The following is a 131,812-nucleotide window of genomic DNA, read 5'->3' on the forward strand; positions in this document are numbered from 1 at the left end:
TCCAAAATAAGCCGTCTGAAAAGGAATAATCTCAAATTCTCATAACTTGTGTTCACACCAAGGATATAACTCTTAACGAGTCTTAACGAGAGACTTTGTTTGATTTTAAAGGCTCACAAGCCTCCTCTTAAGTTCAAAGTTACCCTGGTTATAACATAAGCGCTTTATAAGTGAAGATTCACACATTGTCCCTCCATTTACACTAAGTTAAAATGTGTTGCACCACACAGACTAGATCTCATGTAGATAGTTGTCTAGATATTTACACAAACTGCCAAGTGTAACTGTTGCGTAGCTTACCAACCGAGTGACAAAACTACCATTAGTTTGCATATGACCCGTTTACATTGAAGAGTAAAAGAGTATCTGATCAAAATGCTTAATAACAGTGTAAAATGGGAAGATTTTAAATTACATTTTACAAAAATAGCACAAAATACCTCAAATTACATAGTGTTCCACTAGCGTCAGCTAGGTTAGCACTGTCCAATATTTCTACTAAATCTGAAACACTATTTCTCCATGGATGCATGAATAAATAAACAACAGTAATACCAAAATTTACAGAGAATTGGAAGTTACTGTTACAGCTGGTGATGCTACAGTCACCTCCTGTTTGATAGATTTAAACATTGTGAAAAGTTTGTGAATCACTGCATTACACAAAGTAAAGGGAGGTAATGAGGTAGACATTGCAGTATTATTGGCTGTAAAGTGTAAACAAAAGATTAAAAATGAATTATGGGTGCCATGAAATGATAATGGATGCATATAATGATCATTACCACTGCTATTCTGCCACTTTGACTAATGTTGTCACCAAGAATGTCACTAAAACTCATAGAAGAATAAGAATAATGTAACAATGCTGAAAGCAGTGAGAACACACATTGGTACAGTATGTAAGCTAAGAAAATCAGTATTGGTGCAAAGTAACATCAATTGATTTCTACTCTGCTGACACCGGGTTTAAACACTCTTGGGGCAAATCTGTAATCTCTATTCAATGTTTGTGTGAACAGTGATCTCAGTCTTTGTGTTGAGGAATTCCTTGCAGGAGTCGGAGATGACAGTCCTACACCGGCAGCAACAGATAATGGTACTTTTGCGTTCCTCACCATTACTCCCAGCTGCACAGCTTTGGGCATGAGTTCTGTTGAGGGAAGTGTTTTTCAATATTCTGTCACTTTGCTGCCAACAAAATGCATTCAATACTGAACTTATGTCAGGCTGTGTGTCTTATATTTCCCATAATTCCCCACAGGAGTTGGAGTCTCTAATGTCTGACTTCCAAAAAGTTTGTTACAGAGCAAGTTACAGATCGAATTTCTGTCTCTTGAAGACACAGATGGGTGACAAATTAAAGGAAAAAACATTATAAAGTGCAGGGCAGGTGGCCAGGATATTAGAAATACTAAAGTCCAAGTCCCCCTAATGCAACCAATACTCCTACTCATATTTACCACAGTAAAAACAAAATCTGTCAACTTTTCAAATTATATTTAATTTAAATTTCTATTACCCTATATAAAAGTCTCCACACTGCCAGGTATAAAATTATGATGCGAAAATGCTGAGTCCTGTATTTTTTATTGGTCTAAAGATGGCCAAATGAAACCCTAATGTTCTAATCGGGGACCTGGAGACCCCTGGGCCGTCTCTAAAAGCTCAAAAAAGATACCTCACATTATTTTATCACCTTAACATTTATGACTTTTCCTAAGACTGACTTCCATGAGATGAGATGTCCGCTGTCCGCTACAGAAAATTCTTACTTCTCTTTGGTAAAATACAGTGGATTTTCATATGCTTTGTATTGCTGAATGGTGTTGACAGCACTTTTTACACAGCACTACCCTTCCCAAATCCCAAATAAGTCTGTTTGGATTCTGTTATTTGATATTTATAATATAGCTCTAATGGATAGTTGTTAGACCTCTCTAAGTAACATCACTGCAGTATGTAGAATAATAAACTGTACATATCTTTGTCTGTGAATGACATTTTGGCAAACAAAAGGAATATTTGTACATGCATAGCCCAGATCATACAAAAACTGAAATATTTCCAATGTCGACAAAACTCGAAAATGCTGGAATCAGTCTGTGAAATGCCCACCATGTTTAAGTTTAAACTGCAGAATCCAAATCTTCTTTCTGAGCTCCCTAAAATCCCCAAACTGTCAGAAAAAATACAGAGTAGTGATTGGTTTCTGGGGTAAAATATTCTGTGATTTATAGTCTGCAGTGTGTAAAGGCAGAAAGATATTGAACATTGCACAGAGGGGGGATCAGAGGGTTGTCATTTTGGGCCCACACCTCATTTATTACCTGGGGTCCCTGAGCAGGTTAATGCGGCCCTGCATCAAACAAATTCAGTGACAGAAACATCTGTGATTTTTATGTTTCTCCACTCATTTATTCAGGATTAATTAATTTGTCACCAGTATGTAAGGAACAAAAGACAAATGTTAATTCCTCTCTCTGAATCATATATAATAGTAACCTTTCTAGTATGTTCAGTACATGAATGGCATTGTTTAAGTTGTTGTGACTTTAAAGAAAAAAATACCAATTACCTGTAAAGGTCACAGTTAGTGTGTGAGCATAAATGTCACTGTTGCAGAAATGACCAGGTTTTCCATTCTGTATGTGCTTCAAACTTCCCCTTTAGGCTTCTTTTTTCCTTTAAATTAAACAACAACCTTCATTATTACAGCTGAGGTGAAGTTGCCTACCACGATTCTTCTGCTGGGTCAAATGAAGCCTTAATCCACGGCTGATTGGATGTTGTGGAGCATTAAACCACAAGGATAAAAGGTGTCACTGAACAATCGAATTCCTGTCAGAAACTCTGTGGTCAGTTTCACAAGTGGGAAGTAAAAACAAATCAATAAAATATATTTAAGCTTTTCCTTTCTGTTTGAGATTTATTTTGTGATCATCAGCCAGCACTTTGATGCTGATTTGAAGTGAGTTGTTTGTGTGCAGAACAGAGACAGTGATGTTTCTCAGCTTGCAGTCTTGTCAGGAGGGGATACTTCTGCAGGGTCTGGTGGACATTAATGTTAAACAAAAGTCACTGCAGAGGTTGATGGAGAGAGCCAAAACATGGCAGGCATTCACACTGATCAATGTGTGCAGATTCAGTCATGTTTTTCAAAGAGAAAACATAAATCTTACCTTTAAAAATCTGACATTTTCTTCCACGTAAGTGTATAAACTTGTATATAACATAAAGCCTCAGGGTCTGTAGAGGCATTTGTCTCTCTACCTCACACAAATGGAAAAGGTCACTGCAGTGATAAATATGCAAAGGGTAAAGGGGAGTGAAATTCTCCTGGAGCGTTTTGTACCAGCTAGTTTAAAGTTAGCCTGGTTATAATGTAAGCATTTAATAAGTGAAGCTTTACACATGACTAAATTAAAATGGGTTGCACCACATAGACTAGTTCTAATGAAGAGGTTAGTTGTCTAAATATTTACACATAGGCTACAGTGTGAACTGCCAGCTGTAACTGTTAGCTAATAGACTGACAACTAATGTTAGCTTGCTAATACATGACCTGTTTAGATTTAAGAGTAAAAGAGGAGAAATGGTCAACATACTTCATATGTTGATCAAAATGCTGCTTAATAACAATGTAAAGTGGGAAGATTTTAAATTACATTTCACTAAAATAGCACAATATATCGCAAATTACAAAATGTTATGCTAATGATGTTAGACTATTAGCCACTATTAGCTAGACTATTAACTCTTAAACACATATTTCTTCACGGATTAATAAATGAATAAATAAATAAATAAAGTTATTCCTAAATTTACAGGATTGGCAGTTACATAACACTAATGTAACATTATTTTTAGCGTTTTGCAACTATTGAAGCTACAATGACCTCCTGTTTAAAGTTGATTGCTTTTGATAGGGTGATGACACAATTGCTTTACACATTACTTTCTACTTGCTAAGACATTTAAATTATAATGATGCAACTTGATTTAGTAAATCATCATTTTGAAACTATTAGTTAGTAAAAACATTAAACAAATGTAATAGATTCAAGAAAACTTGGTGCAACCCAATGCTAGACCTTAAATACACCAGGTTTAACTGATAGACTTCAACTTCATCCACAAATGGCCAAGTACACCAGTTGTAAAATGTAATATAGCAGTCTGTGTTTCAATATTTTGGCAACATAATGGCCCAACTCTAAAAAGAAAACACTTTGTTTCTACTGTTGTAAGATGTTAATGAGCCAGAACATGATTCTGTGACCTGTCTAAAAAAGAGGGCAAGTTGAAGTGTTTTTGTTTTCCCTTAAGTGAAGAAAAGAGTAGAGACCCCAGGGAGAGACAGTTTCAATAGCATTAGCTATTCATAATGTTGTGATCTTATGTTGTGTATGTTGTGCAATTCTTACTTGTGGCTTACTGCTGTAATGCGTAAATTTCCCTTCATGGGATCAATAAAGTTTCATCATATCTTATCTTATCTTATGGATTTAAGCTAATTTGTAATGTTTTGATCAAAGTCATTACATGGGTTAGGGTTAGGGTTAGTTCACCGCAGAGTACTTCCAGATCATTTTAACATGGCCATTACCGGCAGCGGACAGATACAACAAAGAAACCACTTTGTTTACATTTGGTTCCTGCTTTCTTCCCTCATGCAGGTTTACTACACTGAGGCTGGATGGACATTGTTATTGTGCATGTCCATAATAATTTTTTGCACTGAAAGTGGTTGAGTTTTTTGGCTGAGCAACACATAAATCTGCTTTAATTCAATCAGGGATACAAGCCTCTTTCTGTGCAAACTACTGTATGTATTGTAGTTGCCCTTTCTTCAGATTCTCAACCTTGGATCCTCTTTTCAGATTCAGAAAAGCTTTATTTTCCATTACAAACTAATGGAAAGTTTTAAACATACAGTATTTGTTTATCTAATGCCCATTTATAGGGAAAAGCACATAGCATGGACCAATGCCACATATCACTGTATTTATAGTCTTAGCTACTTTGGGCATTTATGGTAGTGCAAATATACATAATTCAACAGGAAAACACATACAACAACACAGAGTACAAACAGTAATACAGAGAGACTCCAAATGCTGATCGTCCAAATGAGGTTTTACGAAATGCAACATCTTACATTTACTGAGACAGAAACTCTGAGAGGTTTCATGTCACTGAGTAGCAATGACACATATGGATTAGTTTAACATTAGCACATTTAATCAGTTTATTTTGGGCTGCAACTATTGATTATTTTCATTTAAATTATGATGATGACTGGTGATTACTTTGACAACTAACTGAGTAATCGTTTTGTTTACAACATGTCAGAAAATAGTGCAAAATGCCCACTAGAAGCTGAAAGTCTTCAATTTGCTTGTTCTATTTGACCAACCATACCAAACTCAAATATAAATCTTTACATTTGAGAGGCTGGAATCAGTGAATGTTTGCAATTTTCTTCCATAGATGACTTATAAATTAATTGAATATCAAAATTCTTATCTAACCTGTTACTAATCAATTCATCAACTGATTGTATCAACACTGAAATGATCAAAACGTATTAAGTTGAGCATGGCAGTGTTGGGATCTTATTGGCTTCCTATACAAACTTAATTTACATAATTATATATCATCTCAATTATTGTAGATGATTGTAGAACCTGCTCAAAAATGTAAAAAGATCATGGGACACATAAAATGATTTGTAGCACAGAATGGTAAATATTATCTGAAGTGTCTAAATGTTTGCTTTTGCAATCATTTTTTAAATGTTTCTCAAATTTTTACATATTAATAAGACTGTGATATTTTATCTAAAACATGTTCAGTACATTTTAACCTTTTAATTTATAAAATTGGCTTCTAACAAAGCCCGACACTGAATGATGAAAAGCATATTGACCCAGATGTCTTACTGTTAGGTGTTATGCACAAACATAAAGATGAAACTTAATTGAAAATTAGGAATTTAAAAAAATAAGGATTCTGGATTATCCCAGTGTGAGTTTCTTAACCAGTTTTAACTATTCCATGAAAGAAAAATCCTATAAATCATCTACGGCCAAACTCACCTTCACCTCACTTTGAACAGTGCAGTGTGACTGATCCCATTTAGAACAAGGGAAGACTGAAGCATTTCAATTAGCCTGTTTGCCGATGCCTATTGTCCACCATTACAGTCTTGCCCTAGGAAACCCCCGGCAATTATGAAGGCAGAGATAAGCAGATAATCCAGTGTCCCGTGGTATCCCTCTCAGTAGGGGGGGTTACGCAGTCTGACCTCAGTGCTTTGCTCTCAACATGATTCCAGTTCAACACTCAGCAGCCTCTGCTCCACAGGGACCTGCGATATTTGCCTTTTGCAGACAGATTCAATTCCTGTTTGTTTGGACAGGTTACGTGAGATTACAGCCTAAACACTGCAAGGTTGATGCAGAGCTTAAAACATACCAACACACAAGATGTAACGCTCAAATTTACAAAACAACTGTGTTGGGTATTTAGTAGTGATATTTAAGTCCTAAACAACATATTATGGACATTTCCAGGTCTATAATTATATATATATTCCTTATTTATCATATACTGGCCCTTTACGCGGCCCCTCAGCCTCTGTCTGTAACAGGCAGTTTTAGCTCCTGTCTCTTTAAGGCCCACTCCTGATGAGCGCACTCTGTTCTGATTGGTTAGTTTCTGGAAGCTGCCCCTCGCCAGATTTCCACCAGCTGCAAACGCTACGTGAACAAACAGTAGTAGTAGGTTTTCACTTCTTTTTCTTGTTCTTTACTCGAAATGGACACTTCTCAAATACATCCGTATGTGTTTGAGCCTGAATCTGATCTGAAATATGCGAGTGGACAACACGAACAACCTATGGAACAACCTTAGCAATTAAAGCCACAGATATTTGTGGGCATGGGTGAACAATCTGACATCATCACAAGGAGAAAGTAGAGGTCACTTTGTAAATGAAGCGTTCAGAGTTGGTTGAAGTCCTGGCTTTTGACTTGCAGGGAGCATTTTTACATACCTGAAGTTTTGGACCTTTGACCAAAACTTGACAAAACCATAGACATCTGACATCATAATAGTATAAAAATAACAAAATCAAAAAAAGCATATTTCATATCTTTGGAAATGTCTGGATCTCCACTAAAATTTGAAGTAAAGTTATGGCAGCACAATGAGTTTTTAATGACTGATCCACTGGCAGGCTGCTGCTTGACTTTTGAATGTTTAAGGTCTGGCTGATGGGGACAACAGTTGGGGAAAAACAATATTTTTGCTTCAGATGCAACTATTATTTGGGAGTTTTTACATTACTGGGCTGATATAATATTATCTCAAAGCCATTTCCAGAAGGAGATTTCGTTTTAGTGGATCCATGTGTATCGATATTGCTCGCCAGAACATTGTCATGTCTTTTTCTGGCCCAACCCTCTCCCAACCAGTTTCTCTCTCTCTCTTTCTCCTCTTTTCTTCTGATTCATTAGCAGGACTCTGAGCTCTCCTGCCCTCTTTTACTGCCTCCATTAAATCCTTGCTCTCTCCATTGCAACTCTCCATGGATAGCGAGTGCCTCAGTTCATCATCCGAGCTAAGAGCCACAGCCATGTACTCGACATTTTTCATCCAATCCACTTTATCCTCATGCAGGCCCTGCCCAGCACAGTTCAGCTCTCTGACACTCTGAAACACATTAATGACATGTAAATTCAATTCATAAAATGCTTGAGAGTCAGTGATTAACAGCAGAAGAGATACAGGTTGTCTGAAACTCTTTTAACAAGTACATCGTACCTGCTTTCCTTGTAAATGCTGTGGAGGATAAAACAAAAACATAAATAAACAAAAACAAGATATTAAAAAATACACTGTTTGATCAATGTAAACAACAAAGCTGACAATAATGTCCCATAAATATTCATTTAGAGTGACTAAATGTCTGTTATTAACCATTTAATTTGAACTGATGGGTGTGGCTAGGAGTCGGAAATCCAAAGAGATGAGTCAAAGTTTTGTAGTAAAATGCAAAATTGAAGCATGCAAGCACTCCATGCAGAGGACGTTGATCTTTAATAAGTGAATGGCTCAAAATGTAACATGTACTGAAAATGTAAAAATGTATTTATTTTACTTGACTGTGTAATCTTATTATCTTATCAGTACATATTGCAGTATGAGTTGCTATATATAGTATTGTGTATGTTAAGTCTCATACAGGTCTTATACACCTAAATACAAGAGAGACAAGACAATGAGGAAGAATTGGGAGGGAAGGTGTGGAGCACAAGGTTTTAGTTAAAGCTGCACTAGTCAATTACTGATGAAAAAAAAACGATGGAAGACTGCCTACAGTTAAAACTAGTGATGATCCCACTGAGAATTACCGCTGAACTCTGCAGTTCCCCTCAGCTCTACAGAGCATTTTAGAGTCTTTCAGCTCATTGTTTTGATTTTACCTGCAACTTTCAAGTCTCACTGCCCTAATCAGCCTAATTTCTCACTGTTTTTTGTTTTTTTTCAGTGAAAAACTCACTATATGCTATGTGCTCAGCATAAAACAACAGACAGACTAAGTTAGGTTGCTGGTGAACATAGTGGAGCATTTGGCTGTCAGGTGTCGCTGGAGAACAAAAGCTAAAAGAAGAATAAATTTTAAACCTGCATCTGTCAAATGGCCATAGACATGTCCAAATGACTGCTAATGTTGCTCCTGGATGTGTAAATAGGCAACTGTTTGCACGGGAGTAGTCATCAGATTTGCCAGCAACACATACTTACAGGTTGGGGAAACTAAAATTGGAACTGAAAGGGAGAAGATTCACCATCGTGGAGGAAATCCAGGAAGAATCAAGGCTCTAGACACGGTGACCAAAGATGACTACAGGAAATGTTTCCAGGAATGGGAGAAGTGCTGGGACAAGTGTATTGCATCTCAAGGAGAGTACTTTGAAGAGCATTAGAAAAGTACCGCTGAAAGATTTATAATCACAGTTTTTTTAACAATTCTGGGAATACTCGGGTCCCCTCTAGTATGTCAATGTTGTGTTTAGGTTGTTGTGCTGCCACCAAGTGGCCAAATAAAATAAATTAATGAATCCCTCTGAATCTAAATTCATATTACATGTTTTGTTTCCGGAAACTACACAGATATACAATATATAAACAGAACTCTTACAGTTAAAACGCTGAAAACTTGCAGTCACTGCAGTGCCTATTTCACCTAAATGAAATGCCCTGGACTCTGCCTACATACAGTTGACAGACAGTTGTATAATTTTATTATTTTTATCCTATAATGATAAAAATGCAGCACTTACCAAGGTCCACGCATCCGTAAAATCCATCAGTGCTGAACCTGAAAGCTACTGTAGCATGTTTTGTTGTGTTTTTTTGTTTTACAGTCATCTGATTTTAACTAACTGTGCCATGTAATGCATGTGCTATGAAATTGTGTCCACTCAGCCTTCCAGAGCATCAATAAATACCTGTAATTAAAAATCTATGAGAATCTACAGCTTTATTGAATTCTACTTTAGTTCTAGCTTGGTTAGTTTTTATGCAACATGGTTTAATCGCTCTCCAATCAGTTCTTTGATTTACTGAGACATTATACATTTGTCTTTGCTGCAGCATATCTGGTGAACAACTGCAGAGAGTTTTTGGCAATCCTAACAAGGAAATGCTTGGGATTAAACAGATGGATAGTAACACCCATCTCATAAAGTTAATGGATGATGGTGATATTATGACCACTGCCCTCAGTTCTCAGAGAAGGGCTTTAAAAATGAAAAAGGAGAGGCACGTAACAGGTAACAAATCGACTTTTAAATGTGGGCTTTCTCAACCTCTATCTATCTATCTATCTATCTATCTATCTATCTATCTATCTATCTATCTATGAAAACACAATGACTACAACATTATGTGAATTCTGAGGAAAAATCCAGTGCTTCTGTCGTTGAGTGATAAATGTGTCACTATAAAGATAATCTACAAATCACACAGTAACAATGTGAAAGTGAATGAACCAGACAACTTTGATGGTGACTTTGATGGTACATCTGTTGCACCTCCCCACTAACCAAAGCAATGATGGTGAATGGAGAAATGCCTTCTCCATTTCCTCCAAAAAAAAGTTTCTTTCATGTCAAAGTTTGGGGCAGGTTGGCCTCTGCCTCACAGCAATGCTGCCTTCAGGGTCATTTCTCTCTCTCTCTCTGACTCTAATTTGCTGTTGTCTTCTTATTGGCTGACCGTTACGACACAGAAGCTCTCAAGGTCGCTTTGCTCATATCAGATTTCAGAGTGTCAGTATCAGTTACAAGCAGCGTTGCTTTATGTTGTCGATGTGACATTAAAATGGAAATCGACTTTGCTGTGCCATGAGACCAAAAGCACTTAAAGCGCTGAAGACATTATTCAGTGAGTAATTGACCACTGAATTGCGAAGCATTATTGTGCCCCAGTGATTGCTTTGATTAGCCCGAGGTGACCTTGTGGATAATTGATTTGTGAATTTTATTTCTTCCAGGATGATTAAGGCAACTGCAAATCTTATTTGAAGAGGTGAAAGTAGATCCTGTTACTGTGTGTAATATGTTATTATTAATTCTGCTCATTTCATGTACTTTTTCCTACTTTCATTTGAGCCGGTTTTTATCTTTAAACATTAGATAACTGAAAACAGCAATGTCATTTAAAATAAAGCACAACCATCATAGACTCCCGTTGTGCTCTGATGAGCCATAAAATTATTTTTAGGGGATCTTGCCAAAGTGATTAATCACCTAATTTGGAGGATCCTGCGTTTCCTCAAGATATAGCCTGAATTTGAAAGTAGCAAACTTCTCCACTGTCGTCAGCAGACTATTGATTTACATTTTATTGATTAATCTAATCAGTGTATCTTAGTTTATGATGTTATATTATATTTAGCCTTCAGTAAAGTCTATGAAATTCAGAAGCACACACCAGGATGATCATGTTTCCCCTTTAATCTCATATATTAGTTGGGGGAAAAAGTAACGTCATACATTTCTTGCAGGGAAATATTTTAATATTCTTTACTTGTGCGTTCCAGCCAACATACTGCCAATTTTATCATGTATTTATTCAGAAAGGTAGCACAATAGAAGATGGTGTTGTGCAGAAAAATTGCCACTTCATCCTCATGACATTAATAGTGTATTACATAACGTGTTTCCAAAATCTATACACTGTTATAAACACAAAATCGACATTGCTGCAGAGAATGAGAACGACTGTTTATGTTGGAGTGCAGATATGGGTATTATTGGAGTTGTCACGCTTTAAATAAGCCCAAAGAGCTGAACAAGAGTCTCTGCGTAATGGATAGCGACAGTGTATTTACCTGAATATGTAAACAGAGAAAGCACTTCTCAGGGAAGAAAAATAGTGTTGTCTAATAACACACAGGGTGCAAAATGTAGCCACTGAGCAGAGACTGAAGTAACAGCTTTCTGTATGGTCATTTGGAGACAATAAGTCTGATTTAGATCGTTCCCCGGCACCAGAGAAAATGTTCCTATTGATCGCGTGTACAATAAAGTGTAACTAAAAGGTGATTTATGTGGTGCCGTCTTCATTTCTGCATACACAAGTGTCAAAACAAAGGAATGAGAGCTGGTTATGAGGAGAATGTAAATCACTAATGTCAAAATAATGCCTGCTATTAAAGGTGAAAAGTGCAATCTATGAATTTCTATGTTTTATTGATTTTAGCCCATTATAGATGTTTGTGAATAAGCCGCACAAAGCAAGATACTAGAGTTCTTAGACCAAAAGTTGTGTTAGAAAGTGTTTACTTTCCCAAAGTTAGGTGAGAAAACTCCAGTCTTCAGGTCTGAGGCAGGATTCTGTTGTTCATTGAAAGAAGCACACCATGTTTTATGTACTGAAGCACCTCCTGTCACAACAAAGATGGAGTCTGAAACATGAAACCTTCAGAGACAAGAATATTTCTTGCTGTAAGAAAGAAAAATCAAGCACTGAGGCTGCAGAGAATCAGCCAACAGAGAGCAGCCAATCAGCTGGCTGTTCTGAAGAAAGACATTCGCTTGAAATTAGTCAATTATATGCCTTCAGTTTTTTAGTCAGACTTGCATTATTGTTGCCTAGCAATGCTGTTGCAAGCAGGGACTGTCATTAAAAATCTTCCTCTGTGGAGGAGTTGAAAATAGAATAGATTAATCATTGTAGAGTATCAATAAGCTAATGTGCAGGAGTCAAGACAATGAAGATGATTAAGAAATTAATCAAAACAGAACTAAACAAGCTGTTTGTAATAAAAAGAAAAAAATAAGAAAGGACTGTGTTATGCAAGCTGTTAAAGGAATAGTTTGACATCTTAGGAGATACATTTATTTGCTTTCTTGCAGTTGAGTTAGATGAGAGGGTTGATATCACTTTATCTGATAAATATCAAGCTACAGCCAGCAGCCATTAGCTTTGCTTAGCAAAAAGACTGGAAAAGCAGGAAACAGCCAGCCTGGCTCTGTCCAGCTAACAAAATACACATGGAGCATGTTCAGCTTGGGAGATCTTGTACTGTCCCACCTTAAATCCATCATGGACCCACCCCTAGACCTACAGAGCCAACAGTTCTGTGGACGATGCTGTAAACATGGCCCTCCACTTCATCCTCAAGCATCTGAACACTGCAGGAACCTACACCAGGATCCTGTTTGTGGACTTCAGCTCTGTCTTTAACACAATCATCCCGGCCCTTCTACCGGACAAGCTCTAACAGCTACACGTGCCTGACTCCACCTGCAGATGGATCACCGACTTCCTGTCTGACAGGAAGCAGTACGTGAAGCTGGGAAAGCACATCTCTGACTCTCTGACCATCAGCACCAGTTCCCCTCAAGGCTGCGTCCTTTCTCCACGTCTCTTCTTCCTGTACACCAATAGCTGCACCTCTAGTCACCAGTCTGTTAAGCTCCTGAAGTTCACGGATGGCACCGCCCTCATTGGGCTCATCTCTGGTGGGGATGAAACTGCCTACAGGTGGGAGTTTGACCACCTGGTGACTTGGTTTGGACAAAACAACTTGGAGCTCAACACTCTAAAGACAGTGGAGGTGGTTGTGGACTTCAGAGGGAACGCAGCCCCACCTGCCTCCATCACCATGTGGTACACTGCTGTTACTGTCAAGGACAAAAGCAGACTGCAGTCTATTATCCGCTGTGCCAAAAAGGTGATTGGATGCAATCTGCTATCCCTCCAGGACCTGCACGCCTTCAGCACGCTGAGGAGAGCAGGAAAGATCAGGGCCGACCCCTCCCACCCCGAACATAAACTTTTCAAAACAATCCCCTCCGGCAAGAGGCTGAGGTCTGTCAAGACCAAAACCTCATCAATAAGGCCTGGGACCACACATCAGTGATCTTGAGCCTACATGGCACGTTACAGTGACAAAACTGTATTGCTTATTATAAATTATGCACACTGCGTACACTGTTTATTCCTAGTCAATACCCTGCACATTCATCCCATTCTCCTCTATTAAATATTTATGTGCCAGAGTATATTTTGTATTTTTTTATATATTTTATACCTTACATTTTAGTTCTATTGTAAATTCTTTAAAAAAAAATATTTAAGACCTCTTATTTTTATGTATATTTTATGTCTGTATATTTTTGACTGCTACACACCATAACAACACCAAGTCAAATTCCTTGTATGTAATCTGCTTACCTACTTGGCAGTAAAGCTGTTTTGATTCTGATCTGTAATGAACAAAATTAAATTATAATCAGGGATTACAATATGCAGAGAGGTTGCAAGGTCTGAAAATTATTGCATGCCCATTCATCAAATCAAACCTTTGGAGGATCTGGGTAACAATGATCTATACAAAAAGAAAAAAAAATATTAGTAATATAATACTATCATCGTGAGTATTTTTTTCATCTTTTTTATTTGGAAATGCACCATGCAGAGGTCAGCTCACTAAAACAAATGCATCTTGACTTGCTTTAAAAGCATAAAGCCTGTGTAAGAATACAAATCATAACTTTGAGACTTAAGATAAGAGTCTTTTTAAAGGACTAATAATAAAACCTTTTTCTTGCCTTTTTCTGTATGAAAGTGTACTTTTCCTGATGGAAATGATTGATAATTCCATCTTAAATGAATGAAGGTAACTTAACTATCAACAATTATTTTAAACAAGCATGTAGCTCATTTTCCAAGCTTTGTGTTATTGTGGAATATTATTACATATAAACTGCCAAAGCTTGATTTGTGTTGATATATTATGGACTCTTCTTCTGACCTTACAAGATCCAAAGCCAGCCTTGATTTCTGTCTTACTCTTAGAAGACTGAATGCAACAACAGGCCTCACAGCAGCTATGAAGATCATCAACCAATATGTAAAGTGAGTGGAGCCTTCCCACAGGCAGAAGAACTCATAACACACTTCATTTTTGGTTGGTTTTTAATATTAATAATTCCAGATTTTCATTGTTTTTATTTTTCCTTTTTAAATTAGACTGTGTTTTGTAAAATTCCTACTGTAACATACTGGGTGCTGCGTCACCCCTCTTTATCTTGTAAGCCATTGTTTTACTGCTTAATTTTTCATTGACCATAAAGTAGAGATAAGTAGCCAACTAGTGCAAAATAACATGACACCATGTTTTGGTTATCCTCCTGTCCTCCCCAATTTTTTGAGTCACCAGCCGCAAAATCAGCATGTCATTGTGCGCATTGTTAGCATGCTAATATTAGCATTAGTTATCATGTTATTTAATGTCTTTAATGCATTATGTAAAGCACTTTAAATTTTTGTATAAAATATGCCATTAAAATAAATTTATCCAGATGATCATTATGGATTTATCAACCATTTAACTTTACAAAATCGATTTGTCTTGTTTAAGCTTAATAGTGTCTATCTTTCATATTTCAAAGATTGTATTCATCCTTAAAATGTAGTTAATAAAACAGTCTGCTCTGTCCGGCAGTCTGTGGGTTTAGCAGAGTTCAGGTGGGTATACGGCTCCACTACATCACTATATAGTACTTGTAAACCAGGTCTGTGATGGATTATGAATAAACATTTGGTCAAACAACTCCTGTGGTGTTTACAGTTACATTCGTCTTACCTATTTTTAAAGATATTTGTAACATGATAAATCACCCAAAACAAACAAACGCTCCACTGAGCTCACAGTTGATATACATAGACCGCATCAGCATGTTTCTCTTTGCATGAGGCCATCTCCAAACCCCTGAGCCGACAGTTTTGAGCTTGGTTAATGTCCTGTTCCATCTCTCTGTTATCCATCACCAGATCTGATGGACTCTGAACCCCTCATCCATCATAAAGTCATCAACATGCAGCCTTCTCCCCTCAGATGGGAGGGTGATGTAGTGGCTGAGAGGCTCTGATTTATCTCTGTGATTCACTGTTTCCTCTGTTCACCTTGCGTTCGCCTGCCCTGCACCTGTCCCACCACACCACCACCACCACCACCATGATTAAACAGCCCTCGTGCATCCAGACGTGATGGAGTGTCAGCCTACATCAACCGAGACCAAACTGGAGGACGGGTCCTGATTTGTTGAAATCAGGAATTCTTCAGCATTACGGCCTTGTGATCGATCCAGGCATGCAGCCAGAGCTCCATTAGTGAACAAGCTGTACTGAGAGCTGCATGATGGGGAACCACTGCTGTTTCTTAGTGGGGCTTTCCTTAATTGGACTCTGACATCATCAACATCATTCATGAAAGTATAAGCAAGTCTTTAGCCTTTATATTTGTTTATTAAATTATGAGCTTTTTTTAACCTTAACCTGCTTTATAAAAGAGACACATTGTTCATTTAAGAGCATGTTCCTCTTATCTCTGTCACATGGGATAGTTCACACACTTTTACATTTGAGTCAGGTTTTAGTGTAATATATTGTAATAGTGATTGGAAAAGCATTGGGAAAAAAAAGAAACAAAGCTATGAATACTCACCTTTTCTTGGGATCTTGTAAGGTCACAAAGAGTGGCTGTTGTCACCAGTACCATGAGAGAAGAGCAGAGTGGCTGTTGTCATAAGTCCTGACTAATCCATTTCTATCATCTCAATTTCTCGCATTTTATTTAGGATTTATTTCAGTCTGGTATATTTGCAGCATTTTCTAACTGCCCTCCAAACTGAGAAAAAGTTTCCAATGAGTGATTATATCTTGGTATGCAAACATTTGTAGGCTATACCTGGATTAAATATGTTTGTTTTGGTGGATTGTAACATTGTCTTTGTTGCAAATATGAAGGATTAAATTTACAATTACAATTCATAAATTCCTTGTATGTTATTGAGATAATATACTCAATGAATTGTAATATAATTGCAGTGGCATATTCCCTGTTTTGCCCAATCGACCCTGGTAACGTTAGTCAACTTGAAAACACTTGACTTAGAAGCAGTGTGTAGTTTTACCTTTATCTAGTAAAGTGATCCCAAAATCATTAACTTAAAATCAAAATAAATCAAACTAGAGAATAATATTTCATGCTGTATACCCTTATAAATCTCAGCTGTGACCTTTGACTCACCTGAACATCCTCCATGCCGTGCAGCCCTTGCAGCAGTTCGTCGTCCATCCAGGGATCCAGTCCTTGGTGAGAGGAGAGCAGCAGTCAATCCTCTGTGACCATGAATGTTTGTACAAAATTTCATAGCAAATTCATCCAGTAGTTGTTGAGATATTTCAGTCTGGACCAAAATGATGGATGACAGAAAGTTTATCATGTGTCATCATGTGTATATTTCGTGCCTCAAGTAGCTGAAAGCGAACACCAAGAATTACCTTTAAAAATGTATCACTATCACTGTCACTACTCAATGCAAATGTGTTTTTGTGGTGCTCTTTTCTCCATTTCTACTGAACTAAGCCTCTTTTAGTGCAGTGTAAGCAATAAATAATGCCCTTGTATATAGAGAGTGTCATTGTCAAAGCAGCTGCTCAGTGAGGGTGGGCCAAAAGCTCTTGTTCTCTCCCAGGAAGATTGGCAGCAATCGAGGAAACGAGGACTGAATTTAGAGCACTTACAGTGAGTGAGTCTATTTGGCAGGGCTGCACCTCCTCTTTCACTCGCTGATAATTTTGAATTTTAGCAAGGTGGCCTCCCAAGCTGCTAATTTTGCAGAGTCATAACAAAGGAGGAGTCTTTTGTAATAAACAAAAAATGACTTTATTGGAGAGGAGTGCAAGCAGAGGGGCACAGCTTACCTCATAATGCTGCTGCAGTTATTTAAATCTTACAGTTTAAATGCGTCTCACTATTCAGGCTTGATTAAGTTCTTGTTCCCTCATCCTTCACACCTGCTGGTTGCCTTATATGTTTTAAATGTCAAGTAGCCCCCTCTTTACATCACATTAGAGCAAAGATACCTCCACAATGTCATATTCAAGCTGCTGGGACTTCTTTCCGGAGGGAGAACTCAAGACTGCACTGGACAATGTAAAAAAAACCTCAAAACTCAAAAGCACAGACGACACTTCACATTGTGAGGAAAAAGCAGATCTCACAAAACATTGCAGTATCAATCACCAGCACCTCTATTTCTGAGGCATCACAACACCGCTGCACCGGAGATGGATAGACTGTAGTAGAAGGCTATTTGCATAAACGTGGGAGAGAAACACTGCTGACTGCAGCTGAAATACTGACAAATGGGTTTAATTCCATTAAGTGAGTAAGGATAGAGTAGCAGCTGATCTACAGCAGAGCGCAGGGCTCCTCTGTGTTCACAGTACTGGATTGACTGCAAAATGCCATAGAGCTGTGGATAAAGATGACAGACAGATAACCAATCAAAGCGAGAGGTGTCACAGGTCAAGAGGTCAGCGTTGCAGATTACATCCCTCAAGGCCATTGACCACATCAGTTATATGGCCGCTATAGTCGTTACATGGAGTGATTTTTGTTCGGCATCAAGGACGGCTGGATGTAAGCAAGGCTGGAGAGATCATGTGCACGACTCACAGCAGAACGCCTTCAGAGGAGGTTAAAGAGAAGCAGCTCCTTTATTTCATGATGTGGCGAACAAGCTAAGTGACGTCTTCCAGTTCAAATGCTTTAAATGTATCTGATCAGAAGGATTTTACTAAACTCATTGAAACTAGTGCTGTGTCCCAATTCCACAATACATACCAACTGTGTACGGTATATGCTATATGTACTTGTGTTTTTTTTTTCCCATTTTTACAGATAGTGTACGAGAAATCAATGTACTTTAATGAAATTGAAACAAAAATGATCTGCTGCCAAGTCAACTTCAAAGCAAAACGTTTTTCCAAAGATGTAATACTTTTTTTTGTTCCACTTTTTGATAAAGCATCCTTTGTAAAAGATTTATAAGTTGTAACTGATAGCTTTACTAATGGTCAATAAATAATTTAGTAATAATGCTTGACTTTAGAGTTGCTAGGTTGTAAAAAATCTCCTTGACTGATTCAATTCAACACAACTTTATTTATCACTGTAAGGGCAACCTAAAACGTGTTCTCATTAATCTATAAAGCGTGAGTAAATGATTTATTAAACGCTAATGTAAACCCATTGCTAACAATTTATCAGAATGCCTTATTAGAAAGTGGTTCCCCCTTTTCTTTTCTAAGGTATTCCTGGAGCTGGGTCACCACCATCCAGAACTTGTTTAAATTTTTCCAGCTGGTAGTCATTTAGTTATTTCACCTGGATAATCCACTCAGCATAAATACTGCTTGGAGGACACAGATCAGGTGATGCGTTCACTGGATTATGTCCATGTTTAACTGTCTTTCAGTGAACAATATCACTTTGTTGGACAAAGCTGGCGATGTGTCTGTCTCATGTCAGACATGCATCTATTTTGATGGAACCAACAGAAATGTTTAGAGAGGCTGGACGTTTTTGGAACTGACAGAAATGTTTCAAAGTTGTAATCCAACAGCCTCAGGGGAGGATTTTCTTACATGAAAGGAACTCAAAAGTTCACTGACAATGACAGCAACACTGTCTTTCCAATTTCTGTCCATTCAGTGATGGATTAATGTGGCAGCATCATAAAACATCTTGATCATATCTAAATAAAGAGAGGAAAGTGTGATCCATACAGACTTTTTTTACTGAGTAAAAAGTCTTACACATACAGTCTTTTGATGACCAACAATTGTACATTTAATGGTAATTGATAGATTTATTTAAATTCAGTTCATAACCCCGCAAATCCAGAAAGAAGCTGAGTGGTTGATGTGCGCTATATGAACATGCTGTATGCTGTGGCATCTGTTTCCTCCAGTGTACTTACTGCAAGAATGATATTGACCTGCAGCCTCACATGTCACGCCAAGAAAATTATCAAAGTTTTATAGCTCAGTGGCCGAGCATAAATAATCGTAATGTACATTTCTGCTTTGCATCAGATTTAACCTTATCCCCACTGCAGGAGATCCATCGATCTTCTCATTTGTCTTCTAGACATTTAGTGACATTGATCCAGTGATTTGCCCATGTCTCCATCGCTCCACACCAGTCTTCCTCATAGTCTTAATCTTGTCTTGTATTCCTAACCTGTTTTAGTGTGTGCATGTAGCTGGGTTCCTAATGGGGCCCTATTAGCAGGCCCCCTGCTCAGGGAAGATATCTGATCTTTAATATAAACCCCTAGAGCCTGGTCACAAACCCTGGTGTAAAAAGGACCCTCCGAGGACTCTGAAGAGACCTCACTGTCAGCTGCATATCACTGCAAACACTAAATCCATAATGTCAACAACATGTCAAGAATGAGCAGCTGTACATGTAGACTGACAATTAAAACAGCTTTTTAAGTCCAAGAATCGTTAGAACTCCACAGATTTAAATTCACTTGGTGTGTATTAAGATCCATTTGAAGTTTCAGGTTTACACAAATCTAGAGAAAGATAGCAATCAGACCTGAACATAACAATTGATGAACACTTCTGGTCAGATTTATGTCAAAGCAGTTTGTCAGCTACCATTAATGTCCGGTACAGACTGGTGCACTATAATTTCATCCATCAACTGTACCTCACCCCACAGAAAATCTATAAATCCAAACCAGAATTGTCAGAAATGTGTTTCAGATGTGGTATAGAGGTTGGCTCTTTCCTGCACTGTACCTGGCTTTGTACAAAAGTGAGGCCCTTTTGGTACGACCTCTGGGACACCTTGACCAAAGTCACAGGAGTTACCCTCCCACTAGATGTCAATAAATCTTTGACTATTTCCCAAATTAAATTTATAAAAATCGCTTTATTTGTGGCCAGGAAATACAAAACAGTGACATGGAAATCTGACTCCCCTCTCCTCATTGATAGATGGTCTTTGGAAATGAACAGCTGTATTCCTCTTGAAAAGATCACATATAGTCTTAGAAAAGGATACAATACTTTTCTGAAAATTTGGCAGCCCTACCCAGAGTTTAAAGGCACATCACTGGTGCCACCACAGGGATTTGTTCACTTCTGGTTAGCCGGAGGGCCTCTTTAAAAGATACAACACTGTGTTGGTGCAGTGTCTCTGTGTGTTTCATTCTATGCACTGACTTTTTTTTAATTTTCCTAACTGGGTTTATACAGGAAGGGTAGGGATTGGGGTTTCTTTGATGTTTTGCGTTCTGTATAATTGTTGACAGCTAGTCTGAAAATAAAAATAAAATGTTCCCCCCAAAAAATCCATTTAAAGTCTGTGGGATCTAAAAGTATAAAACAACAAGTTGCCTCCCAAAAAACATTTAAGGGACTGTATGAAAATTATTAGATATTTGTGTTTTCTCATATGCTGAGGACAACGATCTTGTCCTGGACCAACATGTCAGTTTCGGTGGTGATTATTTACTTGGTGGAGCTTCTGCTTACACACTAACAAAATGTTGTTGTCTTGTACGGTGCATTAAGCTTTGACTCCAACTGTAGAAGATCATTGCATTTACTTACTACAATTGAATCAGAAAAGCAAACACACTCCATCTAACAGCTTAGCTTGCACACTTATTTAATCTAACCTCTCTCTTTTTACACCAAGCAGAAGGATCCTCTAGAAAACAAAAGAAACTTTGGACTGAAAAGTTTAATTGAATTTAACATTAATGCTGAATGTACATTGTTTCCCCATTTTTCATAAACCTAATAAAAATATTGTCTTGACATGATTGTCATGTACTTTTCTATTCTTTTTTTCCACTTAATACTTAAAGGCCTACTGTGTCTGTGTTGATTTTTCTTCTTCCAGCTGCTCCCGTTAGGGGTCGCCACTGTTATATCTTTTCTCAAGATCCACAGACACAATGCAGCTCCTTCTGACCTCCTCTATATTCCTCCATCAACATTCTCAAAGCAAACATCACATCTGTAGTGCTCTTTCCTGGCATGAAACCATACTGCTGCTGTCTAATCATCACCTCTCCTCTTAACCTAGCCTCCACTACTGTTTCCCATAACTTCATGCTGTGGCTGATAACTTTATACCTCTGTAGTTACTACAGCTCTGCACATCACCTGTATTCTTGAAAATTGGTACCAGTCCACTTCTTCTTCACTCCTCAGGCATCCTCTCACTTTCCAAGATTGTGTTAAACAATCTAGTTAAGAACTCCACTGCCATCTCTTCTAAACATCTCCACAGGTATGTCATCTGAACCAACCGCCTTTCCACTCTTCATCCTCTTCATAGCTGTACTCACTTCCTCCTTGCTAATCCACCGCACTTCCTGATTCACTATTCCCACATCATCTAACCTTCTCTTTCTCTCATTTTCTCCATTCATCAGCCCCTCAAGGTTCTCCTTCCACCTTCTCAACACACTCTCCCTGCTAGCCAGCACATTTCCATCTCTATCCTTCACCAGCCTAACCTGCTGCACATCCTTCCCAGCTCAGTCCCTCTGTCTGACCAATCAGAACAAGTCCTTTTCTCCTTCCTTAGTGTCCAACCGCTCATACAACTCTCCTACCCATCTTCCTCTCCCACTGCCTCCTGACATGCTCTCCCTCTCTCCTTCTCCTTCTCCAGCACCCTGCTGGTCAACAGTACCTGTGGTGGCCGTTGGTAACCCGGGCCTTGACCGATCCAGTATGGAAATCTGATTTATGATCCGCATATTTGATTTGGCATTGGTTTTATGCCAGATGCCCTTCCTGACACAGTCCTCCCCATTCATCCAGGCTTGGGACCAGCACTAAGAATGCACTGGCTTGTACATCCTCAGTGGCTGGGCCTGTGTTGATTACAGTAATGGAAATATGTAATAGAGCATAGAAGAAGTGGCAACAGACTACAGTTCAGCCTACCATGCCATTTTGCTATTGTATTATTATATATATATTATATATATTCATCTACAAAGGCTGGATACTTGTGATTTAACATTATGTAACAGTAATTATTAATAGTGAATCAAGTTTTACAAATAGAGTGCAGTGTTTTTCTAAGTCAAAGATAGGATTCAAAGAAGATGAAAATGCTTTTGTAAAAAGTGAAATATAAAAATTATCCCACCTTCCCACACTGATCATTTTTATACAGTCCCTAAATATGGCCCTGTTTTCAGCCAGAGTGATGTTGGGAGTATCATCAGTGATGAAAAATTATACAGTGAGACACAATTATATAGCGAGACCCACAGCGCAATCTCTGCTTACAAATAACATCAGGGAAATATGACGAATGAATGAAATTTAAGAAAGATGATCCAACTGAATACTTAGAAGTTGAAATTTAATTATGAGCACCAACTCTGTGTACAGCATGTTAGAATTTGAACTGAGAGAGTGATAATGATTAAAATTCGATTTTATAAATATTCCTTTAAGCTCTCTTATACTATCATTAAATCCAGGGACGACATGAAGCAGTGGTCAGCAGATTTCCGTCTTGCTCTTATCTTGACTAAAAGGAGCTGTAGTGTTATGTGTGTAGCTTTTCCGGCTAATTTATTCAGCAACGGGAAAGCAAAGGAGAGCTGTCAGGGTCCAGCGTGTCGCTGCTTAGCGGGAGACAGAAAGAGGTCTAGTTTATCCTCCCTGATCTCAGGGCAATATGCCTTGCATCTCATCTCCTGAGGGTGACAGGCTCCACTGCCCTTTATGGCCGAGTTATGTCACCACTGATCAATGCCAAATTTCACCACACCCCTGTGGCTGAGGATGAGTTGGCTTTCCAGCACTTAATATGAGAATAATAGCCCTGTAGACCCTGTCTGGCATACTGAATCAGACCTACAAACACAGTATTTGACACGTGTTATTGTGGTCAGTCTAGTAGAGAAATGTTTGTGTTTGGACAGCATTTAAAGCAAAAAGATTTAAAGATTTGAGAATATAGCCTGGTAAAGTGACATATCAGTCAATTTTACCTTTATCCATACAGACAACAGAATCTCCATCTATACACAACCCTGCCTGCGAGGGAAATATCCTGCAGCAAACTGAACCACTGCCACCACCTGCTGGTTCAACGATGTCTTGCAATCATACACTTTCCATGTGACTGGAAAAATAAAGAAACATTTCATCACAACAGCAGAGATTTTAATAAACTTTTCAATTCACAAGTCATATTGCAGCTGACATGATTAGTTTTTTTTATATTACGAAAATCATTGCAAAATGCAGTATCATAAATATATGGAAATTTCATATATACTTTTTTGTACATTTTTCATTTTAAAGGTCCCTTAGTTGTAAAAATAAGTGTACAACCAGCCTAAAAATCATATGGAAATCTGCAACATCCATCATAGTACTTTCCTAAGAAAAAGATTTACAATACAAGCTCTTATTCTATCATTATTTAAAAGGGCCGCTACCATAAAGTGAAAGATTGCTTTGATCTTGATGTATTATTGCTGAACAGTCGTCCTGATTATCTTGTGAAATATCAAATAACAATTGCAAGTCCACACAATGAAAATGTGTAATATTTTGACATATACTCAATTAAATAAAGGATATAAAAAAAGAATGCAATATTGGCAAAAGCAGAAGCATACAGATAAGTGCATTTCAAAAAAATAAACTTCCTCTGAATATTTAAGAGATACAAATGTGTGAAAACGTGAAGTGACACTTCCTGGCTGATGGGTGTAAAGTTGTATAACGGTCACACAGAGCCGACATCAGCCAGGGAAGGAGTGTGAAGGGTTAACAGGAAGACTTGTGCTTATTCTGCTCTCCGTGGGGCAGTATATCTTTTTTTTCATCCCTCCCTTTCTAATTAAATCTCCATCTCTACCTTCTATTTACCCATCAATGCATCTTCTCATTGATTTTTCTCTTGCGTTTTGTTTCTCAGTGCCAGTCCTCGTCATCGTCATCTTCTCCCTCAGATGAATCTTCCTGGCTGCTGACCTCTGCCTGATCCGTCACTCCGTTTCCGTTTCCGCCTTGATGAGCCGCCGCCGCCGCCGCCGCCGCTGCTGCTGCCGCTGCTGCCTTTCTTGCCCGGGCTGCGGCTGCTGCCTGCTCCTCCTGCTCTTTCTGACGCAGTGCTGCAGCCTTCTTCTCCTGCTCGGCGTGACTCTTCATGTGGGCACTTCGACTCTTCACTTTATAAAACACCCTAGGATACGAGAGGATGATGATGCAACATTATACACAGTAACAGCTGTTTGGGATCATGCAACACTACATGTAAACAACAGATGATGCCTGTAAAAGCTACTAAACTCTACTGCACTGAATTTTAAAGCATACTTGCGAGAATCCATGCAAATAATGACTCATTCCCTGTATTAGTGAAACCTATTTAGGTTCATGAGAGGCTGAGGTTGATCCTAGCATGGATCGGCTGATAATTACAGACCATGTAGAGACTAAATAAAAACAAATTAGTGATACTAACTTTGTCTATGTGGCCTGGAAAGAATTCACTTTTGTGTACTGGCACTAAAACAGCTCAAAATTCCATCGGGATGGAAAATGAGTTAAGAAAGCAGTCAGTCAGAGCATCAGGCTTCAAAAAGAGTTTATAGTTTATAAGAAATGAAATAGAAAATGGCTGAAAAGTAGTGAAAAAAAAAGGTTGTTTACATGTGATATGGTGCAGAAACTAAAAACGGAAGAAAAATGAAGGCGGAAACACTCCTTTCCCTTTTGATAGTATTTACAAGCCACATCAATACTTTTATTTGAAGATTAAGATCTAAGATGTAGTGGCATCTAGTGGTGAGGTTAAGGATTGCAACCAACTGAATACACCTCCCTTCACCTCCCCTTCTATGCATGTAGGAGAACCTACATGCTTGAAAGGCCCTCTCTAGAGCCGGTGTCTGGTTTGTCCATGCTGGGCTACTGTAGAAACATGGCAGTGCAACATGGTGACCTCTGTGGAGGAGGACCTGTTCCCTCTGTAGATATTTAAGGTAATCAAAACATGATTCTTATTTTCTTGGGGTTATACACTAATTAAAATATAGTCCTGAATATTACATTTCATTTCTGCCAAGTCCATTCCACTAGATGCCACTAAATTCTACACACTGCACCTTTAATGACTTATTAAAAAAAGATTTTATAAAAACAAACACTGTTGCAAGAATTTGCAATGGTAATTACAAGAGAATGTCATGAAAATCGAGCACAGTCCTCTAGTATCTAGTTAGATGGACAGTATCAGCTGAAGTTGCTGCAGTCTGAGTCAACTATTTATAAAACCATCACTAACTATTTGAAGCTTGTGATTTACTAAAAGGGCTTTCTTTATTAAAACATAGGAAATGTCTTGGCTTATAAAGCCTTGAGTAATGAGGAAATTGGTTGAATGGAAGCATTTGTAGCGCCACGCATTCAAATTCAATCAACTATGTAAACAGGAAGTCATTGTCATCATTGAGTTGTAACAGAAATGTCAAATGAACACTTTTAAGAGGCTCATTTATGTATTAAATGTAACTGCTAAGATTTTGTAAATGCAGGTATGACTTTATAGATGAGTACATGCAGAAATTGTGAAATACGTGTGTTTCAGAATTAGTAATCAAGGAGACATTCTTTAGTCATCTAGTGTAATGCTACTGGGAAACGGTTTCGTAATTTGAGTTGTGTTCTTTTTTTTTTTTTAAAATGTAATTTAAAATCATCTCCGTCTTCATTATTAAAGGTCATTTTAATCAAGTGTGTAAACCATATTCCATGTTACCTCTTTTACTCTCTTGACAGTTGATTACATTTGTTAACATTTCCGAACAACTAATCTCTATGTTAGAACTAGATTGTGGGATGCAACCTGTTAATAACCTATAACTTGTAATTCAGTGATGCATAAATCTTCACTTAGTAAAAACTCAAAACTACACTAAGTATAAATGTACAAAGAGCTTCTGTAACTGCAGCTGCAAATTTAACAAAGAGCGATGTTCAGGACATCACAACACCCCCTCAGTTATAAACATAAATAATCAAATCTCTGTGGTGATTTGACTATACCTGCCACATTTCTTGCATGGAAAAATTGCATCAGGATCCTGCGAGGGCTTCGTTGGAGCTGCTCTGCTCTTCTTTGCTGCCGGCTCAGCCCGAGACCTGTGATGTGCTGGCGGGTGGTGAGCCTCCTTATTCACACTGCCCGGCTCTTTGAGCATCACCACTGTTCCTGCCTGTAGTACCAAACATAAGTAGCTGTTTGTTTTCCACCTAGCCTTGATACAGATCATCATTATTTATTTTCACCAAACTTTTATGAAATCTTTGTTAATAGGAAATGTAGTTGTGCAAGAATGTGCAAGTTATTAGTCTATGAACTGTCTTGTAGGCTCATAGTGAAACACTTACATAGTCATGAGCCTGTAGTGACTGAGCAACCCTCGCCTGGTGGCTGCTCTCTTGGATCTGGTCATAAGTAACTTCCTTCTTTACATCCCCATCCGTCTCTCCTTGAGTCGGTTTTGACTGCTGTGAACCCTGTGATGAATCAAACACCAGAAAAAAAAAACACAAGATTGCAACACCTTTCGAATTCAGATTATAACACCCTTGAGGATTAGAAAAGATTCCTCATGAGTAAAGTCCATTTCAAAGATAAAACCCTGCAGCTTTCCAGTAACATGGCTCAGAAAATGAAAATATGGTTTAATACACACATTCTATGACATTAACTGAATACTTTTAAAACTCCACTCTACCTTAACGTCCACCACGGCCTCAGTGTGTTTATCCACTGGTGAATATGGAGGGCCGAAGGTTAAAATCCCGTTGCGACCGATCTTCACCTGCTTCTTGTATGTGTAGTAGAACTCTACACACTGAGCCACAGTCTTGGTCCGCACCTTCGACATAAGACAATGCACCATCACGCCTTTGTAGCTTTCATTTTTTAGCATCCATATACAACTGAGAAATTGATGAGACATTTATGTATTCTTATAATACATATATAAAAAAAACCAAGCTTGATATGAGTAACAGCCTGTTTGTGTTTTTATCAAGTAAAGACCACATTTCCCATGAATCCAGTTACTTCCTGCCACAAAGAGGATGTGGCTTGTTGGGTCTAATTTTTTTTCTCTTTGGCACTTTTTGAAACATTTAAACTTTGTTTGTGTTGAAAGAAAAGCGTCCTCTTCCTGTTTGCAAAAGCAAAAGATTTTGCAGTACATCTGAATCTGGCGTCATACGCTGTTAAAATGCAGACGCAGGCCGGTAACAGCAGAAAATCTTTATTCTGATCATCTTCTTTGTTTACACTATTACATTAAATCCTCAGAATTAATGTGGTAATGATTTATTGGTGTTTAAATGCCACGCAAACCACATTTAATTACATTTAAATGTATTTTTTTTACATTTATTCTCATTGATTGTGTTGGATGAGAGCAATTGTTAACACAGCAGGGTAAAATTTAACTAGCATACCAGTTTCTGCACCAGAAAGAAATCCTTCCTGTAGGCAGAGATCCCTTTATTGAAGTAGCGCTTCTCTTCTGCAGTCCAGCTGTCGGAGCCTGCGAGTAAATCAGATGAAGAAGTAATGACGATTCAGTTTGCGCTTACGTAAGAGAATGAGGAAATGTTTATAAAATCAGAGAGTGTAGAAAATAAGAGAGAGGAAGAAAATATATGAGAGTTGATGGAAATGATTAAAGTTGAACAGCTTGAATTTTTGCTGTAACGTCAACACTCACCTGAGTAGTGATAACCTGTCAGGTGATGGCCTTTGGGGAAGATTGGAAGATCCTGAAGCATCAGACGTTCCAGCGTCTCCTTAAAAATCAACATGATTAACCGCGGTGAGCAAATCATTCTTAACGAGGCCATCGTTTCTCATTTGACTGCATCAAATATGAACAGCCATATGCAAAAAAAGCACAAATATTTGAATGATGCATGTCAATAAATACATTTCAAGGTCTTGATCATATTCTGCTACTGTCATTTGAAGGTGTTTGATTTAATTAAAAGGAAGGGTTCACAATTTTCATGTCTCAAAACAACAGTCAGGCGCCCAAATAAACATTACAACAGGTTTTGTTCGCTGTGATCATTCTTCCTGTTCATAGTCATCGTTAGAAAATCTCCTCCTAATGTGCTTTCAATGTAAATGACGGCGGACAAAATCCACAGTTCTCGTTTTGAGCAAAAATGTATTTAAAAGTTTATGTGAAGATAATATGCGGCTTTAGCCTTCTGACTTTGTCAAATAAAGTGGATATCTTCCACAATTACAGGTTTTTAGTAAAATATTTGTAGTCTTTTTGTCTCGAGGAGAGTGTTTTGCTGTTCAGCTGCAGTGGAAGGATCATAACAAAAAAGAGGGAATTTGGCAGTAAAAAGACTAACTTTGAAAGGTATTGACTTGATTTAACTTATTTGGACGGCTGAATTCTCATATTATCTTCAAATACGTTTTTGCACAGAAGGAAGGCTGTGGATTTTGTTCCCTATCACTTACACTGGAAGTACATTATGAAGGGTTCTGATAATGGTCAGTATGAACAGGGGGGAATGGCAGATGGCAGAAGGCAGATGGCCGCCCACCTAGAGCCCCGTTCTGCTCGAGGTTTCTTCCCGTTGAAGGGGAGTTTTTCCTTGCTGCTGTAGCCAAGTGCTTGCTCATGGGGGGAATGTTGGGTCTCTGTAAATTAAACAGTACGGTCTTGACCTGCTCTATGTGAAAAGTGCCCTGAGATAACCTCTGTTGTGATTTGGCACTTAATAAATAAAACTGATTTGATTTATTTGAATGATTACAGCAAGAAAACCAGCCTGACTATTGTTTTAGGACAGACTTGATAAACTGTGAACCTATCCTTAAAGTTTGATTTGCCAAAACCTTTCAAAAGGAATTTCATTCCTATTCTAAAGTGACTACGAGTCATTATACTCACAAGGAAATCACCTCCAGTCTCATGTAAACAGTGTAAAACCAGCTCCTGATTGGTTCCTCCGCCTCTGAGCACGCTGGAACAAGCCATGTTCATCAAATCCCCCACTAGAAAGACAAAAGTGAGGGGGAGGTGGTGACATAAGAGTTCACACAAAAAAAAAAAAGGAAAATAACAGTCAGTCAATGACATGTAATATGAGATACTGACTGCTTTCTTGATCACCGTGTTTAAGTTGGGATTCATCCAGAGGGAGCCAAACTAAGTCAGCCTTGTGCACGTCAAGCTGGGAGGAAGGTTGATCTTGCATGTCTGGTATTTCTGCCTGGTACTGCTGTCCGATGTTGATACGCCTGGACAATGAAAAAGAAAAAAAACAGGACACAGATGCAGAGAGTTGTGCTGAAGAAAGTATATATTATTATGTATTGTATCGAAAACCTTAGAGGCTTGTTTTCTCGACTTACGGTTCAAAGCTAACAGGTGTGGCATCAGTGATCAGGGGCAGGACCGGCGGTGTGATTTCTGAACTTGCTGAAAAACAGAAATGAAAAAGTTCTTACACGTTATCTCATTGGTAGAATTACCTGTAGAAGGCCAGAGGCAAAAAACAAACACTTACTGGAGCGCAAGAGACTTCGTGATGCAGTCTTGGGTGTAGCCGGCGGCGGCAGGATTTGGTTGCTCACAGCGATGTTGGTCAGGAAGGTGGAGAAGTAGAGACCCGAGCCCTCCCGCACAGGAGACAGAATGGGCGGAGGCGTGTAAGGGGGCAGGGTGAGGGGGTTGTCCGGCAGGCGGACTGGGGAGCGCAGGTTGCTCTGGTAGGAAGTTATGCTGGAGTAAACGGATGGAGGGATGAAGGTGGATGGTTTGGGAGGAGGGATGATGAGGGGCTCCGGGCGAGGCCGGCGCTTAAATTTGGATTTTCCATCCTCATCCAGACCTGGATCGTTCTCCCCATCCTAGATAGAAGGAGGATTGATGTGAATTTTGAGGTTTTGCACACAGAAACACAGTCACATTTCTCTTAAAGTCATTCCTGAAAAACCTTGACGCTGTTGCTAAATCAGGTTTCATTCTAAACCCACGCACCTGACTCAAAACAGTAGGTCATGTAGTTCGGGATTTTGGAGAGTTGGTGAGTCACGTTATCATAAAAGCACACAACCACACCCCCTTAAGAGTGCTGACTAGTCCGGGTTCCAGCAGCAGGACTCTGCCACTCCTCAGTGGACGTTTTACGGGCTAAAATCTCAAAGGTTGCCTTTCTGCATGGCTACTTGTAGTCATGAGAACTAGACCTTTGAGGATGCTCGTGTATATGTGCAGGATTAAGTTGTCATTAATAACAATTTTAAGGGGGTCTTGAGGTAGTTGCATAATGTGGTCTGAGTCTGAATAAACATCTGCAAACATGGAGCGCCCCAGTAGCTGAATGGTTACTGCTTGTAAATGTATCATAGTGACGTGTGCAAACTAAATATGTAAGAGTTTCAAGGGGAGATAATATGGAAATCTTTAGATGCTGATCATTTGATTGCGGGTCACACCATGAACATACCGTTTCAACATTCTTCACTATTCAACCAGACTGAAAGGATATCACGACAACCCAACAATCAAACACCAACATTATCTCCTAACAGAACTGACCTGGCCGTAACTCTCGGTCATGGAGTTTCTGAGTGATCGCCGGCGAGCCACGATGACAGAAGGTTTGCGATCAGACTGCCCTGCAGGCCGCTCAGCCTGGCCGAGTCGTCCGTGAGGCCAGGCGCCCTGAGGATCCGTTTGACTCCTGTGCACTGGCACAGACACAGGAATGACTAGAGGCACCATGGTGGCCTGCCTGCCTGAAGGACCGTCTTCCTGTTGAGGCAAAAAAGGAGTGAGGCGGGAGGGTGACGAGAGGGAGAGGGAAAGAAAGCAAGTTTGGGGAAGTAGCAGGGAAAATGGAAAAGGGATAGGGGCATAAAGAGGAAGAAGATGGTGTGAGTGCACATAAAAAGGTAGGATTTATTCATTTTCAAATCCACCACAATATTTATTCATTTTTCTTCTTAAATAGAATTTCATATGCTATATTTTATATTAAATATAAATGCAACTACAGATGATTTTTATTGTGGATTGTTTTTTTTTTGGATCAATCCATTATTTATTTAGTCTATGAAAAGTCAAAAAAAAAGTGAAAAATGACACCCACAATTTCTGAGAGCACAAGGTGACGTATTCAAATCTTATTACCCAAAGTTTAAAATGATATAAAGCAGAAAAAGCAGCAGATCCTCACATTTGACGCTTGAACAAGAGGATATTTGGCATTCTCGGTTGATTTAACGACTGAAATGATAAACTGATCATCAAAATTGTCACTCTTTAATTTTCAGTTAACGGATTAAACGATTATTCAATTAACTGTTCTAAACTACATGAGAACCAATAGCTAATCATTAGCTACTTTGCTTTAAATTTTGAGAAGGCGCCTGATTAATTTCCACTTCTGCAGGTAAAAAAACCTGAAAGTCTGCAGTGCCGTCTGTCAGATGTATATATAATAATAAAGATTATACTTTAAAAAAAAAAAAAAAAATTCATACAAGTGCTGTTTTATTGCATCATATTTTCATAGTCTTCCAGGAGGATGAGCAGGCCTCCCTGGTATTTCTGCTCAAGCTGATAAAATTTCAGTGATCTTAAGCTTTAATAGCGGGAGTGAAAAGTATGTAAAGTATAAATCACATTTTTATCATCAACCTTGACATCTTGAATATCTTCTCCCAACCCAGAAAAGGTTCCGTCTGTTAACCACAATACAACAGCTCTGCCTTGTAAGCAGCGATATTAAACCTGTTTGGTGTGTGTTAAGGAGCACCGGAGTGTAACTGTGCAGGTTGACAGCTCGGCCCCTCCCTAGATCTGCTGAATGACTGGGAAAGAGCCTGAGGAATGTGGAGGTGTGCAGACATGCAGCTGCTCCAACTGTACATCCAGCATGCACGCTCTGCACAAAAACCCACGACAAGCCTTGTAAACCCCCCTGAGGCCAGAGTACTAAATATTCTTGTGCTGACACACACACACACACACACACACACACACACACACAAAAAAAACAAAAGCGAAATGTGACGAGTGTTTGTTTAAAAAAAGCTGCTACAGAGAAAATAAAGAAGCCGTTTCCAGTGGGTGTGCCACCTCGAATGTAATCATCATAAATCCTTAACAACAAGGTTAAGAGTATCAGCAGCCATAGAATGAAATCAATCTTTCAAATCCAAAAAAAAAAAAAAAAAAAAAAAAAGGAGGAATCGTTCAATAATAGCCGTTTTTCGGGTTGTACCAGTATCTGCTGCGTGACGACGTGTATAGTATGACTGCGCATGCTGGAAACAGCCTGATATAGTTGAGACTCGACAGCTGTAGGAGTCAAGTAAACAAGCCCAAGAAAAAGATTTTGTAAACCATAGGGAAGTTCTGCACAGAAACAGGGTTCTTCCTCTTTGTACAGCTGCTTGCCAACTTTGCCAGATGAGAAATTTTGCTCTCACATGCACAGATTCGCTGTCTTTGCAATTTTTCCTCAAGTAAATTGAGCCTGAAAAGTATTTAAAAATCTCTCTTTAATTGTAAAACTTGTCATAAATAAATAAGGAACTGAGTACAGCACCAGTGTAATAAGTGATTTTTTTTTTTTTTTTTAACCTTGATTATTTTAGCAGGCAGGGACTCCATTTCTGATGCCTTCTGAGCGAGAGTTTCCAAGTTGATCTCCTTGGACGCCCTCCTTCTCCTACGGGTGCTCTGGATGACTCCCCCTGTTGTAGTTTGGCTTTCCCCTCCTTTCACAGCCTGTACGCCAGCAACTCCATTCTGGGACAGTGGAGGCTCTTTGGAGGCTTGAGACCAGATGTTTGTTGAAGGGGGACCCAATGGGGACTGTCCCTCTCTGGAAAGGCGGCGCGAGCGTCGAGGGGCGGCTGGCGCTGCATCTGACGGCTCTGCAGGATTTGTGGCCTCCTTTTCGGGGCACGGATCAGGTACGGCTGATGCATCAGGGGTTTGGACTTCTGCTTCCTGCTGCGGCTCCACTGTTTGGACATCACTCTTTTTAGACTCGGCCTCAGGTGGACAAGGCTCAGGAGGCTGATAGGTCGCAAAGTTTTGGGTTTGTTGCTGTTTTGGTTGCACCTGAAGTTGTGCCGTTTCTTGCTGTGGCACATTTTGTTGTTGCAGTTGTTGCTGCTGCTGCTGCTGCTGCATTTGCTGCATTTGTTGCTGTCGCTCCTGTAGCTGTTGCTGATGATACTGTTGCTGTATTTGCTGCATTTGTTGCTGCTGTTGGATTTGGTGCTGCTGCTGAATTTGGTGCTGCTGTTGCTGCAAATGCTGCTGCTGCTGCTGCTGCTGTTGCAACTGAAGTTGATGCTGTTGATGCAACTGCTGCTGCTGTTGTTGCTGTTGTTGTTGTTGTTGTTGTCGCTGCTGCTGTTGCTGATGATGGTGCATTTGTTGCTGTTGCTGCATCTGGTGCAGCAGCTGCTGTTGCTGCGTTTTAGGCTGCTCGCTGTAAGCCAGGCTCGGCATTCCCTTGTTGCCCGGAAAAACCGAGTAATAGCCAGACGGAAACTGTTGCTTGCTGGGCCTAAAAGTTGCCTGGAAGGGTTGCAGCATGGACCCCTGCAAAGTGTGAGGCGGCACGTGGGACTGACCCTGGAGCTCTACGCCTTTGTGGCCGTGCTGATAGGCTTGCAGCTGAGCCTGGTGCATCGCAGCCGCGGCATGCTGCTCCCAGTCATGCCCCCTCCCCTGAGCTTGAGCCTGAGTGGCATCTCTGTAAACCTCAACAGGCGCTTGCAGTTGATTTTCTCCCATCGGCAGAGCCACACCTTCATGGACTCCTTTGTGGAACGCCATCTGACCCCGGACGTTCACTCCACCCATGTAGGAGCCAAAGTTCTGCCCCCAGGCTGGCACAGGAGCTTCCTGAGACCAGCCGGGGGCCTGTATGGACTCCTGGTGCATCCACTTTACTGGAGCGGCCTGTTGATAATGCGGTAGACCCTGGGGCCCTTTCTCGGGGTTATAAACACCAGAACCGCTGGCGGAGTCACTGTGGCTTGACTCTAAAGCTGGAGGTCCCATACCATAATAAACCTCCCCTGAATGCTGCACAGGCTCTTTCATGGCTGCAGTCCGATGCTTGCTGCTCTTGTCAGGATTAACTTGTGGAGGAAGACTCATAGTAATGTTATGAAAATGCTTGAGTCAGAGCTCTCAATCTTGATCTCTGAGTGTGCAAAAACAGAGTTATCGCCTTCGTAGTGTGCGTTCACCGGCTGTGGCTGAAAATGTCTTTGTTTAATTGTGAATAGGGAGGTATTTGGGAGGAAATATAAATCCCAAAGGAAAGTGCTGGGTGGGGAGCATGTAAACCTCCTTCTGCAATCAAATCTGAGGTTTGCTGTCCATTCTTCTCATCCTCTTTAGGGTGCCGGACCTTATGAGAGAAAGGAGGGGTTAGACACTTTATTTTTCTCTGAATACAAGCATACAAAGTTTTGAGTCGCCTTTCACTCGTCTACAGCAAAGAGGAAATTGAGGCCTACACAAGCAAAATAGCCCAGTCAGTGAAGTGAAAATCAGTCAAGAGAGCATGCCTGTTGAAGTGAGCGCTGGCAGAGCAAAAGCTATACTTCGATATTTACGTCCAGGTGCGTGCAGAAAAGGACGTTAGAAAGGTGAAAGTTTTAAGGCGGCTGCAAGGAGGCGCTGACTGTAGCTGCCATTTGGCATAACAAGAAATACAGGAAACGAAGGGGCTCGTGAAATCACCCGAGCGATAGCCAGTGATGTTATGTTTAAAATCAGTAATAAGGAAGCGTCTGAAGAGCTGAGTGATGTTAGGCAAGACAGCAGATTAGCGAGCATTAGTTTAACAGAGTGTATATACCTTATCAATGGTGCGCAGAGCTCTCCATGGCCAGCTCCATGGAGTCACTTTGGTTTCGATCAAAGTCGACTGCATGCAGCTCCATGAAGGGATTGTGCGCAACAAATGTCATAACTCTGACAACTTTCCCTCGAGTTTTACGGCGCACAATATGGCGAACAGGCGAGTTTACAACCGTACAAAAACATAATCCAGAAACCGGACGGGCTGGAAAAGGCTCATTTACGCTGTAGTTACAATGTTGCACACTGCATCCGTAAAGCCGTTGCACTTCCAGGAAAACATGTCCACAACTTTCTCCCCGCATCAACGAGTAACTAACCCTAAGTCTAGACCACACATGAGACGGCGAAATGTGTGAAAACTCCGCCGTGCAGCGGTCTGCGCTGGTATTTCCGCAGAGTTGACTGTTGTGCCACCGAGCTGCGCAGAGCTTAAAGTTGCTATTTCGGTTTATCCGGAGTGTGTGAAGCGCTGCAAAACTGCGCAAACACGCAGAAAGTTGTGCACCCCAAAGCGGTGCGCCTCACCCCAAAACAGCTCAACTCACATCCTGTTATCCAATCCGATAGTCTGGCCACTCCCATCGCTGTATCCGTGTACGTTTGTTTTGCTGTCACGGTTGACCCGAAAAGCGGAGTCTCGTCAGCACATCACGCGGACACAGACACCGTGAGGGCCGCAGAGAGGATTTTACAGGTCGTGTGTCCAGGCGGAACCTCCAGCATTTGACATTTTTGAAGAATCCTTATCAGTCAGTTAATCAATTTTTATTTATATCTGATTCAAAGTGCTGTACATGTGATTGACAAACGCACAGGATCATAGATATGGATTGGGAGACTAACGCCACACCAAGATACAAGTAAACCAACATTAAAACAAGGTGACGTGTAAAATGTAAATAAAAAAAAGATTATAAAGAAAAATATTGAATAAAAGCTACTCTAGAAGAGTCAGTTGAATAAGACAACAGTCAAAGAGAAGTGAATGGTAAAATTATGAAAAGAAATAAAAGCAATAATAGAAACAGTAAAATATATTTATGTATATATAAATACTATTACACAAAATGAATAGATTATAATAAAAAAGTAAAATGTTAATAAGAAAATGAATCAATTATATAATTATAAAACAATAACACTACTGTATAAGACACTACAAAAAAGCCAGGCTAAACAGATGTGTTTTTAGTCTACATTTAAAAATATTAATATTTACCTTTAAATATATTTAATATTTACCTTTTTGTAAAAAATTCTATTAATTCAGATGTTTTTCCATGTTAAATTCATTCAACCAGTCCATGTATGTTATCAGGAAAATCTTTTTATTCAATTTTAAAAACAGTAGGTTTCTATATAAAAAGCTGAGTGTTGAATTCATTCTGATGGTAAAAACTGTTAAAACATATTTATTCATGTGTGCATGTCATCCACCCAAAGTGGGGTCTGTGAAAACACCACGATTGTCTGTTTGTTTAAAAAAAAAAAACTGAATCATATTTTGCATATACTACAGATTTTAATGTGAATTGAGACATTTCATAAGTGAAACGTCCAAAAAAAAAAACCCTGTGTGCTTATGAAATACAGTTGCTCATGAATCATGTTCTTTATGGCAAGACGCAGCAGTGATAATACTACTGAAACTACCCAGTGGGGGTAATTCATGGGACTTTATTCCCAGGTTGTGAAAGCATCATCACTACATTTACAGGGCAGAGCAATAAAGGTGTGTCACCGAGGTCATGTTATTTATTACGCCTTTAATCTCTTTGCATATACAGTCATGACATTTCTATTTTAAATAATTTATATTAGTTGATTAGTCAGTAAAAAAAAAAGTATTGACCAGCTACATGCATGCTATGTATGCTACATGACTGCTATTATATTTCTTATACATCTAGCAAAAAAGTTATGAATAACTGGTTACATTTGAATGTTGCATTGTACTGCCGAATAGGGCTGATACAGTACACATTATTCTAGCATCAGATTTTGCCATATATACCATGGCAACAAACAGTTTGATATATCTGTTTGTATCACACTATTGTGGTAAATGTTGCAAGTCACTGGGCAGGAATTCTTTATGGCAATAGCAGATTTTATATATGATTTTTGCATCAGTGTCACAAATGACTTCATAGGATACGTTCACAATTTTTCAAGTCTGTCTTACAACAATAGTCAAAATCTACATTCTTCGTTCTGTGCAAAACGTGATCAATAGTATATATAAAGCTAATATGAGGCTTCAGCAGTCTGAGTTAGTCAAATAATCTGGGTATCTCCCAAATTACAGTCCTTTTAGTATGAAAATACCTCCATATGTTATACCTCCACTGCAGCTCAGCAAGAAAATAGTCAGAGGTCATAATTTCATACTTAAAAGACATAACTTTGTAAGATATCCACCTGATTTGACTAATTCAAACTGCTGAAGCCTCATATAAGCTTCAGATAAACTTTTGAACACATTTTTGCACATAACGAGGACTGTGCACCATTCTTACATTGGAAGTGCATTAGAAACAATCTCCTAATGGCCAGTATGAGCAGAAGGAATGTACACTCACCAAGCACTTTATTAGGAACACCTGTGCAATCTAATGCCAACCAATACAACAGCGCTGCCATAAATTCTTCTTTTACAAAGTTAATATATTTTCAGTTTTTGTTGACATGGTCAGAAAGGTGATAATTCAACTTAATGTTTGTTATTGAGGTCTAGTGGGTGGTGGTTGTGGTGTACTGGAGTGCACTATATTGGCAAGTGTTTCTTCCTATTTTGCCCCCCTCATGTAGCCTATATGTTAAAGGACGAGTTCACAATTTTTCAAGTCTGTCTTAAAACAATAGTCAGGTTCTCAACTTTCAGGTACTTCATACTGACCATTAGAAGATCCCTTCATAATGCACTTACAATGTAAGTGATGGGGACCAAAATCCACAAGCCTCCTTCTGTACAAAGATGTATTTAAAAGTTTATTTAAAGCTAATATGAAGCTTCAGCCGTCCAATTAGTCAAATCAAGTAGATACAGTGTCAGTAGCACTTTCTGACCCAAACAGCTGATCTGTGGCATAATAAAACACTTAAACTTATATTGATTGTATTTTAGGTGGGCGTTTTTTTAGGTGGCTAAAATATGTTTTGCTGCTGGTCCAGTCCACAGCAGTACAGTGCTCAGCTTCCATGTCAGCACTCTTGTCTGCTTCTCTAAACTGGGAGTGTGCCAACCCAATTCTACTGCAGGTAATACACTATTAACTACCTTGTACAACCTCACTTAAAAAAACCCGAACTATCCCTTTAAGACTGTGTGTTGCGTGAGACGGAGCAGGTGAACCCAAGTGCAGACACTCAGTGGTGAGGAGACAGATATATGATAGAAATAAGGTAGTTATTGTAAAGGCTGGAGAAAGGGAATGTAGGCCTGGGGAAGCTTGGGCTGGTAACTGGTAACTGGGGCTGGGGCCTGAGCAACTAGTTGGGAAACTGGGGCTGGGACTTGAGCTGGAAGCTGGGAACAAGGAGCTGAGGATTGGGGTGGAAGCTGGGAAGAGCGGGGATCCAGGGCAGGGAAGCAGGGCTGACAAGACGAGACGAGGAGCTGGAGACAGAGCAGAAGGAACTGCTGGAGACAGGAAACAGGGTTAGGCCAAGGAAAACAGGCAACAACAAGAAAACTGGATAAATGCAGGTGAGGTGGCTTGAAGTGCAGTAACACTGACTGAAGCAGAGGCTACGATCTGGCAGCGTGGTAGTGGCACACACACACATACACACACACTCACACTCACACTCACACACACACACACACACACAGGGAGAGAGAGGGACAGAGCCACTGGGAGAGTGGCAACAGGTTAGGAAGACAAAGGACTGTGACAGGAAATACAAATAGAAGGACAAGAACAATAAAATAAAAATAAAAATAAATAAATACATTGAAATAAAATAAAGGCAAATTGAATTCTATGTTTACAAAATTTAAATTATAAGAATTGATCATTAATATTGTACATATACCCTTTTTGAGATTTTGGAGAGTTCAAAAAATATGTGAAATCACAAAGGAATAGAGAAAATATTGGTAATTTTTTTTTAAAACGACATTTGTGAATAAAAAAAACCATCACATTAACAATAAAATCAAATGTAAGGTCTTTACATACAAAATATATTATAACATCTTAGCAGAAAGAATATCTAGTTAGGGGCACCACATCTCTCTACTGCACCTCTGTTACTCTGATGTAGTGATTTGGGGGCCCGATGCAGGCAAACTCTGTCTTGCTTTATTTTCATCCTTTCTCAAACTTAATGTTGGTATTAGCATTGGTAGAAGAAGTACTCAAAACGTTTTTATGAAGTAAAACTATTAATGCTGCACAGTAAAAATACTGTATAAGTCCTGCATTCACATTTTTACTTGATTTATTGATTTATTTGTTTATTGAATGGGACAATGTGCAGGTTGAAACATATAAGATGCACTGCACCGGAGTTAGCTTGAAGCTAATTTGCATCTGTAGTCCCCGACAAAAAACATACAACAGCACAACAACAAACAGTAAAAAACAAATAAAAAAAATAAAAATAAAAAACCCAAAAAACCAAACAAACAAACAAACAAATAAACAAACAAACAAAAAAAGTGAAGTGTGACAAAGAGGTATTAATCAGCACAATGTACTTAAATTTACTTAGCTTGTGTTCAAGGCTTTTAATTCTTATATAATGCTGGATAGTTTAATCAATAGTGATGCATCATATTTTATTTGTTTTATTTTGTATCTGAATCTGCAATGTAATCAGTAACATTTATCTGTCAAGTTAATGTGGTGGTACAATGTTTTCCTCTGATGTAGTATAAGTACAAAGAAGTATAAAGGTGCATTTTATGGGCCTTTTGTAAGTTAGTTCAGGGTACAATGAGTAACATAATAGTAACATAATTCAATATTTTTCTTATCTAAACATCATAATAAATCTACAGCTGTTTGGGGCCCTTTTAGTTTGGGGCCCCAGACAGTTACCTACCTTGCCTAATGGTAAAGTCTGCCTCTGCTACTCCAATGTTACAGCTTTCATCTTTTGGACAATCATCATGGTCATGATTGATCTAACTGATTGGTGACCCAGCAGCAGTGAGGGTGATGCAGTGTTCCTGCTCTTATTGATGCGGGAGTTTGCGGATCAATCAGGAGAGGCCAGCCTCGTGACGTCACCGCCGCCGCTGTGAGACCGAGCACGGGGGCAGCAGAAGCAGCAGCAGCGGTAGCAGCATCCGTTAGCAGGCTAGCTGGCTAAACGTAACCCCCGTCAGCTATGGTTCATCACCATCATCTTATTTCTGACATAAACGCCCGCTCGGAATGACCTGGCTAGCTGAGAACAGACTGGGAGCATGGAGGCTGTTCGGGTTTTCACACACTAACCGGGATCGCAGTGGTGCAGCGAAGCGCGGTAAGAGGTCAGAGAGGTTTTCCAGCTCACCGTTATCATTTTGCGTTAGTAAACATGGCTAGTTAGCTTGTTCACAGGACCACCGGAGCCGCCGCAGTGAACACCGTCACATAGACGATAATCTCCATAACGGCTAATCCTCGCGGACGACCGGTGTATGGCCGTTTATGACCCGTTTGGTCGCCGCGGTAACGTTAGACATTGTTGTGAGAGCAGACGATGCTAGCTGCAAGCATCAGTTAGCTTCTCATATGAGACCGACGAGCTAACCAGTATAACTCAGCTATTCTCAACATTTTATCTCTGACACAATAATCTGCAGTGGCGGAAAGTAACAAAGTACATTTACTCAAGTACAATTTTGAGATAATTTTAATTGTACTTGAGTATTTTTATTTGATGCTAACGTTACTTTATACTTCCACTCCGCTACATTTCAGAGGTAAATATTGTACTTTCTACTCCACTACATTTATTTGGCACAATGGATAATATAACAAGCTTTTAAAATACAACACATTGTTAAAGATGAAACTAGTGGTTTCCAACCTTTTTGGCTTTAGACGTCTTACAAGAAGCAGTGTGTAGTCGGGTCACATTTCAGATGTCTATGAGTTGTTAACAGCTCCACCAAATAGTAATTTTTCCCTCTAAACTTCTCACGTGGTTTCATTTCAGTAAATGTTCAAATGATCCAATATTTCACCAAAAAATCAAAGATTTTTCACTCTCTCATTTATCACTTCTTTCCTCTTCCATTAATCAGCTCACAACCCCTCAGATTTATATGGTGACCCTTTGCAGGGGCCCCACCCCTAGGTTGGGAACCACTGGACTAGCTCCACCTCCAGCAGCTACAACAGTAACATGCTGCTCACACACTGATGTTTCAGTATTAATAATCTAATGTTGTCATATTTAATAATATATCAGTCAGGGACCAAATTTTAATAGTTCAAGTCCCTTTTGCTAATAATACTCAAAAGGTTGGACGCACTTTCCCAAGTGTGCCCAAACTTTTGACTGGTACTGTATGTACTTACGTACTCATGTACTTAAGTGGGATTTTTCATGCAGGACTTTTACTTGTAATGGAGTATTTTTACATTGCTGTATTGGTACTTTTACTTCTTCCAACACTGAAAATCAGTAACAATCAATGGTTCCTCTTTTCATTTTCTGCATACTCAGTAAGAAGCATGCAGTATACAGCGGTTGTCAAAGAGAAAATTTAACTGAATCTGAAAACCTGTTCCCTGTTTCAGTGAGGAGCTTGCGTCACTGATGCCAGGTGCAGGCCGTAGCTGAGAGCACTCAGGATGAGTGGGGCTGGAGAGCACACAGACATCCTGTCAGTGGCAGACGTGGTCAGAGACAGATGGAAAGTGGTAAGATGTCACTGAGAGGAAGAGAAATCACAAAATCATGTCATTTCACTAAAAAAACCACCAGTAACCACAATAAAGAGAGCACACATGTTTCCCCCCCACCAACACTTTGGGTTGATCCCTTTTTGCACCTGCTCTCCATCTCCATTTGTGCTTTTGTACAGGCGAGGAAGATAGGTGGTGGTGGGTTTGGGGAGATCTACGAGGTTTTGGATCAGTTGAGCCAGGCCACCGTCGCCTTGAAGGTGGAGTCTGCTCAGCAACCCAAACAGGTGCTGAAGATGGAGGTAGCTGTCTTGAAGAAGCTGCAGGGTAAGTGATATTGGAGGGAACACGATTAGTCGATTGTCAGAAAAATAATCAGCAGCTATTTGTTAATATATTTACTGTTAATTAGAGTGCTATTTAAAAAAATCACCTTGGGCTCTGGAAAATTGTGATAGACATTCTCCACAATTTACTGATATTTTAAGACAAAGTCAAAATGTGTAACTGAAACACAATGTTGAGCCTGTGAAACATACAGTGAAAAAAAAATGTTTGAGGTACTGCATACAGTAGTAAACAGGATGTGACATTTGGACACACTATATGTATTTATATGTACACAGAAATCTGTGACACTCAACCTGAGAAACATAAGCATATGAGTAATACAGATTAGTATCAACTGTGAGGCCAGCCTGATGTCTGGCTGTCAGTTTACAGAAGTGACGATTCACAAACATCAACATAAAATGTTATACTTATTTATTTCCTTGACAGGCAAAGACCACGTGTGTCGCTTTGTGGGCTGTGGTAGAAACGATCGCTTCAACTATGTGGTGATGGAACTGCAGGTAGGTTTTTTGATCTGCAAATGTTAGTCAAGTGTTTCATTTGCTTCAGATGTTATATCTCTCTGCTTCATGAATGTGATGTGCAATGTTGATTTCCTGTCTAAAGGGGAGGAATCTGGCAGATTTGCGCAGAACCATGACCCGCGGAACCTTTTCCGTCTCCACAACTTTGAGACTTGGCAAGCAGATCTTAGAGGCTATCGAAAGCATCCATTCTGTGGGCTTCCTGCACCGTGACATTAAACCTGTAAGATGACCTGTTATAGTTTGTGAATTTCTTGTTATTGTTTTGTACATCAAATGAGTCAATGTCAAATTTCTGTAGCATATTATATGACCAATACTTGAACTTGTTTGTGCTTCTTTGTTTTGTAAAATTGCAGTCTAACTTTGCAATGGGGAGACTAGCCAGTACCTGCAGATGCTGCTACATGCTTGACTTTGGTTTAGCCCGTCAGTTTACCAACTCCAGCCAGGAAGTCCGTCCAGTAAGTACCGTGTTTACTCCGTAGGCTGTTTTTAAAGCGTAGTGTTTCAACTTCTAGAGACTTTACTGTGATACAAATAAGTGTTGTTACGAAATGGATCTAAAAGAAAAGACATTCAGCTACTGTATGTGATATTAATGCTGTCTGATCAGAGAATGTGGATCCAGAGGTAGTCCAACAGCACTAGGGAGTCATCCAGGTGATAGGACACCTAGAAATACTAATAAAGTTAAAGGCGCACAAATTAACACATTTCACACCAAATTAAAACTTCACTCACGTGACTCTAACAACTGTCACATGACTGCTGTGTGATCTCAACAACCCTCATGTGACATGAATGTGTGAACATCATAAAAAGGGTCGAATCCCACCAGTCAAACATAAAACAGTCAATCCAGTTGCCTTTAACATATTATTTAGATACCTCAGAATGTTATTCTGGACCTGTAAACTTTGTTTCAAGGACAAAGACTGTGTTATCTGTGTTTCAGTAACCCAATCTCGGTTCTCTTTCAGCCTCGTCCTGTGGCTGGCTTTAGAGGTACTGTGCGGTATGCTTCAATCAATGCTCATAAAAATAAGGTGAGCAGGCACCAAGGACATGTTCCCTTATACATACTCTCAGTTTCTCATTGACAATAAAATTGTATTCTATTCTATCCTATTTAACCCTTTAAATTACTTACACTCATGTTTCTGAATCTGCAGGAAATGGGTCGTCATGATGACCTGTGGTCCCTCTTTTACATGCTGGTTGAATTCATGGTTGGTCAGCTTCCCTGGAGGAAAATCAAAGACAAGGTATGTGCTTCCACAACTTCCTCATTGTAAATTTTTAATTATCTGCTCCAACAAACCAAATATCCTCCTTTCTTCCCTCAGGAACAAGTAGGAAATCTAAAAGAGACGTACGACCACAGACTTATGCTTAAGCACCTTCCCTCCGAGTTTAGCATTTTCCTGGATCACATCCTGACCTTGGACTACTTCACTAAGCCAGACTATCAGGTTGGCCGTCTCTTGTTTGGCATATTTTGCACACACTGTTTATTCCTCTCCGGCTGTCAAACGCTGATGCATGTGGTTTTCTCGGTGACAGCTCCTGATGTCAGTGTTTGAGAACGCTATGAAAAGCCACAACGTGCTGGAGAATGACCCTTACGACTGGGAGAAGTGTGATTCAGAGGATATGCTGACCATCACTGCCGCAGCAACCACTGCTCAGCAGCTCACTCGTCTCACACCAGCATATCTGGGGTATTTCCATTTAAAAGAGTTCAATCAGTGTTGACATACAACCATGTAGTTTTTTAAAAATTGCTTTGAGCTTGTCATGGCAGTTTCACTTTTGCGATTCAAACTTCCTTCTCACTCCGTTGGACATGTGTTCAGCGTATAGCAAGCTGCCTTTTTTTAGACTAGAAATCTGCACTGTCAGAGATCCCTGAGAAATCACTACTCTAAATTGCGCTTTGGAAACGAGCTGCAGGGTGACCTTCCCTCTCCTCCACAGCATGGCCAATGCTTCAGTGCTGCCAGGCGAGCTGCAGAGGGAGAACACTGAGGATGTCCTGCAAGGGGAGCGCCTCAGTGACGCTGACAACTGCCCCCCGATCCCCACACCAACCACGCCCGGTGGAGATGTATGGGAAGAGATTGACCGCAACTGCAACCATAAACATGCCCAGCCGATGATCAGGAAGGTCAGGACAACGTAGTTTACTGTTAATGCTCAGTACAGTGTTCTTACCTACCGCTGTAATGTTATTCCTCTCATGCTGTGTAGTGAGATTTATTGTTTAGCTGCAATGCAGTGGATTTTTATGCAGAAAACACCCCCAAAGTCAGCAATACATCACAGTGGAGTTTAACATAAATCTACATTCAGGACTACATTCATTTTGAAGATACTTGCTTATTACATCTTCTCCTTCCAGCCTTGAATATAATCTCCCCCGGAGCTTTTCTCCTTGAGTCTCACCTTCTCATTCTTCCTGTTATTTTAGTCTAGAAAAGATGGTGGGACTGTCTACCTCCCCGTTCAAAGACATTTTCAGTTTTTCAGCCTTGTCATTCATTGTATTCAGGTGGTGAGTGAGGATGAGCACAGTCAGAACCAGGGGAACCAGAGTCCCAACACTGGCTCCATACAGAGCTCTCCTAGACGGGTGCGATCGGAGACCATGTTCTTGGAACGGGCTGCACCGCTGCTCCGGAGGATAAGACACAGTCAGAGCTTGGCATTTGAAAAGAGGCTCGCGCCCGAACCCAAACCCACCATCGAACGCTTCCTGGAGGCCTAGTTAGTACTTTCTATACATCCGGATGCACTTGTGACAATCTGCAAAAATAATATTTCTGTGAAACTGACACAAACTCCCTCTAACACTAACAATATCTTGTTTCAGCCTGGGCAAACAGCGTCCTCTCCTTTCACAGGTCGGGGAGAAATCCATTCCTGAGAGGGGATACGGGCAGCAGACGCCCCCTTGCAACGAGGAGCACTCTGGCACAGCAACCCCCGACCCGGAGGAGGGCGCGGCGAGCAGTGGTTTCGTCGCTGTGAATCTCAGTCCTGTACCGCAGGAGGGAGACTCTCAGGAGTGGGTGATGCTTGAGCTGGAGCAAGGCAGCGGTTCTGGAGCCACCAAGCCACCAGCAGAAGCACTTCATGAGGACAAACCGGGGACACGCACGCCTGCTGAGACTGAGAACCACTCCTCTGAGCCGCAGGATGGCCAGTCTCCGGCAGTGCCGAGCAGCCCTGTCATGTCGCAGATGTCCATGCCTGGCGCGTGGTTACTGGGCCACAGGAGGCTGCCAGGGATGCTGGGGCAAATGCCCTCCGTCATGATGGGAAGACCCCAGATGGACCAGGTAGGGGTGACCAAGCATTTTGTTGTGCTTGACCTGTGAGCAGCTTTTTGAAAGGAAACTTATTGTAAAATTAGATTAATTTTGTAATGATCTGAATGGATTTCACACATTTTTTAAAATAAAAATAAGATGGAATTTCATTTTTTATTTATATAATAATTTTATTTTATTTTTTTATATTTCAAATATTTATTCTTGCTTCGTTTTGTTGCAAATTTTTCACATTCCATTAATCAATGAGTTCTTCTCAGTCTTCCAGTTGTGCGCCACAGTCTCCTGTTCAGGAGAAGAGCGCTGCAATACCACTAGAGGCCCCATCTGGTAAATCTGACGAACCTCCTGCTGAACTCTTAAAGGATGGAGGGAAGTTGGAGTTAGCTCCAGTGCCAAGTCCAGCCAAAGGCCCCACCGCCCATCTGATCAACGACAGAGACCCAGAGAGTGATTCCGGTCTGCCTGATCGTTCCTCAGAGCCCAATCAGCAGCCCCAAGCCGACACGGCCGGAGGCGCTATGGAGAGCACCGTCACCGTGTCCTCCTCTCCGCCCCCAGCTCAGCTCAGGAGAAGAGATTCTCCCTCGTCCCCGAGATTCAGCCGAATCCCGGTACGAGAACCCGGCGCTCCGCTTGACTCCCCCAGCAGGGACCTCAACGTGGAGAGACGTCATCGCTGGAGCAGTCCGGTCCCTGGCTCCCCCACCCACTCCCCCTCTCCTTCGCTGTCCTGCGACAACCTGCCTTGCGCTTTGCCGAGAGACAGGCTCTCCTCGGAGCGAGAAGACCCTCTTTCTCTGTCGTCCTCATCAGGTAGTAAAAGTAAGATCCCGCGACCAGTGAGCGCCACCTTTGTACCTGAGCAACTGACCAGCAGGTTTCTGCCTCGACCACCTCCCGGGAAACCACCCATCCGCCCATGTGTTGACAACAGGTAAGAGCTTTGTTCAGCGGAGGTGTTAGAAAACACTGACCTGTTTTTATTAGATGGTAGATATTTAGACTCCTGCTGTTTAAATAAAAAAGCCAGTCATGAATAGATGGAAAGGCTATTGAAATGCTGATCATAAATACTTAATTATATCATTATATAACAGCCATTATAATCATACTGTCGTGTTTTGTTTTCTCCAGACGGCGGCGGTTAAGAGTACGTGCCAGCAGCACAAGCGACGCAGACTTTCTGGCCAGTCTGACCCAGCTGATGCAGGACCGCAGCGGGATGCTCTTCAGCCCTCCCCCTCGCAGCACCTCCTCCTCCCTGCAGCGCTCGCTAAGCTCCTCCCCCTCCCGCCAAGAGCTCCGCGAGGGCGGGGCGCTCCAGGGACGCAGCCGCTCTCCATCCAGCTTCTCCGGGTCCCCTCCTCCTCGGCACGCTCACCCGCAAGACAGGTCCGGTATGCAGGGTCAGTGGGGCCACAGCTCCAGGGGAAGGGGCCCGATCCACGAGGGTAAAGGCTCAGGCAAAGTGAGCCGATGACTGTATTTGACACAAATGACTGATCCGGGTGGTGCAACTGTAGCGAGAGGCTGTCTCACATCCAGTCCCTGATAGCATGTGTAAATACGGTATTTACTCAAGGGAATGTACTGTATGTAATGTAAAATGTATGATAAATTGTATTTATTTATTTATTCATTTGTTGGATGTGTATCTCAAAATACTTGACAATGTGGCTTGATGCCTGCAGTTGAAACAAAAAGGTTTGGGAAACCTTGAGATTGCCAACTCTTACCTCGCATTTCATTCCTCTCTTAACACTCCATGTAGGCCTAATATGAGACCAAAAAGACAGTGTTTAATACTGGAGGGATGTAAAAATGATGCTAACTGTAGATATGTACCATTAGGAAAATGGTATACACTAATAGAAACCATGTACTCGCTCTAAGACACTAATAGCAAATAACACTACAGCAGTATACAAACATCAGCATTCATAAAGGAACCAGGGCATGCAGTCCCATGTTGACCTCATTTCTGTCAAACTGCTAGATGAATTATAGTATGTAACAATGAATTGCTCATTTTGGCATATCACAGTGTAGTAATGTGCTTTTTCTTTGCTAGAAAATATTTGTCATGCAAAAGGAATCCGCGTATTAGAATGTACATGTAAGTGCACTCATACTTAAGTATTGTACAAGTGCATGAGTATCATTGCAAATTTTTTTTATTCATTTGTACAATCGGCGAAAACATCTGTATTTTTATTGAACTGCTTCTGATCGAAATACATCATGTAGACCAGCAAAGACGTGCATTTTTATTTCTCACATCAAGAAAAACAGCAGGAGGTGAAAGCTGATAACTTGATAGAAAAAAGAATGTTTTTCATTATGTCTGATTGTTATTGCATCTTTTTTTTTTTTTTACACTTTAAAAAATATATTATAAAAGAGAATAAATGGCAGATCTCAAAAATATTACCGCCTGGCTACACATACTGTAGTTTTCATTGTGTGGCTTAAAGGGTCAGTTCACCCAAATTACAAAGAAATGTATACAAAATGTATAAAAAGCAGCAGCAACATCTTTCCGGTAACAGCGCCTCAGTTACTCTGAATAATTCACACACGTTACTGTGAACAGTTTAAATGGCACACTAGTTTTACAGAAGAAACAGGCAATAGATCAAAGTGACAGTTAAACATTGACAAAACTTTTGATCAAATGACAAACTACGATCAAGAGTTTATAACACAGAAGTCACATCAACTCATACTGTGACATGTCCCCAGAGTACAATCACATGTCAAATTTTGTCGAAGCTGCTGCTTTCTGAGACAGACGTCCCTGTAAGCACAAAAGAGACTGCTGACGACGAACTGGTGAGTGAACTGCAGATGACAGCCACAATGAAATGAAGCCTCTTCTTGCATATGCACTGCAGTTTTTATTGTGGTCACTGCAACTTTAAATGTGACAGAAGATGTGTAACCACCAGTTTGACAGTGGTAATTGACAGGATGTTAGAGAATGTGTTTATGTGGACAAAGACGTACATGATCTAGATGTTCTTCTCAACAGAGAAGTTCTTTGAATAAAGTTTAAATTAATCAGTCTTTGGACTTTCTTACTATACAGACTCCATTCTGACAATTTAGCTAAAAACCCTCAACAGGTTTATTGATGTTCATGAATAAGAGGAATGAGATATATTAAATATATTAGATATAAAGAGTCTAGTACGGCAGATGGAGGTGGGATGTGAATCTTGCCTGTTACAACAAAAATAAAACTACACCAAATGGCCAGATGGTGAGACTGTACGAATAAGCTACTTAATATTTTCACAAATACATTTTGAGCTTTGAGGAATGAAGACTGAATTCTGTCTTCCACAATATTTGGAATACACAGCAGCAGCATCTGAACTCAGGAAGATAAACATTATCAGAACACACTGAATAGTTTGTTGGCTATCAGTATTTTTCTTGGGCATGGAACCTATTGACAATATAAATAACCTCATAAATTGAATAAACATGTGATTATACTGTATTTATTTATTTCACATTGTAGTGACTAGACCTAAACTTTAAGTCACTACTGGCTGCTAATGGTATGATTGTTCCGACATGCACTCAATATTGCGCAGACTATTCAATTTATTGATAAATGCTTTCTTTATTGCCTTGAGACAGTGTCAAACTTTCTTTCTATTAACTTCCTTTATATAAAATAAAATGAGAAAACAAAACAACCAAAATAGCTGCTATCCTGAGCACAGTCAAAAAACTTTTTGCCTCTCACCATCATGCACACCTGTAATGATTGGCATGACCTTTAAATAAATCAGTGCTCAGCTGGCCTTGACCATGTTCCCCCTGCTGTTTGGGAGGAGTACCACATCAAATCAAATACCTGGCTCCAACACACATATTTCCTGAAACATGAACATTTGAATTTTTAACAGTAATGTCAGGATGTCTACAGCTGCATAGTAAGATTCCTTTTTTTGTCATTGTGACTTCGTAACATCAGATATGTGTCAAGGGAGAGTAAAATATCTAGGGCAATCAAATTCTTCGTAAAAAGTATTATACAAAGATGTTTATTTACAGAACAGTCAAATGACATACAGAATGTTTATATTTTGTCATGAAGGGGATTTTTTTTTAATAAAAAGTTATATTTCCTGCTCAACTGCTGTCAGCATACATCAGTGCATCATCAGCCAAATATTTAAAATACTATGTACTTAATTGAAGATGTGCATAAAATTCTGAATGGACAATAAAAATGATAGAGACCAGAAGCAAGCAGCCAGCGGCACGTCCATTAGCTTGAGGATAGTCGATCTAAAAAAGGGTTTGGTGTATTTTGAGGTCTAGAAGAGAGGAGCAGACTGTCTGGGATCATCTGGCAACACGCTGATGGAGTCCTCTGCCTTCCCGCACAGCATGCACAGCATAGTGTACTCCTGGACAATACAAAACAGATTTAATATATAGCCTACTTCTAAGACTATGCCAACAACTACACATGATTCTAACTTACCTGATACTCGTCATCAACGGAGAAAGTATACTCGTGTCTGGCGATGACATGGTCACAGTTTTTACAAACATCTGGAAGGACAAATGGACAGAGTGGATCAGTTTTAAACACACTGTAGAGAGTTTATTGAATGGTGGGTGGATTAACACCAACAGTTAATAAATATTGGTGGCATATGAAAGAGTCTGAACACTGGCAGGAAACTTAAGTCCAACTAAAAAGCCAAAAGCATGTGATTACTGATTATTTCATTTTTAAAAACCCATTGGCATTAATATGCTTCTATAACAGGGAAGCATATTATTAGAGCTGAACAAGACAATCAACAGAAAACTCATTGGTAAGAGCTTTATATTATTGATTACCTGTTTACTTCATTTTTCAAGCACATGTCCAAAATTCTTTGGTGGCAGATTCTCAAATGTGAAGATTTGCAGCTTTTCTTTGTCTTATGTCATAGTAAAGCTGCAACGATTATTCGATTAATTGATTAGTGGATTGAAAGAAAATTAACAGGTATCTATTTTATTTTTTATCAAGCAAAAGCATTTCACGGTTCCAGCTTCTAAAATTTGAGGATTTGCTGCTATTCCTTCCTTTGCTGTCTTTCCTTTCCAAAACAAGGAACAATTTGACAACATCACCTTGTGCTTTAGAAAACTGCTACTTTTCTGATGTTTCACAGACCAAATTAATTAAGAAAATGGTGAGCATGTTGGCACCTTGCATGGCACCTTGAATGTTGGTATCTAGTCTAAAGCACTTTGAGTGCTCGGGAGACTAGAAAGGCGCTATATAAATGCAGTCCATTTACCATTTGATGGCTGAAGCTTCATATTAACTTCTGATGAACTTAAATACATTTTTGCACAGAAGGAGGACTGTGGATTTCGGCCCCCATCACTTACATTGTAAGTGCATTATGAAGGGATCTTCTAATGGCCAGGATGAACAGGAGAAATTATTATGGCAAGAAAAACCTATTTCAATATTCATTTGGGCACCTGATTGTTGTTTTAAAAGACTTGAAAAATTGTAAACCTGTCCTTTAACTGGGAAATTGACCAAGAATACACAAGTAAGTTACACAAAAAGTATGTGGAGAATGTATCCACATTCTTTAAACTGTATATTATCTGGTTAATTTTGTCTGCTAAAAAGAAATGTGGTTGGTAAATGTGCCAAGGCTGTAGTCCATTGGTCTCCTTTTCTAACTGTAACGTAGCACAGGAACAGTGACTTACGGTCATATGTGACAATCTCCTCTCCATCATCATCCTCCGTGGCTTTGTTACTGATCAGCACGAAGTCCCTCTGGTGGCAGCTGGCACAGGCCAGGTAGTTCATCAGATAGGAGCCATTCTCCAGACAAGTATTCCCCTGCGCAGCAAAACACAAGGAAACATCTTTTTATTTCTCCGTCGTACATGAAATCTTGTGCCATATCATCACGGTTTGAGAATGTGAGCCCTGGGTAACTCTGGATAAATGAACGTTAACTAGCTAACTAACAGTTACAACATCATTACGCTGGTTGGTTGCCCTGTATATTTACTAGCGTTTAAAAACAATGCCTCCAAATAGCCTTAACTTACTCGGTCAGGGTACTCTTTTTGCACACAGCCGTTGCACATCTTAACGTACAAACAGTTTAAAAAGTCTGTTGGCGATGACACACTGTAAACAGCTAACAAACTGCTATTTTTCTTTTAGCAAAAACTCCTCTTCCGTACGGAACGACGCTTCCTCGCAGTTCATTAAATCTGTATAACATCCTCACTACTGGACATCATAGCAAACCCCACAAGCACTTTAGCTTCTGTTTTGTAGATCTGTGATAACTGCCCGCCGTTAAACTTCCGGCGTCACCTCTCGCTAACGATTGGCCGATGTAGCTTACGTTGACAAACATGGCGGTTAAACAGCAGTTGAGTCTTGTTGCCATGTGAAATTCATGCGGTAATTATGTTCTTTTGACAACATTACCATCAAATCTAGTATTACGTTCAGTGTTTTTTTACTTAATTGCCGTTAACGTTGCACAACTGTTTGTTAACGTCGTAATACGGGTACTTTTAATCTGCAGCCCAGCTCAAACGTGTTCACCTTTTCTGACTAGAGCTCACCTGACAACCACGTTGTGCTGTTGTTAAAAATGTTTAGACTTAATGATCGTCGTTTTATATTGGTTATAACTTCATATCAATGTCTATATAACGTAAATAACACCACCAGTCATGTTATAGTTAGTTTGACTCTGCGATGTTATGCAGTGGAAACACTGTTGTAGGCGTTTCTTTATCTTATATTTTAATGTGAGTCTTTGTTTTTCATATCCACTGTTACCTTTTATTTCACTTCTTCAGAAAATGGCAAAGGTTCAAACCCCACATGAGAAGGTGGGCAAAACCGTTGTGAAGAAGGAGACCAACCCAAAGTCCAAACCAAACCACCAGACCAGAAATACCTACTGTATTTTATGTCGCAGGTTATATTTGAAACATGTAAGTGGCTCTTATTTTACTTAGATATCTCAGTGACTAGAAGGGCTGGCTATTATATGATTTTAACATGCTGTCCTCACAAATGACCTATAATCATGACCATATGTCTCAACTGTAGGAAGCACAAGAGCATATGCATGGCATGCTGCATCACAGAGAGCTGGAAACAGTGCTGGGCAAGTGAGTAACATTTGTCATTTACACTGATGTTTAGTGCTCTTTACCTTTTTCTCTGCAAAACTGCACCCATGATGTTTCATTACAGCAAAAACACATGCATACACTTTTTAAGACTTGAGAAAGTCACCACACTTCCCCGCACAACAATTTATATCCCCACACATCTTGCAAGGTTGCCTTCCTCTGGAGTATTTCCCCAGGGCTAGGTATTAAACCTCAGTATATTTTGTTGAACCGACCCACATGTGTGTCTAGCACTGAGATATTAGAAGCTGCTGGTACCAAAACTGGCATTGAATACTTGCTTAGATTAGTATTCTTCTGTGTTTGTTCTTGGATCAGTGGCAGTTTCTGATTTCAGATCATAATTTTACTCATTTAACTTCTGTTCAGACAACATTTAACATTTGAGAAGTTTGACACCTTTTGTTAAATGAATGAAAGTAGAAAAACATGTTTATATTCCTTTTAAAGGTATCAAAAAAGGTATTAGTACTGAAATTCTGGTGTCATAGTGGCATAATACCAAAAAATTTTTAATGTTACACAACCTCAGTATTTTTTGTTTTACTGATATAAAATAATTACAGCATGCAAAACTCGAGTACTCACCACTTTTTGTTTTGACTTTAAAATCAATTTAAAGAGCCTAAAGCAGGGATTCTGTCATTCATTCATTCCTGACAAAAATGTGTGTCTTTCCATTAACAGAGATTCATTTCATGAATGCCAGGCGTGTAAGGCATCCTCCATGGGTTTAAATGAGTACGCCCAGCACATCTCCACCACTCAACACAAAGATAAGTTGAAGATCTTGATGTTCAAAAATGTGAAGCCCTCCTCACTGTATAAGACTCTGAGCAGGGAGACAGTCAGCAGAATCCTGGAGAGGAACAAGACGCTAAAGAAGGAGGAGTAAGATTTTCATCTGTTACCCACTCAATATAATGATATTAGATTTAGCATTTTATTCTTCTTTTGTTCTTTATTTATCATCTAATATATTGTTGTTTTGAAACACTGGGTTTGACAGTGAACTGGAATTTTGCGGTGTAACTCTCTTTATGACTGTGCTTTTCATCACAGGAAGAAAATTATGAAGAAGAAAAAAAAGAAACTGAAGCAGGTAGCTGGTCAGCGTGCAGCAGTGCAATTGGCAACTGCCACAAAAACCAAGGTGGCGTCCAAAGTAGTGAATCCTGAAAAATCCAAAAAAGTGAACATGAGGACACTGAAACGGATGCAAGAGACTCACCAGATAGAAAGCAACCATGCTGTTGTTCAAAACAAGGAGAACAAAATGTCCAGTTTGAAAAGACCGCTTTACCAATCAGAATCAACTCTGCAGAGTCAAAACAGAAGACTTATTTGTCTGCCAGGAGAGCCCAAAAGTAGAACTTGGAATCACCCCTACCCTCAGGACCACCTGAGGAATGATGATAACTTTTCTGTCATAAATCAGTGCAGCAAAGTCAAAATAGAGAGATCCCAAACTAACATACATTTTAAAAGACCACACAACACCCAGGGAAGTGGCGCCAGCACGCCAGAACAATTATCATGGCCTGCCATCAGTCGTGACTGTTACAACGGGCAGTATGATACAGAGTTCACCAGTAATCACCTCCCTCAGAATGGAGCCGTCGTCATTAATCACGATCAAGATGAGAACGCAAGAGCTTCTCAACCAGGACCAGAGCAAGCTGCACATCCTGCTAACACTTCTGCCAATGCTGCACCCATACGAGATGTGGATGTCAGTTCAATGCTGAGGCAAATCAGAAGGGCGCTGGGTGTGAGGGAGCCATGTAGAGCAGATCGTGAAGCCCGGAAGCAGAGCAGCGAGGCAGGTGGCCGGGTGGCCGATCACTCCGCCGCGCAGCAAGCCGGAACTGGGAAAGAGCAGCTAGCAGGTGGCTCCTTCAGGAACCACAACAACGAAGCTGCACTTTACATCACCTCTGCTGCAGATGCATCTGTGCAGTCTCCACAGGTCAACACATCTGCTCCTGCTACGCAGACAACTTCCAAAACAACACAAGGAATGACTCAGCATTGGGAGAGGAGCTCAGTGGTTGTGTGTGATTCAGATGGACCATCAAACAGCAGCGAAATCTGGCAGTCTCAGGGAGCATCTGCCTTTTCAGCGTTCGACAGCCTGGCTTCACTCGGTGGATGTCAGACCACTTCCACTGAGCCCAACCGGAACATCACCTGCAAGGTTCGAATTGCCCACAAATCAGGCAAAGTTCAGGGGGAGAAAGAGGATGGACTTAAACCAACCCTGCAGAAGTTGCTCACTTTATCAGGGGCCAGTAGTAAGTTGAGCTGGAGGGAGATGTACGGGGAGATGAAACGGAGAAAACAGGACAAGATCAATGGCATGCCCAGGTGAGTGAGTCACTATGACAGTTGGCGTCTTTTCTCTTAAACCAAAACTTTTCTCTCCATCCATCATCCTGATTTTCCATTTTACTTTTTGTGTGCTAAACAGCAATGATATCTTTTAATCTGCTGTTTTTATTCTGTGTGGATACAGGTTTGGAATCGAGTTGCTGAACCCTTTCTCTGACCAAGAAGGCTCAGCACAGGCGGAGGACAATAACATGCTGCTTTCAGAGGGCTTCCACTGGGAGTCGTTTCCAGACGGTCCTCCGAGTCCACACCTTCCCCCACCCCAGAACACAACAGATAATGACTCTCACACAGAGACACAGTCCAGTTCTAGGATGCAGGTGGCTGTGGGGCAGCCTGCTCAAACACAGGATTGCAGCAGTCAGACAGTAGCAGCAGCGCCTGTGAAAGTGGAACCAAACTTGGAGGATGAAAACAGAGATTTGAGAAACAACAGTAGTGCCAACAAGAGGAAACACAAATCAGTAAGAGTGAGTAGTATAATTTTAGGGTGTGGTGTATTGCTACCGTTGCTGAAGTGTCCCAGTAAGTTATTGTGATTACTTTATCTTGTATTCTTACAGAATGATGGCATTTCTGATATGGAACCAGGTGGGAAAAAGAAGAAAACAAAGTCACACAAGGGTACTTCTGATATTTTATGTTCTGTATTATTAGAAAGAATCTTTATACTATTAACAATCCCCTGTCTCAACTTATCAATAACCATTGTGAATTTTTTTCTTGGTCTTCTCCCCTTTAGACCAGGGCCAAATGGACCAGCTATTGGCGGTTTCTCTGAGGGAGGAGGAGTTGAGCCATTCGCTGCAGGATTTGGACAAGTCTTTGATTCAAGCCCGCAATGCCTTGCAAGCTGCCTACACAGAAGTCCAAAGACTCCTGTTACTGAGACAGCAGGTATAGAAACACCTCTAATGAAGAAAACATGAAATGATTATTTTCAGTGGGCTATCCATAGGTTTACATTGAATTGTTCTTCCTGCTGTTTTAGTTTACTGCTGAGGTCAACAGTCTGAGAGCCAAGCGGATTGAGATCCTGCAGGGGATGCAAGGTAACGTGTATGGAAACCCTGTGCTTTAGACTAAACCCTGTTTTGTTAGGCAACAGAAGGTTTAACTTTTCCTTTCTCAATCTTTTCCAGAAGGGTACTCCGGAGCATCTAACATGGCAGAGAAAGCCACCACCTCGTCAGCAGGGGTGGCTGACACTGCGCAACCGAGAATCTCTTCCCTTTCTTGCTCTAGTGTCTTTGCCACTTCCTCTAGCCAGTTACCATCTGCCACAAACCCAACGTCTTCCATCAGCCAACCTCCTCCCACGTCTCTAGCCCTGCCAACCATTTCAGTAAAGCGAGAAATCTGCCAACTACCCAGCGCTCAACAGACGAGCCAGTTAGCCCAAACGGTCTCCTTTAACGCTGATACACCTCAGGTACCCTTGTTTTCCTCTGATCTGCTGCTACTCTCACCACCACACTTGGCAGCTTCCACAACTGCTACTACCTCTTCCAAACAACTCAGGCCAGGGTGCTCCTCATCGGTGAATACGCCGCCTTCTGCCGAGTCTTCCTACAAGCAGCAGGAGCACGTGCCGAGGGAAGGGTTAAAGGGAAGTATAAAGAGAGAAAGTTTAGCAAGGGAAGAAGCATCGCCTATTGAAAGTGACTCTGAGGAGGAGATGGAAGGACATATCAGCAACAAACAAGTAAAAGGAAAAGAGTTAATAGCAGAGAACTCAACTTTTGTCCCCGAAAGACATAAAAATACACCTGCTGCAGCATCAGACAACGACGGAGGGAATGAGAGCGATAACTCTGTGGAAATGATGGAGCCCTCCAACTTGGTGGTCATTGATATTGATGAATCAGATAATGAGGGCTCACCTGAAACTGGCTCAAATGTTCCAGCTCAACAAGAGCCTCCTCAGAAGTCTGTCAGTGTGGAGTTCAGTTCTGCAAGGGCATGCACATCGCACCAAAATGTTGAGAGGTGAGCTGTTGTCATGGGATCATATTGGGAATAGAATCCTGAACATTACAGTGATGCTTTATCTGCAGATTCAGATAAGTAAATGTGACCAAATTTGTTCTCTTGACTCCTTAGAAAATTTCAGCCAGTGAAAGAGGTCAATATTCCACCAGGTGAGTATTGTACTTCCTGTTTGCATTAAATGTAAAATGAAATTAAATGTCAAATGGAGAGACAATATGTTGAAATCACTTTAATCGCTGTTGTTGTTATTTCAGAGTCTGTTCAGCCGGTCGAGGATGAGGAACCATTCTTGGGAGCATTTGTAAACCACACAGGTCCCGTCCACGGCCTGCAGATCCATGAGGGCTCCTTGTACACATGCTCAGGGGACAACACAGCACGAGCCTACAGTCTGGTGGTATGTAGTTCACTGTCCAAAACTCAAACCCATACTTGTCGAACTTTGTCCTTTCTGACAACTTTAGTCTGTCACAGACTCTGAGTAAAACTAAATCAAAATGTAAAAAATGACACTATCAATCAAAGTGTTTAGCTGCTTTTTATACTGTACTTTTCAAAGCAGTAGTGTCTCAACTGATGCTGTTATTTAATAAAAGAAATTATTGTCAAGAAGGCTGCAACAGCATGCTATGGATTGAGATTGGTCATTGTATATACCCTTTTTGAAACAATTAAGTTATTTCATGTCTCTGTATCCAGAACGGGGATTGCCAAGCAGTGTTTGAGGGCCACACAAACAAAGTCAACTGTCTGCTTGTGTCCTCACTCCCGAACATGCCGGTGCGCCTCTACACCGGGTCCAGTGACCAGACTATCTGCTGTTACAGTATAAAGGTATAAAATGTCTATACAAGCCTACATTATGAAAAATTGTGTCATATATGTTCCTCCTTATTTGTTTGTTACATTTTAGCCCTTATTAGACAGGGAATCATTTCAGTGCTTGATGTTACACATATTTTTGCAGTGAAATTATTCATTTTAGTTTTGCTGAACACATGCTTTTTATAATTGATGCTTTACTTCACTTTTTGAATGTGTCCTATTATCCACTAAACAGCTTTACCGGCATAGGTAGGATTTCAGTGTGATACCCAGTATCACAGTATTATAAATTACTAGTTTAATTACCACTAGATTTTTAACCATGATACTTTAAATAGCAAATCTACCTATGTGGTGTTCATTGATTTTAATTTCTTTTTATTTTGTGATTTCTTTGTTTCCTCTCCTCTAGTCCAAGAAGTGTTTGGAGCAGATCCCTCTACCAGACAGAGTGTTGTGTTTGCACATAGCCTGGAACATTCTGTATGCCGGGCTCGCCAATGGATCAGTGGCTAGCCATGATCTAAAGGTGAGTGAAAACCTTCTGATCAAATACTCAGCAAAAAAATGTTGCATTGTTTAAACTCTGCAGCTGTGTATCATTATTATTCTGACTTTATCTGTTAATGTAGTATTCTGCTAGACAAACTATGAAAAACTGTCACCTATTAACACTCTTTGACTGAAGTAACAGGTTATTTTTAATATACAGGAAATAAATCATGATACAGATAGTAAAAGTGGTTTCATGGATGTTAAAGTAACCTGAGTAGGCCAGCCATCTGAACAGGGTTTATTTTAGTCTGAATGCAACCTGACCTGACATATCCTGTCAGATTATGTTTTTCACAGGTGTTGATCCATGACCAGGTGTCCCACTTAGATATTATTGAATTAATCGCCATCTATTTTGATAATCAATAATTTTTTTAAGAAAAATGCCAAAATTCTCTGATTCTAGCTTCTCAAATGTGAATATGTTCTGGTTTCTGAAGTCCTCAATGATAGTTAACTGAATATCTTTGGGTTGTGGAATGTTGATTTTAGGTTGCATCTTGGGAAACGGTGACCAACATTTTTCACCATTTTCTGACATTTTATCAACTCAACAACTAATTGCTTAATCAAGAATATAATTGACAGATTAGTCAATAGTGAAAATAATTGTTAGTTGCAGCCCTAAAGTTAGAACAATACTCTGTCACATTTTCATCAACCTTGTCATTGTTGCTTTTGTTAGACTCTGAAACAGCTGGATGTCTTTGAGTGCCATGGCCCACGAGGCGTCAGCTGCCTGGGTACAGCCCAGGAGGGCGCCCGCCGGGTGCTGCTGGTTGGCTCCTACGACAGCACCATCAGCGTACGAGACGCCAAGAGCGGCCTGCTGCTGCGCTCGCTGCAGGGTCACACAAAGACTGTACTCTGTATGAAGGTGAGATTTAGTAATTTCTGCACACTAAAAGTAGTTTTTTTTGTCAAAGACTAGATTGAATGATGGGAGATTTTACCTTTACCTGTTGTAACAGCAACACTTACAGGTGTACTATGCAGGATTTTCCTAAAAAACAGTGTATAGACTCATACAAAAAAATTCCTCTCATCATCACTTATGACCCACTAGAAGTGTGTGAAAGTGTATTTATCAGCAGAAACGCTGCTCTCTGCCTGTATTTTCTTATCTCCTTATTATTTTGCTGTGTTCGGGACGCTTCTTGGTGTCAACCTTTGGGCAGGGGGTGTGTAGCCCCCAGCCAATAACAGCGTGCACCGCTTCTCTCTCTCAATCTCTGTCAAACATAGCCAAAGTGACAACTAAAGATGACATGGTTTGTTTGCTGTATCATGACTAACTTTCTCTATTTCTTTTTTTAACGATGTATGTTTTTATAGTTTTTTGCTGTATAAAAAAAACTCAAGCAATCTCCATATGAAAACATGGGGGGGATAAAATTCTATTTGTTGTAGGTAAAACGTCGATAAAGAAAATAAATACCAGTGATTCAGGTGTACTGAATTATACTACCTTTGATCCTGCCAGGTGGTGAATGACCTGGTCTTCAGCGGCTCCAGTGATACATCTGTTCATGCTCACAACATCCATGTAAGTGTTAATGATTCCCTGGAATTTTAACAGGTTTTGTTATTGACATTTCCAACATGGCAATAAAATGTTGAGATCATTTTTGATTGATTTTGATGGTAATTTATGCCGGTGCCTGTTTTGGTTTGTTTTACCTTCATGCTTGTACTATGACTGATGTTTCTGTCTTTATTCATAGACGGGTGAGTTGGTTCGTATCTACAAGGGTCACGGTCACGCCGTCACATCGATTGTCATCTTGGGGAAGGTGATGGTGACAGCCTGTCTGGATAAACTGGTTCGAGTTTATGAGCTACAGGTATGAAGGAGGCTCACTTGAACGATGACTTGCGGTTACAAAATTGAACACCAATGATTTGACAACTGATTTATGAACTGATAATGTGTATATTTTATCGTTTTTGATCAAATCAAAGTTTTGAGGAACAATTTAACTGACTTTGCTTGGGTTCTTAAAAATCAGAGAAAGCATTTAATTTCCTAAAGGTAAATAAAATGGACCAAATATGTGTGTGAATGTCTTTGACTCACTGCACTATCAATGTAGGATACACAAAACAAGATTTTTTTCTTCAATAATCACAGTTAGACTTCATATATTGTCCATTTGTAGAGTCAGAAGTGATCAGTGAGCTTTGATTCTTTAATTAGATTTTTAGATTGCATTCAATGCCGGTCACCATTTGAAAAGATCATAAATCTGACATTCTGAAATGTGCAGAGTCTGCAGTCTTATATTTCAACTCTGTATTTGTTCGTTTCTAGTCCCATGACCGGCTGCAGGTGTACGGCGGGCATAGTGATATGGTGATGTGCATGGCTGTCCATAAGAGTGTGGTAAGTGGACTAAAACCGGTGTTGCTATATTTGTTTGAATATAAACCTGCATGACAAAGGTACATTTTTGAAAAGAAGACTGAATTTCAAAGAATCTTTATGTTTATTTTAATAATGTGGTTTAATTCTGTTTATGCATACAGATCTACACAGGTTGCTATGATGGAAGTGTTAAAGCGGTAAAGCTCAACTTGATGAAGAACTTCCGCTGCTGGGTAAGGACCAGGCTTTATAATCTTACAGGAACATTTTCTATATATTTATATATATATAAGATATTTATTTATGTGATTTTCTTTCACATGTGTCCTAACATTTGTCTTTGTGACCTTTGCCTTCTGCGCAGTGGCAAAATTGCTCTCTGATTTTCGGCATGGCGGAGCATCTTAAGCAGCACCTGATTGGAGACCACAGCAACCCCAATCTGCAGACAGTCAAATGCCGCTGGAGAGGCTGCAGCACTTTTTTTTCCACACAGCAGTTAGTTAGACAGGTAATGAACTGACGCCATATTATTTTAACTAAAAGGATGAATATCATTACTTCAATAATTTAATAAAGTGTTCCCTAGTTGTAACTAATTACATATTCTCACAAATAGTTTTATTGTCAGTCAAGTTCATGTTTATTTTACATCTGTTGTGTGGTTCTTCAGTCTTGTGTTTTTTTTTCCTGCAGGAACTTCCCAAACACATGCAGAGCCACGTAGAGAAGGACAGTAAAGTGCAGCCTTGATGAGAGCGGAGGTGAAGTGGTGCAGCAGATGAAGGCTGGAGTTCACAACAACTGAAGTTCTTTTCAGGATTTTCAGTTTTATGGACACGGCCTGTGTACATTTCCAACGGGAGTTTTTCCTGTTTTTCTAGCTTTTGAGTTCCTCTTTGGCCTCGGACATATTCTAACCTCTGTTTTGTCTGAACTGTGATAGTGAGACAAGACTTGTTATTGATCCCTGAAGCTGTTTTTATAAAGGGATTTAGACGTGCAGTGTTTACTTCTGATCAGTGTCAAAATGCAAAAAAAACCCCACATGGTTAAGCACCATTCTGTCTCATTCAGTCTCTAATGAACATACAAGGTTTTAACAGTCCCGCTTCTTATTAATTTCAGCAATCGTCACCATCAATCATTCGCAGTCATCCGTTTGCTTTAAGTCATCAGCAACGAATTTGGCGAGTAAAAGAATTGATTTATTCTGCTTTTTGATCTGTTGGTCAACATGTTATCACTGTGAATACATGACATGAGGCTTTGGTCATTATACAGAACACTTAGATTATAACCTAATAACTCAGAACATGTATGCAGCACTTGCATGAACACCTTAGAGTAGCTTTTGTGAAGCAACTTATACTGTGAATTGCCTTAAACATCCATCTGGCTTAGATTTGTATTGGTGATCGGCTCTAATGTAACGACTACAAGTTTTTAGTTTAGTATGAAACTGTTAAGTAACGGCAAAGAGGGTATGCCACTCAAGTGACTGAAAATTCAAATTCATTCATAGTAGTACATCAAATCTGCATACTTAAGTTATTGTAAAGATGACGGAAAACCCCCCAAAGTGTCTGGAATTTCTCTCATTCCCACATCCTAATCCAATAAAGATCATTTTAGGAGGAATCAGGGCTTTTTCTTCATAAAATCAGCAAGTATTTGAGGATTCCTAGAAGGATTTTTAAGTAATTTATTGTAAGTTATTCACTTCTGTTTACGACTGTACTACTATTGTTCTCACTTCGGTGTCGAAGGGGAAAATAGCTCATTTGTGGAAATAAAACAGGAAAACATGAAACTTAGCTGGCAAATCTTTATAAATAATTTAATTTGTACTTTATCCCACCTGCTTTCAAGTCAAACTTCTCTTTTTTGGATCAGATTAAATTCCAGATTTCAGTTTTTCATCATATACTAACCATGACTTATTTTTCCTGACTTGACACTTTAGAGATACTGTATCAGCCTTGCACACTCAAGAACTTTTAAATACATTTCTTCTTCTTCTATGGTGACTGAGAGGTTCGTTTAAAACGATTTGCATTATTACACTTGTATACCATCTTTTAATGAATAACTAAACCTGTTCAAATTTCCCAGATAATTTTTCTAGGCATTGTCACAATCCCTTTGATTAGGAAACTCATTTTTTTCATTATTGGAAATTGGATAAAGTAAAGGATGTCAAATGCAGACCAAACTGTCCAGAGAGTAACTTGTATGAAGCTGTATTAAAGTCATGCCTTAATGTTTGTATGTTATACTGTAAACGTACTGTATGTAAGTCATTTGTATTTAATACTTAATGTTTGTGTACAGCAGTAAAATTCTATAAATGACAGTGTTCACCTGCATTACATTTTAAAAACAAGATTTCTCAAACATTCGCTCTAAGTTCTCATATTCAGACATTTCTAGCTTTGCTATGCGAACAACATATACAACATAAAAGACTTTGGCAGAAAAGATCAACTCTAGATTTATAACAGCATCTGTTCACATCATCAGACTTTGCTTTACCGGCCATCGCTCCTTCATGTAACATCATTTCAAATGTTACATCAAATCTTGTGATTTTCTTCAGTACTGCAGAGAAATCTGATGACTTTTCAGGAATGAGCTTTATTGTTGATAAACTGTCAGTCATTTAAAACAAGCTAAAACAAAACTGAGATTAAATCAAAATCATTGTAGGTTACGTAATGAAAAATAATTCGATATCACATAAAATCGGAGAGGTCTGATTTTGTGGAAATCAACAAATCTGTGCAAAGTTACACCTTTGCTCATCGATGCAAGTAAGAAGCTGTCCAGGGAGGATTTCTTGAACTTTAGCACCAGCTGTCTGCAGCTACATCAGGGGTCAAGAAGGTGACTAAGAATACATGGTCAGCTGAAGCCACTGGAAAAAGAGCAAAAGAAAAACAAAAATGAGCCTAAAGAGTTTCTTTTTGAAAATACATTTACCACAGTGTTCACTGAGTGACCAGAAAAATAAAGACCACAACCCAATACAAGAGTCCTATTATCAATTCTACATTTGTGAAAATTATTTTAAGTTGTTTGTATCAAAAGGGGTGTTGATTGATTCAACTTTCTGGCTTTTTTTGAGAATAGTTTGTAGTGTTGTGTTGTTCCACATGCATTATGTAGTATGTTTTTGTTGTTGTTTTCTATATGTAAATAGAATGGATTAGGAAACATCTTTCAGTAAAATGCAGTCACATGCAAAATCACCTCAAGTACAGCCTCAAAATTTAATATCAACAGAAACTGAACATTTAAAGTAAGTTAGCATTTATTTGCAAGGCTACACATGTTTCTATTTTTATGTTCAGTCAGACTATAATCATGTTTAAGCCAGTTTGAAGACTGTATCATATGGTTAAAAGCTTTCAAAAATGGACCTTGAGTTACTACTTTAATTCTCATACTCTCCGAAGTCAGGAATTAACTTTGATGCTGTCATCACAAACGTGTCTCTATAGTTACTAATTACGTAATACATATAATCATGTTCTAAAGCATGGAATAGGACTCATAATAGCATGTTGTAGAGAAAACTGACCTCCAGGACATTGAGCTTGATAATTCCGTCTCCATCTTTGTCAAAAGCATTGAAAGCCCCTGCAAGAGACACAACAGATCAGCCTCCATTTTATTCTTCATATTAACCTTGAGTTCAGCAGCACTCAGTGGAACCTACAAGTTCAATTTGGCCTTCCAAAGTGTAAAAATGTCCCTCCTGGGGATCAATAAAGGATTATCTTAAAATATTCAGTGTTTTTATCAACACTAGTCTTGTTAAAACATTTGGTATATCACTTTTATTTACCCGTTACATCAAAATGAATCAGTTGTGAACAGTCACTTCTGATAACATACATTACCAGAATATTTAAGGATACATGCATCCATTGATCTCTGATGTGTACTTACTGAACATGCCCTCTAGCCTCACAAAACAGCAGATGTAACTGTCAAAGTCGATGTTGAGGTGTTCGTCCGCGTAGCGCATGGCTATGATGTCATATAACTGTTTGTTGAGGTGAAACCCTTCGTGGTGAGAAGATGAAACAGAGATCAGGTTCACATGTCTAAAATAGTTTATATCATAATTACAGGATTCACACACAATGCTGGAAAGTATAGGATGTGATTTCTGACAAAAGATAGAACAAAATTAGGCAAAGAGAAGAGAAAAGGCCTCTTGAGTTCAGATATTTCTATCACACTGCTCACCTGCATCATGGACAGCATTCCTCATTTCAAAACTGCTGATGGAGCTGGATTTGTCTTTATCATATCTTTTGAAGATCAGCTGCAAACACAAGAATGAAAACTGGTAGATTCTTCTTTTTTTTTTTTTTTTTTAAATATGAGCAGTAAGAATTAAAGGTGACTTAAACTGTCTTACCTGCCACGCTTTAATCTTATTCCACAAGTGTTTGAACTCCTGCAGATTCAGTTTTCCTGTCCCATCAGTCTGAAAATGCAGTTATGGAAAAACGACACAAAGTATTGCTTGTTGTGTCATTTTGAAAGTTAATGTGGGAATTCTTTGAGGTGTGTTTCTTTTTAAGGAGAATGAGTGGTCTAACCTTCTGGTTTGTCATTTCACTAAAAAGTGACATAGCCAGAAATAAACTCTTATTTCTGGGATGAAAGCTGACCATTGCAGATACAATCTTCTAAAGCACTGTACTATTAAAGCCACTTTAGTGCTATTCAGTTAGGAATCCCACAATCCAACTCTGCGATACAGACTGAATGGGCTGAAAGCAGCTGCATACATGTGCACAGGGATTGTTTTATTTTCTACAAACAAAAGCTGATGCAACATAATTATGTGAAAGTTGCTGTAATCTCATAAAGATTCTACACACAGAAACGTTTAAAAGTTTTGCAAAGATGAGAGATGATGCCAAAAAAACAAGGAAAAGAAAGAAAAGCGTTCATATTTTGTGGTTAATCACAAAATTGTAATTGCAGTTTCTTTAGGTTTCTGCAGATCATCACTGCTCATTCAGTGTCACCAGCAAGTACACAGATTCAAACCAACAATCTGGTAGTTATAGGTGACACGAGGCTGCTGTGTCCACTCCACACAAACATCTGGAGTTTCAGCCAACTGAAAGGATACATCCATCAAGGCGATCATACTCCGACACGTCTCCAGGCTGAAACCTTCTGACTTAATTTCACTATCTGTGGGAAAACACAGCTCGGTAAGAGGGAACAACACTTCACGCAGAGCCAAAAAATGATCCTTTCAGTGTACTCACGTTTGGAGAGCACGTTCGTCATGATGACTTTGAGTTCGTTGGCACAGACCTGCATGTCCTGATTGATGTAGGAACAATATTTTACATATCAGCTAATGTAAAATAGACATCCATCATGTTTGTACAGTCTTGTCCTCAGTCTCTTTGCACACTCACCTCACCAGATATCTGTTTGTAAATGGCTCTGAATTGTTTTTCCTCTTCAGTTTCCTCCTCAGATTCGAGGAGTTTTTTCTGAGCATCAGGTAGAAAGAAATGATTTGTGAGTAGAGTTATTAGTACCAAAAAGAAACTGTAAAATTACTCCGAGGACTTTGAGAATTTTACCTCTAAGTATTATCACAATATAAAGTTTTGGGCTAAAGTTTGGATATCTTCATCCTCTTAGAGAGTGTTTTTTTCTAATCTTCAAAGAGTAGAGTAGGGTGATGTAGTTTTTAAGTGATTTCACCAGATTATATATAAATAAATATTGCACATATTTTCACAGTCTTTATTTGATAAGCAGTGATTTTTATTTGTGTGATCATATGAATATTTGAACTTTTCTTTTTAATTTCTTCAATTTGTTCCAGCTGCACTATACAGTAAATATCACTACATTTCTATGATTTATGACCACTGGATGCATTTTCTTATATTGCCAGAAGAGAGCAGCATGTGAAAAAAAAGACCATGTGACTTAAACACACCAAGGTCTTGCAGGAAAACAGGTGCAGCTGAGCAACTTGAGATCAGTTGGCTTCGAAATCAATTGTTTTATTCCCAGTGATGTTATATGACCCGATCAAGATTGCATTTCAGAGCCGTCAGTCTCCAGAAATTACAGCAGGGCAAAGGTCACATTTAGCTACTTGCTGTGTGGCATCAGAGTATTTTGGCTCAACAATAGCAGTCTATCTCCACACACACTCTGCACCCATCTCAAGTAAATAACCTTTGGTTTCTTCTTCTTTTCCCCCTGAATGCCGTCATGCTCAATTTCTTTGTTGGCGCCTGCTCTGTCTGACACAAATAGAATAGGCTGGCATGTGGGTAACGGCAGTGGTTGTCAAGAAGGATGATGAAGGAAGGTAGACAAAAAGAACAGAAGAGAGATTTGATTTATAGTTATTCCATTAGTTATAATCAATAATGGCACAAACGGTCATTGCCAACATTACTAAAAGCCAACATATGATGAAGAGGAGCAGTGGGGAGTTTAAAAGCAATCTAGCAATGTTATTGCTACATGCATGCATTACCTTCTCTTTCTTTTTCTTGTCTTGCTGATGGCCAATAAGACAAGGAAGGATAGAAGGATGAAATGAGATGAAATGGAGGAAAACTTGAATGCAGAAGTTTGTTAGTTACTCTTGTGGGGAAAACAGTGAGTGGACATACAGAATGTATCAGGACAGGACAGAGAGATTTGAAGAACAAGATTGATGAAATATGAAGGCTACACAATTGGGATTCACAATATATCAAATTCAAATTGATATTTCAGTGTGAAAGTATGTTTTTACTGCAACAGAAAGCTGACATTTTACATATATTTTTAGGAAACAGAGAAAGTAGTGTGAATGGAAATGGAAATCTTGTTAAAAATAAGACATCAAAAGTAAACTTATGTATCTGTTTCAACCCCATTACCTTTTCAATCACGTTACAAACCTGAATTTTCTCCAACCCGATGATGTTCTCTGCCTCCCTGTGAGGAAAAGCAGACACATTAGGTTTCCTGACATTTATTGTTAATGACCTCCATTTTAAGGCCTTGCTATATTTTGCAATTTTACTACAAACAATTCCTCCCAAAATAACATCAGCTGCACCACCAAATATGGCCGGTGACTCAGTCTTGGCGATGCTTACTCAGAGGTGCTCCTCTTCTCAGAGAAGACCCTGAGAATGAACTCTCCCTCTTGATGGGGTTCAAAGGCCGTGGGGATGATGACATACTCTCCTGGAGGCAGACGGAAACGCTCCGTTACCTCCCGCAGGTTGATGTAGGTCTTGCATTTGGCCTTGGAGGCCGTATACAAGAAGAAGTCCTTCTGCAGGTGCTTATTCTGTCCACACATCTATAGATGGAAAAACAGTATGGAAACAGTGAGGATGTAAACATGAGATTCAAGTAAGGGAAATAGTTGATATTGAAAAGATGAAAATTGAACATATTAAAACACTGTACATTGTACTGAACAGTTAGTTGATTAATTGATTAGTCCATCACCAGAAAATGTATCAACAACAATTTTAATAAGCAGTTAATCATTTAAGTAATTTATGATGCAAAAATTCCAAATATTTGCTCATTCCTCAAATGTGAGGATTTGCTGCTTTTCTCTATTTTATATTGCTGGAAATTGGATATATTTAGATTTTCGACTGCTAGTCGGACAAAATAACCTATATGGAGATGTCACTTTGAGTTCTGTGAAGTTGTGATGGGCTTTTTTCACAATTTTCTGACATTTTGTAGACTAAGCAATTAGTACAATAATCAAAAAACAACTGATAAATTAGTCAACAATGAAAGTAATCCTGTCCTTTGTAAACTCAAAGTACTTTGGCCTGTGTTGTAATGTTTACATTATAGAGGTTTTACAAGAGCCTGAACTACTATGCAACTATACTACAACTGTACAAGTACTATCACAGCTAACACACACACACAGAGACATCTGTGGAGATGCAGGCCAATGCTATGAAAGCACTGACTTTAAAATAACGACCTTCTCCAAGATGGGCATACCTCTTTTGGCACCTGCAGAGACAAAGAAAAAGTTAAATGTGATGTCAGCTGCTGCATTTATTAGTGCTGAAGCAGAGCTCACTGGTTTAGCATCATGTGATCACTACCTCATAGATGGAGAATCCAATGGTGAGGAATCTGGCCCCTTGATGGCGCTGCATCCTTCGACCTTTCTGCATCAGAGCCACAACGACAGTGCAGGCCACCCGCTCATCCTCTGGGTCATCGTCCTCCTCATACAGCTGCAGCCGATACTGAGGGTTCGTCCAGAAAGTGTCTGTAAAACACAAAGTCAAAATCAGCAATAAGGAGTCACATGACTTGAGTAAAGATACATGAGCCCTGTGAATTTTCATTAATATTGACTTTTAAAGGAATAAAAGCTGATATAAAAATAAAGCTGAGGACTACCTGGGAAGTTCCTGCAGCCGCCAGCGGAGCTGCCTCTCACCCAGCGACCCTCGTTCACCGACACTGTCCAGTTTTGTCTTTCTTCACCCTGCAGTTTGTCGGGGGTCAGGTTACACATCTCTATCTTGGTGAAGTTCTTCTTGAAATCATCAAAAGACATCCTAGATGGGAACATGAAAGGAACATATAGGAAAAAAACTGTAAAGAACTTGGAACAAGTTCAGATTTGTTACAATTTTGATTCTACTAATTTGAACTTCATTTGTAATAGACAGACGACACTAGTACTACTTAGTTAAGTGCAGCATCTTTCAGGTAATGGTTATCACACCAGAAAGCAAAATTGTTAAATGGAATAAAAAGTGGAGACATGTTTGCTGTTCTTTGAACCTCACTACTAGTGGATCACAAGCTGTGGAGTGTCAGAGGTTGAAGGTGGAGGACAACTTGTTAGATTTAGTTCCACGTTGTCAAAAGTCGCTCAAGGTTAATCACTCTACCCTGTATTGTGTCTTTGCCGTCATTAGAGCTGAATGCTAACATACTAATGCTCAGAATGATTAATATGTTTATTTATTTGCACACAATGTGATGTTAAAGCTCTGATAACTTAGCACAAAAGTGTGTAACTGCCTTTTGTTTTCAGCTAACAGATGAAGAAACACATGGAGAATGGTAACATTGTGTATCATCACTTGTTAGTTATAAGCAAAAAACTACATCACCTCTTGTGCAACACTTCAATTTTGCACCAGCGTTCTACTCAGTGCACCATTAGAGTAGGCAATTCTTCGGTCTTAAAGGAACAGTGTGTAGGATTTAGTGGCATCTAGCGGTGAGGTTGCAGATTGCAACCAACTGAATATACCTCACCCTCCCCTTCCAAGCATGTAGGGGAACCTACAGTGGCCACAAAACTCGCAAAAAATGCTAAAGTCTCTCTCTAGAGCAGTGTTTGGTTTGTCCGTTCTGGGCTACTGTAGAAACATGGCAGTACAACATGGTGGCCTGTGTGGAAGGGGACCCGCTACCTATGTAGATATAAAGAGCTCCCTCTAAGGTAACGAAAACACAACAACTCTTATTTTCAGGTGATTATACACTAATTAAAACATACTCATGAATATTATATTCCATTTCTGCCAAGTCCATTCCGCTCGATGCCACTAAATTCACTCACTGGACCTTTCAGTTACAACATAATGCTTATTAATATGTTATTTCTTAAAAATTAAAATCAATATTTTACTATGAAAATTCATCATACAAGAAGTATGTTTGCATGTCAACATGTGTACAGTAAGCTAATGTTTAGCACATTAGTGCATCTGAGGCTGATGGTCATTGGTTTTAGAGGCACCCCAATGAACTGTGTGGGTTAACTGGAAATGTTTACCTGTTGATGATGGCTGAATGCATTTCATGGTACTTCTGGACCAACGTGTTTGAATCAGTCAACATTTAAGACGTGTTGAAGGAAATGTCACAGTTGTTTTACTCACCAGAACTCGCTTGTTTCCACAGTCTGTTTTTTTAAATTGTCCTTGTCTGCAATGGAAAGGCTTGACCACTCCTTTGAACTGTGGAAAGATAAAGCTATATTAACACACACTCATGAAGAAAAGAGCTGCTATAGCACAGCATTAGATGTAGGCTTCTAGTATGTATGGAGTTTATCAGTCACACCTGGGTCGTATTGGATTGTGTCTGCAAATATATCTCAGTTTTTGAGCAATAGAACAATAGCAACACTGTCAGCTAAGTCATCGATCCTTTACAATACAGTGTTTCTAATTATACTGGCAGATGCAGAAACCTAAGTAACTTTGAGTCACATCTTACTTTGCACTCCAAGGTCCCTTCCAGAGCACCCAACCCCAGGGATTGCGCAGGCGAATGAGACGAATTTTGCTGTCCTTTGCAACCTCGTCACACTAGAAACAACACCCTGTTAGCATTACTCATAAAAGGCATTGTATTACAATGAATACCAAATCTGCACTTAAGTGGATATTTTACCGTACCTCCTCCAGGCCTATGATGGAGTAGGCATGACCGCGGACCAGCCCCTGTTCAGTCCGAGTCTCCATTTCATGTGCTGAATAAGCCTAAGAGATACAACACATGAGCAAATGCAGACTGAGTGTTGGGGAAATCTATCCCACAAAATTATAATTTATTCTGGCTTAAAGGCTACAATTCTTGAATTATATGCTGATTTGTCTGGGGAAAGTTCAGTTATCTGGTTTTCACTGTTAAGGTTTCACTTACTTTTTTAGTTTATACAGTGTAAAGTTTTAAGTTATGTTGCTGCCTGGCTGGTTTTCTCAATTTTGTTTGTTTTTCATATGTTAAGTGATGTCATAAGTTTCTGTATTGTTTTCATCTCTGCACACTGTTACTATTCTCCATTTTCACCACCACTCACATCTATGGAGCAGCCCATCAGGGAACCTCTCTTCAGGGCCTTCCTCATGATTTTGTAGAGCTCTTTGGGTGCCTCGGACAACTCAAAGAACTCTGTAAGTCCTCCTGTGAAATCCTCCATGGCGTCCAAAGTGTTACCCCCTTTCAGTGCCTCATAAGATCCGTGCAACCTGGAAGAGGGGTCAATCATTCTTGTCAGTGCACTGACATGTCTGTTCTCCAAGCTTGGGTTTTTTCATGGTGTCTGCAGCCAATTTGCCAAACATGAGGACACAGGAGTTGTGGGCCTAGTTAGTGTGACTACATTGCAAAAAATGTACACCTTCTTAAGACATTTAGTACAAATTTGGGGCTTAAAATTTATTTAATTTTAAATGTTTTAAACAAATTTCATGGCAGTGAGGTGAGAGGTCAGTGGTTTCCTGTGTAAATCATCTTGTTTGACAGATTTTCTTAAATCAAGTGGTATTGTCTTGATGCCACTAGAGTGGCCTTCCCTATTTCCTGATACTTTCACTGATTGTGACGTAAACATTTCTCAAAACAGGAATATCTGCATTATAAAGCACCTGAAATAATCTCATGTCCTTCACTTGTTTAGCAAAGCTTGAACTGAAGATTGAAGACTAAATGACAAACTTTTTCCAGTGGATGGGTGGGAAATCCAAACCAGACTTTAATGAATTTGCCAGCAACATATATGGAGATAATGATCTGCATGCCTCCACTTTGCAGTGGACATTAATAGACTATGCTTACTTGGCATAAGCTTTCTCCAAAAGAGCACTCCAGAACTCGTTCTCTCGGAAAGATTTGGTAAACACCAGCTTGTTGTTGCAGGTGGGGATGCGGTCGTCCACAACCACATCGACCCATTCGCCATAACGCCAGAACTGAGTCAAAGGAGACAGAACAGAGTAAAAACAGGAAATCAGGGATCAGACAGAGGAGAAAAATATCACACAGTTAAGTGTTTAGGTAATAGATTAAAGTTTAGATAAATAGTGATTCACAGCTGTTTATTAAGCTTTCAGTCAAACATGTTTTAGTCAATTATTTGTTCATTTTTCTCTCTTGAGGAGTTAATATAACCCAACCGATACTGGATACTGGCTGTTACCAATATTTACATTTGAGAATAAATCTGCTAACAATAGGACAGATATATACATATATATTTTAAATTAACACATAACTTAACCAATTGTTTTTAAGGATCCCCTTTCTGACTGTCTGCACTACAAACTATGTAGTGCAGACACTGTTTCTAGGCTATAAGCTAAAATATACACTGATAGAAATATATCTATATATAATGTTTTCTGATATATCAGCCCAACTGATTAATCTAAATTTTAACCAATAAATAGCTACCATGTGAAATGTGATTCACATGTGCTTTTGTGGGGGAGATAATTGACCTTATTTTCACATGTGGAACACCATTTCACATTTGAAAATTCACATATAGTCACATGTTATTTTTCACATGTGAAATGTAAGAAACCACAAGTGAAAACAACAACTTCACATGAAATATTACAATACAAAATTCACATATTCATATAGATGCACATGTGCTTTAACACATGAAACTGCATTTCACATGTAATGAATTCACATGTGGTTTTAGGACATTTCACATGTAAAACGTCATATTTTATATTGCTTTTTTGCAAGGTTAATGTATCCTCATACTAATTTAAACTGTAGCACAGCACAAGAAATAATGAGAAAAAAGAGTTACATCATCAAAACAAGCGTATAATAAATAAAAGAAGTTAAAACTTCAGTTGTCTAATAAACAATGTGCTAAATATCACTTTAAAACCTGGAAATGGAAGATGCCGGCATAGTTCTCAGTGAAGCTCTGATCAGGGGGGATCACTCGGTACAACAGCTTCTCATTCAGAGTCAGACAGGCAATGGCAGCGAGCAGCCAACAGTCACCTGTCAACAGCAGATTCAAGAGCTATAAAAACATTTGATCTCAGCATAAAGCGCTTCATAAAGTAATGCAGTTGTCACTCATTAAAGCCACCTGGCTGCAGGTGTCAGAAAGGTGACTAAACTAAGACGCTCATGGTCATTCCAGCTTTATAGTGTATGTCTGGCTCTGGTTTCCACCTCACATAGCTCAAACCTGTGTTGTGACTGATCTTTTCTTTTCTTGCCATATCTGATAGTTTTTAAGAGGACAGTTTCTGCTTGTATAAAAGTTATAAAAAGCTGTTTTTAGCTGGAATTTAAAAACTTAAACTGCATGACATTTTGTAGAACATCCATCAGAATTTGTGTTTTTTTAATAACTACAGTCATATTTTATCAAAAAAGGGCAGCCATTTGTCCACATTAAAGAGATGCCTGGAACATCTGTGAAAGCACAGATGGGATGAGCAGTATGTATTAAATCCCAAAAACACCAAATTTTCACTCATGTCAGTCCGTTTCATATGCTCATACAGCATGGTGCACTTGAGTTCCTTATTACTATCATTTAAAAGCAGAAACAGCTATAATAAATTACCCAATTTTCCCTGACAGATGTCTGTCCTGTTGGCGCCATCCACAATGAACTGGGGGTTTTCACAAAGTTCCTGTTATGGAAAACAGAGATTGTTAGGTGGTGTCACTGTGCATGTTGTGAAATCAGTGTAACTACCATAGTAATAACAGCAAGATGAAATGACCATGCAAGATGAAATGACAGATGTATTAGCTGGAAAAGCTCCCTACATTCAAAATGTGTTTCACTCAGATGTTTGAGCTTGTACCAATATGCAACTTAACACAAGTGTGATGTGGAAACTTGAAGCCTCCAGTGCACATACAGTAAAGTTGGAGATGTGAAATGTAATTTCTAACAAGTTAATTAAACTGTTTTTTAATGGAAAAACAATATTAGACACATATGATCACTCAAAGCAGAATATTCTTTACAGTCTTTATGATCTTAAGAAATTCCTAGAACGGATCTCAATGCACTCTATAAGAAGGAGAAATAAAAATGTAATCTGTCTGAATGGACAAGCCAACATTAGGATTTTATGCCCCACAATACATGTCTTCATATGTGTTAAAAAATATTGGGCAATCCTGTCTGTTTACAACATATTCAGATATTTCTAGTTTACTTGAGTTGCCACTTTAATCATCTGCACAACATTGAAACTCTACAATGATATATGGTTTTAAAATCTTTACATTTGACATTTACCATGATTGAGAATATGAGGATTTGACCCTGCAACTTAAGGCCAGCTGGATGAATTCATCTGGCTGGATCAGAGCTAGGACCATAAAACCTCTTCTGCATTTGCTACATATATATGATGAAGCAGCTGCGACAGGTCTCCTTGTCATGACCCTTTAGGCCTCTGAACAAGTGATAATGTTGTGTTGAATCCAGAGAGGCACTCACCTAATAACTACATATCTCTGTCCTGACAGCATGTTTGACTGCTTTGTGGTCTTACTGGAACTAATCAGCTAACCAAACAAGTTATATTACATAAACACACATTTATACACATTTATTTCTATCTATCTATCATCAGCATTTGCATTTTTTAACTCCTGAGAGCTGAATATTTTGTATATAAAAGGTATTTGTGCAACAGTAATGATCTGGTCTAATTAAAGGTACCTGTGGAGAAGTTTTATTGTAAGTGGGTCCCTGATTTGTTTTTCTCATGTATGTGCATGAGGACACACATACAGCTGACCCTAACCACAGTCCCGCCAACAGTTTCACACTATTCCAGTGACGGATGATGGTTATATGCCAAGATATGCAGCAATGGGCCAAATAAAAACATAGGAGAAGACTACAAGCTAATAAACATGGATGTAAAAATCTGCTTTGCAAACGTTTTATGAGGAAGGAAATACATTCAAGACCTTAAGAATACACTCAATGCGTTCTGGTGACACACAATGAATGTAAATATAACTGTTGTTTGCTTACAGGAAAACCCCACTTTATATTTGAATTCGGGGGCTTCACAGCAGTGACTCCATTCCACTCATCACACGATTAGCCATAACTAAGGCTGTAAATATGTAGCCTCATGTTCCAAATTTAGAGCGTGTTCCTCTGCTGACCCCTGGATGGGATTCATGTATCACTAATCTCAGCTAAATGGCTTAAGCTACATGTCACATCAGCCATTAAGTGGCAATCAAGCTTCGAAATCATATTACACTGGATTCCAAGTAGTGGAGTAAAAGCTACAATATTTACTTCTGAAATGTGGAAGAGCTGAAACATAAAGAAGCTTTATATGGAATAACTCAAGCTGAGCTGCAGCAGTTAGTCAATTAATCAATTAGTCAATCGACAGAAAATTAATTGCCAACTATTTTAATAATCACATGGTAATTTTAGTCATTTTTTAAAGTAAAAATGCCAAACATTTGGTGGTTACAGCCTCTAAAATGTGAGGATTTTATGCTTTTCTTTGTCATACGTGATAGTAAACTGAATATCTTTTGGTTCTGGACTGTTGAACGATAATGAAAATAATCTGTAGTTGCAACCCTAAACTCAGGTACTTCAAAACTGCACTTCTGTACAGAACTTGAGTAAATGTGCTTAGTTACCTTCCATCACTGCTGCTAACACTTCTGCACTTTTACTTAAGTATATTTTAAATGCAGCACTTTTTACTTGAAACAGAGTATTTTTTACACTGTTGCAACTTTTACTTCAGTAAGTCTTATGCAAGAGTTTGTGTCATTTGTCGCGTCTGCATTTCTGTGTGTGTTTGTGTTTATACGTGTGTCAGTGTGTTGTCAGGTACTGTAAGTAAAGGACATGTGTCTCTTCATGCTGAACGAAGCTAATCTGCCAAACATTCCCTTAACAGCTGCCATCAGGGCTACAAGTCAATACCATTTGGCATCAAACGCAGAGTGTTGGAAGACCATCAAACCTCTGTGGAAGTTGTGTATCAGAAAAAATATGAAACATTGCAGCCAACATTGAGTTGCCACCACGTTTCCCAGCACTGACAGAGAGCGTCCTTCTGTGTGACAGTCAGCTGTCTGTGATTGTAGAAGGTGATAACCCAGAGGTATGCACCACCAACCATGCAGCCATATCAACTTGATACCCCACCCATCTGTTGTGGAGGAAGTGATGAAATACACGGGGATTTTAGATAAGAGCTTTTGTACACACGTTAGAGCCACTTTCGTATTAAGTGTGACTCGGCTTAAAGGACGTGATGGGAAAAGTCTGGCACTCACCGAGGGACGTTTCCATTCAAACTTCATCTGGGATTTTTGACTGTAGAAGAGTGAGGAGTCGTTTGCAGGGAACAGAGGGTCCTCAAACAACACTTTCTTGCGCACGTATTTGTCTCGCAGCTCCAAAAAAGTCTTAAGACGCTTGGCATCCTTAACAGCCTCATTTCTGCTTAGGATTGCAGAATAAATAGAGTTGGCCCCAGTGAGAGGGTAATCACCTAATTCATCAGGCCCGAGTGATGCTTGAGTTTCATAAAGCACTTTCACCTTTGTATCTTCAACAAGAGGCACTTTATTTTTTTTGTCCCCCATCTTACCAGTGTCCACCTCAGCCTCTGGTATTCCTGTTTCAGAAATCAGTTAAAAAGTGGAAAAAGAAACTACTTAATTGCAGAAACAGAGCAGGAACTTGCAAAACATCTCAAAAAAGCTTCCTGTGTCCTCCCTGATGCAGATGATTACTTTTAGTTCCTTTATTTGCTGGAAAAACTGTCACCAACCAAACTCTCACCCCAGCACTCATGTGTTCACTGTTGGTTCCCCAGTGCTGGGCCTAAATATAGGCCAATTTGAAGGAGGGGAGGAGGCTTTTCGAGGGGAGAGAGAGACCCTGACACTGTCACAACAGTTTCAGGTCACAGCTCAGTGAGTCTGTCCAAAATCTGTGGCATACAGCCATCTGACGACATGAGACAACATTTATGGAGAAATTATATTTTGAAAAAGATAGGGTGTAAGTCAGAAGACAGATGGTTATGGTCATGTGTGCAGTGACTGTTCCCCTTTGCACTGTGATACCCACTTTTAACAGTTAAAGGAATAACTGTGAAATTGTATGATTTCTACTCAGAAAGTTGAAAAGAATTCCGTTGGTAGCTTTCTTTGATGGTGGGGGTTGGATTTATGACCTCCTTAGCCTTGGGTCCAACATCTAAAATATCAACTATATTGACACCCAGTGGAGAAACACTCCTTCACAGTTACTGCGTGTCAATGGTTTGTTTTTGCTGACAAAACCAGCCTTTTATCATAATTCAGTATTCAGTTGGCCTGATCATCTGTCAATCTATGCCCATCTCAAATAAGAAAAGGTAGATGTTGGGTGCGGGGTTGCCAGGTTTGAGGGAAACCCGCATTTTTGTTTCAATTTCAGTCAGGGTGTTTGACAACATGATTCGATCAGACTGACTTTGTTATGTGGCAGATAATTCTCATTCGCCTTCTGTTGAGAATATTCACCATGGAAGCCAATTTTCCCCAGGAAAAAAACAGATGAAAAGTTACGAATGATAAAAAAATAAAAAATAGTCACTAAAAGTCAAAATTATGAATACTACTACAGAGAAGTGTGCAGACTATATAACCAGATCTCCTATGCTGGAAGGAATATTACCTGGCTCCAGGTTGTTAAACATAACTTTATGTATTAATGTGTCCCCTGTGTGCACAATATAATAAAGGTGTTAAAACTACACTTTAGACGCATGGCTCCCCTACAAGACAAGGCCACAATGACACAGATTATTATTCATTATTATTTTATATACATTTCAGAGGTGATATATAAGTATAGCCTTGTTTGTGCCATGCTGAAATTTAGCTAAAAAAAACACAAAACAAACAAATAAACAAAAACAATACACTTCATGTTGCTGTATGTCGCATCACCGCAGAAGGGGGATCACACAAACTCAATCTGGCAACCTCTGTCGGCTGTGACGTGACGGGGCTCGTAGTGCAGTGTGCATCTGGAAGTTGTCGCCATCATATCTGGCTAAATGTTAACCTAGCTTAAGTCGAAAATATAAAGTTACGTCTATCTTTTACCACTTTTTTGTTTCTGCTGTCGAGTTTCGAAGAACTGCTGCGATGTTGTATCAGTAAACGCGTGTAGGACTGCTGCAGTGTTGTAGTTAGCAGGGCTGGGGTCCTGAGAAGCAGCAGCTAAGGGGCGGTGGGCTGCTAACCAGCTAGTTGGCCCGGCTAGGAAGTAAAACACCTCCTAGATACATTAAACGTTACTCTGAATAAAGCCACGGGGACTCGGTGAACATTGTTACCGGCTGTTTCCGCTGCTGTCTTCTGTAGTGAAGTCGTTATTCCCGCCGTAGCCAAGGAGCTAGCAGCGTCACTAAGCTAGCTGCAACTCCGCTGAGGAACCAAGAAGATTCTAAGCTAACTAAGCTAACAACAAGCTGGGGTTGGTCTGCTAAACTGGAGCTGGCATCGTCACATTTCCCGTCTCTAACACGTATGTACAACCATATGTGCTTCTTGTATATGTGATACGGTGTATTTTGGCCTTTTCTGTCAACTGCTACATCAGCTAACTTCTCTCTGCTCAGCTGGTAGTGTTACTCTTCTGTTTAGAGCTGCGTTTCAAGCAGTCAAGGATCATATATTTGCCAAGTATAGAAACATAAGGAATTTGCTTGGGTTCAGCTTTCAAAAAAAAAGAAATACATTTATATTTATCTAACAAATAACATAGACACTGTTACGCACGCTGGGTTCAATAGAAATATAATAAATAAATAACAAGGTAACATTAACATAAAACATAGACACTGTTATGATGATATCACACCAAGCATATATCAGCTCATTTTAAAGTGGCATTTCCGTTCCAGGTTCTGTATTTAACTTCCTTATCAGTTGAAAAGCCTGTGTTATCTGGATCATGGGGTTAATATTGTGGTGGGGGGCATTTCTGTGTCACACAGCAGGCTGCTGGGCCTGACAACCGAGAAGATGTCTGAGGGAGAGAACAAGCAGGCCCCGGACACTGCCCAGGAAGGGAAGCCAGAGTCCATGGCTGCTGCAGCCACAGGTCAAGCAGTGTCATCGGTGTCTCCCCCTGTCTCCATGGTGACCCAGCCTCCCGCCACGGCAGCCACAGAAGATGAGGAAGAGGAGAGCGAGGATGAGTCAGAGATTCTGGAGGAGAGTCCGTGTGGACGCTGGCAGAAACGCAGAGAAGAGGTAGTGGATTGTTTTTCATCTCTTTAGTTACTCACCTCATATCAACTTGCATGCAGTCCGAGGTCCTCAGACAGGAACCTCCTAGCTGTGCCAAATACAAGGTTGAAGACTGATGGAGACAGATTTTTCCTCTGTAAGGGCACCACTATTATGGAGCGACCTGTCTGAGAGTCTTAGACTTGCATATTCATTATCTTCATTTAAGTCGCTTCTGAAAAGTCAAAGGTTTTCTTATCATCTTTATTTATTGATTTATTATGTTTGTTTTTTAATGATATATATGTGGGAATGTGTGTGTATCTGGCTTTGTATTCTATCCTTTGTTCTGTTTATGTCTGCCTTGTAAAGCACTTTGTCTTGATAAGTGCTGTATGAACAAACTTTACTATTATTATTTATCTGTGGGGGAGTCAGGTTTATGTTTATTATGGTATCTAGTACCTGATGCATTGTTTTGTTTACCCCCCTAAGGTGAATCAGCGCAACGTCCCCGGAATTGATAATGCTTACTTGGCCATGGACACTGAGGAAGGAGTTGAGGTGGTGTGGAATGAGGTCATGTTCTCAGAAAGGAAAAATTTCAAACTGCAGGAGGTGGGTGCTTTGCTAGGCTGACGCAGTACAATATGTTTGAAGCAGTTGCGTACCCTATAATAGAAACAAATGATCATTATGGGGGTGATATCAGCAGGAAGACAAAAATACCTTGTCATGGTTTTAAGCATTGTGTATTTGTGTGTTTGTGTTAGGTTGCGTTCTTTACTGTGATCTTGCTAAAAATGTGGAAGCCTTTCTGGTTTTCCTTCCTCCTTTGGTTTTAATCCCCTTAGCAAGTTGTTGGACTTGTTGCTGCCAGCAGCACCATAGCAAAGTTCACACTGTACCTGTGTAGTTGCAGAAACAATTTTCAGAAATTTAGAGGAGAGGGAGCAAGCAAACTAAAAGAAGTGGTGTTTAAGGCTCTGAATATTGCTTTTGACACAGTTTTGCTTCATTCTGAAGAGGCTTCTGTCTCTTATATTGGCCCCAGAAATGACATCAGTTGAAAATCTAGTCTGTTACTTACTTATGAAATAAAATGGATGAAAATTAGTGTGTAATTCTGTGGTTGGCTGCTGCTGGGTTCCGTTAAGCAAGGCATGTATCCCACAACTGGAGTAGTTTGAGCTGCTCTGTGATCAATTATTTGACAGTCAGCTTTTTAGTATAAATATACATATTACTGGAAGCAAAATCAGGTGATTTCAGTATGGTTTTCTTACACATGAAATGGCTGATGGTCTGTATGGGGTGAAGAGAGAGACCCAGAATAACATTTAACGAACACTGCACTTACATTGCACTTGACATTGCACTTACAGGACGGTCTGTCAAGCCACTAATCCAACCTGCAGGTCAACACATGGTCAGGTCAAAGTGGCATGTTGTTAACACATAATGAGTTCACTTGGGCCGCATTGTAAAATTCTTTTGTAAGAAAACAGTAAATCCCAACTAAGATTTAACAACATGGAGAACAACATTCACAGCACTAATTTTATCAGTATTTTAATATGTGGTATTATGTTTTAATGATTCATTTCTTCTGTTATTTCCCCCCACAGGAAAAAGTCAAAGCAGTCTTTGACAATCTGATCCAGCTGGAGCATTTAAACATTGTGAAGTTCCACAAGTACTGGGCGGATGTGAAAGAGAACAGAGCGAGGGTAGGAGATTGTCTTACCAATGCTCTTTTTTTTCAATTGGTGCTTATGTTATGACTGTTATTCTCACGTGTCTGCATTGCTTTTCTGTCTGCAGGTCATTTTCATCACTGAGTACATGTCCTCAGGAAGCCTCAAACAGTTTTTGAAAAAGACAAAGAAAAACCACAAGACCATGAATGAAAAGGTGTGAAAGCTGTACTGTAACTTAACATTGGATTTTGAAATGACGTTAACGAGTTGCAAACAGTTGATAAAAAGCCTATTTAGCCTGTTTTGTTTTCTTCATGTCTTATATGAACTTTTGTCACAACCTTTTTCTTCTCTGTCAGGCCTGGAAGCGCTGGTGTATACAGATACTGTCAGCTCTCAGGTTAGTTTAACAAAATGTTTCTTCTTCTTTTTCTTTTTTTTAAGCTACTCTATTAACAAATAAAATGTGGCCTTAGACATTAAACTAATTCATAGTTCAAATACTTAGAAATTTTTAAAGCAGCTGCTGGTAATCAGTTTTATTATAAAGGTCTGTTAGTTTGAAGAATCATGTCTGAATAATGGACATTAATTTTATTTGCATAGCACCTTTCAACAACAAGGCAATTCAATGTGCTTTGCATAAAACATAAAAGGCATCAAGACAAGATGTAAAGAAAACTTAAACGAGTTAAATAAAATGGAGAATAAAAATAAGCTAAAACAGAATAAGACAGACGGAGAATAGAAATTACAGTGCAGCTATGGTGTACTGAGAGGTATGAATGAATGATCCCAAATGTAATTTAATAAAAGGCAGTGGCTAACAGTAAAGTTTTTATCCTTGATTAAAAAGAACTGAGAGTTGGAGCTGACGTTAAGTTTTCTGGGAGTTTGTTCCAGATATGTGGAGCATAAACACTGAGTGCTGCCTCTCCATGTTTAGTTTTGGGGACAGAAAGCAGACCTGCCTCAGGCGATGTAAGAGGTCTGCACGGTTCATAACATAGCTGCATTTATCAACTATTTTACACTCTCTCACCTTTCACCAGCTACTTGCACTCCTGTGAACCTCCGATCATACATGGCAACTTGACCTGTGACACGATCTTCATTCAGCACAACGGCCTCATCAAGATTGGCTCAGGTAGAAATCATTTACAGCAAGAGAGATATTTGAGAAAATAATATTAAGACAGTGTAATTTAGTTTTGTATACCTTATTAACTAAATGTTTGTTTTTGATACTCTTGATTCCTTGACTATTATTACTAGTATGCTAATATTTTCATGGCTTTAACCCACAATTTTAGTTGCTCCAGACACCATTAACAACCACGTAAAAACCTGTCGGGAAGAGCAGAAAAGCCTTCACTTTTTTGCTCCAGAATATGGAGGTAAGATCCTGCCAGTGTGTCATTTGTGTCAGATACAGTCATGATGTTTGGTGGTGCTATTGTGATATTGATCAGCTTATGTCTGCTTTCAGCTGTCGCCAATGTCACCACAGCCGTGGATATCTATTCCTTTGGAATGTGCGCTTTGGAGGTGAGAGGAGGCCTTGTTCTGCTCTGGGCTGTTAAGCCACATACTGACTCATTCCTTCATTTGTGGTGTTCAACAAAACACAATGAGAATGCAGTTTGACTGAATACTGGCTTCACAGAGTTAATTGATTGGTAATGCACTCAGGGTGTATGTATCACTGGGTTCTTAAAAAAAGTGTTTCTCACCTCAGCTTTAGACATGATAGTGCTTTTATATACTTCAACAGTCAGTGTGTGTCAGCTTTTTATGGCAGTTACAGAAATAGAAATCAGGATGCAAGGCAGGAAATGTGGAAATATTTTTAAAAATCTTTTATATAATAAATACCATCACGTCTGCAGTACTGACCAAAGTCTCCATCATACATTTTAAACATGGGATTGGCTTTTATTGACCTAAGTTCTGTATTTGTGTATATGAAACAATTCTAATCTACACCTTTCTTTGTCTAATTATGTCATCAGATGGCCGTGTTGGAAATCCAGAGTAATGGAGATTCGTCTTACGTGTCCCAAGAAGCCATAAACAGTGCCATTCAGTCCCTAGAGGACCCATTGCAGCGGGTGAGCAAAGGGAGAGCAAAGTATTCAAAGCCTGGGTGGATCTTTGACAGAGAGACATCCATAACCTCAAGTTTTTTTTCTCTCTGCCACTCTTTCAGGAATTCATCCAGAAGTGTCTGGAGGTGGACCCCAGTAAGCGACCCACAGCCAAAGAGCTGTTGTTTCACCAGGCCTTGTTTGAGGTGCCTTTACTCAAGCTGCTGGCTGCGCACTGCATCGTCGGCCACCAGCGTAAGTGAAACTACATAGTGGAAGAGACGTGCCTACACAAAAAACACAGTACTTTAAAAACAAGTAAAGGAATCTCATGTGAAACTAAAGGCTAAGGTCATTTATTTTATTTTAAAGGTTAAATGGGCCATTTACCCATGCCAAAGATGAATGACTTTTAATTTCTCTTTAGCCACTAGCCACTAGCCACACAAAACCTCACAACCCTAGTCACAAAAATAATTAATTTTTATTATTTATTTATTTTTTTTTATCTGATTGCTGTGTTTGCTGCTTACCTGCAGATATGATCCCAGAAAATGCTTTAGAAGAGATGACAAAGAACATGGACCCTAACTTGGTGATTGTTGAAGTCAAGGAGGTAATTCAGATGAAGTAAGTCTTGAGTATCATACCTCATCAAAAACAACATGATGGAGATTAAAATGTGAAATTGGGAAGCGGAGGAGATCTTTGTGCTGTTCTCTCTTAACTTTATCATGTTAATATTTATCTTTACATATACACTGTATATTTTTTTTTATCACAGAACATTGTGATATGAGATTAGATGTTGTCTGGGCCTCATAGTCATAATATATTCTGTTATAGTTTTAATCTTTTCCTGGTTTAAAAGGTTGTATCACAGTTAAGTGATATAATTTGTGAACTTGTCTGACAGTTCTAGGGAACTGAAATTGAAAAAAATGTCCTTGTCACATATTCAGCACGAGTAACAATTTGTCATTTGCTTCAGGCTCTCCCAGTTTCCTGCCCTTGAGCTGGACAAGTTCCTGGAAGATGTCAGGTAAGGGGAACAATTGTGCTACAGCTGGAAACATGCAACTAGACATTTAAGTCCTATCGGGTGGTGAATTTGTTGGAGTTTGGCACAAGCAGTACTAGTCATCCAAAAAAAAAAAGAAGCCCATGATCTGAAGATTCTAGCTTGGTCAAAATTGGAAGAGAAAAGTTATAGAGAAACTGAACTACCACCACTGAAATGCCCTTAACTCTCTTGTCAGATCTAATTTAGGCCAACATTGGAATATTCCACTTATACTGTAGTTGAATAAATGCACAGTCTTAAATTGTGAAGTACAATTTACATGTATTTACAAATACCGGCTGATGTTGAGTGTACAGCAGCACAACATGAAATCATTTGTTGAAGTTGTACTGCTTTTTTCTCTTTGATATATCAGGAATGGGATCTATCCTCTGACTGCGTTTGGGATGCCCTGTCCACAACAACCTCAGCAGGAGGCAGTGAAGTCACCCATAGTGCCCCCCTCAGTCAAAACCCCGACCCCTGAACCCGCAGAGCTTGAGACCCGGAAGGTAAGAACTGGGATGTAGGAGTGCACGGAAATTAGACCTCAGTCTAATAATATGATGTTAATTTGACCTTTTTCCTCTCTTTTTTTTTTTACGAGAACTTAAAATGTCAGATGATACTTGTGACCAAGCTGTCACAATGCAGTAACTCACTTTTACTACAACACATATTTCTTTGATTGTATCATTAATTGGCCATGGTATGGTAAGGAATAGTTGGAGAATATACAAAGTATATTATAAAAAAGACCATTGTCCATTATTCAGGGTATTTTTTTATGACTTTTAAACTAAACACACTTGTTTAGAGGATCTGCATTCACTGCTTCATTGAATCATTTTCTTTTCAGTTCATATACTCATCATGAGACAAACATTTAACTGTTATATTCTGTAACTCCTCAGGTCCTTCAGATGCAGTGTAATATCGAGCCTGTTGATGAGGGCACCAAGCATCATGTAAGGTTCAATTCTGAGTGTTCCTTCTACTTCTGGACATCATTTGTGAAAGTGCTCTGTTTTATTAAATTTTTGAAATGACTTTTTATTGTTTTCCTTTTAGCTGACCTTGCTCTTGAAACTTGAGGATAAATTGAACAGGCACTTGAGCTGTGACTTGTTACCAAGTGAGTGTTTTTTATTTCTTGAAGAATGAATGAATGAATGGTTCATAGACTTTGCAAATGTGTGACTTGTTTATATGCACATAACATTGTAACATCAGCATGTCATCGCCAAATATTGCTGTTACCCTCAGTTTTAATGATCAGTCACTTTTCAAGTTTTAAATCTCTAGTTATTGAATTACAGGCTATCATGTGGTTCTGTTTACTTTCAGTGAAATGCTTTTTTTGTATCCTTGAAGCGACTATAATCAATATTTTTATATTACAATGAATGACATGACCACTTATATATAAAATGTGTTGCTCATTGACAAACCCACAGAAGTATCATGTATGCAGAGAGTGTTTGAGCGTCTTTCAACTTATATTTGTTTTCCAGCCCACAATTTTACTATTTTGGTTCACTCACCACTCTCATCAGTGTTGTTTTTAGCTGCAGCCAGCAGCTTTTTTCAGCCATAAAGTGTAAAATCCCTAATCTACACTACCTGCTCAGTACCAAACAGCAGACAGACAAAGTTAAACAACCGACAGACAAAGCTAAACGGCAAATAGCCGACAGACAAAGCTAGCTAGCTGGTGAACGTAGTCCAGAATTTAGCAGCTTCAGAGCCAGATGTTTACCTGAGGAGCTTGAATATTGGACTTATATTAACCAAGTAGCCAGAAACATGACTCCAAGTGAACGCTGATGTTGCTGTGTATCTGCTGGATGCGTAAATAGGCAACTGCTTGCCAACAAGTTTGCCATTTCAACAAGCTGGTTATACTACATGTCTATCATTTGTTCACATATTGTTCCTGCTGCCCACAAGTGGCAGTGGTAAAATTTGTTAAACACATGATTAATGCATTTCTTATCAGAAAGGTGTTTGTTTCTTTTATGTTACATTAGTGCCAACAGCTGTTTCCACAGTCCATAGTCTGCAAAAATGTTTGTGGCATTACGTGCCCCTCCTTGTACGCATGAAGGTAGATCATGAGATACAAACAAAACCAGGACCCATCCATCAAAACATTGCTCAAATCATTTGAGTAGCAAAGATAAATGCTTTAATGGCACAATTTCTGGTGGTCGATGATGCTGAAATGACTGCTTGTTGCCCATTGAGCCCTTGGGCTATTCACCTCATTACCCGGCCACCATGCCAGTGTTCTGACTGCCTTGTTTTTTTGTTTAGATGAGAACGTGCAGGAGCTGGCTGTGGAGCTTGTTCAGCTGGGATTCATCAGTGAGGTAAGTGGAGTTCATCATGACCCTGCTGAGCCTGACACTCATTCTATTAGTAGCGTAACCACAGCAGAAGATATTTCTTTAACCTCACCGTCTCTCCGTTTCAGGGCGATCAGCCACGACTTGCATCCGTTCTTGAAGAGGCCTTCTCAAAGTTCTACAGCCGGAACGGTTCTCTCAATCCGGTGACAGTTTCCTCGTAGCGGAGGACTCACCAGGCCTTCTGCCAGCCCTCCTCGTTCTCTACGACAGGACTAGCTTTTTGCTCCATCTCCGAGTTGCTGGAAAGCTTTGCAAGGACAGAGGAGGAATCCTTGGTCTGATTGCAGATCCTGCAGCCTGTCCTTGTATCCTCTGGTGGGAAAAGCTGCCACTAAGTGGTTGTCGCTTTCTATCTTTTTTTTTTGTTGTCCTCCCACCCAATACAGCCATCTGCTTCTCTTTTAAAAGAGGAAATCCTAGTCGCAACTTAAAGGAAAATACAAATGTTTTCACTTTTTTGGCTTATTTCTTTCCGTTCTGAAATAGTGAAGAAATGGTAGAGGTAAGCAAAATAAAACTGGATAACAGCAGTATTTTCCTTAAGTCAGTATTAAAACTGTATTTTAAACATTTTTACTTAAAACTGTTAAATAGTTGTCTGTATGAAAAAAAATCTTTTTCCCGGCATACTGAAGTGTATGTATTATGGTGTTGTAAGGTCAAGTCTGGTTGTCTGGTCCTTTTAACTTTCTCTTGAGCAGTGAGTGAGGCATTGTCCTACCTTGTATCAGTTTTCGAAGACTCTTGAATGCATTGAGCTAGTAATGCAACAGATGCAACATCACTTATACTTCAAAATTCTGTAATTATACAATGTAGTCATGAAACATGCAGCTGCAACACAAGTTAAAGAGTAACAGCTACAGATAAAATATTAAAACTCAAACTATTTATTTGTGTATCTTTTCTTGAGTGTGTACTGTACTTCACGTCCAGCACTAAGGCCGGTGGTTGTTTAAATGTATGCTTTTTAATGGCTACTTTTTCTTTAAATCATGCTGTTATTTTCTATGAAAAGGGGTGTCGTCACTTGACTGTGGTCCAACTTCTACTGTAGGTTCTGTTTTTAAAAGTAGCCCATTGCAGCACTTATTGGTTAGGGCTAGTTCAATGAAAGGTTGTTTCTAGGTGGCATTTTACATAGGAGAGATTGGTTCAGTGCCATGTGAAGATGCTTCGGTCTTTAAGCACATGATCTATGGTGTTTTGTCAACAGGTTTGGTGAATGCATGTATGCTTCTGTATATCTAAATGGAAACTGATGCACACAACAAGCTTGCTTCAGGAGTTCTCATTTTATCCACAGTGCAGATAGATTCAAGTAATTTATCATGCACTGACTATCTGAAAAGTTTTGTTCAGCTTTAGGACTTAAATTTTAACACGTTGTGGCTGTGAATTATTGGTTTCCTTCATGGCTGAAGATTTCTGTGTGATAACAGAGCTAAAACATGCTCCCACCACTTAGATATTCAGCTATTTGCTCAGACCACCATTATCTGTTAACTGTTTGTGGATCTCTCGGCTAGTTTGCACTACTGTACACTTTTTATATAATTTGACTCCTGCTGGAAATGTCCTGTGGCCTCCGGCATCTTCACACCAACACGAGGAACTTGGTTGATTTGGAAATGGCGTTATTAAAAAATTAAGCGATCCAAGTCTTGTCTACTCAGCGCTGTGACTACCTTTTGACAGGGTCTGTAGATACTGCAAGATACAAGTGTGGGACTGCCTGGCATGCTGTAACCATCTTGTACACTGTATGCTGGACACTGTGCTCTGTTTCTGCAATGCATTTACCCCCTTTTTCACTTCCTGAAATAAAAATTTACACTATCAGCACTTAAGGTTTTTGGTGTCGAATTGTGTTTATCACAAGTTCATGACTGCTGTACAAGGGGATTGTGTTGTATAAAACCACACTCAACCTTATACTGCAGTGACAACTTTGACGATCAAAATCAAGTATTTCTGAATGAGAATTAAGCCTTAAGAGCATATGATTTTTAGTATGTAGTTTTAGTATGTACAGTGTTTCACAACCTGAAGAAATATGATATGGTTGTGATGATCCTATTAACAATGCATCAAGTCTTTCTTAAGAGAGTGTAAATCAGGAGTTCCACAGGGTTCTACCCTTGGTCACCTTGTCTTCAGTTATATATATTATGTATAAGATCCCATTTACACCTAGTATTATGATGTGACCTTTATCTGCATATCCTATCTGGATAAGTAAAAACATTTAAAGGCAATGCAGAAAGCATTGTGATCAGAATGAATTGGCTAGATTACATCTGGAGGTGGTCTGGTTCACACTGTGATCAGATCTCAGCCAGGTGTAAATGCAGCCCACACAATGGGACCACATTCTTAAGAAAAAAAATCAAGTAAAATGTGAAGAAAAAGATTTAGAAGATGAAAAAAAATCCATAGAGCAAGGTGAAAAATCACCCAACTTCACCTATTTCAGCTTAGCTTAAGCAAGTCAGGCTAAAGCTACAAGCAATAGCAGTAACTAGCAAGTCTTCCTTCATAAAAAGTGATTTAAAAATGAAAGACATCTGTCATTGTGGTTGCTTCAACTCTTATTTATACAGGTGTAAATTCAAACACCTGTGGGTTGAATGTCATGATCCAGGCAATGTATCCAGATACAGATTACATATTAATACCAGGTGTGAAGGAGCATTGAAATGATAACAATCGTGACATGGAGCGGGTTTTCATGTATGCAGACAATACTGTAAAATACCTGTATGTGCTTACAATATAACAGCATAGTTAATAGAGAGTTCATAGAGAACTCATGGATTTTTCCTTATCCAGATCACATGTTAATACAAGGTATAAATAGGGTCTGACAGAATGTACAGTACCAGTCAAAAGTCTGGACACACCTTCCCATTCACTTGAATGAGAAAGTGTGTCCAGACTTTTGACTGATACCGTACATATAACTAAAGAGAAATGGACCTAGGAGAAAACCCTGCGCAACTCCTGTTTTACCCTCTAAGCAAGACGTGGTGCATTGCTAATAGGATCAGCAATTGTTTTTTAAATATGGTTGTCACATGACCAGGCTCCTCTGGTTCCCAGTGACCTGGTGAAACCTCCCAGGGTTTCTGGTTCAGTAACTCTAGATGTGTCAATGAGGAAGTTAGAAAAGAGGAGAAAGAAAACTGTTTTCACCACAGAAAATTATTTTATCTTTTCTGGAGAGTTCTTCCTCTTTGGGACTCAAAAAAAGATAAAATGAAATAATCTAAGAAGGGAACAGTGATCTTTACTTGTATAACAAGATGTCACAAGCCAAGAGGGTTTGGAATCAGCACTTTAAAAGGACTTAAAATGCTGCAAAAATTGATTGTTTTTAAGTGGAATTTAAAAACCCATTATATTGAAAACTGACACTTTAAGACGGTGTTTCCCTTTGCAGAAAAAAGAAACTTTTGGTGTAATTTTATCTTTATGGTGAAAAGGTTAAGTAACTGGGATTTGTGTTGAATTTCAAGGGAATAATGTACACAAAGACACAAATGAGACAAAATTCAATTGTTTAAATTATTTATACAAAACCCAATCCTGTTGTATCAGGAGCATGATGATCTACCCTCAGAGCATCATTGTTTGAATTATCAATTATTTGTTCAAAATTTTAAGAAACGGTAGCCCTTGTACAAGTATATTCATGTACATACTTAAAGTCACAATGTGTGCTCAAATAACAGTTGAATAAAACACATTTCATGCTGACGAACACATTGCCGTACAAAATTACAGCAGTATAATAAAAGTACAGCAAGACTAAAAAATATTTTTGATATAAAACACCCTAGAAACACACTCTAAATAAAAAGCTACCAAAAAGGGCGACATCCAGTTCATGAGTGTTTTTCAGCTGTGTGGGTATTTTCAATTCTGTACATTGTGTGTAAAAAATAAAAAACAAAAAGACTACAAAAACAGTACATAGCACTTCAATTCAAACACTTTACTCTTTCACATTAAATTTGTGTTTTACTTCCCAGTTTGAAAGTAATGTATATAGGCACAGTAATTAAATTCATGAACCATGTTTGGTCAACACCATTCCTTGTTATTCGTAACTCCACTTCAACACATGGACAAAGTGTAACTCAGGCTGACTAACTAAGTGGCAAACAGTTAGTCCGCTGTCCTTTTTTAATGCTTTCTCTCTTTTCCAAAAGTTTGCCATTCTGAAGCAGAGAGCTGCCAAACAGCAAAATGTAGCTGTTAGCTGTCAGTGGAAACAAAGAGAAAGAATTGCCTTTCCTTATGTGCTCCTTTAACTTCAATTAGTTCACTCCAACAATAAAACATCTTCACAAATTGTTCCCAAGAAGCTCCCAAATTCAACCAAACCAAATTCAAGACGTCCGCAACTCTGACAGGTCTCATTCCAAACTGCCTTATATTTTGGATTTTAACAAGTTAACTGACTGAACCCATGACATTCATGTAAAATGTAAGCATAATTCAAATTGTCTCAATCCACTATTTACAGACATATTGTTGCATACTTGCCTTAAAAATTTAGAATATGACGTTATCAGTAAATCATTATATTTATGCTTTGTGAGAATTGTGTATAAAATATTGTTTGGACCTAATATTTGTATTTTATCAAATAAAGATATGTTTTTATTTTTAGAATTCAACAGGAGTCCATTAACACAACTAACTAAAGGTTGGAGATAATTCAATCTTATAATTTATCATCTCTCTATAATCATATTGAGTCATCACGTCTAAATGAATACATTAGACCAAAATCTGTTGCCGCATTAAATCTTAAATACTTTAGAACATATATTTTTAAATAATAAGCCTATTCACAGAAGACATTTTGACATGTCACAGGAAGAAATGCACAGGTGGAAATAATAAAATTAATGATTAATAATGAATTCCATTTAGCTGCTCCAGTTTCAGGGTGCTGGTTTTGTACATACTGGCTCACTGTTGCACTGTCATGGCTTACTGGGACACTTGAATAGAACGGAGCCATCATTAATGTTATTAGTAACACCTGTACTTTTCCTACCACAAAAAGTTGAAACGTCTGCTGTAACAGAGCTATTACATCATTTTGTTAGACCTTAGAACTTTTTACTCAAAGATTTAAAAAACTTTTTACAATGTAAGTTTGAATGCTTTAGTCAATATTGTAGCAGATCAAGATAATTCTGTAATAATTCAACAAAGGTGATCATATTCTCTAAAATATTACAACTTCGTATGATAATACTTATAATAAAACCTAAATAATATTGAATGGTTTGTTTTACTTTCATGCCAGGAGTGGTCATCAAATCTTTTTAAAACTACAGTGGGTAACTTGTGGGAGGCTTCAAACTGCAAAAGCTGTTTGTAAAATTAGAACAAAAAATTCATGTTTACTGATCTGAAGTTGTGTCAAGCCTGAAGATGAAAGATGCAAAATGTTTGGGCCCAGCTGAAGTGTTTAGTCCCTGCTGTTTAGGAAACACTTTTTTATTTCATTCTTTCATTTTCTTTCTTCTGTGTAGTATAGAAATGTCCATATCCAGCATCAGATTATTATTTAGACAAATCTGCAGGTTCTGAAGTTGCAGAGATGTTGTGCTTTTCTGTGTTGCATCCCAACTAGATGGTTAATGCTGTAAGGATGGGTGTATTTTTTACGTAAAAATTCGTGCCTACGGCAGCTCTGCATATCAGATATCTTATTCTGGAGTGAAATTCTTCAACCCTTGATGTGGGAGGAAACAGGAAATTTACAGAATAATGTCAGGTTAGCACCAACAGTGCAGAAAAAGGCATTCGACTTGTTGAGGATCATTCTGGTTCCATTCATGGCTGGAAGTAGATGACTTCATGGTGTCATTTAGCTCTGTAACATAATCCATTAAACGCCTCCCTCTCACATGCTATGATGGAGGGTCTGACAAAGGCGACGGCATCCTTTTACTTCTTCAGACACTGGTACATCAGTGCTCGTGGATTGAGCATGTAGCGCTCAGAGTTGAGTAACTTGGTGAGATACTGTGGCACCGGAGGACGAGGGGCCATGTAGGACACACCGGGGCTGACGGCCATCACCTCCGCAATCTTCTGCTTCATCTCACTGATCTCTCTGTCCTGTTTTATCACTTTATCTGTCAGACACACAAAAGTACATGTAAGGAGATGGATACTCTTGGGTCATTCATGAAGTCCGAGTCATCTTAATGACTGTGAATTTGTATGTTAAACCTATAATCAGGGGGAAAGGAAGAGAAGTCAAATAGTCAAAACTAGAAAACATTAGGAAAACAAATATCCAAAACTGAAAAATTTTCAGTTTACAATCATGTTACAAAAGCATTAAATCATCACATTTTGGCATATTTGCCTACAGAAATTATTGAAATGATAATTTGATTATCAAAATAATTGCTGATTAATTTTCTGTCAATCAATCAATTAACTGACTAATCGTTTCAGCTCTACTGGATTACATTTGTCCAAAACCTCTTTTGCAAAAGATTCAAAATGCTGAAAATCTCTTTATTCAGAAATCAGTGCAGCTTGTAATGAAGAATTTGCCTTTTCAGTAAATTGCCTTTAAGAAGTCCAGAGGAAAACTGCTTCTACATCTCAGGATGGTTCAAGAGTGTAGCCAAAGGTGACGACATCCTTTTATTTCTTCTCACATTGGTACATCAGCACTCATGGATTTAGCATGTAGCAGTCACAGTTGAGTAACTTATTGTTGATTAACGTACTGTGGCACCGGAGGACGACGGGCCTTATAGGACAATGTAAAGTGCTTTATGACCACATGGTGGCGCTATTGGACCCACCAACAACTATCATGTGTTTCTTGGCCCATGTCATAACTTTCCTCCTAAAATGAATTGTAATCTGTTTTTTGTTTTTTTTTAGGTATCATTTTAACTAACAGACAATTAAGCAAAACATACGGTAACCTGCTTTGGTGGAAGCAGTGAGCTAAAAAAAAGTCACACACATTGTACAGGTTGCACAGGAGACAAAATAAATGTCAAGACAAAGAGCGGGAACCTTGAGCAATCTCCAGCTGTCTGCGGGCGTCTCCCAAAGCCGAGAACAGATCCAGTTTGATGCGAGTCTCGGCGCTCAGGTTGTACTCCAGATGCTGAGCCTTCTCCTGCATGGCTGACAGAGTGGACAGCAGCATGTCTGTCTCTTTCTCCACACAGCGGTACTTTCCCAGAGCCTGATTCCAAAAACACATCAACAGTAAGAACATGTGTAAAACATTACAACGGCAGTTGTACCTTGAGCGGTGACCACCTGAGGGAGTCAGTGCTTTGGTTTCCTAAGTATTTTGCCTTTTTAAGATTTCAGTCAGTGCTTCACTTTGTTGCTTCTGCTATTATGGAAATGTGTTTACGTTCATTCACTTAGGAAACCAATGCACCACAGAGAAAACAGTTTTCACACACTGATGATGAATTGGCCAGCGATTCAAAAAACATGAAAACTGCACGTTATTATATTCGAAGGGATGATTCTGTCTGTGTTAACACTGACTTTGACATTTTCTTACATTTTGTGATCCTGTACTGGGAAACTTTTCTTAAAGCAGTGCAATGTTTTTATGAAAGACCTGGCTTCTGTTTATCAGCATGCTTCATGGAGAGTATGCCATTAAAATGAAATCAAATACCACACGATACAACAATGTACACACCTGATGTCAGAAAAAAAGAACCATACAACAATACTGCATACTGATGTGATGACAAAGTGCAATATGCTGACTGCAGGCCAAAATAAAATACTAAATGTCCCCGAGTTTTACAAACACAAAGAAATACAGACATGAAATCAGAAACTTAAACAGCAAAAACTACTACATGACCAAACTGAAGACAACCAAGAACTGGACCACTTGAAACTCACAGACACTTAAAACTCACAAGTTCATTCCCAAGTAGAGTAAAAAGATACCTCAACATCACTCTCTAGATCTACCACACGACTCTCTTTCACTTGATACTCCAGCTGTAGTTGTTTGTACTCTGTCTCTAGATCTTTTACTCTTTTCCTTAACATTTGGGTTTCAGTGTGTTCCTGCCTGGTGTTGGAGACGGAGAAAATAACAGTTTTGAGCGGTAAGAGAGAGGTTTCATTTGAAATGAAGACCAGTTCAAACAGAAAGAAACATTTCATTGGCATTTTTTGAAAGTTGGTCTTGATTTTTTAACACATTGAAGATGGTTATACAGGATGCAAGGAAATATGTTAATCAGTAAAAATGATGTGTGCATTAAGCTTTTGTTCAAACACACTCACAGCAGCATTTCATTGTATTCAGCAGACACTAAATCCACTTCAGTAACGGGGAGCTTGAAGATCTGACGAGTGTGATTTTACCTGTTTGTTAGACTCCGCGCTGTGCTCGCCGCCTCCTCCAGTTTCTGAGCCTGAAGCTCAGCCAATTGTTTCTCAACAGAGAGTCTGGCCTCTGTCTCTGCTCTGGTCTTCTTCTCCAGCATCGCACTGGTCTGTTTGTCCCTCTGCTTGGTTTTGGTCAGACAAAGAATCCTGAAGGAAACACATTAAACTCACTTTGAATGACATCACGAATAAGACGATAAATAAGTGGAATACTGCAACATCCAAACCGATTGACAAACTTTTCTAAGGTTCAATCTGCTCGTGGTACTAATCTCCTGTTTTTCCACATAAGACTCTTTGTGGAGTCACATTTTGAACAACATTTACTATAGTTTATACAAGAGAGGACATTGTGATTATTATACAAGACAGTATTTGGCAAGAACGCAGGATCAAATTCACCTCAATTCATGTTTATCACACTGATTTCTATAAAAGTTGTTTTAATAGATCACAATCATAAATATTTAGAGAGAAAAAAATCTCATGTATAAAGATCAAGATTCAAAGATTAAACTAGTTGGAGCGCCCTGGTAGACAAATGGTTAATGTGCATGCCACATCACCACAATGTCCCTGGTTCAATTATAGCCCATGACCTTCACTGTATGTCGTACCCATCTCTCTCCCTTTGTCTCCTGTTTGCCACTTCACTATTCTCTATCCAATAAAGACAAAAATGCCAAAAAATAACCTTAAAAAAAAGATGTGAGCCACAATCCCTCCATATGATATTAATTATGGTCCACTTTAGAGAGAGATCCATCCATCCTCTTGAGGATTAAAACATCTCTTCAAAAACAGTTTTCACAGACAACCCTAATTCTAGCATCATTTAAGCTTCCTATCTTCCTTTTTATTTACAGACTGATGTAATGTGTAAAACAGCCCACAGAAGGAGCCAAAGACGAGCTTTCTCCGTCGGGTTTCGTGGACCACTCACTTGCTCTGGAGCAGCATGTTGGACTGTCTGAGCAGGGAAACCTCTGGTCTCAGGCTCCTCTCACTGTTGGTCAAGTTGCAGATGTGACTCCGCAGCTCCTGCTCGCTCTGCCGGCTCACCTGCAGCTCGCCTTTCAGCCTCCTCAGCTCTTGCTCCAGCCTGAAAGATGAAGAAGGTTGAGTTGCATGGAGAGACAAGGAAGAGCTTTTAGCTCCGATTCTAAACTTAAATGAACTTAACTTGATCGTGACTTACTTGCTCATCTGTTCGGTGTGGTAATTCTGAGCTGCTGTGACGCTCTTGTCTGTCGTGTCCCGGTTGGGGCTGACTGTTTTTGAGCTGGATCTCTGTTTCTTCTCAGTCCTGCCAGCAGGTGGTGAGGGAGTGTTTGTGCTGGCTCTGCGGACTTTCGGCGAGGAGCTCTTAGCCACCCGCGTGGCTTTGCTTCCCTGCTCCTCTTGAGGTAGATTTTCTGGGGTTGTAGAGGATTCTGGTCCTCCTGCCCCGCTGTAGAGCTGGTCTCTGGACTCACTGACACCAGATTTGGACGACGATGTCCGCCGGTTTGAGTCAGCTGCCTTCACCTCCTGTGTTCCCTTCTCTGTTGCTCTCTCCTCGCTGCGGATCTGGAGGCAGTCTACGGTGTGTGACTCGTCATGAGCAACAACAGCACCGTTCTGACACTGATACTGACTTGATTCAGGCTTTGTCTTCCATTTTGAGTCTGCAAGTACAGACAGAAACATGAAAGGTCAATACTGTCACTCTACCGTCATTTAAATGTTGCAGCTGTGATATGAAAACATCTGCTTTAGGCTGCAAAAACATTCACAGTCACCTTTCATTGGTTTGCACAACAGTGGAAAAAGAGTCTGTTTGTTGCATTTTGAGTATAGAAGCGTCAAAATGACTCCTGTCTCTGTAACTTTACCACCCTGATGGTGTTGCTACCAGATAAGAATACATAAATAAGTATAAATATGAGCCAGCCTTGTTTATTGTTGTTGTGCTTTTCTGTATTTGTAGTTTTGTTGTCATCATTTCATGCTGAATGAGCCGACCAAACTAAATGAGTGTCTGGTGTAAACACTTTCTTCCTCACTAAAAAGGATGACTTCCTCTTTAAATGTTTCCTAAATCTCTGCAAGTGATTCACTTTTTGTTTCCTGAGGAGTCAGTGAATGACTTTGTATGCCAGTGGGTAATGAACCGTTGTATTTTAAGAATTGTGGAAAATCAAGACAATGTCATCAGTGCATTAAAGTATAGTGCATATCAATAAATTAACATCTGGGGCTTCCTGATGGCCTTAGCATTTAAGACAATGGCTGTGTATTTTCTACTGCTCTTGTCATTGAGTCAAGCAGAGGAGCTTTGCTGCATGTCCTTCTTCCCTCTCTCTCTTCCCTCTCTCTACTCTGCACTGTCTAAAAAATGCCTCCAAAACCCCCTAAAAAATATTTTTTTTAAAATGTCATAATTGTTCAAAACGTCTTGTGTCTAGCAGGCATTGTTAGCATTTTGATTAGCATAAACAGAAGAAAGAATTACTTGGTTAGCATGAGTTAGGATCAGACAAACAAAAATAGTGCCACCTACAGAAACTCAAATGTCAAATTGCAAACATTTCACACAGTCCTTGGTTGATGAAACCAGAACCACAAAAAATAAAAGAATGACTTCAAACAAAAAATAAATCAGAGACAAGCAGCAGGTTGTGAGAACAGAAGAAGCTACACAGTGTAAATGAACTGATGGTGCAGGTGCACGGACTTACTGCTGCTGCCATCTGTGCCAGTCTTGGGATAAACCTGCAGGCCTGGAGGGAGGGAGTGCTGCAGGAGGTGCATGTGGAAGTCATTCTCACTCTGCACAGCTTTCTGTATGCGCAGCTTGAAGACGTTGGTGAAGTAGCAGGTGGCATCGAACCCCAGATATACTACAGGATATCCTATGCTGAATGCAAATACAGAGGGAAAAATAATCAGAATATACTGTATGTGCCAGATAATCAAAATATAAACACAGCCTGGTCAACCACTAGAGACACCTCATTACTCTATTGATAAAATTATGTATATTCGAACATTTTCACCTCACACTTACACCTGCTGTTAATCAGCCACCGGGTATGAAACGGAGAGAATTTAATCCATTAGTCTAATCTATGTTGCACAAAACATTTAGGCCAAATCAGATACAGAGATCAATGAAATTAGTACTAATGGTTTTTACAACAGCTCAGTCACATTTTGAGAATGCATTTGAATTTTGCTGAAGGCAGATTTGCATAAATCAACATACCAGTGAGCAGCAAAAAGATGAGACAAGTTGGCATGAGAGGTTTTAAGGTCTTTGAGTCGAAGTGAAGCCTCTGTGTACACAAGAAGAATCCACAGGGAAACCGTGGATATACAGATGCCCTTCTCTGAGGAGAAAATTGCAATAATCAGATATTAAGAGATGGAAAATACTGTAATATTTAATTAGATAAAGTCATAGTCACAGGATTTGGGATTTAACAGCACGAAACAAATAAACGATCCGTATGCTCACCTGTGTGCCAGATGTAATTGAATAACACATAGGTGCTCGCCACAAAGAACAGCCAGTGCAAAGGAACAAAAATTAAACAAAAGATGTCAAGGGTGAAGGCGGCACAAACAAAAACAGCACAAATGACCTGCAAACAAAGAAAACATTGATTTCAGTAAGATGCATCTGATTGATTCTGCAAATCCATAGTGTGTAGTCAACATGTCAACATCCTACACAGGATTATCATCATCTGGGCTGCAGCACAGAATATAAAATCACACAGCAGGAGTCCTCACCAGCCCGTGGCAGTGGAAAGTCGTATAAACACTCCCAAAGAAGAGCCAACACGGCCACAAGTACTCCAGCCTGAATTCCAGGATGAAATCTGCCAGCAGCACCAGCGTCCACATCACCATAAACTTCAGGAAGGTGTACGCACTGCAAACAGAAATCGTATGCATTAAAAAAAAAAAAAAAGTCAGTTATTGTTATTATACATTAAACATCAGCAGGATGATGTAAACAGCTCTGACTTATGTGAAACAAATGTGCCTTCCTTGTTGTGATTCTACTAAATAGTCATTTCAAAGCCTGTAAAGCCTCTTAAGCCAAGGCAATAAACACACAAGGCTGGAGATCGGATACACAGTGCTAAACCTATAATTGAACAGCTGCATCTTCAAAAATGTTGTCCATCCTTCTTGGTAGAGGCATTAAAGAACAATGACTGTTCCCTCATTCATCTTATTATAAGGCGACCACGAGCCAAACAGGAGCTGTGGTTTCCTCCTTTGTTCTGCTCATCCATAGGCTGCTATCACATCGCCCCTTCTTTGTTTGGTAACCATGGCAATATTTCATCTGGAGGAGAGAGGGAGCACCACAGCATCCCTTTGCACATAGTTTAAATCTCCCTTTTATTGTTACTAACAGTGTTGTTTTGATTTAACTTGCAGGTTATTTTATTACAGCTGCCAAATATGCAAGTTATTCTACAATAATAATAGGCAATGTTTTTTTGGAAGAGTGAAAAGAGATGGATAAGGGGGGTGATAGCATCTATAATTCCTGAAACAACTACATATCTGCTTTGTTATGTTACTGATGAAGTGTGTTTTAATGTATCTCAGATGTAGTCTTACTATGTACAAAATGCAGATTATTCCAAAACACAAAGAGCTCAATTTAATATTTGACATATCAAGAGATTTCAAGAAAAATACCCACAAAAGAGGACAGTTTTTAATATTTCCAAATTATATCCAATTGTTTTCATTTTGTTTTCATTTTTCTGTGTTGCCTGTGTGAAACAATGCACAATCAAAACAAGTGGTTTCTTTCTCCTGAGGTACATCTTTCCTCGTCTGGACTGTCTAGACGCTTTAAAATTATGTTTTTATGTGCGAAATGAGCTACTTTCCCGCAGGCTAATAGGAAAATATAGTTATTAATATTCTCCAGAACAAGCACAATGCGTTAATTTCACGTTAAATTTGTCCAGAGAGCAGAGAAGACAAGTGTGAAGGCTGATGAAGCAGCCTAATGAGCAGCAGGCCGACGTTAACTTGCACAGCTGCTTGATGTCTGTCTCTCTGTAAACAATGTAGGCTGGAAGTAACTCGCACAACATTTCTACGCTCTTGTCTCGGCATTTTGAGCCATATTGAAGCTTATTAAAGCTACCGGACTGCTTTATATAAAATGGGAGACATGGTATGAAGTGATGGGATGCGAGGCAGACAGGTGAGCAGGATGACGACGGCTGAAATTTACACAAAGACGGGCACCACAACAAAAGCTGCCTCCGTCAGGCGACGCGGCGCTAGCTACCTCTCAGACAGCTTCTCCGTTATTTTCAGTTTTTTCATTTTCCGTAGCCTGCTCGCGTCCACATAGCGTTTCTTCATCTTATGGTTTCTGCTCCCTCCGTGCTGTCGTTTTTTACACCGCAGCAACGCGGCAGCGAAGAGAAAGAGCGCAAATAATTAAAGTAAAAAAAATCCCTCCTTGAGGAAGAGGATGCTCAGCTCAACCTGTGATGATGTCTGGGAACAAATACAGGGTACCGACGGTTCTGCGCATGCTCAGTGGATGTGTACCTACAAGTGTTCATCGCAGGAGGGGAGCAGATCAACACACACTACTACAGTTTTACGTTTTAAAACAGATTAACATCAGCTTTACAAACACACACTATAATAAATAACAAGTAGCTATATAATAAATGCAAAAATAATTATTATGATAATATATATATATTAATAATATTTATAAATTAATCATAGAGGTGCTTTTGTCCTGCATGAAAAATCCTACTTGAGTAACAGTAGGCCTACATAAGTATTACAGCAAAATGTAGTTTAGGTATTGCAGTAAAAGTAGTGGTTTGATCCCTTTGACTGATATATTATTATATATGACATCATTGGATTATTAATACTGAAGCATCAGTGTGTAAGCAGCATGTTACTGTTGTAGCTGCTGGAGGTGGAGCTAGTTTCAACCACTTCCAGTCCAGTGGTTCCCAACCTAGGGGTCGGGCCCCTCCAAAGGGTCTCCAGCTAAATCTGAGGGGTCGTGAGATGATTAATGGGAGAAGAAAGAAGAAAAAACAAATACACAAATCTGTTTTCAGTTTCTGGATTTGTTCTCTAATCTTTGATTTTTGGTGAAATATTGGATCATTTGAACATTTATTGAAATGAAAACATGTGAGAAGTTTAGAGGGAAAAATCACTATTTGGTGGAGCTGTTAACAACTCATAGACATCTGAAATGTGACCCGACTACACACTGCTTCTTGTAAGACGTCAAAAGCCAAAAAGGTTGGAAACCACTGGTTTCATCTTTAACAATGTGTTGTATTTTAAAAGCTTGTTATATTATCCATTGTGTCAAATCTTCATCTGAAGAGTAACTAAAGCTGTCAAATAAATGTAGTGGAGTAGAAAGTACAATATTTCCTTCTGAAATGTGGTGGAGTGGAAGTATAAAGTAGCATCAAATAAAAATACACACAATGCACTGGACTGCAGTAGATCTCTAATGAAGAAAGATGCCTGACCTTGTAGAGCCCTAAAAGTAAAGTCAATTTTATTTATTTTGCCCAATATCTATGTTAATAATATATATTAACATTTTGTAATTTGAGGTTTAGTGTACAGAAGCCAAGAAAGGCTGTGCATGCACTTACTTTTTTTAATGCTCTTATCTCAAGATCACAAGTCAATTATTTAGTTGTCTTGAAAAAACGAGCTTTGATATCTCCAGACGAGATAATCAACCTGTTATCACGAGAAAACAAAAGGTCTGACCTTTCTACTTTTTGGACTACCAGGCTGAGAGGTCATATTTTCTTGGTGTCTAACACTATGGATTCTTTATTTTCAAGCCATATCCATTTCATACATGGATATACCATGTCTACTTGACAACAGAAGTGATAATGCCTGAATGAGTCATCCATTTCATGTGAACAATAATTCAAATTCTCAGGATATTAAATAAACAAACATAACCCTAACCATTCACTGCATAGTGTACTTCATCCAACATCATGATGGTTCAGTTTACACCACTGACAATTGAGATGCTTTTATCATATCAATAATAATAATAACCTAATGAAAATATAACTATGCATATTATTTTGTCATGGTCATTAGTCTAACTATTTTGTTAGTATAGAGATTCTGTTATGTAGTGGGACCTCTGGCTATAGGACAGTGTAGTTAGTGAGATTTGCCACCACTGAGTGTGTCTCCTCCTTCTTCTTCTTCCATGAGTGCTCTTTTGTGACACCACTTTTTATAATAATTATTATGAGTGCACTATTATAAATGTAGCATTAGTTCAACATAATGGACAATTCATAGAGGAATGACATTGATGGCAATGATTATCTCATTATCTAGAGATAACAAAGCTTGTTTTCTCAAAATAATGGTATTTTTTTAAAAAACAAGCATGCTTTGCATGTAAGCACGGCTGTTCCTCTGCAGGCTAGTCACACCAATTTAGTGTGTAAATGTTTTGTAACAGATAATCCCTTCCTGAGAAAGTTTGTGTGGCAGAGCCGGTTTTTATTTAGTGTTGTGTTAGTCTTCACTGAGTAAACTCTTAATTAAGAATTGTTAATCAGTTCATGCAGTTTACAGTGAGCTAACAGTCATTATGTAGTCTAAGGTTATTATAACATTTTGTAATTTGAGGTTTAGTGTGTTTTTTATGTGAAATTTAAAGTGTCAGGTCAGATATGTCGACTATATTCCATATTACCTCTTTTACTCTTCAGTCTAAACTGTGTTGTCTGTTGGTTAGTTCAGCTAGTCACAACGGGTTAGTGCGTCAATATTTAGCAACAGATAATCCCTGCCTTAGACATTTTGTGTGGTGCAACCGGATTTTATTTAGTGTCGTGTAAGTCTCCACTAAGTAAACCCTTACATTATAACTGTAGGCTATACATTTGATTTTAAGAACAGTGGCGCAAACGTCCCCAGAAGTTTTGCAGCAGAATTATAGACTTTCTTTAACTGTTAAAACAGGTGAAAGGAGAGTTACAATAGCCTAGATAAGATGAAATAAAAGTATGAACGATCATCTACATCATTTCTATGATGCCCACATTTCTGAGTGTGGATATAACGAAGAAATGAGGACAAGGGATCAAGGCTTTCCGCATGAGACACAAATAACGACATTAATTTTTTCAGCATTTAACTGCTAAAAATGATTAGTCAACCTATTTTAATGGCATTTAGGCAAGTATGTCAAATAGACCATAGGAATCAAAGAGATGTATAACTGCATATCAGTTTCAGAGATCAGAGATTTTTTAAAATGTCATAAATTTTGACAACCAGAAACATAATAGTCCTTAGTGGAATATTATGGTTAATTCTGTGGATGGAAAGGAACGTTTTGGTGAAACTCACATTGCCTAGAAAATAAGAAAAAAAAGCTGTGGGAAAATCTTCAAAGCAAATCAAACTGTATTCTGTATTGCTTGTTAGTTTTAGACTGTTGTTCAGTATATTCTTCAATATAAAAATATTTTGTCATCATCGAGAAGAGTAAAATTCCTCCAGCAGGTTTATATAAAATGATGAAGGCAGCTTTTACAGGAACTCGCAATGTAATGAGAAAAGCCTTTTGTAAATATGTCCGTGCTCCCAATGTTAGTTTAACTTTTTAATGTTACTTGTTTGAGGTTATCAAGGTTTGATTTAGATAGCATGTCCACTTTTCTTTCTAATAATCCACACCTTCTCTTCATAACCTTGTCCCTAGAAGGAGAACATAGAACATACCATACAGCTCAGAAGAAGAGCCCAGACACAACATAAACACAGAGCTGCAACTTTCAAAATATCATTGAAGATATTTCACAGGTGTCACGCTGATTAAATGCTATCTTGTTCTTTGAAAACTAGAATTTCCATCCTCAACAAGAGTAAAATCCCCTGGCAGGTTTACATACAATGATGAGGGCAGCTTTAGCAGGACCTTGCAATGTAATGTAAACAAAATAATAAGCTGGAGTACCTCAGGGCTCTGCCCTTGGCCCCATTTTTATGGAATAGTCTCCCTGCTGACATCAGACAGTCTGACTCTGTTTAGTCCTTTAAATCTAAACTCATCTTTTTGCCTTCGCCTTCAATTAGTTGCTTTTAATTGATTACTTCATGGCCTTGAACTTGTTACCATTATTCTCCCTGCGGGTTGGTCAGTCTCAATCTCAATGAATTTATCATGCTTTACTAATTAAAAATCTTGTCTGTCCTGTGGATGAACTTAACGGTTATTGCAACCGTTCTTATAACCATTGCATATCTCTGAATGATGTCTTGCCTCACCCTCTCTCCTGTGTGAATGATGTCCTGTCTCTCTCTCTCTCTCTCCTGTGTGAATGATGTCCTGTCTCTCTCCTGTGTGAATGATGTCCTGTCTCTCTCTCTCCTGTGTGAATGATGTCCTGTCTCTCTCTCTCCTGTGTGAATGATGTCCTGTCTCTCTCTCTCCTACGTGAATGATGTCCTGTCTCTCTCTCCTGTGTGATTGATGTCCTGTCTCTCTCTCCTGTGTGAATGATGTCCTGTCTCTCTCTCTCTCTCTCTCCTGTGTGAATAATGTCCTGTCTCTCTCTCCTGTGTGAATGATGTCCTGACTCTCTCTCTCTCTCTCCTGTGTGAATGATGTCCTATGTCTCTCTCCTGTGTGAATGATGTCCTGTCTCTCTCTCCTGTGTGAATGATGTCCTGTCTCTCTCTCTCCTGTGTGAATGATGTCCTGTCTCTCTCTCTCCTGTGTGAATGATGTCCTGTCTCTCTCTCTCCTACGTGAATGATGTCCTGTCTCTCTCTCCTGTGTGAGTGATGTCCTGTCTCTCTCTCCTGTGTGAATGATGTCCTGTCTCTCTCCTGTGTGAATGATGTCCTGTCTCTCTCTCTCTCTCTCCTGTGTGAATAATGTCCTGTCTCTCTCTCCTGTGTGAATGATGTCCTGTCTCTCTCTCTCTCTCTCCTGTGTGAATGATGTCCTATGTCTCTCTCCTGTGTGAATGATGTCCTTTCTCTCTCCTGTGTGAATGATGTCCTGTCTCTCTCTCCTGTGTGAATGATGTCCTGTCTCTCTCTCTCCTGTGTGAATGATGTCCTCTCTCTCTCTCTCCTGTGTGAATGATGTCCTGTCTCTCTCTCTCCTACGTGAATGATGTCCTGTCTCTCTCTCCTGTGTGAGTGATGTCCTGTCTCTCTCTCCTGTGTGAATGATGTCCTGTCTCTTTCTCTCCTATATGAACAATGTCCTGTCTCTCTCTTTCTCCTGTGTGAATGATATCCTCATCTCTCTCTATACATTGTATGTGTGATTTCTTGTCTCTCCTACCTCTGTGTGTGTGAATGGTGTGATGTAAGTTTCCCTGTGTGTGTGTGTGCAATCTGTCCTCTTCCCAGGTCTCTGGTGATGGAGGTTGCGTGGCTCAGGTCCTACCTGTTTTTGGCAGCACCTGGAAGTTGCTCAAAGTCCTCCTGAACAGATTCTTCATATCAGTCCATCTATAATTTTGTCATCCTGTCTGTATTTCTGTTATTTTGCCTTTGTGGTCTATTCTGTACAACATTTATTGCACATCTGTCCGTCTTGAGAGAGGGATCCCTCCTCTGTTGTTCTTCCTGAGGTTTCTTCCAGTTTGTTCCCCATTAAAGGTCTTTTTTGGGGGGAGTTTTTCCTTATTCGAATCGAGGGTCTAAGGATAGAGGATGTTGTATTGCTGTACAGATTGTAAAGCCCCTTGAGGCAAATTTGTGATTTGTGATATTGGGTAAGACAAATAAAATTGACTTGACTTGACTTAAATGTCAAGGACACTAACAGAGAAAAGGGTTTGTAAATCTTATCAGTGCTCCAAATGTTAGTTTAGCTTTTTAATGCTACTTGTTTGATGTTATCAAGGTTTGATTTAGATAGCACATCCACTCTATGTAATAATCTACACCTTCTCCTCATAACCTTGTCCCCAGAAGGAGAGCACAGAACATACCATACGGCCCGTTATCACGAAGAGCCCAGATGTACAACATAAATGCAGAGTTGCAACTCAATATATCATCAAGGACGTTACACAGGTGTCACGGTGACTAAATGCTATCTTCAGCTTGGTTGTTCTTTGATAAGTAGGGTGCCCTTGAGTTTGTGTGTTTATTTATCACGTGTCAGTGTGGTCCTGTGTATATAAATGACACCTGTGGCTCTCAGAGGTTCACAGTCCTGGATTCAACCACGGCCATGTACACTTTTACCTTCCTCTGTGCCTTCGGCTTCTTTGCTGCTCTTCAGGTGCCTTGCACCTTGGCAGATGATTCAGTAAGTAAAAAAGAAACGTCTTCTCTAATGTGCAGTTAAATTGTTGAGACATATTCATGAAGTGGGTTTGTTTTGTTATTTATAAAATCTAGCTTTTTCCTCAATAGATATTTGTTCATTTGTGGTTTTAATGTGCGGAATCTAACGTGTGTTTTCTCTCCTTTCTGAACATCAAACCTGAAAACCGGTGAGTGTTTGTAATTAGGGACCGAGCCCAAAAGGCAGAGGACTACTGTAAAACAGTGGTCCTCACCTAAAGGCGAGGACCCAATTGTTTTTCGTGTGTTTCTTTCTTTCTTTCTTTCTTTATTATTATGCCACTTTAAACCCTAAATTTGACTCCCTAAACATGCTCAAAAACTCACCAAATTTGGCACGCACATCAGGTCTGGTGAAAAATTTGATAAAATGTAAAAATTAACCCCTAAAGTGCCAAAATGTGCTCTCTATGCTGAAAAAAAGTTGTTAAAAACTTTGTAATAACTAGAACGGTTTGGATTTTATAAGCCCTCAAAGTTGCAGTGCCACCTCACACCTTACAATGTAAAACAATGGGGAGGCAATCTATGGGCATGAACTTTGTGTCAAACAGAGGCTTCTGATGTCTAAACTATAAGTCTGACCACTTTCAAACCTGTATCAATGGATTTGCCACGAAATTTCCTACCATAAAATATGATTTTTAATGTAAGATTTGGCCAAAGTAATGGGATTTATGAGTAGATTTCACAAAAAGCATACTCTAAAATCCTCCTCTCCAACTGCTCCTGGTGATGTCACTCCCTCAGTGCTGTGTGGACTATGTGGAAGCAGTAAATGTTCAAAAAGGTGTGGGTTTGCTCACACTCTCCATTCAAATATATGAGTATTTTTCTGTGTCCAGCTGCACTTACTTATTGTCTCTTCACACCTGACAGTACACATGTCAATCAAACTTTGACCAGGTCATGTGGGTTAAAAGTCTTTACTTTTCTAAAAATAGACTTGATGAAAATTAGGAAATTAATTTGTTTTACACACAAACTCATCAAGAGTTTTCAATTTACTAATTGAAAGGGAATGGGCCCAAAACTTGCATGACTTTGATGACATAGGTGTGAGCAAGACAGACATGTCTCACCTTGCAGAAAATTCATCTTGTCAATCAAACTTTCAAAATAAAAGCACACCACACTTGTAAGAAATATTTCTCATTTTTAAAAAGCAAAATGATCTGATCCCGATGGGCCAGAGTGCGAGGTCCCGACCAACGCTGCTTGCACCTTTAATTATTATTAATCTTCAGTAAGTTCATTCTGACATACTAAGCAGCTTCTGTTTCTTACCAAACTTCATATACTCTCCTTTATTTCTGATTTCCTTGTGTTTATTTAGGCACCATCCTGGCTTCTTCCTCTGACCAGACTGAGATTGTGAACAAACATAACGACTTGAGGAGAAATGTTCAGCCTACTGCTAGCAACATGCTGAAAATGGTAAAATTATGCTAATGCCTTAAGATCTGGAAGTTGGTGAAAAGATTTTATTCTGCGCTTGAACTGTCACTTGATTCAGCTTATTAGTCCTTGGTCTGATATGGCACATGATCCCTCATGCAGCATATCAGTAGTGGTCTACATGTGCTGATTTAACAGCCATTCTGTCCTCTGCTCCCCACAGTCCTGGAACAATGAGGCTCAAGCCAATGCTCAGAGATGGGCCAACACCTGCTCCATGAGACACAGCCCTGAGAGCTCCAGACAGATCAGCAGTACGTTCCTTATTACATCTCTCTTTTTAAACCTTGCAAAAAATTGGCCACACTGTCACATTAATTCACAGGTTTGATTGATATGGATATTTTACCATTTTCATGCCAGAAATTGCAAGGAATGTTTTTTGAAGCATTTTATTGATGTGAGATAATCTGAAACAGTATCATGTGACATTAAATCTCTACACTGAAGTCCAGACTAACGAAATTACTTAAGCTTAGCAGCTCTTTAAGGCACCGTGTCCACCGTATTTATTTAATGGCAGGACAACTCAGGGAAACATTACAGTGAATAAATGAAATGTGCGATGAAAATAAAATGTCACGCAGGTTTTACAGACTGTTCTCATGTAGCTGTGGTCTGGGAGGGGCCTCCATCATATCAACAATGGATAACATAACTAGCCAGTGTCTGATATTTGATAAAAAATATCAACTCAGACATCAGACATAGACATATTGTACATGCAAGTCACCATGTTGGCCTTCAACCTAATCATATCATCTTTTAGAAAAAGAGAAAATAGTGGCTTCACAAATCAGATTGTACACGTGATTTATCTTCAGTTCTTCAAAAATGATCTCTTTCCAGTGAATTATTTTAAGACTGTTGATTGGAAGGAGTGATTAAGATTTATCCATTTGCCCCTCACATAAACTGGCCATATGTCCTCAGGGGCGAGACGATTTCCTGACATTCATATAGACCCGGTGCAGTGGGGAGGATAAACTTTGATGTGTGATCAGAGGACTGAAATATCTCTCTTACGCACTCCTTCTCCTCCTCTTTGACTGCAGCTAGTGGCTGCGGAGAGAACCTGTACATGTCCAGCTTCAAGAACACCTGGAGCAACGCCATCCAGTCCTGGTATGATGAGATTAAGGACTGGCGCTACGGAGTTGGATCTGTGAACGGAGGAGTGGTTGGACACTTCACACAGGTGCACTTTTATTCCACAACACTGTAGTACTGCCCATCATCATATGTCAGTTCTATTTGAATAAAAATGTGACTGCTTGAAAGATAAATTTTAAAAAACATAGTGATACACACATTAATGCCACTAGCTCCTGATGATTTCACATTTTATCACTTCTGTGTTCAGGTGGTTTGGTACAGGTCTAACCAGATTGGCTGTGCTGTGGCCTACTGTCCCAACTCCCAGTACAAGTACTTCTACGTCTGCCACTACTGCCCCCCGTAAGCACAAAACTTTTTTTTTTTTGCAAATCTTTTTACCATAAACATTTCAAGTATAGCATATTTTCTAAATGTTTAGATTATTGTTTATGTGTCCAAGATCTAAGTCCCATTATATCATCTCAAATATATTTGGGAATAATAAAATAATTATTTTATTATAATAAAATATATATATATATATATATATATATATATATATATATATATACATAATAAAATATAATATCTTTTTCTGATAAAAATGTTTGGTTTTTGTACATTTCACAATGTTATGGGCCACTCTAAGTGCTATTCTAATGCAAATAATGCTGAAAACATCATAGAAGCACTTTGCTGTTTATCTGTAATTCTTGAAAGATGAATACAAAAGTGGATGCAACATAAGAAATGTAACGCCTGTCTCAATGAGGAGAAAATGTGCAATTTGCATGTAATTTATCCTTATACAACTTACTCAGCAGTCATTAAAGTGCTTTTCCTCTCAGAGAATATCCATGACATGTTTGGGCTGATATCCAGCGTGAGTCTTTATGCTGTTAATATTTGATGCTCTGGCCTACATTACAGTGGAAACTACCAGTTGGCTCGCCCCTACAAGACAGGACCCACCTGCGGAGACTGCCCCAACGCTTGCGACAACAAACTGTGCAGTAAGTAGAAAATCTTTGTGCTGCAAAGGTGTGATCCAGTCATCCATTTTTGTGAATGAGTACAGTGGAATTAACATCAGCATGTACGCATTCTACATTAAATATCATTTTAACATATCACAGAAGCGGAGCTGAAGTGAAATTTAGATCATGAGATTTTTTGTTTTAGTTTAGTTGATGTTACAAGAAGGAGATTAAATTCACAGCATACACATAATCATCACACATCATACACAGCTACAAAATATCATATTACAAACAAACTAATATTGTAAATACCTAAAATATCATAAATAAAATCACCCCAAGTCAAACTAAACTATAAATATTGCATGCAAGTTAAAACTATATATGTAAAATCTGAATGGAGCCACCTTATTTTCATTAATTTATGACTTTGTTAGGAGAGCAGCACAGAAGTTTGGAAAGTCAGCTTGGCTAAATGTATTACTTTGTTCAGTATAAATAGATTTTTTAAGAAAGTACAGAGACAATTCAACTTCCTAATATTAGCTATCTATTCATGTCTTAACACTCGTCTTTTTTACTGGATCTCAACAGTGAGATGGGCTCCATCCACTGAAATTTAATTCAACCTGTGAGATAATTATGACCTCCAGAACATCTTCAAGAAGTAGATTTGTTGGACCTTAAAGGATAGGTTCACAATTTTTCAAGTCTGTCTTAAAACGACAGTCAGGTGCCCAAAACCTGACTATTGTTTTAAGACAAACAGACAGGTACCATTTGACTTGAAAAACTGTGAACAATCTGAATCTGAAATGCTTGTTTTTTTTTTGTTTATGCATCCTTTTTTCTCTATCTTCCATCTCTGTCTCTCTGTCTCTCTCTCTCTCAGCCAACCCCTGTCCTTACACTGACAAGTACACTAACTGTCCAGAGCTGAAGGAGCAGTGGGGCTGCAGCAACTCAGATGTGGCCTCTTCGTGTCCCGCCTCCTGCAAGTGCACCTCTCAGATTATTTAAATGTCTGTCCACACAGGCTCTGACTCATCAGTCAGTTTAAATAAAGATCTGCATCATACAAGATTTGGGTTCATTCTGTGTATCTTCTTACTCACCACCTCCAAAAATATGACCTCTTTCTGCAGTTAGGATATAAATAAGTACTTCCTTCTGGTTTAATACCTCAGGCTGCTTTATCTGTTCAGTAATCAGCAAAGATTAAAGAGGAAATTTACTTTGGCACACTGCCTCTCTGGACAAACACCTCCTGCAGGGGCAGGTGCTCTTGACTGTAGAATATATAAGGTGTAAACTCCCAAAGAGGAAGGAGAGCACAGTTGACAGGGTGGACTTGGCAGAAGTGGAGAGGAAAAGTGAATTCCACAGAGTTTCCCCAAACCTGAGCCAAGAAACATCCACAATTTGAGGCCACACCTGCCGGCCATGGCTAGTCATAAAAAACGACTGATGACAACATCTAATTATTTTGTCTTTATGTAATATTTAAAGTCCCCCTCCACTCAAAAATGTGTTCTTCTTCTTGTTCCTACAGTTGAATGTTTGAGCTTCTATGTGCAGGATGATATATGTGCAGAGTTTGAAACTAAGAGGCTGTTTACAGATTCATCTGCTGAAAGTGAAAAGTTTCTCTATGCGCTTTTAAAATCCCATTTTAAGGGGTGGGTTTAGGGGCATGATTTGTGGCAATCGTTTGGAAGCCAATTCTGCTTCAATATTCAACTTACACAAGTGTGATATGGAAACTTGAAGCCTGCAGTGCACAAACCCTGAGAATGGACTTTACAGTGAAGTAGGAGACATCTTGTGTCCAGCAGAAAAACTTTTGTGATGAAATGCAGTGGGGTCCAAAAGTCTGAGACCACATTGAAAATCTCTAATATTTTCATGTAAACCTGGAAATAATCAGAAAGTTCAAACATTTAAAAACACAAGACCACATGTAAATCAAATTTAAGCAAATTTGTGGCATTGACCAACTTAACTCCTTTGTACAGAAGGTCAGATTTCCTTGAGTTGTATCTCTTCCATTGTAGCATGTGTTCAGATGACACTCAGGTGGATTTGATCCACTCATCAGAGGCTTGTTCAAGTAACTCAACTTGCAGCCAGTGTTCACCTGTTATAATTATGAATGTGCCTCAAGTTTCCAGCAGATCATTGCTTACTAAGTAATGTTGTGATAGTGGGAAACATGGCATCAGAACTAAGTGAAAGTGTCAGAAGTCACATTGTAATTCTAAGCAAAAAGGGTCTTTCTCAGTGTCAAATCATCGCTAGACTAAAGGTCTCTAGGGGGGCAGTGCATGAAACTCTAAAACACTTTGCAGAAACTGGATCAGTTGTATCCAGATCATGATCAGGCAAACTAAAAGTGACCACACCATCAGACGATCAATACATCAAGCTTAGTTCCCTGAGAGATAGAAAAGCAAAAGTACTGTCTTGTAGTGGTCTCAGAGGATGAGTAGCAGTTTCTAAACCACTTCTCAGGAAGAGAAACAAGGCATACTTGGGGCAGGCTAAGAAATACCAGCATTTCACAGTGGATGACTGGAAAAAAGTCATATTCACTGATCAATCCAAGTTTGAGATTTATGGCAGTAACAGAAGGTTGCATGTAAGGAGACAAACAGGAGAGAGAATGATACCACAGTGTATCAAACCGACAGTGAAACATGGTGGTGAGAATATTCAAGTCTGGGCGTGTTTTGCCTACTCTGGAGTTGGACATGTACACTGAATTGATCACACCCTCACCCAGGAGAAGTACCACTCCATTGTACAGAGACATGCTATACCCTCTGGTTTGCATCTTTGTGGAGAAGGATTCATACTGCAGCAAGATAATGACCCGAAACACACCTCAAAGCTTTGCAAGAACTACTTGAAGAACAAAGAATACCAAGGAGTCCTGACTGTCATGAACAGTCACCTGACCTTTAACCCCACTGAACATTTATGGGGGCACATTGTCAAATCATGCTGGGATAACATGGGTCATCATGCATGCTGTCTTTAACGCAAAAGGCGGTGTTACAAACCTGGCCCGGGACTTGCATCAAATGTGAGTCCACAAGCTAATGAAGAGTGAAAAAGACATTAATTAAACTAAGCATAACAACTTATAATGAAATATGGCAATGTAACACATCAGCGGTGTAAAGTCTGTGTGGATGAATTAAGTGTTGGTTGTAGAAGTAAAGAGAAATAACACCAAAAGAAAACCAATCTAAAGTGAAGGCCATTCGGAGAGCATCCTTGCTGCTCAGCAAAAATGGAGAAACTAGTAGGACAACAGCCCTTTATATCCTTAGGCCACTTCCTCCTCAGGTGCAGTTGATCAACTCTGACAGACCTCTTAACACTGGCACTCCTGGAAGACAGACAACAGGTTTGTAACTGGAGAGAACTATGGAAAGGTAAATAGGAGAGAGAAAGAGAGAGGGCCATCACATCCCCTCCCATAAGGATGAAAAGGGTGCCTCAAATGCAATAGAAAACTCACGTCATTCAAAAAATATAAAGACATTTTAATAACCTTAGACTGTTACTATAACAATCAATTTGCCCTTCAAATCACTCACTCTATCCACTCCTACTCAGCAACTTTGGTACCTAGAAGAAGCAAATTCAGAGGAGGAGGAGGAGAGGAGCAGTTTAACAGAAAAATGAACAATTACTATATAAAACAGACCTTTAAGGAGGCAGTGCACATGACAGAACATCAGTCATGACATTCTCAGGACCTTTTATATGGCAAATGTCTAGGTTGAATGGCTGAAGAAAAAGACAAAAACGCATAAGAAACTGATTTGGATTCTGTAGAGAATGTAAGAATGTCAAGGGGTTGTGGTCAGTATAGACCACAAGGGGTTTACCTCCAACACAGACATAAACCTCAAGTGGATCAAGGCCCAAATAAGAGCCAAGGCCTCCTTCTCCACAATGGAATAATTCAACTGGCAAGAGTTAAATTTCTGGGTGACTGACTGGGTGATTAATACCATCAGTACCAGTCTGCAAGAGTACAGCTCCAGCTCCCAGCATCTACTTGTAACTGGAACAATTCACTGAGATGGGGAGCTACCAGGACTGGAGCAGATGAAATTAGACTTTTTACATTTTCAAAAGCACATTGACACTGAGGGGACCAGTCAAACCATTAAACTCAACAGGTTAGTAAGAAGTGCAACTACCATGGAGGAATTTCTGCAAAACCCTCAGGAGTACCCCACCATGCTTTTCTTTCTTAGTGGTGGGAGGTGGGAACAGATCGATTGAACTTGTGCTCTAACTTTTTTAACCGAGGCCAATAAAATGAATGGAAAATCTTGTCATATGTCTTTTTGATCCCCAAATGCCCAGCCAACATGTCATGAGCAGTTCTCAAAATCCCAGCTCTAAGTTTAGTTGGAACCAAGCGAGTAGCTCCCGGTCTGAAAAGTTAAGCTAATGTGGAAGTGCCTTAAACCTGCATTCTTTTTAATGGCCAGCAGGGGGCAACTCCACTGGTTGCAAAAAGAAGTCCAATTGTATGGATGTCTAAAATGAAAATGACCCTACTTCCCACTTGGTCTCAATCGCTAGTTTCAAGTCTTATATATTTTGAGTATAATTAGAGTAAAATAGACGATAAAGCAGGGTATGCTTTAGGGCGTGGCTAGCTAGATTGACAAGATGCTACCACGACGACAACATTGATTACGTAACATAACCATGGCGTAACCCCAGATTCACAGAGTATAGGCGTAGCTGCCGCTATTTCACAGAGTGTTTTAAGTTCATGAAAGTTAATTGTAATATTTTGGTTGCCTAAAATAGTCTTGTTTGGCGTTTGGTTGTGATAAAACACCCTCGAAGGAATCGTCTGTTCAGTTTTTCCGGTAAGTACATTTTGTGGTTGTGTGTTACTTCTGGCTCCAAAAATCAAAGATGACAACGGTCAAATCGCCAACTAGAGGCTTTAAAATGATAGTCCATAAACCAATGGGTGACATCACAGTGACTATGTCCATATTTTTTTAAGTCTATAGTAAGGGAGTGAATCTGCCCAACACGGCCGTGAATTAGCTCATTCCCCAGAGTAACTTGCACTCCATCAACCAGTAGAGCAGGCCGCACTCCTAGAGTCACCTCCCTTTTAACCAGATCTGAAAATAAAACAACCTTATGCAAGGGAACAGTTAACATGAAGATCATGTTCCTTTTCCCGACCCAGACATGCAGATGGAAGGCCGGTCCCACTCCAGCAACGACTGATTGGTGTTGCACATTTCAATAAATGTGTATTTATAAGATTTGCTTATGCTTTTTAATGACAAATATTACGTATTAAATCCTGAATGTCAGTGGAAAGAGTAAGTCATCTCTATCATACAGCTAAAAACTATTACGCATCTATCACATTTTTTAAACCTTGTGGTCAAACATCTGGTGATGCCTTTTAAACTGTTGATGAGAAGATTTGTTGGGATTCAAGCTCTGTCTTCTCATGCACAGTGCACAACCTGGTCCAGCCTGTCTGGCTCGCCTAGAGGGAAGCTGTAAACAGACAATTAAGTTAACAAATATAACTGTTGGGTTATCTACTACTTCACATACTTCCTTACATGCAAATAAGAAAACAAACTAACGTTATTTACTCAACAAGTGTTGTCCAACCCTTTCCATAATCTGAAATATTGTTGTGTTTTGTGAAATGTCAAGGAGACACACATGAAATAGATAATTGGAGACATATCACACTGACAAATGCAGATTATAAAATATTTGCAAAATAGTTATGAATAGACTTAATGATGCCCTAGCAAACGTAATTGAAAAAGAACAGACGTGCAAGGGAAGGTTGATGTGGGACAATTTAGCCACACTGAGAGATTTAATCTGTAATACTAAATTCTTCATTATAGGTCTGGATCAAAAGAAAACCTTTGATTTTATATCTTGAGAATATCTGTGGGAGGTGTTAAAAGCGTATGGGTTTAAGAAGGATTTTATTAATGTAGTTAAGCTGATGCATGCACAATCTACAGTTCAGATTAATGTTAATGGAGTTTTTAACAGAAAATTTTGAAATTAACAGAGGTGTCAAACAAGGTTTCTCTTTATCAGCTGCCCTCTATACTTTAGCTATAAATCCACTTTTTAAGAGAATTAAAGATAACGACAGGTTGAGTGGAAACAGAACCAGTAGCCGGGAGCAGGTGGTTGTTTTAGCATATGCTAATGTTATACTGTTTTAGTGTTATACTTAAAAACCAAAATGAACTTGACATAGTAAAGGAACAACTACAGCTATATGAAGATGTATCAGGTGCAAAACTAAACTACAACAAAACAGAAGCAGTCTGTTTTGGAGGGGAAGACGCACAACCCTTGATTAATGTCCACGAAAGCAATGATTTTAGGTGTACAGATAAGTTATAAAAACTGCTATGAAAAAAATGGACTAGCAAGGAAAAAATAATACTCATGACATATTCATCTGCTACGACAGCCGCTTCAGTCAAACTTATAGCATTTCTGTCACTCAAATGAAGGTAGCCATGCATTTAGAAAGAGTTTCTTTAAACTGCTCCAACAAGACTAGCTCATGTAACTCTTCAAAAATATGAACTTCAGAGGCCAGCCACCATCGACCAAAAAGAGCGGAAACTCAGGGGCAAACTCTACATAGGTCTGTTTCTCATGTCTTTGCACCTCTGAATTTCTGCTGATAAGCCTCAAGTACTAATTCACAGGCTTTTAAAACTGCAGTTTTTAACTTTTTACTTGAGATAGTTTTCATTGTCTTTTATAGGCAAAGCAGAATAAGCTTCCTGAGCCTTCCCAGTCAACATACACTGTAGCAGCAGGGTCTGCTCACAAGCACTCCACTTCCTCTTTTTAGCCAACCTCTAAAACAACAAGAAAGATGTATCTGGATCCTTTTCTGAAAATTTAGGAACCAATTGCAAGCAACCAGACACATCAAAATTTGAAGAACTGCCCCCACCAGGGTCCAGTTCTTTTACTGCTGAGGGATCAAGGATCTTACTCCTTGATCAGATCCAGCTTATAATGCTCTAAAAGCTGACAGCCTTACATAGCGGCACATTGTATTTTAGCCTCTCAATTTCAACAGCTTGTTCCTTGCACAAACAGCCTGTTTTTGTTCGAGAGTCTTTTCCTCATTTTCCAATTCATGTTTGTACTGCAGAGTTAAAGGCTTTTGCTGCTCAAAAGTCAGAGCTTCCCCAACCTACAGGCCTCACAAAGACTGCTCTGAAGGACTGACCTGAGGAATAACTACACCTTGAGTGTCAGTGCACTTTACCCCAGCAGACAAAACCCCCAACTGAACCAAGCTTTCCTTTACTACACCCAAGATATGGTCTTCACGCCCCTGACTAGGGATTTCAATTTCAAAATGTTAACTGAGCAACTGATCCTTAGTGCAGGTATCTTATAGACCCTCACTTGGATTCTGCACAAATTCCTCCAGAGCAGACATGATCACACCATGAAAACCCAAGGCTACGATACAAAACACTAAGTCAACCTGTAACCTAGAGACACTGCCTACAAAAGTTTACCCCCAAACCCAGCATGACAACCAGCACGTGGAACATCTTTTCCCCTGGCTATCTACCCGGAAAACTAGCTGACAGTCTCAACCCTAGTCTTCATGCAATAGTTTCTGTGGGTGATTTATACACAGAATCCAATGATCCAGCCACGTAACAAGCATGCCGGTGACCCACCTAGGCAGTCATGGAGGTGTACCCTCAGCAAAAATGATCTGGCCACACTAATGCACAAAAATAACAAACTAAAAAAACAAGCAACAAGTCCACGAATGGATGTTGTTTCTAATACCTCTAGGAAGAGTAGTTCCACTAACTGGCCGTCTCTAAACCACACCAGATCAGAGGCAAACACAAAACTTTCAGACAAAGCTGTTTCTCAGGCACTTAGCCACCAACCCTATGGTATGGCCAAAACTATGAGCCTGAACCTCAATCCACACTAAACTGAAAACACTCTCACCACTCTTTAACTATGTGTGGGACTCTCGCCAATACTAATGCTTGCTTTAGGCTACAGCTGCAAAGATACACAGAAAACAATAAAAACGATTACTATCTCCATACTTACCATAGTAGATGATCCCTGAGGATATACATAACCCTCTAGCTGTATACCATGCACTAGATTCAACTTTTCACTCAAATTGTTACGCTGATATTATCATTTGTAATGAAAAAAAAATAGTATAACATTATGAAACAAATGCAAAATAGAAGTATCTTGACGAACAGTCTCAGACTTTTGGACCTCACTTATATTTGTATATTTCTAGATTTTGGAATTTTTAATCAGGGAGAAGGAGTAGATGTCATTTTAAGGATTTTAACAATATAATTTATCTTTTTTTGTGAAAAAACTATATCAGACATACATTATTATTCAAAGTATTTTTTATATACATCTTAAAACATGTCTGGAGGGGATCTTTAAGATTCCTGACCTCCTACTTCAACTGATTAACAATTAAGGACAATGAAAACAACCTTTGATTTCATCACGACACACTGATAAAACCTGTAAGTATATTTTGGAAGTAGTGGATGATGTTGAGGAGGAAAATTATTTTGGCGCACTGCCTCTCTGGATAAAAACATGTTACCTTTGACTGTACAGTATATATAACATATGACAGTCAATAAACAAAATCTAAGCTTAATCAAAAATTGCACTACTATATAATTAACATTTTTGAAAAAATGTGCTTTACTGTATGATGCTTTACTTTGAGAATAATCCGAGACATGACCCTTTAGTTTTCACATTATTATGTATAATAAGTCTATGTAATAACTTTTTATCTCAAGAGTCTAGAAACCAAACATAACATAACAAAATAGACAACCAACACTGTAAACGGGAAGCCACATAACATGAAGAACATGTAACTAAACAAAAATATAATAAACTTAACTGTCAAACCTTTGTGAATATAGGTATGGACTTGTTTTGTGTATAAATATCTGGAGAAATATGTGTGTTATAGAATTTGTAGTATTCATGCAGTTTACAGTGAGCGGGAAATATCTTGTTATGCTGAGCGTCATTATTTGGTCTAATGTTATAACATTTTGTAATTTTAGGTTTAGTGTATTTTTTATGTGAAATTTAAAGTGTCAGGTCAGATATGTCGACTATATTCTATATTACCTCTTTTACTCTTCAGTCTAAACTCTTCAGTCCAGCGAATATTGTTGTCCATTGGTTCATTCAGCTCGTCACCGGGTCAGTGTGTAAATATTTAGCAACAGATAATCCCTGTCTGAAAAAGTTTGTGTGGTGCAGACATTTTTTAGTGTTTTAGTGTTGTGTAAGTCTCTAAGTAAATAAGTAAACTAAGTAAACTCTTCCGTTATAACTGTAGGCTAAGTTTGATTTTATGAGCAGTGGTGCAAACGTCCTCAGAAGCTTTGCAGCAGAATTATAGACTATTTGTAATTGTTAAAACAGGTGAAAGGAGAGTTACAATAGTCTAGACAAGATGAAATAAAAGTGTGAATGATCACGTACATCATTTCTGTGATTTCATTTCTGAGTGTTGATATAACAAGGAATCAAGGCTTTCCTTCACCATAGGAACACAAGACACAAATAAAGACATCAATTTTATCAGCATTTAACTGCAGAAAATGATCGGTCAACCTATTTTAATAGCATTTAGGCAAGCATAGGGGTAAAAGAGATGGATATAGGGTTTTTTTCTTTTCTTTTTTTTTTTAAATAACATAAATTTTGACATCCAGAAATATAATAGTCCTTAGTGGAATATTATGGTTAATTCTGTGGATGGAAAGGAACATTTTGGTGAAACTCACATTGCCTAGAAAATAAGAAAAAATAAAACTGTGGGAAAATCTTCAAGACACATCAAACTGTTTTCTGTATCGTTTGTTAGTTTTAGACTGTTGTTCCTCAATATAAAAATATTTTGTCAAGGAGAACATAAAGAGCATAATGTACACCCCATTATCACGAAGAACCCAGATGTACAACATAAACAGAGCTGCAATTTTATGATATTATATACAGGTGTCACGCTGACTAAATCTATCTTCAGCTTGTTTGCTCCTAAAAACTAGGATGCCCTTGAGTTTGTGTGTTTAGCCCTTAAGTTGTTTATTTCTGTCCGTTTTTTCCTCACGTGTCAGTGTGGTCCTGTCTATATAAATGACACCTGTGGCTCTCAGAGGTTAACAGTCCTGGGTTTGACCATGGCTACATACACTGTAACCTTCCTGTGTGCCTTTTTCCTCTTTGCTGCTCTTCAGGTGCCTTGCGGTGCCATCTTTGTAAGTATACAAGACACATATATGACATATTCATGAAGTGAGTTTGATTTTTTTGTGTAAAATCTAGCTTTTTCTCAATATACATTTGTTTATTTTTGTTTTTAACGTGCAAAATGCTAACCTGTATTTTCTTTCTCATTTCTGCACATCAAACCTGATGCAGGGTTGGTTTGGAGGGGATGAGAAACGTAAGTGTTTGTAATTATTATTCATCCTTAATATATTCATTCAGACATAGCAGCTTCTATTGTTTCCCAAACTTAACATAATCTCCTATATTTCTACCTTCCTTGTTTATTTAGCACCCAGCCGGCCCTCTTCCTCTTCCTCTGATGCAGATGAGATTGTTAACAAACATAATGAGCTGAGGAGAAGTGTTCAGCCTACTGCTAGCAACATGCTGAAAATGGTAACATTCTGCTAATGCATTAAATGCATTTCATAGTCTCGAAAGCACGGAAAGCTTCACTGGACATCTGTGAAAATATTCTGAACATGAACTTCATTGAGCTTATTTGTCCTTGATTTGATTTGATATGGCACACTCGTGTAGCATATCAATAAGAATAAAATGATGTTCCAGACAAGCACACAGCATTGAGATGATACGATGTATATAGTTGGTCTACATGTGATGATTTAATAGCTGTTCTGTCCTCTGCTCCTCACAGTCCTGGAGCAGTGAGGCTGCAGCCAATGCTCAAAGATGGGCCAAGACCTGCTCCATGAATCACAGCCCTAAAAGCTCTAGAAGGATCAGCAGTAAGTTACATTATTTTTACTTATTACACCTCTCTTTTTAAACGTAAAACTCAGCCACATCATCACTTTAACAGCTTTGACTGATATGGATATTTATTTGACCTTTTTATGCCAGAAATCACACAGAAACAGCATTTTTTTTCAAGCATTTTAATGTTGTGAGAGTGTAAAATCATCTGAAAAGGCATCCTGTTACATTAAAAATCCAAACTAATACAATTATCTAAGCTTAGCATCTCTTTAAGGCACCGTGTCCACCATATTTATTTAATGGCGGGAAAACTCAGGGAAAAAAATGAACTGTGCAATGAAAATTAAATGTCATGACAACTGTTACAGACTGTTTTCATGTAGCAGTGGTCAGGCAGGGGTTCCCAGCATATCAGAGATGGATGACATAACCAGCCAGTGTCCGATATTTATTTATAGAGTCTCCCTTAAGTGATCCTTCTCCTCCTCTTTGACTGCAGCTAGTGGCTGTGGTGAGAACCTGTACATGTCCAGCTGGAAGAACAGCTGGAGCAACGCCATCCAGGCCTGGTATGACGAGGTGAAGGACTGGCGCTACGGAGTTGGATCTGTGAACGGAGGAGTGGTTGGACACTACACACAGGTGCACTTTTATTCCACAACACTGTAGTACTGCCCATCATCATATGTCAGTTCTATTCAAATAAAAATGTGACTGCTTGAAAGATAAATTTAAAAAAACATAGTGATACACACATTAATGCCACTAGCTCCTGATGATTTCACATTTTATCACTTCTGTGCTCAGGTGGTTTGGTACAGGTCTAACAAGATTGGCTGTGCCATGGCCTACTGTCCCAACTCCCAGTACAAGTACTTCTACGTCTGCCAGTACTGCCCACCGTGAGCACAAAACTTTTTTTTCCATGATTTTTCCATGAAAATTGCAAGTCTTTCCTGAATGTTTACATGATTATTTCATGTTGATTAAGATATTAAGAAGCTATTCTAATGCAAATAATGCTGAAAACATCATTAGAAGCACTTTGTGGTTTACTTGTAATTATTGAAAGATGAATACACCTTACTCAGCTGCATTTAATAGTCATTCAAAAGTGCTTTTCCTCTTAGAGCATATCCGTGACATGTTTGGGCTGATATCCAGCGTGAGTCTTTATATTGTTAATATTTGATGCTCTGGCCTACATTACAGTGGAAACTACCAGTTGGCTCGCCCCTACAAGGCAGGACCCACCTGTGGAGACTGCCCCGACGCTTGCGAAGACAAACTGTGCAGTAAGTAGCAAATTAGCAAAGTGTGATCTTCTCATCCATTTTTTTAAATTAGATGGTTAGATTTTATAGTTTAGCTTATTTCCATTGTGGTTCCTGATGTAAAGTAAATACAAAGATATATGAGTCCAGGTGACATATGTAGTAGTGACATGATATTACCAACACACTAATATATAATTCAAATATCATTTCAAATAAAATCATTTCAAGTCAAATTTACAAGAATTACATGCAAGTTACAACTCGATTAGTTTAATGGAGCCACCACAGCTTCTCCAAGCACAGATGGAAAGAAAAAACCTATAAGTATCAACATTATTTAATTAATTTATGACCATGGTGTTTTGAATCTGTGTTAATTTACTACATATATAAATAGATTTTTTTCATAAAGTACAGATACCATTCAGTTCCTAATATTAGTTTCCTCTTGTCTTTCCACGTTACTTTTCTACTGGATCTTAATCTGATTAGTGAGAGAGGAAAACAATGCTTGGGCCTCATCCACTTTTTTAGATTTAACTCAACCTGTGAGATCATTTCTTCCTCCAGAACATCTTCAAGAAGTAAATTTGTAGGACCTTGACTCCAATCTGAATGGCAGGTCATTCATCTCTCTCTCTCTCTCTCAGCCAACCCCTGTCCTCACACCGACAAGTACTCTAACTGTCCAGAGCTGAAGGAGGAGTGGGGCTGCAGCAACTCAGATGTGGCCTCTTGGTGTCCCGCCTCCTGCAAGTGCACCTCTGAGATTATTTAAATGTCTGTCCACACAGGCTCTGACTCATCAGTCAATTTCAATAAAGATCTGCATCATATAAGATTTGGGTTCATTCTGTGTATCTTCTTACTCACCACCTCCCAAAATATGACCTCTTTCTGCAGTTAGGATATAAATAAGTATTTCCCTCTGGTTTAATACCTCAGGCTGCTTTATCTGTTCAGTAATCAGCAAAGATTAAAAAGGAAATTTACTTTGGCACGCTGCCTCTCTGGACAAACACCTCCTGCAGGGGCAGGTGCTCTTGACTGTAGAGTATATAAGGTGTAAACTCACAAAGAGGAAGGAGAGCACAGTTGACAGGGTGGACTTGGCAGAAGTGGAGAGGAAAAGTGAATTCCACAGAGTTTTCCCAAACCTGAGCCAAGAAACATCCACAATTTGGGGTCACGCCACACGCCATGGCTGCTAATAAAAAAAACAACTGGTGATAACATCCAGTCCTTTTGTCTTGATGGAATATATTCAAGATTTAAGAATCCTGACTTCCTACTTCATCTTATTAATGATTATGGACAATTAAAACACCCTTTAATTTCAACATGACACACTGATAAGACCTGTTAATACATTTTGGGAGTAGTGGATGATATATGCAATAATCCAAGCTGCCGGGACTCCACAGGAAGCTGAAAGGGTAACTTCCTTTTCAATATGACGGCAACCTGACCTTAAAATAGGTTATCGACAGATTAAATACATTACTTCTCATTTTGAAAGAAGCACGGAGCTACGTAACCAAAGCATATGATGAGCCTCTAAAACATTGTACAGTTAAAAAAAATCTCCCTCTTACCAAGTTATTTCAGTCTGGAATTGAATCCTTAAAGTTTTATTTTCTTATGAAAAGTGGGGGGAAAAAATCCTGTTGTCAGTGTAAACCAACTTGTTTCAAGATCAATGTTTTCATCATTGCAGTGCAGTGATGATGCCTTATTTTCTCTCGTTTCAAAAAACAAACACTAATTTCCAGAAAAGTACGAGTTGGTTTAGATTAAAAACAGGTTAAATATTCCTACTGCTCTACCAAATAAGTGTTTTAAAATTCAATCACTGACAGAAATGTTGTCATGAGATTGAGGTTTTTGTGGATTAAGCAGCCAAACACTTGATAAAGTAATTAAAATCAGCTTTACCTCAACCAATGGTGATAAAAATGTGCTCAGACATTAATGCATCAGTGATAATGATCCTATAATATATATGTATAACACAATGAAAGGGGCTATTTAACATAACAAGTACAGGACTTTTACTTCAACTTTAACTCTTAGTCTTCCTTTGGGAGTCCAGAAAAAGATGTTTGAAGTTGTCGTTATTGGTGGTGGAATTTTCCCTCCGTGACCTGCAGGATGCCCTTTGTCATGTCAGGCTGCAACTTGGCTTTTCTCAACGACATGTTTTTACTTTGTCTGCTCATATTAAAAAAAAAGAAGCTCCTACTTACCCACATCTGAGGTTGTGAGTGTGCCTCTCCTCAGGGGTCAACCACACATGTTCTGGCTGCACAGCAGGTTCCTGGTTCAAAAAAGGCTGTGTTTGTATGATTTAGCCTCATGCGGTCTACATTCGAGAAGCACAGATGGATCTGTGGGCTCGGCTGGTTGGAATTTATCCAAACTCGATCTGCTTAGTTTTTTTTTTTCTTTTCTCTCCTTTTTTCTTAGAAAGTGTTTCCATTCAGCTTTTACAGTAGAGGTTGTTTTCCTTTTTGCTCATAAAATAATCTGTTTCCACTTCCACTGAGATTTCCTATTGCCACATTGTTACACGCAATACTATTGTGTTGAAATTAGTTCCTTTTCCATATGATAACAAACCGCTTTCACTGAAAATAAACATGGGCTGAATTTCTATAACCTTGTACGCATGCCAGAAGAGACTCACTCTCCATACCATCACATATACATGTAACAGAGGTAAAGAAAACAAAACTGGTTTCTGCTCCATCACTGTCTACAATCCCCATGTGGCTGAGGAAGTTGACAGATAAGAGAACCACCTGAAGTGAGTGGACAGATGAGCTGGGAGGAGTGTTATTCCCCCAGCAGAGGGGAGATGGAGATGAGTTTTTCCTCTGCCAGTTGGTTCAGCGATAGCAGAGGTCCTCTGGCTTGGCTGAGCTCGATAAGACTGGCCATGCCATCCTGTGGGCCTTATCAACTCCAGCAGCGAGCCTCAGTCCCAGGGCCAGAAAATGTTTATGACTTTGGCGTCAGTTTGTCTTCCTGAACAGTAGGTTGTGTAATATGGGTAAAATTATCACCATGCTCTCAACTGTTAAAGCTGTTGTAGATTTTTATAAAAATAAACAATGTAACCAAGTGAAGCCTGCAAGTACCTGCTGCAACAATTGGCCTGCTCTGTAGTTACCTCATCTTAAGTCTCTCAGGCTGAGTTAAAAACAGATAGGACATGTTAACACAGCTTATTACAAATCAGCCAGACAGCCTTCTGCATGTCTGACCACAGAGAAAGTAATCAAGTGCAGATGATACATTTCCCACGCTATCTCTTTGAATTAAAGGATGTTAGAAATGAGGGAGATGAAGAGAAGTGTGAAAGACAGAAGAGACAAAGAGGGAAGGAACTGAGTTGGCGGAAACACAAAAGCACTTTTTCATAACGAGAAAAAAAGGCAGGAAGACACTTGGAGATCAGTTACATCAGTCTGTCCAGACCAAAGACATGTTCATTTAGTCTGAGCTGTTATCTCTCAGCATCACGGTCCCTTTGGACTAGAAACAGGATGCTGAAAAAAGGGAGCTCACTCCTTCTGAAAACTGACCAAAGATCTCAGGGCTCGGTGCACCAAACTGTACTTGATTCTTTGCATTAAACTGACTTTAAAAGCAAGATTAAATACCGCATGACGCTTAATCAACTAGCATTTGAAAATAATAGTTATGTTTGTGCTAAAACTGCCTGGAGAACCAGATGGGAGGGTTTCACTGCACTACAACAAATCAGAAATTGTTATGGTAGCATAAAATTACCAGAATACCTGTGGGAAGTGCAGCTCCTGCCCACTGAGTGCCACAGAAACATCCAAACATGCAACTGATGAAAGCAGAGCATGACGGTTGTGCAACTTCCTTCCCTTCATTGAGTGCTTTAAGATGCAGCGCAACAAAACATGCTAACAGGCTCCTCAGCTCGCCTCTTAAGCTTTCATCACACACAAGGAACATATGAACCACTGGAAACAGAACCCCTTAGTCGCACACCAAAGCAATGACAGATCACTTTCATCGATAAAGGTTTGAAGGAAGGAGAATTGCAGCCATAACGAACACTTTATTTTTAATCTGTATGTGGTAGCTGGTTCTATAGTAACCATATACTTCCCTATATTGTCCTGAGAAGCTCATAAACCATGGACTGGGTGCACAGTATGGGGCTTTTGTGTGTCCAGTGCTTCCTAAAGTGCCTATTAGTGTGACCATGGTTATTGTTTTACGGGTGAGCGTGCTGGCTACGAGTTCAACCAGTGGCCAAAGATTGAGCTCTCCCAGCACACTCAGCTAAAAAAGGCCTGGTTCACATCAGCCATTAGTACATGGGTGTTGTTCTTTCTCCAAGCCAGTGCCTGTTTGATAGCTCTTCTCACTCAAGAGTCAACTAGCAAATGTACATTATACAAACATTTGGAGAGGGGTCCCAAGCCTCCAGTGGAGGAAATGGTTAAAGTGGGTGTGGGTGTATCCCAAACACAATGTATGGCAAAACATTCATTTACACACAACCACAACTGTGAAAGAAAATAAAATCAAGAGCTGTCAAGTCAAGACATAATTTAAGAAGCTACATCCAAACTGTTTTTGTTCAAGGATAATAGAGGAGTAACGATACAGTCAAGGGTTTGTTAGAGTTCAGTAAAATACACAGTACAGAGTTTTTGGATACACGTGATGTTTTTATCAAAGTTGGAAAGAAAACAAACTGTCACTAAATAAGGATATAAGGAGTTTATACATTTATAGTAATATTACTTTATATTTTATTTATAATAAAAAAAATCCTAATTGTTTAAAGTCATTAATAAAATCAGATATTGGATGTATGTCCATAGCATATCATTTCTTCAATTGGCAATATTTTCTCTTTTTATTGTTTGTTAAATTGCTCCCTTTATTGATTTATTTATGTTTTTTGTTGATTTGTTTATTTTGTAATTCTTTGTTTATTATTCTCTATATCTTTCTACCTAGTTTTGTTTGTTGTTGTCTGTAATTAATGTGTTTTCTGTTATTGACTTTTGGTATACATCTACATTGTGTGGAAAAGAGAAATATGTTTATAAGTATACACATTATTACTTGCCAAAAGAAAAAAAAAATTAGGGTTGCCAGGTTATGAAAAAAAAACATTTTGGCCTGTGCTTATACTTTCTATTTGGTATTAATGCCATTATAAATGTTAATAAACCATTAACGAATACTTAATAAGTTCTATAATAACTTAATAACCATTTGCAGCTTTGTTCACATAATCCAGTCAAAGGAATTATTCATAACCTGGCAATCCAAACTATAGAACTAATCTATAAACCTTTATTTAATCATGTACTAAATATTAATTACAAGTTATAAACCTTTTATAAAGGGTGTCTTTTTGAAGGTCGAACAGAAAAAAAGTTTTTTACTTAGTTTCCAGTGCAAAATTCAAGGAAAACAATCTCTTATATGAAAAAGTTAAGCATCTTTTTTACAATCTTTGTCTAAATAAAACTAAACTGAAGTTTAAAATGTCCAAATAAGAACGTCCTCATAAAGATGAAGAGCAAACACAGTCGGAGTTTACATTCTCCAAACACCCTTGAGACCTCTGACAGTTCCCAGTGATACTGGAGGACATTTAACAGCCCCTGCTGGCATTTAATGTATGCAAACAAGAAATAGTTCCTCTTAAGAGGCATAACTGATCACAGTTAGTTAAAGGGGACATATCATGCACATTTACATGACTATATTTTTAATCTGGGGATATATTGGAATATCTTTGCATGATTTAAAGTTTAAAAAACTCCTTATTTAACTCATACCGACCCTTAATTCAGCCCCTTAATTCAGCCTCTGTCTGAAACAAGACGTTTTAGCTCCTGTCTTTTTAAGACCCGCTACAATTAGCTCACTGACTCAGATTTTTGTATCACTATATAATGATATATATGATATGTATGCATGTATTTGATATACCGTTACACAACACAACTGCAACATCTTGCAACGCTTTGTTTTTTCAAAGAATAAGAAATGGTTTCTGTGCCAAACCACCATGTCATCTTTCATATTGCATATTTCTTGAAATATATTTCTGTATGAAATTCATGAAAATTGGTGTCTGGGAAAAATTCATGAAGTGTATATTCGTCCTGGTGTAGTATCACACGAGGGAGGCCTCACGCCCTCAGAAATATTGCATGAGAGCGCGTTATTTTCTCCAGAGTGCGGCTCTCACTGCACTTCTCTGACTATTTTTCCCACTCTTGGCCTTAATAATAAATAAGCCCCACGGGTCTTTACATCTGCTTATCGCTGCTGCCACAGTAATCTGACACAGACGTTTGCAGGACCTGGCATTTACACAGAAGAGGGAGGGGGAACATTCCTTTTTCTCATCCTGGTAAATCTGTTCACCATTAGCTGGTGTCAGACAGATGCAGGGACCGAATCCATAAGCTTCACTCAGGAATGGCTTGGTCACGCAGGGGTCAATCACTCACGGTTCATTAATTCAGCAGCAGCCGATGCATTACTGGTACAGTGGTTATGTGACATGAGAGAAGATAGTTTGAAAGGTCAAGTCTTCCTGTAAAGAAGTTCACTAACTTGGAGGGAGTATACTAAAATATGAAAATGTTGCTGAATTTGTCATTGTTATTGCCCAGTTGTGTTTAAGATGTTTTGTCACAATGTTAAACCCCAGGTTACATTATATGATACTACAGTGTAAGTTGTGTAACCAGCCTGGAGCCACAAAAACAATAAAAGCAAAGTAGACCTTATGTATTCATACATTTATATCGACTTTATTAATCAAGTCAGGTTATATCATAAAAGATAAAATGCATTTATTCCCAGAAATTCCTCATATGTTTTCTATTATTTTCTTCGGGGATACCCACTGGCCTCACATTATAGATGAATGGTTGTGAGATACTATTTTTTTTTCTTCTTGCATCTGGTTTATGGAGGCGATAATTCATTTTCACTATGACAGGCCAAATTTTCATGGGTAACATAAATGACTGAGTAGGAGAGAGATTCATAGTAGGTAGTTGCCTAATCAGAGATCTGTGTTCACCACTGAATGCTTTACAGTCACAAACAGCAGAGAGCACTCAGCTTGGTAAACAAGTTATTATAATCTAATTTATGGTTCTGTCATAAACAACTACAGCTGTTGTATGTACATATTTGAAGGCAGGCATGTGAAGTATCCTCATACTATAGATGAACATAATAAGGGTTATTTCACCTGAATTACTATATCTTTTCCTTTACTTATATCTTGTGGTTTCTATTCATGCAGTCAGTTTTGGTTTATCTGTGATGAAATATTCCAACCATATCGCCAGACAAGAGCATCCATAGATGGTAAGATCCATAACGGGACACATACTCTGGTCTCCTGCATGAGCCCCCATTCATTTTCTATGGGACATGAGCTAATCGCTTTACAAGGCATTGTGGGATTCCAGGTGGCGTGGGACTGACCAGCAACGCCAAAAAAGAGAGGGGTCGAGAGTTGAAAAAGTTCAACTTTTAGTAAATGAGAGCGAAATTCACCAGGACGTGATGCAGTGAGAGTAACAAAGTGGCTTGGTGGTGGACCAGGAAGCTGTCAATGAAAGAGAAAATAATTGTTGCTGCTTTGGGAATTCCCCTTTTATATGACCCAGTGACTCTTCATTGTTGAAAATGTGACATAAAAATCTCCGGGTGTTTGTCAGCCGGTGTCGACACGCCCATAGTGACAAGTGAGAAGTGGCGGAGGTGATGTTGCACAATTTGTTTGCTTTCAGCGGGTCTTCACCATTAAAGCCTCAGTATACTCCATTTAAAAGGCCTATCAGATGTTAGAACACCTTCAGAAATCCCCTCCCCCCTCACCTTTTCAATGACCTAATTGGGGGGCTGTATCCAAAAACAGATACAACCTAACGAAT

General features: G+C 39.2%; 9 protein-coding genes and 2 long non-coding RNA genes across 18 annotated transcripts; 5 read left to right on the forward strand and 6 right to left on the reverse strand.

The window, feature by feature from the left end:
* Positions 1–7,489: 7,489 nt before the first annotated feature.
* On the reverse strand, positions 7,490–8,897 carry LOC121881986. The gene is made up of 3 exons (XR_006091989.1): positions 8,815–8,897; positions 7,831–7,848; positions 7,490–7,719 (listed from the first exon to the last, which is right to left on the reverse strand). It is a non-coding gene; the product is annotated as an uncharacterized LOC121881986 (long non-coding RNA).
* Positions 8,898–23,576: 14,679 nt separating this feature from the next.
* On the reverse strand, positions 23,577–35,891 carry mideasa (mitotic deacetylase associated SANT domain protein a). Of its 2 annotated transcripts, none has more exons than XM_042391129.1 (13): positions 35,666–35,891; positions 33,096–34,890; positions 31,044–31,259; positions 30,010–30,352; positions 29,855–29,921; positions 29,598–29,740; positions 29,391–29,494; positions 28,188–28,266; positions 27,919–28,007; positions 27,189–27,332; positions 26,839–26,967; positions 26,494–26,663; positions 23,577–24,628 (listed from the first exon to the last, which is right to left on the reverse strand). In XM_042391129.1, the coding sequence occupies exons 2-13, from the start codon at positions 34,632–34,634 to the stop codon at positions 24,358–24,360; spliced, it is 3,294 nt and encodes a 1,097-aa protein (XP_042247063.1). In that variant the 5' UTR covers positions 34,635–34,890; positions 35,666–35,891; the 3' UTR covers positions 23,577–24,357. The 2 variants fall into 2 exon arrangements, with proteins under 2 accessions (XP_042247063.1, XP_042247062.1); XM_042391128.1 differs by having other exon boundaries at positions 35,344–35,891.
* Positions 35,892–38,738: 2,847 nt separating this feature from the next.
* LOC121881807 lies at positions 38,739–40,489 on the reverse strand. The gene is made up of 2 exons (XR_006091913.1): positions 40,401–40,489; positions 38,739–38,991 (listed from the first exon to the last, which is right to left on the reverse strand). It is a non-coding gene; the product is annotated as an uncharacterized LOC121881807 (long non-coding RNA).
* A 107-nt stretch (positions 40,490–40,596) lies between these two features.
* ttbk2b (tau tubulin kinase 2b) lies at positions 40,597–48,671 on the forward strand. Of its 2 annotated transcripts, none has more exons than XM_042389536.1 (15): positions 40,597–40,833; positions 42,092–42,214; positions 42,379–42,526; positions 42,980–43,053; positions 43,160–43,300; positions 43,437–43,541; positions 44,061–44,126; positions 44,253–44,345; positions 44,427–44,552; positions 44,644–44,801; positions 45,058–45,247; positions 45,632–45,846; positions 45,953–46,421; positions 46,673–47,349; positions 47,550–48,671. In XM_042389536.1, exons 2-15 carry the CDS (start codon positions 42,146–42,148, stop codon positions 47,893–47,895), a joined length of 2,877 nt encoding a protein of 958 aa, XP_042245470.1. In that variant the 5' UTR covers positions 40,597–40,833; positions 42,092–42,145; the 3' UTR covers positions 47,896–48,671. The 2 variants fall into 2 exon arrangements, with proteins under 2 accessions (XP_042245470.1, XP_042245468.1); XM_042389534.1 differs by having other exon boundaries at positions 40,597–40,826.
* A 1,786-nt stretch (positions 48,672–50,457) lies between these two features.
* churc1 (churchill domain containing 1) lies at positions 50,458–52,727 on the reverse strand. Its single transcript, XM_042389539.1, has 4 exons — positions 52,515–52,727; positions 52,164–52,299; positions 50,920–50,990; positions 50,458–50,842 (listed from the first exon to the last, which is right to left on the reverse strand). Exons 1-4 carry the CDS (start codon positions 52,551–52,553, stop codon positions 50,750–50,752), a joined length of 339 nt encoding a protein of 112 aa, XP_042245473.1. The 5' UTR covers positions 52,554–52,727; the 3' UTR covers positions 50,458–50,749.
* A 68-nt stretch (positions 52,728–52,795) lies between these two features.
* On the forward strand, positions 52,796–64,109 carry znf106b (zinc finger protein 106b). Of its 3 annotated transcripts, none has more exons than XM_042389531.1 (21): positions 52,796–52,878; positions 53,286–53,423; positions 53,542–53,603; positions 54,315–54,518; positions 54,690–55,994; positions 56,143–56,488; positions 56,582–56,642; positions 56,761–56,915; positions 57,010–57,070; positions 57,161–58,007; positions 58,122–58,159; positions 58,265–58,407; positions 58,710–58,844; positions 59,248–59,364; positions 60,076–60,267; positions 60,874–60,936; positions 61,115–61,234; positions 61,702–61,773; positions 61,917–61,988; positions 62,120–62,266; positions 62,452–64,109. In XM_042389531.1, the coding sequence occupies exons 2-21, from the start codon at positions 53,289–53,291 to the stop codon at positions 62,506–62,508; spliced, it is 4,332 nt and encodes a 1,443-aa protein (XP_042245465.1). In that variant the 5' UTR covers positions 52,796–52,878; positions 53,286–53,288; the 3' UTR covers positions 62,509–64,109. The 3 variants fall into 3 exon arrangements, with proteins under 3 accessions (XP_042245465.1, XP_042245467.1, XP_042245466.1); XM_042389533.1 differs by having other exon boundaries at positions 56,143–56,482; XM_042389532.1 differs by lacking the exon at positions 52,796–52,878 and adding an exon at positions 52,930–52,988.
* A 103-nt stretch (positions 64,110–64,212) lies between these two features.
* Positions 64,213–78,527, reverse strand: capn3b (calpain 3b). Of its 2 annotated transcripts, XM_042389537.1 has the most exons (23): positions 77,884–78,527; positions 75,161–75,230; positions 74,465–74,583; positions 73,393–73,526; positions 72,635–72,803; positions 72,231–72,314; positions 72,049–72,140; positions 71,709–71,786; positions 70,207–70,367; positions 69,903–70,072; positions 69,796–69,807; positions 68,913–69,121; positions 68,712–68,748; positions 68,300–68,323; positions 67,993–68,079; positions 67,212–67,289; positions 67,056–67,113; positions 66,914–66,978; positions 66,188–66,256; positions 66,013–66,091; positions 65,710–65,826; positions 65,339–65,397; positions 64,213–64,672 (listed from the first exon to the last, which is right to left on the reverse strand). In XM_042389537.1, exons 1-23 carry the CDS (start codon positions 78,193–78,195, stop codon positions 64,646–64,648), a joined length of 2,310 nt encoding a protein of 769 aa, XP_042245471.1. In that variant the 5' UTR covers positions 78,196–78,527; the 3' UTR covers positions 64,213–64,645. The 2 variants fall into 2 exon arrangements, with proteins under 2 accessions (XP_042245471.1, XP_042245472.1); XM_042389538.1 differs by lacking the exon at positions 68,300–68,323.
* Positions 78,528–79,595: 1,068 nt separating this feature from the next.
* On the forward strand, positions 79,596–89,947 carry nrbp1 (nuclear receptor binding protein 1). Of its 2 annotated transcripts, none has more exons than XM_042391077.1 (18): positions 79,596–80,134; positions 80,607–80,865; positions 81,337–81,459; positions 82,470–82,571; positions 82,666–82,755; positions 82,901–82,941; positions 83,594–83,688; positions 83,855–83,938; positions 84,031–84,089; positions 84,554–84,652; positions 84,751–84,883; positions 85,168–85,258; positions 85,620–85,670; positions 86,068–86,203; positions 86,606–86,659; positions 86,763–86,826; positions 88,008–88,063; positions 88,168–89,947. In XM_042391077.1, exons 2-18 carry the CDS (start codon positions 80,635–80,637, stop codon positions 88,261–88,263), a joined length of 1,605 nt encoding a protein of 534 aa, XP_042247011.1. In that variant the 5' UTR covers positions 79,596–80,134; positions 80,607–80,634; the 3' UTR covers positions 88,264–89,947. The 2 variants fall into 2 exon arrangements, with proteins under 2 accessions (XP_042247011.1, XP_042247012.1); XM_042391078.1 differs by having other exon boundaries at positions 80,610–80,865.
* Positions 89,948–92,084: 2,137 nt separating this feature from the next.
* On the reverse strand, positions 92,085–102,082 carry si:dkey-12h9.6 (macoilin). The gene is made up of 11 exons (XM_042391277.1): positions 101,847–102,082; positions 100,313–100,454; positions 100,035–100,161; positions 99,783–99,906; positions 99,256–99,434; positions 97,734–98,202; positions 97,479–97,637; positions 96,512–96,682; positions 96,086–96,212; positions 95,174–95,348; positions 92,085–94,266 (listed from the first exon to the last, which is right to left on the reverse strand). Exons 1-11 carry the CDS (start codon positions 101,921–101,923, stop codon positions 94,076–94,078), a joined length of 1,941 nt encoding a protein of 646 aa, XP_042247211.1. The 5' UTR covers positions 101,924–102,082; the 3' UTR covers positions 92,085–94,075.
* A 5,319-nt stretch (positions 102,083–107,401) lies between these two features.
* LOC121881848 (cysteine-rich venom protein ophanin-like) lies at positions 107,402–112,654 on the forward strand. Of its 2 annotated transcripts, XM_042389592.1 has the most exons (8): positions 107,402–107,652; positions 107,775–107,882; positions 109,286–109,357; positions 109,542–109,632; positions 110,434–110,576; positions 110,742–110,836; positions 111,407–111,489; positions 112,349–112,654. In XM_042389592.1, the coding sequence occupies exons 1-8, from the start codon at positions 107,602–107,604 to the stop codon at positions 112,474–112,476; spliced, it is 771 nt and encodes a 256-aa protein (XP_042245526.1). In that variant the 5' UTR covers positions 107,402–107,601; the 3' UTR covers positions 112,477–112,654. The 2 variants fall into 2 exon arrangements, with proteins under 2 accessions (XP_042245526.1, XP_042245527.1); XM_042389593.1 differs by lacking the exons at positions 107,402–107,652; positions 107,775–107,882 and adding an exon at positions 107,996–108,069 and having other exon boundaries at positions 109,257–109,357.
* Positions 112,655–121,754: 9,100 nt separating this feature from the next.
* On the forward strand, positions 121,755–124,734 carry LOC121882798 (cysteine-rich venom protein TEL1-like). The gene is made up of 8 exons (XM_042391243.1): positions 121,755–121,832; positions 121,996–122,020; positions 122,135–122,241; positions 122,504–122,594; positions 123,065–123,207; positions 123,373–123,467; positions 123,778–123,860; positions 124,493–124,734. Exons 1-8 carry the CDS (start codon positions 121,755–121,757, stop codon positions 124,618–124,620), a joined length of 750 nt encoding a protein of 249 aa, XP_042247177.1. The 3' UTR covers positions 124,621–124,734.
* The last annotated feature ends 7,078 nt before the right edge of the window (positions 124,735–131,812 follow it).

Source organism: Thunnus maccoyii, chromosome 17, assembly GCF_910596095.1.
Source record: "Thunnus maccoyii chromosome 17, fThuMac1.1, whole genome shotgun sequence".
Classification (NCBI taxonomy): domain Eukaryota; kingdom Metazoa; phylum Chordata; class Actinopteri; order Scombriformes; family Scombridae; genus Thunnus; species Thunnus maccoyii.

What these genes read in the sequence shown, in the direction of transcription:
- mideasa (XM_042391129.1), bottom strand. Translation starts at nt 34,634, where the DNA reads ATGAGTCTTCCTCCACAAGTTAATCCTGACAAGAGCAGCAAGCATCGG. An exon ending in ACACGGTGATCAAGAAAGCA is followed by an intron (nt 29,495 to 29,597) that starts GTCAGTATCTCA and finishes TTGTCTTTCTAG; the next exon opens with TGGGGGATTTGATGAACATG. An exon ending in CACTACAGGCTCATGACTAT is followed by an intron (nt 26,664 to 26,838) that starts GTAAGTGTTTCA and finishes TTGGTACTACAG; the next exon opens with GCAGGAACAGTGGTGATGCT.
- ttbk2b (XM_042389536.1), top strand. Translation starts at nt 42,146, where the DNA reads ATGAGTGGGGCTGGAGAGCACACAGACATCCTGTCAGTGGCAGACGTG. An exon ending in CCAGCCAGGAAGTCCGTCCA is followed by an intron (nt 43,542 to 44,060) that starts GTAAGTACCGTG and finishes GTTCTCTTTCAG; the next exon opens with CCTCGTCCTGTGGCTGGCTT. An exon ending in GGAGGAAAATCAAAGACAAG is followed by an intron (nt 44,346 to 44,426) that starts GTATGTGCTTCC and finishes TTCTTCCCTCAG; the next exon opens with GAACAAGTAGGAAATCTAAA.
- nrbp1 (XM_042391077.1), top strand. Translation starts at nt 80,635, where the DNA reads ATGTCTGAGGGAGAGAACAAGCAGGCCCCGGACACTGCCCAGGAAGGG. An exon ending in TGAAAGAGAACAGAGCGAGG is followed by an intron (nt 82,572 to 82,665) that starts GTAGGAGATTGT and finishes TTCTGTCTGCAG; the next exon opens with GTCATTTTCATCACTGAGTA. An exon ending in CAGAGCTTGAGACCCGGAAG is followed by an intron (nt 86,204 to 86,605) that starts GTAAGAACTGGG and finishes GTAACTCCTCAG; the next exon opens with GTCCTTCAGATGCAGTGTAA.
- si:dkey-12h9.6 (XM_042391277.1), bottom strand. Translation starts at nt 101,923, where the DNA reads ATGAAGAAACGCTATGTGGACGCGAGCAGGCTACGGAAAATGAAAAAA. An exon ending in CTTTCCACTGCCACGGGCTG is followed by an intron (nt 100,162 to 100,312) that starts GTGAGGACTCCT and finishes CTTTGTTTGCAG; the next exon opens with GTCATTTGTGCTGTTTTTGT. An exon ending in GCGCGGAGTCTAACAAACAG is followed by an intron (nt 96,213 to 96,511) that starts GTAAAATCACAC and finishes CTCCAACACCAG; the next exon opens with GCAGGAACACACTGAAACCC.
- churc1 (XM_042389539.1), bottom strand. Translation starts at nt 52,553, where the DNA reads ATGTGCAACGGCTGTGTGCAAAAAGAGTACCCTGACCGA. An exon ending in AAAAAGAGTACCCTGACCGA is followed by an intron (nt 52,300 to 52,514) that starts GTAAGTTAAGGC and finishes TTTGCTGCGCAG; the next exon opens with GGGAATACTTGTCTGGAGAA. An exon ending in CCGTTGATGACGAGTATCAG is followed by an intron (nt 50,843 to 50,919) that starts GTAAGTTAGAAT and finishes TGTATTGTCCAG; the next exon opens with GAGTACACTATGCTGTGCAT.
- LOC121882798 (XM_042391243.1), top strand. Translation starts at nt 121,755, where the DNA reads ATGGCTACATACACTGTAACCTTCCTGTGTGCCTTTTTCCTCTTTGCT. An exon ending in GTTTGGAGGGGATGAGAAAC is followed by an intron (nt 122,021 to 122,134) that starts GTAAGTGTTTGT and finishes TTGTTTATTTAG; the next exon opens with CACCCAGCCGGCCCTCTTCC. An exon ending in CTAGCAACATGCTGAAAATG is followed by an intron (nt 122,242 to 122,503) that starts GTAACATTCTGC and finishes TGCTCCTCACAG; the next exon opens with TCCTGGAGCAGTGAGGCTGC.
- znf106b (XM_042389531.1), top strand. Translation starts at nt 53,289, where the DNA reads ATGGCAAAGGTTCAAACCCCACATGAGAAGGTGGGCAAAACCGTTGTG. An exon ending in TCCTGTTACTGAGACAGCAG is followed by an intron (nt 56,916 to 57,009) that starts GTATAGAAACAC and finishes CTGCTGTTTTAG; the next exon opens with TTTACTGCTGAGGTCAACAG. An exon ending in TTCATGCTCACAACATCCAT is followed by an intron (nt 60,937 to 61,114) that starts GTAAGTGTTAAT and finishes CTTTATTCATAG; the next exon opens with ACGGGTGAGTTGGTTCGTAT.
- LOC121881848 (XM_042389592.1), top strand. Translation starts at nt 107,602, where the DNA reads ATGCAGAGTTGCAACTCAATATATCATCAAGGACGTTACACAGGTGTC. An exon ending in GACGTTACACAGGTGTCACG is followed by an intron (nt 107,653 to 107,774) that starts GTGACTAAATGC and finishes TGTGGCTCTCAG; the next exon opens with AGGTTCACAGTCCTGGATTC. An exon ending in GAGCTCCAGACAGATCAGCA is followed by an intron (nt 109,633 to 110,433) that starts GTACGTTCCTTA and finishes CTTTGACTGCAG; the next exon opens with CTAGTGGCTGCGGAGAGAAC.
- capn3b (XM_042389537.1), bottom strand. Translation starts at nt 78,195, where the DNA reads ATGGGGGACAAAAAAAATAAAGTGCCTCTTGTTGAAGATACAAAGGTG. An exon ending in TGATGGGCTGCTCCATAGAT is followed by an intron (nt 72,315 to 72,634) that starts GTGAGTGGTGGT and finishes TGTATCTCTTAG; the next exon opens with GCTTATTCAGCACATGAAAT. An exon ending in GAATGCTGTCCATGATGCAG is followed by an intron (nt 65,827 to 66,012) that starts GTGAGCAGTGTG and finishes CTCACCACGAAG; the next exon opens with GGTTTCACCTCAACAAACAG.